The sequence below is a fragment of the Monodelphis domestica genome, chromosome 6 (assembly GCF_027887165.1).
Source record: "Monodelphis domestica isolate mMonDom1 chromosome 6, mMonDom1.pri, whole genome shotgun sequence".
NCBI classification, from domain to species: Eukaryota; Metazoa; Chordata; class Mammalia; order Didelphimorphia; family Didelphidae; genus Monodelphis; species Monodelphis domestica.
Genome location: NC_077232.1, coordinates 218031022 through 218175200, shown reverse-complemented (window position 1 = coordinate 218175200; position 144179 = coordinate 218031022). Strand labels below are relative to the sequence as shown.

General features: G+C 34.8%; 2 protein-coding genes across 20 annotated transcripts; one reads left to right on the top strand and one right to left on the bottom strand.

Annotated features, from left to right (window-relative positions):
• Nucleotides 1-35177: 35177 nt before the first annotated feature.
• CEP44 (centrosomal protein 44) lies at nt 35178-85160 on the bottom strand. Of its 15 annotated transcripts, none has more exons than XM_007496107.3 (13): nt 85023-85160; nt 78581-78706; nt 73489-73636; nt 69414-69560; nt 67504-67620; nt 64222-64350; nt 60251-60394; nt 55260-55469; nt 54371-54446; nt 47372-47464; nt 37125-37252; nt 36850-36887; nt 35178-36266 (listed from the first exon to the last, which is right to left on the bottom strand). In XM_007496107.3, exons 2-13 carry the CDS (start codon nt 78667-78669, stop codon nt 36218-36220), a joined length of 1368 nt encoding a protein of 455 aa, XP_007496169.1. In that variant the 5' UTR covers nt 78670-78706; nt 85023-85160; the 3' UTR covers nt 35178-36217. The 15 variants fall into 15 exon arrangements, 14 of the variants coding, with proteins under 14 accessions (XP_007496169.1, XP_056658899.1, XP_056658900.1 ...); XM_056802921.1 differs by having other exon boundaries at nt 60269-60394; XM_056802922.1 differs by having other exon boundaries at nt 55260-55471; nt 60304-60394.
• A 121-nt stretch (nt 85161-85281) lies between these two features.
• Nucleotides 85282-139174, top strand: FBXO8 (F-box protein 8). 5 transcript variants are annotated; one of them, XM_007496099.3, is made up of 9 exons: nt 85282-85416; nt 90323-90471; nt 93568-93586; nt 99675-100011; nt 103604-103730; nt 107132-107257; nt 126221-126339; nt 130228-130424; nt 133745-139174. In XM_007496099.3, exons 2-9 carry the CDS (start codon nt 90367-90369, stop codon nt 133930-133932), a joined length of 1218 nt encoding a protein of 405 aa, XP_007496161.1. In that variant the 5' UTR covers nt 85282-85416; nt 90323-90366; the 3' UTR covers nt 133933-139174. The 5 variants fall into 5 exon arrangements, with proteins under 5 accessions (XP_007496161.1, XP_007496160.1, XP_016278606.1 ...); XM_007496098.3 differs by lacking the exon at nt 85282-85416 and adding an exon at nt 85605-85744; XM_016423120.2 differs by lacking the exons at nt 85282-85416; nt 93568-93586 and adding an exon at nt 85605-85744.
• Nucleotides 139175-144179: the final 5005 nt, after the last annotated feature.

The window sequence follows — 144179 nt, the reverse complement described above, 5'->3', positions numbered from 1 at the left end:
GATAAGGCAAGAAATATGACCTCTATTATAAATGCAAAATTATAGAACATATATTTCCATATTATCTCTTTGACAAAAACTTCTTAAATATATATTATACATCAAAATGCTGTGTGAGGCATCGAGGAATATATAAAGGGGGAAATTATCTAAGGAGTTGACTTACATCTAACTGAAGGGATACAATACATATACAAATAAATACAATATCTGTATAAAGTAATTTTATGTGGATAGAGGAAGAGAAAACACTATTATAGGGGGGAGGAGGTCCTTGAGAAAGACCACTTATGGGAAAATGGTGAAAAGAATGAGCATCCATGCCCCCTTTAAATAAGACTCCTGTTATCACAATCAATATGCATATAGCCAAAGGAAATTATTAACCTGGGATAATGATTAACAGAATTATAGTAAGAGTAATAGCAGGCTAGTAATTATATTTTATAAGTGAAAAAGTTAAACTAATGTGGTAAATCTTGCTATTTTCTCTTTTCCCTAGTCTTTTTGCAATAGGGTGTGATTTATCAAGTAAGTGGAAAGCTTATCAACTATATATGGTATGTCTGGATGATGAGTGGTGAGGACCTTTGAGATATGCTGACCCATTGACCAAGAGTCATTACCATATAGGAGACCAGGAGGAGCAGTGGTGTTTCATAGCCAATCAAATAACTGCCATACCTCCTCAATAAGTTAGCACACAATCATTGATAGAAAAATGTAAATACCCCCTTATTGTCCATGAGCTTGACCAGATATGGCACACAGGGCACAGAGATGTCTTGGTGGAAAGACATCTGGTTGAGATTTCTCTCTTTTTTTCAATTATTCTAAAATTGGAGATTGATTTTTAGTGTGGGATTTTGAGTGATGTAATGTTGGAGTATAAAAATGGAGAAAATTCTCATTCAATTGTCTTAGATGGGAGGAAACCTAATGACTCAGCTTTGCTGAGACACACCCATCTCTCTCAATAAACTTATTACTGGCTTAGAGCTTTGTTTCTCTGTTTTCTTTCAGATTGGCTGTAAAATATTTGCCACAATGGTACCCAAGTTAAGACTTAAAGAAAGCATGGGATTCCAAAAGATAGAGACAAGTAGGGAGACTATCTCAGGAAGGGAAAACAGTTTCTGCAAAAGCACAGGGACAGGAAAAGAATGTTGGTTATAGGGAATAATGAGGAGGTTAATTTGACTAGAAATATGGACCAGCCTCAGGCATTTCCTAGGTATATGACTTCGGGCAATTCATTCAAACTGACTGCCTCAGTTTCCCCATCTATAAAGGGGAAATAATAGAATCTTCTTCCCAGGTGGTTGTGAGGATAAAATATAACTTTTGTAAAATGCTTTGAAATAAGTTTATTAAACTTGACTGTGCAATTTGTATATTTGTTTTCTGTAACTATACTTTTTATTACATGGAAGAGCTTTCCTTTAAATTTTTTTATTTGGGGAAATCAGGGCAGGAGTGAGAGAAAGTGGCAATGATACTTTTTAAAAAGAAAGAAAACACAGAAAAGAATGTTGATGAATCATCAAAAAATAATCAGAATATAGAAAAAGGAAGTTCAGAAGGGGACATAGATATGAAGGGAAGTTTTGGAATGCTTATGTTGAATTTGAATTATCCCTCAAAACTCCCATAAAACAAAACCCACTAAGCTATATATAATATAAAAAAACAAACTGAGAACATAACAAAAGTTTAGTTTCACTATAAACTATTTTTGTTTACAAATGTCTACAAGCTTGTTTTAAAAAATGCTGTTCTCCGTTATCTATTGAAATATTCATATTCGTTGATGTGTATAAAGTTCAGGGGGAAAAAAAACACTTTAAAAATTCCAAATGTAAAGCCACTGGATCATTAAAAGAAAGACTGGCCAGTCAGATTGTAATGGGCTTTATAAGCCATACTGAGGATGTTATTTAAGTTTCTTGAACAAGGGAGTGAAATGATCAGACTTGTGCTTGAGTAATATGAGTTTTCCGGTAGTGTGGAGTCTAGATTGGAGAGAAGAAAATCAGAGAAACCAATTAGTAGCCTATTGCAGCTGTCCAGGTGAGAGGAGATGATAACCTGACCTACTGTAGTGAAGAGAGGAGGAAGGATGCAAGAGACATATATTATGAAAATGGAAAGAATGAACCATGATAACCAATTGGAGAGACAAGAGTGAAGGGTTGAGGATGACTCAAAGGTTTCAAACATGGGTGATCTTAAGGATGGCGGTACTTTCAATACCAAAAAAAAAATTAGATAAGGGGTAGCTTTCAACCGGTGAGATAATGAATTTCATTTTAGACATGTTTCATTTGAGATGCCCGTGGGGGTGGTCCCTCAGGCAGTTGATGATGCAGGGCTGGAGTTCTATAAAATAGAGAGGACACAAGGTATAGACAAATAGGCATGGCATAAAGAATGTGATAAGAGTAAAGAAAAAAGGCAGGCAAAATGAGAAGTGACCATAGGATAGGTATTCTTTTATAATATTACTAAAAATCACATGGGATACTTGTCAAATTACAGCACATTTCACATCATTTTCCAGGCTACATATGTGCACTTTTATATGTTCCCATAACACTTTCAAGATCCCCATTAACTTAAATTTCTGCATACAGCCAAGAGTGAAAGTTCTTATTGTGTGAAAAGGAGAGTCAATATAAGTTTGAAATGGAAAATGGAATAGGAAAATTTGGATCAAATGGAATAGGATTTGTGATTTTTTTTTTAAGTCTGTCTCATGTAATAATCGAGGACAATGCTAACATCGAACATCTGCACATTTCTGTTCACATACATGTGACAGAGGCAGGCACTAAGAAAAAAAAGTGCCAGGCTGAAGAGTGTGTGGAACTGATCACCTCGACAGGAAAGGGGTCCCAGGAATTTGGAATCTTGAGGAGGAGAAGATTCTGGCTGGGAGAGGAGTTGGTCTCTCAGTCGGGAGAAGCTGAAGAGAGAAGGTTGAATAAGACTTTCTCCTGAGGGTTACCTATTTTTTTTCTGCTTGTGACTGGAAATCCTTCCCCCCAACATTTCCCAATTGAAAAGATTTTATCTCAGCTCCTGTTGCCCTAGGTCTGAACTATGGCCAAGGAGCTAAACCCAGGGTCAGCCAAACTGACTATCTGTTAAGGAGCTCAGGCTGCCAAAGCATGAGTTCCCCCCAAACTCAAGGAGGGAGGGGAAAGGGTTTTACATAGAGACAAGGACTCCCATTTCCCCACTTTCCTTTCCCATTCTTTCCCTGCCAGTTATTCTTTGTATTACCCTGATTGAGTTAATTTGACATTCAAAAAGTTATCTTTTCCCCAAGCTGTGAATCAAGTGTGAGTGAACAGATCAAGGATAGACCTTTTGGTATCAAGTAGTGAAGGGGGGACAATAGGGACAAGAGCAAATCTGGGAGACCAGCCATAGCTAAGGAGGGAAGGCAGAAGGGGGAAAATCTTCAAACCCCATCTCCTCTCTCTAAGCCAACCCTAAACATCAGCTATTTCCCCTAAACCTTGCTTTGAGAAGGGAAGTCTCCACTCTTCTCCTCGCTCTCAATACTGAAAGATTTAACCTTCTTTTGAGTACAATTGGCACCCCAGAATTTGACAGAAGCCCTATTTAAAAAAAAAAAAAGCTTTAGTCACCAACTGTCACCAACTGTCATCAACTGTCAGTTGTATCTCCTGAGGCTAGCTCTGCCTAGGAGTTTCCATATAGGATAAAAACCATCTTGATTCCTGTTGGGGGTGTAGAAGCCAGTCACCAACAACTGCCACTCTGGTCAGTTAGAAAACTGAGAAAGTAAAGCTATTGTATAAGGGAGGCTGTATCAGGGCTATCAGGTTATATGATCTAGCCATCTTAGATCCTGGTTAGAAGCAAAACTTGGGGGGACAATAACCATTTTCTAACTGTTAGCTCCTGGCAGTTAAAGCATAGGAAAGATCTAATGGGAAACATGTTACAACTAATACTATGGTCAGCTATGGTGGGAATAATTGCAATTTATTGGGGCTACTGTATAATTCATAATACAGTGGCAGGGATGAGAGATAATGTTCTGGGGGAATTAACCAATATGACTATGGGAGGGACACAGATACCAATGAATTATCTAGATGTGAATTACCTCTGGCAAATCATACCCCAAATTTATGTGGTGTTTGTGGCAGTGACTAACATCTTAAAGAATATCAAAACTGGTGCCAACTTGATCTTCCAAAAGAAAACTGTACATGCTCTAGTCATTGATATTAGATTAGAGGCATTGTTAGGCCAGATCCCTATTATAACTGAGATATGCCACAATTACATGCAGAGAAAACAAGGCATGTGGAAGGGAACCTATGTGGAGACTGGGGACATGACAGGACAGACTAATAAGGATGATGTAGTTACTAATACTAATACTGGGACACCATTAGGGTCAATATGGGGAAATGACCTTGCCAATAACATACAGGCACAAAACAACAAGGCACCAACTAATGCATCTGCTAACAATCTTGCAAATGCATCAAAGGCTCTAAAGATTATGCCTTTGCATGATGTAGCTAAGGTCACTGATAACACTGGCATCTTACATGCAAAGGTTCATAAGTCATTCACCACCCATGACTTAGAGTCTTTACATGAACACATGCCTGAATTTTTATCAGAGCTCTATCTCATGATTAAAGAACTAAAAAGAGCATTCTGCATCTATGAACCTAATTTTGAGGATGTAGAAATTCTTTTATCTGAACTTTTACACCCCAGGAACATATAAAATTCATTGAGCAAACTAGAAAAGATTCCTCACTCACAAACTGGCCTGAAGTTTTTGAAGATCTGGATTTTTCTAATCCAAGATCAATGACTTATCTTAAAAAACGCTGTGAGGATTTATTGCAGGGAATGAAACAACTGTCAGAAAGACCGAATGCAAGGGGAAATTTTGACAGATTATTCCAAGAAAAAAATGGACACCCAAACACATTTATCAATTGTCTTATTGAAAAAACCAAGGGAGTGTTGGGCTTTAACCCTGATTCAAAAGAATCAGAGGCACATGTGAGGAGATAATTTCTCAAGGGCTATGATAAGCACTTGAGGGATTTCTTCAGGAACTATTGTCCTAAGTTTGACACCATCTCACTTAATGAACTTAGGGATATTTCCACCTATCTACAGGAAAACAAAGTAGATCAGAAAAGGGAAAAGGACGATCTAAAGAAAAAACTCCAAGAGACCAATAAAATATCAAGGCAGAAAGAAATACAGGAGGTTAAGAACCTGGCTACAATTAAGACATTTAACAGACAAACCACACAATATAGACAGACACCCCAAAGTCAACAAAGGGTGCAAAGAGATACCAGGACTTGCTTTTTGTGTTCTCATCAAGGACACACAGTAAAAAACTGCCTGATGAAACATCACTATGAACTAGGCCAAAATAGGAGAGATGGGAAAGGTCAAAATGCATATTATCAAGGAAAAGTATATAATAACAAAAACTATGGAAGACATGACTCTAATAGCAAGCAGTGTTGCTCTCACTGCAGACTGAGAGAACAGAAGACCCCAGACCTGAAATCCATGGAAGCAGCAATAGCTTCTGGAACAAAACTCCATTATTCAGAAGTTGTAGCAAGGAATAATCATTACACCTCATGATGCCAGGTTCTAGCATTATCTAGCAAAAAAGAGACCAATGGGGGAGGTACCACAGGGAGGAAACATGAGGGCATAGGCATAAAGTACAAAAAGGGAGATGGTAGATAGGAAAAAGAAAACTTTAAAAGTTTAGTGGTGTAGAAACAAATCGTTGGGCAAGATGCCAAGAGAAGCAGCATAAGTATAAAACAAAAGTCTACAATTGAGATGGAGAGAGAAATTATGCACCTAATAGTAGACATGAAACATGACATTTATGGTTCACAATACATGGGCACACAGGGCTAGCAAATCTTTAAAACAGCAATTTAAGTATCCAGATCATTCTGACAAAGCAGCCAAATGATACATTTTTGAAAATGATCTTAAAACTGATACATTTATATATTTAAGAACAGAAAGAAAAAGAAATGAGGGGAGAACTAACTTAAACCCAAAAGCCAAAGACTTTTACCCACAAAATCATAACAAAAATCTTATAACACCCAAAGATACCAGTCATGAGGATGGGTTCAGCACAGATCAATACCAAAATTCCAATGACTGTCTATTCCCTGAACCAGAGACTGCAAAACAATCTAAGGGAGTGGGAACAGAAGTCTTTGAGAGTGAAACATCATCCAAGCAGTTCTCAAACTGAAATTAACACAAACACAAACCTTTCCTCTGAGCAAACTGTTAGCTCACAGACAGTAGTGGTCCAAAGTGATACAGAGCTAGTTAATAATAGTGCATTGAATGATGGTGGAATAACTAAAAAGGGGGTGGTAGATTACACTATAACATCTACAAAACCTGAAACATCTACTAGTTATGCATGTGCATTATAAACCGTCGGGCAAGAAGAAGGTTCTGATGATAATAGGAAGCCTGTGCATGCAAACAACACAATATCTTGTTTTCAATATGATGCAAAGATACAAGAACCCTATATATGGATAAAAGTGGGAGATCAAAATTATAAGATTCTCATTGATACAGGGGCAGCCAGATTCATATTAAAGTCATTCCCAGGGGACACCACAATAGAGGGTATGGTTTCAGTGGCGGGTGCTATGGGAGAGATAGAACAAGTCCCACAATTGAAATATAAGATGGTAGGTAACATTAGGTCCACTATCCATTGACCATACATTCCTTCTAATACCAGGGTGTCCAGACAACCTTTTGGAGCATGATTTTCTTTGTAAAATTGGGGCAACTTTACAATGTGAGCAGTCGGGGAACATATATCTCCATTTGCCAAAACAATCCCTGAAGCATTATCCTCTATTATTTTGGGAACAGCTTGATGAGACCACTGATCAGCAGCAGGCTATAACATCTCTTTATGACATTCCTACAAACATTCCACAGGGTGTATGGACAACACATAAGAATAATGTGGGGATGATTAAATTGGTACAACCAGTAAAGATAGAGGTCAAAGATTGTATACATCCCAAGATCTCTCAATATAAGCTCAGCAAAGAAGCTGAAGAAGGCATAACTCCTATTATCAACAGCTTGCTGGAGCAAGGCATATTGAGACACACTATGTCATAATATAATAGCCCAATACTACCTATTAAAAAGAGCAAGCCACATTCTGATGGTACAGTAAATTGGCGATTTGTGCAGGATCTAAGAGCAATCAATAATACAATCAAGAAAACCCATACCATCACACCATCTCCCAATGACACTATTTCTGAGATTCCGAGCAATGTATAAGCAATGCATACTTTATGATTCTGCTCCATCCCAATAGCCAAAATATATTTGCATTCTTGTGGAAGAAAAATCAGCTCTGCTGAACTCATTTAGTGTAGGACTGTTGTGAGAGTACACCGATTTTCTGCCAGCTGCTGAAAAGACTTCAAAAATATAAAATTCAAACAGAGCAAGTTAGTGCATTGTGTAGACAATCTGCTGCTGGCATTCCCTGATGCAAAAACATGCCTAGAAGACTCAAAGAGGCTGCTAATTGAATTATACCAAAGAGGACGTACAATCTCAAAAAGAAAGTTGCAATGGGTTCTCCCAAAAGTCAAGTACCTAGGCTTTATACTGGAAAAGGGAACCAGGAAAATAATCAGTAAGAAAATAGCAGATATACAGAAGCTAGATATTCCAGGTACAAAGAAATGACTTCATTACATCTCAGGGTATTCACATATTCAAGAGTCTCACAGATCAGACCAAAAATGAGATTGAGGAGCCATTGAAACTCACAAAAGAACATCTACATGTGACAGAAAGAAAATGGCAGAGTTGAAGCAGGGAAAACTTCAACCACTATAAGAATCCTCTCCAATCAACCTTAAAATAATACCTCAAAATGAATCCTGGAATGAAAGAACCAATAAGGAAATAGAGTGAAACAATTTTCATATAGAGAATAACTTGAAAGGTAGGCAAGGAGAATCCAGTTCAATGGGATGAGTGGGGAGCACAGCCTAGAGAAGGCCCTACCAAGGAGTTCTGGTGCAAAACAACAGCAAGTCCTGTCCCCCATCCCATATCTACTTTTCCAGGTTCTGAACCTGGACCCAGGTCAACATCCAGACCCTGAAACCTTGCCTAAGTCAAAAAAGAGTTTAACCCCACACGTACCCCATAAAGTTCTAAGCCCCAACCCAAGACTGCAGTAAGATCTGGAATCTCAGCACAAGGCAGTCTGTCTGGCACTTCTGATATATGTAAGCCTAGAGAGAGACCAGAAGCCCCAGCCCATGCTCGTAGTGAGGACTATAACCCTAGCACAAAGCAGTACACTGTACACCTAGTCTATGTAAGCCCAGAATAAGACCCAGAGCTAGCCCCTCCCTACCAAGCTCAAGGGGAAGTCACAAGCCCCAGACATAGTCAGAACATTGGCTAATTTGCTTTTTTCTTAAAGAAAATCAAATGATCTAAATCAAAAATGAAAGAAATTAACTCACCATAAATGGAGGGGAAATTAAAGCAATCATTGGGAACAATAAATCTGAGAATCTAAGTGAAATGGATGAATATTTACATAAATATAAATTGCACATATTAAAAAATGATAAAAAGAATAAATAAATAAATAATGATAAGAAGAATAAATAAATAAATAAATCCCAGAAAAAGAATTTGAACAGACTATCAATGAACTGCTAAAGAAAAAATCCCCAGGGCCAGATTGATTCACAAATGAATTCTACCAAACATTTAAAGAACAATTAAACCAACTAATATGTAGATTACTTGGGGGAACCTGCCTCAAGTGTGTTTTTTATAGACAATATATGGTAGGATTCTGGTTTTTAATCCACTCTGCTATCTGCTTCCTTTTTATTGATGAGTTCATCCCATTCACATTCACAGTTACGATTATTGTTTGTGTATTTCCCTCCATTTTGACTTCCTCCTTAGATTCTGCAGAAGAAAAAAAGCCAATAATTAAGTCCATTGGCCTGGTCACTAAGATTAAAAAATAAATAAATAAAAATGAACAAGCAAAGGAGAAAGTACCTAACTATTGATAGTGTAACAGTGGGATTTGGTAGAGGAATGAACAAGAAGGAAACATAAAAATCAGGTTTATTTTTTGGGGATAGGGAAGAAGGAAAAGGGGTAAGAATTATTACAATTAATCTTAAACCCTAATTTCTATAAATCTGTCTTAACCTAACTTATCTAAGCTAAATAATAAGTTTCCCTAACACCAAATCTCACAAGTGGAGTCCAATCAAATGGGCCAGGATCTCCAGATGAAAAATGTCCAAAGCAGGTCCCGTGGAAAAGTGGGCCTTCAGTCCTCTGTTCTAGCTGCCAGCAGCCAGTTCAAAAGATTCCTCTCCTCAGCTGGTATCACCAAAAGGCAGAAACCTGCTGTCAAACCTCCAAAACCAAGGTTCTTCAGGAGAGAAGTGCCAAGACTGTTGGGCCCTTAGAATCTTTACCCAGATCATGACCCTTAGGCTCCCATGTAACTCTCTGTCACATGCTGCTGTCAATCAAACTTTGCATTACACAGTTCTTTTGCAAATGTCCTCTTCTTATTACAATAGTTATTAGGAGGACAAAGAAGATCTTGGCTCAAACTCAGTGGAGAGTGAAGTAAAAACATCTACTTCAAAAACAGCAAAGAAATACAATAAATAACCATAAGCTCAAAAAGAGTTTTTGAAAGAACTTTAAAAACACTTCAAAAACCAAATGAAAGAGGAGTTGAGAAAAAAAAATAAAGAATAAGAGAAAAGCAACAAAATAAAAAAATATGAAAGAAAGTTCACCCAAATTTTAAAAAATATCTAGAAAATTACAAAAGAAAATAATGCATTTATAACTAGAATTGGCCAAGGGAAATCTATCAATTTCCTAAAACAATAAGAATAAAGAAAAATCAAAAGAATAAAATAATAGTAGAGATTATGAAACATTACAAAAACAACTGACCTGGAAAATTGATTAAGGAGAGACAATATAAGAATAGTCAGACTCCCAGATAGTTGTGATAAAAAAAAAATACACCATATTCCAAGAAATCAATGAAAACTGCCCAGAAGAAACAAAAGGTAAAATAGAAATTAAAAGCAACTCCCCCACCCACCCACCCATCAAAACCTCAAAGAGATTCAATGATGAAAATGCACAGGAACATCATTGCTAAGTTCCATAGCTCCCATGTTAAGGAAAAATACTATAAACTACAAAGGGGAAAAAAACAAATTTAAATACTGTGGAGCTAAAATCATAATATCACAAGACATAGCAACTATAACATTAAAAGAATATTGAACATAAAAGACATCATTTAACAGAGCAAAAGAATAGGGTTTACAACCAAGAATAACATATCCAACAAAAATGAGAATAATTATAAAAGGAAAAAATGGATATTTAACAAACTAAAGGATTTTTAACTGTTCCTGAAGAAAACCCCAGAACTCAGCATAAAATTTGATCTATAAGAAACATACAAAGGTATTTAAAGACTAATCATAAGAAACCAAAATGGCCAAATTGTTTGATTCTGGTATGGGTATATGCCCCTAGGAATGGAGGCATTCCCTGAGCATTTTAAAGGGGCAAGTATGGATGGAAGACTCAAGGTTAGGGAAACTTAATGGAATGAGTCAAAATGGTAGTGGAACAGGCCAGGAGGAGGCTGGGTGAAATGGCTATCTCAAATGGAGGATGTATGAGTAGAGGAAATGCCTTGGAGAAGGGGACAAGGGGGTGGAGGGATGGGAGTACTAGAACCCAATTCTCATCAGACCTAGGATAAAGAGAGAACAACATGCACAATTAGAAGGGGGAAATTTTTCTCAACATACAGAGAAACAGGAGGGAAGGGGAAGAAATAAGGAAGGGATTGGGTATCCCCCTGGGAGACTAAGAAAATAAAATAAGGGTGGGTTAAGAGTAAGGAGGATGCAGAGATAAGAAAAGGAAGGTTATGTAGAGGGAAATACATATGAAGACATGGGGCAATAAGGTGAGGGGGTAAGAGAATTTAAAAGTAGGAGGGCACCATTGAGGAATAAGGAAGGCATTATGGGAAGGTGAACAGAATAAGAATTAAAAGGTTAAGGGGTAAGAAATAAGGAAGTGAACTTTATAAAGGTAAAACAATTTGTAACTAGAAGGGTAAAGGAATTTGGGGGAAGGGATGTGAATAGGAGAGGTATTCTTAAAAGGAAATTGGATATCTGAGGAAGGATACAATAGAAAGAAAAGAAGAGAGGGGCAAACAGAGAAGAGGAACAGAGTACATAGGAATACACAACTAGTAACTATTACTGAGTATAATGGGAGGAATTCATAAATGGGAAGAAAATGGATGGCAGAAAGGATAAAAAAAAACCCAGGACCTGACAGTGTATTGTCTACAAGAAACCCACTGAAAATGAAAGACACACATAGAGTGAAGGTGAGGTGCTAGAACAAAAGACTATGCCTTAGCTGAGGTGCTAGAACAAAAAGCTATGCCTCAGCTGATGCAGAGAAGGTAGGGGTAGCAGTCATGATCTCTGATAGAGTTGGGATTAAAATGGATATAATTGGAAGGGATGAACAGGGTAACTATTTTGTTGGGAATGAGTACTATGGATAATGAAGAAGTATCAATATTGGACCTATATGCAACAACAGTTATAGGATCCAGATTTTTAAAGGAAAAACTAAATAAGATATAGATGGAAATAGATAACAAAATAACAATACTGGGGGGGGGGGTGAACTTGGAAATTCACCCTATTTAGACGTACTTTAGGTGAAGATAAAGTTGTAATCTCCTGATTGAACAATGAAGGTACTTAGTTCTCACTTTATAGTGAAGCTAGAACTTTAAGCTAAGTCTATTTTTAGTATCTTAATAAAAAAGATGTTAAGTACCTATAAAGGTTAAATTAATCACAAAAAGGTCAAGTAACTAACAAAAGGTGAACTTAACAAAGAAGTGTGAAGTAGCTCAAAAGATATAATCTAACCAGAGAAGGTGAGAACTAAAGAGTGAACAGTCCTGGAGAAAATCTAACCAAAGAAAGTGAAAACTAAAGAATGGGCAGTCCTGGAGAAAAGCATCTGCTGTGATTGGTAGATGTGAAAATTTAGAGGAGAAGACACAAGAGTGAAAGGTTTATAAAAGAGGATGAAAAGTTCAGTTTGGGATATTCGGACATTCGGAGATACGGACATTCAGATATTCAGGCACTGACTCAGAGGAGCAATGGAAAGACAGACCCCCAGACTTCTTTTTAGACTGTCACAGTGGTGAGTGATAAGACTGACTTCCCTTTCCTTTGACTCTGAAGGGAGCTTTGACCAAGGTCTTTAACTACTGCCTGGCTCTGCCTGAGCTAGAGCAGTTTAAATTAACTCTTTCCTCTCTCTGTCTCTCTCTCTCTCTCTCTGTCTCTCTGTCTCTCTGTCTCTGTCTCTGCCTCTGTCTCTCTCTCTCTCTCTCCTCCTTAATTTCTTCTCTCTGTATTAATTAAAATCACCATAATTTCTAGTTGACTTGGGTATTTTATTATTTTCGATTTTCCCTGGCGACCAATTAACTTTAGATTTTTATGTCAAAATACTAAAAATACTAAAATACCCCCTTTACGGGGGGTAATTTTCCCTTCTCAGAAATTGGTATATCTAACCAAGAAAAAAAAAAAGAAAAAAGAAATTAAAGAAGCAGATCTAAGCCTGAATATACACATGTAAGGGTTAAATTAAGTTCAACAAAGTTGAAAGCAGTTTAAAAAAATGTTTAAGAAAGAAATACATATAGAAAGATAGAAAATAGGAGAGATTATTACTCTTATATCCTATAAATATAACTAAAATTCCTGATACTACCTAAAATTTCCTAAACCTACCTCTAACTATCGTCTGGGGACAGTTTCTTCTGCCTGGCATACCAGGCCTATTTAACCTACTCTATCTATAAATTATTCACTGACTACCTAACTCCCTAAAATAATAGCCACCACTCACTCACTCCTTAAATCAGTTTTCTATAGCAGCCCAATTGTCAGTAGCCAACTGCCAGCAGATCCTTGCCTCAAAAACAGACCTCCTGCTCTCTGGAAATCCCAGAGGCAAAAGACCCTCTTCTCTCAGTGGCTGATTCCTTAATCTCCTTGCTGACCAACTGTCCCCCCCTAACTTCCTGTTAGAGGGCAGGCTACTTCCTCTCCTTAGTTCTGGTCTCCCTGGTAACAGAATCTTCAGTTCTGGTTTATTGATTCACTGAACCTGTCAGTTCTGATCTACTTTGAAACCCTGCTCTATATCCTCTTAAGGAGAGGGAGGGAGAGATTAAGAACATTCCCTTAACATATCCTTTGGGAGACTAGTCTCCCCAATGGATCTTTCAAACATAAGTATCTTATACTTATACTTATATTCCCTAGTCAAAGTTGCCTATACTATTAATTCTTTCCAATAGAAAACTATGCTAATATGAAAAACAGGGAGAAGTAAAGAGAGAAAGCAAGCAAGCAAAACAAATCTTGCAATGTACAGGTCTCATATTACATTTACAAATAATTAGAGTTACAAAATTACAAATAATTACAGTTACAAAATTACAAATAATTACAATCCTGACTATCTCTACAGAAATAAGAACCTGAAGATATTAATCCAAATTCAATACCACAAAAGTTTACAATTATGATGTACAAAAATATTCAAGAATATTATATAAACATAATATACCCCCTGAGGCAGGTGTTGATCAACACATAACACTTTGTAATATGTTATCATTTACCTTTCATTCTGTTATTTTAAACTTTTTCTATAATACTATAAAAGTATATTAATATAATCATGTCTAAACAGAAACTCTATAGTATAATATAAATTATACACTTATCTATTGGCTATTACTCATTCTATTTCAAAATCAAACCTTTCATTTAAAAAAAAATAAGTTCAGGAATTCAATGTCATTGAAAATAGTGTCCAATTTTCTCTGTAGTCTTATCCTTGATGCATACTATCAATCATTTCCAATAGAAGGTACTCTTTTCACATGAAAGCAATGGATCAAAGATGTGGGGTTGCTAACAGTACTTGTAATGGACCTTCCCGGTGTGAAAGAGAATTCTTTACTCTATTGTCTATCCTGGATTAACACTAACTTAAGTACCTCACTAGATTGTGAAGACAGGATTAAGTCTCTTTTATCTACCCTTGGATTGAATCAACACAAGCTTGAACTAGGGGAAGGAGCTTGCAAACCACCTAGTTAAAGGGAAGATTTTACACAGAGTTGAAATGGAATGCTGGAGAAGCAGGAGTGACAGACAGGGAAGTTGGAATGTTTGGGGATAGGAACTTCTGTGACCAACAAACTCTGAGTCAGTTCAATTCTGAACCCTGGAGTGAAGCAGCTCCCATTTCTACATCAGGATTGGAAACTTATCTTTTCCTGAGGATTTCATGATCATATCCAATGCCTACAGTGACTATGAACTGATCCTGTGTCTCTATTGAATCAAGACCTGTGTGGACTGACTGGAGATTCAGCTGCCTGAGAGGGTTTTACCCTGAAGGGCAGGCTGAGTCAGTCCTGAAGCCTGAAACGTCTCCCTCCATGCCAGCTACAGCTAAAGACATTTGTTGATTCTTTAATACTAGATTAGGGTAGCCAGCATAAGAGAACAAAAAGGTAGATAAAGCTTCGAGGCCAGTCCTGGCTGTTGGCCAAAGCCAAAGGACCCACCGGCAGTATGTGTTTTTAGCTTTAGGGAATCCCTGTTGACCTCTCCCCTGATTTCCCCCTAGTCATCTTATCTCAAATAAACAGTAGATGTACATAAGTAGCAGTTAGTTCTTTAAAAGGAAGAATAAAGGGGGTTGGTGGGTGAAGGGGTTTGGATCTAGGAGGAAGATCTCTATTAGAACCAGGTAATACCAAGTCCTGGTTCAAAAGCCATTGGTCTTCCTCCAGCAAGAGGTTTGACCAGAAGGGCACCCAGGAGGGGTTAGATTACATAAAAATTTCCTAACCAGCCCTCAACTTTTACTCCTGTGGTGTCCTGATCTGGTACAGATCTCTGCATTTAACTGTGCCTCCACTTTACTGGAAAAGGACAGAGGGCAGCCATCAGCTCTCTGTCCAGACAAGGAGGAAATACTCTTGTGGGGTTAGCTCACCAGCACATCCTGACTAACCATAATACCATCATCCTAGGGGTTCTCCTCCCTTTCATTTTAACATTAGAGAATTCACACCCTAAGAAACTCAATCAGCCAGGATGAGTATTCACCTCTCTAGAAGGTGAATTTTAGAAACTCCACACCCTTAGATGAGAACTTAACCTTCAGAAGGTGAGAAGCCAATCTCACATACACTGACCTCCTGGGCAGTGCTAGACAATTTGGAGACTGTGATTGGCCTCTGTGAAGAGGGGAAGGAATAAGGAGCCACCATAAAAACCACAAAATCCTCCTGCTTGAGGCAGATTGTCTTTGAGAAGATAGTCTGAAAAGAGTGTCTCCTGGAGATAGTCTTCAAGGGAGCTTCGCTGGAGACTATGGTTTGGATTGTGAGCTTGGAGTTTAGCTTCAACTTAAACTCTGACTCCTAGGACTACTTCGTTAGGAAGTGAAAGGCTGACTCCTTTCCTAATTTCTGAAGAGATTAGCTTCCATCTTGGAGGAGGCCTCCTGGTTACTCACTACCAGCCTTCATGGTTGAGAGCAAATTAACCTCTGCCTGGAACAAGCAGATCTGGAGCAAAACATTTAGGTTGACAGGATAGGTAACTTCTCTATTCCCCTCACATTTGTCTTCTTTATTGTTTCCTCTTCATTTATAAATATTTATAAATAAATTTCTGACTCGAGATATAATAAATATTGGCAATCACATAATTTCATAAAATTATTGTCCAACCATTAATTTTCACCTTTACACCAGGATGGCTGAGTTGCTCCTGTGCTCTGGAAGTTCTTTACATATATTATGCATATTTTGAAACTCGGTATCATTTAGTCTCTACTTTGTTGTTGGTAAGGGCCAGCTGTATTTCAATTGAAGTTGTTATTAGCTAAGAAGAGCAGTTGGACTTAAGCCTGTGTAATAGGATTAGGCCTAGTAAAATTGGCTGACAGCAACAAGTCTTGGAGACAGACGTAAACCAAAACTCTATTTAATAACTTTAAGGTTTAAAAGGTATAAGGGTAGGTAAAAGATTTAGCAAAAGAAGGTCCCTAATGCTAAAGGGGGACTAATTTAACCCACTCCCAACTCAAGACTTCTCACAGTCTTCCCAGACCTGCTCTGTCTCCTTATCTCTATCTTAACCCAATTTCTAACTACACAAACCTATTTCTAATATCCTTATAAATATGTGTGTGTATGTAATATATATATATATATATATAATTCTTAAAGTACTGTCTCCAAGTATCCTTCTAGTTCACCACTCCAATGCCAGCCTAGTCAGGGTTGGGCCTGGTCAGTCAGAGATGGCTTCCCAGCCTAGGTAGTTCCACTCTGGAGGCTCACAGAGATAAAAGAAAAAGGTCTTCTTTCTTCTTTCTGTTAGTCTTCTCCTGTAGTCACTGCCAAACTGTCACTTTATTCCAAACTGTCAGTTCCCAAGTTTTCAAAAGAAAGTCCCAGAAAGCCAGAAAACCATCAGTCACAAGAGCCTAGGTCAGCTCCCAGAGACTCTGACAGTTGGAAAAACCAACTCTTCTCAGTACCTCAGAATTCCAGCAGGAACTCTGGCTCCAAGTTCTAAGCTGGACCTAAGACCCTAAGACAGTATCCCTCATTCTGTCCTTAGGCACTAATTTCTTTTAATTAACCCCAAATCTATAATATTCCTAATATATATACTGTGTGTCCTGGATTTAAATCATGAAGAGAATAGTCTATAGGTTCAGCTTGCACCACAGCTCTGGATTTCTGAAGTTCTTGTATTTTGATTTGCAGATTTTGTATATATGAGGCAATAGAAGTATTTCCTCCTAGCAATGAAGTATACCCAGGGTTAAACAGCATAATTGATGGGTGACCAAACAGCATCTCAAATGGTGAGATGTTTAGATTTCCCCTGGGCCTGCTTCGAAGGTAGAATAGCACTAGAGGGAGAGCTTCAGGCCATTTCAAATAAGTCTCAGTGCATAATTTTCCAATCATAGTTTTAAGTTCTCTGTTTATTATTTCAATTTGCCCTGAGCTCTGGGGATGGGATGGTACATTCAATTTTAGAGTAATCCCTAAGCATGAATAAATTTGTGATAAAACCAAATCAACAAAATGAGTTCGCCTGTCTGAATCAATCATTGCCAACAGGTCAAAACAAGGTATGATTTCTCTTAAAAGCACTTTGGCAACAAATGCCACTGTTGCTCTAGCTGTTGGAAATGTTTCCGGTCATCTGATTAGCTGATCTACTATGACTAAGTAAAATTTGTAATGTCCAGCCTTTGGTATTTTGATGAAATCTATTTGCAGATGTTCAAGAGGTGTGTAAGCCAAAGAATGTCCACCAAAAGTTTTTCCACAAGAGACATGCTGGTTATATGCTTTGCAGGTAGGACAGGCTGCACACACTTTAGAAGTGGTTAGTTATGTCAGGAGCTATCCATCCTTTTTTTTTTTCACAGAGTCTACAATGCCTTGGGTTCCAATATGACCATTTTAATGGATGGATTGACAGATTTGATGATAAAAACTTCTAGGGAGTAGGGAGTATTGGTTTTCCCTCAAATGCACCCATACTCAATTAATTTGTTTTGCCTTGAAGTTTTGTTTCCATTTTTTAATTTCTTTTTCATTATAGGAAAGGGATAAATCTGAGTCATTGATAGTTACCTAATTTAAGATTAATTCAGTGAGTTTTACAGCAGCATTTGCCCAGTAGTTTCCTCTAGAGACAGGATCAATTCCATCTGTATAGGCAGAGCAATGTACAACAGCCAGGGTTTCAGGTAGTTGAAGAGCAGAATGAATCTCATTGATGATTTTAGAATTTGCGATACTTTTACCAGCTGATGTTAAAAATCCCCTTTGAAGCCAAAGCATACCAACAGTGTGACATATTCCAAAGGTATATCTCCAGTCCGTATAGATTATTGCTTTCTTGTATCTTGCAATTACACAGGCATGTTTCAAATTATTAATTCTGCGCCTTGAGCACTTACATTTTATGGCAGTGAAGCTGCCCACAAAGAGGCAAATTCTATGACTACAGCTGCTCCAATGTAACATATACCATCCCTCATAAAGGAAGAACCATTCATAAACAGATAATACATAAAAAAGTATACAATAAATTACCCCCTGGCACAGATGTTGACCAACAATTATAACACTTTGTAACATATATCATTTACTTATTTAACTTTTCTCTATAGTTCTATAAAAGTATAATAATAACCATTTCTAGACAGAATACATGCCAGTACACATATTTAAAACAAAATTCAAATTCTATAATATAATTTAAATTATACACTTACCCATTGGCTAATGGATGTCTAAACTCATTCTACTGCAAAATCAAAAAAAATTATTAATACTGATATCATGTGTTTCAAGTACAAGGAAAAATCAAATATCCTATTTAAAAAATAAAAATTCCAGAGTTCAATGTCAGTGAAAATAGTGTCCAGTTGTCTCTATAGGTTTATCTTCAGTGCATATGACAGGACACAGTCATTCAGTTTTGATGAAAGATACTCTTAAGGAGACAGAGGAAGAGATTCAGAAAATTCCTTTAACACATATAATCCAACACATAGTTTCTAGTAAGACAATAATGGTTTAGCAAGCATAAATATTCTGCAAAAGTCTTACTTCAACATTCATCAAACTATAGAGGTAATTCTGCATCCTTGAGCTGTTGTGGCACAACAAAATTTCCATTGGGTATAACCAAGTTGGAAGACTTGTTTTGGAAAGAATATGGTCTTAGGGGGAACAGATTGTCTCTGCTGCAAAAGGACCAATATAATAAAATGTGATCCTGGTAATATATGTTAACTGAGAACCAGACAGGTTAAAGTGATTAAATAAAATGTTATTAGGAACATGGAGAAACAGGGCCTAATAGTACACTGCTATAAGAGCTGTGGTTTTCTTTTTAAGAAAAGATGTAAATATACATTTAAAACTGTAAAACCATTCATGCTCATTGATCTAGAGATCCTATTTCTAAGGTTAGGTTATGACAAAATAACTGGAAATAATTCAAGTGCAATGAATGAAATAAATGAACGAACAGATCATGATACTTGAATGTAGTGAATTGTATTATATTTTTAGAAATGATAAACATTGGAATATAAGGAAAATAAGAGAAATATACTGAGAGGAAAAGAGAAGATAAGAGAATAAGAATAATACATATTATGATTAATTTTTTAAATAGCCACAAAATAAAGAAAAAAAGGTATTCAAGTAAAACAAATCCAAAGGGAAATCAAAAGCAGATGTTTATATTAGCATACATACATACATAACTTATGTATATCTTAAACAAATTGTAAACAATGTAGAGTTTTTGGTTTTGCACATAATTTTTGTATGCATTTGTTTATCTAAATGTTTTTTGTTGGTAGTGCTGGTTCCTAAGTATATAATTTTTAAAAAGATGATAGAAAAACAAAAATGTATATGGTAGAAAATTATAATAAGAACTAACATGAATTCAATTATGGCTACTAAGAGTCTGAATGCTATGAATAAATGGCTATATTCATGTTCATTTGAAAAAAATTCAGAAAGATATCCAGCTCACAGAGCTGCGACTTCAACTTCTACAGCTGTCAGCAAGCATTGCTTAGAAGGGTTATAGAGATTAAGGCATTCAGAACTGCTGGTGTTCTAGGTCTGTGGAAAAACATTGCTATTAGAAAGTCAAGTTTTTCTTATTAGGAATAGGAGCAGTTCCTTTCTGTAAATCATTAAGATTAATGGCTGGGTTTGATAATGATGATGATGATGATAGGTGACATTTTTATTGTACATAAAGGTTTGCAAAATACTTTACAAATAACATCTCATTTGATCCTCATGACAACCATGGGAGGTCTGAGGAAGAAATTGTTACTATCAAAGAAAGCTTCCTAAAAGAGAGGACAATTCAGCTGGTTTTTAAACTATAGGTAGTAGTAGCAGGCATGCTAATGCATACTTGCAATCCACAATTGAGTTCAGGAGTTCTGAGCAGCAATAAGTTGGGTCAAATGAGTTTCCTGTGCCCACAGTAAGTCCAGTACATATATGGTGAGCCCTGACAAGTGGAGTGGAATAGTTTAGATTGGAGACAATCTAAGTCAAAGCTCCCTTTGTGAATAATGGGATTGAATCTCATGACTGGTCATTATAACCTGGACAAGATAGGAAGAGTAGTGCTCAGAAGGGGGAAAAAAAAAGGAAGGAAGGAATTCAGCAAGTCAAAGTAGGCCTGATTTTCAGTCTAGTATTCTTCCAATTACACCATAATGCCTTTTTTTTTAAAATGGCAGAATTAAGTACTTACCAAATATACTTTAACGATTAGTGCAATTCTTTTTGCAATGCACTTTGTTTACTTCAAGGATTCATGGTTTTGTAATGGATGGGAGAATAGAGTCACCTACTACGTTTACTTTGAGACTCAAGAGTGAGAGAGATGGGATGGAGCCAGAAAATGGAGAGGGGGGATAGATTGGTCCTCCTCTCTTTTCCCAGTGAAGACAGGGCAAGTTGTCTTTTAGAGGGACAGAATATGTCCCTTCAGTGCCTGAGTTGAGTGTAGAGTCAAGGACTGAAGCTGACTCTCCCTCCCCAAGCAGTAGATCTCTTCCTGGGTATTATGAGACAGGCAACTTGATCTATAAAGAATAATTCTTTTATTCTAAAGGGACACACAAAGACAAGGAGAGTAGAGTTGTTGAGTAAGGAAAATGGGAAGTGGGAAATAGGAGATCCCTAAGAACTAATGACTGACCCTCCTTCCCAAATCCTGAGGTTCAGGCTGTTTGCCTGATCCTCCTTGGTCAATTGTGATCTTTGTCCTGACTCCTATCTACCCTAGTTGTAGCATGAAGTTCACAGGACAACTTTAGGAAATATAGAAAGTCTTCTTTAGGTGGATGGCTTTATAATAAAGTCTTAGCTACTCCTTTTATTTTCAACTGGATCCAAGGGGTTTGGGATCACTGAGAGATGGTCACTGCTCAGAAGGTCTTCTGTCTCAGAGATTTCTCTTGGACCACCCACTCTTGAGGAGCTCCCAAAGAGAAGTGAAGTAACTGCTTTGAATCTTCTCAGCTCTTCTGTTCCTTCCTGGAATTCTCTGTCTTCCTTGTTCCTTCCCCCACTTGGGTTGCTCTTTTTTATGCTGAATCTGATTTTCCTCTCTTACAGTTTCAACACAGATCATTGTTACATCTTACAGATGATCTTCATGAATTGATATGGTGGTAAAAAAAAATAATTACCTGCTGACCAACCTTCTGAAGGCAGCCTCTCCAGGCTTAACTAATCTGATTTCATCAAAATGAGAGACACACACACCCATCACCTATACTTTAAGTTTCCTCAGTATGATAGGAGAGAAACTCCTTGAGATTAGAAACTATGTTATTCTTGTATTTATATCTCCAATTCCTATCATAGTTCCTTGCATAGGTAAGGCACTTAATAAATGCCTGTTGATTAAGTAGTGGGATATGCCAAGATTATGCTATGCTGGCACAACCTTTGAGAATATAGGATCACATCCAACCATTCTGGAAGGCAATTTGGAATTATGCTCAAAGGACTTTAAAAGAATATTTGCCTTTTGACCTGACAATACCACTACTAGATTTGTGTCTCAAAGAGATAAAAAAATAATGGGGATGGGCCTGTTTGTACATTAATATTTATAGCTGTGCTTTTTGTGGTGGCAAAAAAAAATTAGAAACTGAGGGGATCTCCCCAATGGTGTTTTTATGACTATTTTACATTGTCAAACATGCTGAAACACCCAGAATGCTTTTGAATGGGATTTTCTAGAAAAACTTAGACTAATAACTTAGAATAAAGAAAGTAGTTAAAAGCTGACATGTTTAAACCTATTGTGCTGATATCCATGTGTGTTCAATCTTCAATAAAAGATGAGAGAAAACTGAACTTCTAGTTGGAGGAATTTACATAATTCAAATCTCCAATTCTTTAAGTTTAACTGGTAGCTCTCCAAGGTTCTACCTGCCATCATAGTCTCTCTCTACCCTACTAAACTCTACTTTTCATTTCCTCAAAGACTAAGATCATTGAAGCAAGGGGAAGAAAAGGAAAGACAGAAGCTTTCTTTCACAAGTCTTACTTTATAAAGTTTCAGTGAAACCTATGTAACTGAAATTATAATAAAGAAACATAAAACAACTTGGTTTATTATCTACTGTGTATAAGAAAGGGACATCTGCAGTGGGAGCAATATCCTAACTTCTCCCATAAAAGTTAGGTTAATTCTTCCTTCAAAGATTGAAACTATCCTTGAGGCTTGATTGACTCAAGAAACTAAAGGCTCTCACTGTTGAAGTGACTTTCTGATTAGCTGTGTACAAAATAGCCAAGGGGATGTCCAAGTGATTAGCAACACAGGCAAAGGAAATTTGAATCCAATGAAATCAGTTGAGAATGTCTTCCATGCATATCTTGTTGAACAGTTTCTCCTGTTGCTATAGCTAAATTAACTTGAATACCAGACTCTCATTTTGTTTTAATATCCAGCACAAACTATCAAAAGACTATATTGAGTTAGGTAAAGATCAAAACAATAGCTAAGATTTTAAGTATTGTTCCTGATATTACTCAGTTTTCTCTTGGGTACCACCCCTTTCTGTAGTGTCTCATTTGTTTTGCTCTATTATATAAAGTTTTATCTAGGCATTTCCCATTGCTGCTCCCTTTCCCTGCCTCTGAATTTCTTTATAACCATTTTGGCTGGTCAGTAAATCTGCTAAACAGATTTAATTTGAGAAACAGCAAGTAGGCTGGAACATGGAGTATATGAGAAAGAATTAAGTTCAATGTCTGGAAAATAGATTGAGTTCTATTATGAAGTTTTAAATATGGACCTAAGAAGTGATTATTTGGTAATCCAATAATAATTAGTATTATAATAATAAATAATAGTTATAAGTTATAAATTTATTTTATTATAAATGTACATTTTATGGTTACTTATAATTATATTTTATTTTACTTATTTTTTATTTTTTACATAATATATATACTTATATAATTTTATATTAAATATATATTTAATAATATAATAAATATATAAATAATATGTATATAATATATATAAAAATATATAATAAAATATAATTATATTTTATATGTAATATACATTCTATATACTTCATATGATTATAATAAATATGACAATAAATATATTTATATAATATAAATTGTGAATGTATTCTATATTATAAATAAGTAATAATAAATAAATAATAAGGGACTATTTGAAAAGGGAAAAGAATAAGTTCATTGTTCCTATAGAATAAGCCATGGCCTGGAAGTCCAAATTCTGGATTTTTTGTTACCATATACACAGAAAGGTGTTCACTCCCAACATTTGACTGGCAGAAAAGATAAAATTTTCTCCTATGCTTACAAATCTGTTAGTGTCCTGCTAGAGACTTTAATTTTACTAAACATACTTGTAATCCTTGTGTCAGTCTTTCAATAAAATGAAGGTTCTAAATATACTTTGGGGATTTTCTTATCCTCTTGTTTCAGAGAATTCACATAATAAAGTTGGGAAATGCTTAAATAGTGATGATAGGTATACTTCTTGTTTAAAAACTCACAGTTCACAATATTGACTTTCATCCTCCTTTGTAGACTTAAAATCTTTTTCTCTCTCAGATTCTCCCTGCATTATTTCTTTAGTCCTTTTTAGTAACTTCAAATTATCTAAGAAACATGATTATAGAAAAACATTTCTCAAATCCTTTCATTTTCTTTTGAAGCAAGAAAGACCAACTTGTATTTATAATCCTAAATACAGTCAGACAGGAAGCTAAAAAGATCATATACCCAACAAAATACTGGAACCCACAGACCCATCTTTCCTTACCTCTTAAATCTCAACTTGAATTCAATGAGGTTTTCTGTAAAGGTTAAAATTATGGTCGGACTGAATATATGTGTGGTCGCTGAAATTAATTATTCAAGTCAGAATGACTTTTATGGTAGTTTTGCCTTGCATGCTATAGCTATAGGTTTTCTAGAAAATCCCATGCAAAAGTATTCTTGGTGTTTCAGCATGTTTGACAATGTAAAATAGTCATAGAAACACAATTGGGGAGATCTGTGTCTTAAAATACCCACTGGTCTTCAAGACTATAACTAAGCAACATGCTAGGCTTCCTTCATGCCCACGATAGTTCCTGGTAAACTGGGGAGGGAGAAATATGACACAATCAATTGTGTTCCATACTGTTCCCTAGAAATGGTGGGAAATGTGAATCTTGAAATTTCTCAGACTTGTGAATGTTAAAAGATTCTCAGACTCTACCTTAGAACATTTGGTTAAGACCATTCCCCATTTGGAAAGTGAGAACTCTACTTAGATCAGAAATGGGAAGACCTCTACTCCACCCAGACTTAAGACTGCTTTAGGGGAGAAAACTCCTTGCTGAACAATGAAAAGTACTTAAACCCATACTTAAGCCATGCCTATTTTTAGAAAAGGGTGCTAAGTACCTATAAAGGTCAGGCAACTTGTGAACTTACAAGGAGCAAAGAGGTGAAAACTTACTCGGAGCTTTCCTGATATGAATTACTCAGAAGTTTTAGTCTACCCAGAAAAGGTGAGAGCAAGATGTGAATTAAGAAGGTGATAACAAAATGTGAATTAAGAATGGTCAGTCCTTTGGAAAACGTCTACTGTGATTGGTAGATGTAAGGACTTGGGGGAGGTGACATAGGAGAAATTGCCCTTTAAATAGGAGCTCAGATAGGAGCTCAAGGGACTCATTCTGAAACATTCAGATGGAGGATTGAGCTGGTGAAAGCAGCTGAGATGATGCTGGCCTGGTGTCACTAGAATCCTTGCTTGGACAGATCTTGTGGTGAGTGATTAAGATATAAGGACTGACTAATCTTTCTTTTAGGGCTTAGGCCTGGGTTGGCCAGGGCTGCCTGGGCCAGCCTATTCTTTTCTCATTTATTTCCTTTCTCTCTCTCTCTTTGATTCCTCATTGTATTATTAATTAAAAATCTCTATAAACCCAGTTGACTTGGGTATATTCATAATTGGGAATATTTCCCTGGCGACCACCTTATATTTGATTTAAAAACAAAACACTGTAGTGAAAACATATTTCCAGCGGTCACAATTTACTCACCCACTCTTATATCTATTACAATTTATATCTTCCACTATTTACTCACTACAGTTTACAACCTGAACCATTTTAATTCTTACAGTTTATGGCATCCACTCTTTTAAATGCCACAGAAATTAGGAGAGATTTTTGTTTGTTTTTATGGTAGAGGTAGCATTTTCACAACTTGTTTCTGTAATGATTGAGACCATGTGAAAAGACTTTGGAAACTACAAAAAAAAAACCCAAAAGCCCAACAAGTTGAACCTTACTATGTTCAGTGTGTTCCTATAACTGGCTACAAAGTCAATATTTATAAAACCACATTTACCCATTGCCTTACACTGAAAATTTGGAATACATATATAATTTTAGAACTAATTTATATGTATTTTTAAAAAATCTCATTTGAGTCCTACACTTCATATTTTTCTACTAAAACTTCAGTTTCTCATAGTTATGTTTGTGATCTTAGTCTTTTTAAAATAATTTTTATTCTTTATTTTATTCAAGTAATAAATTTATACATAAGTTTTCTGAGGTTACATGATTTTTGTGATCTCCCTCCTTTCTTCCCTCCCCCCTCCTAGAACTGACAAGTTATAGCTATAGCTATAACTAACTTCAAACCAAGCCTCTGAAGCAGACTTTGTGACCCTGGGCAAACGTCTAAACCTCCCAGTGCCTCAGAAAAGAATAGATTGTGGAGGAGGGCAGCTGGGTGGCCCCGTGGTTTGAGAGCCAGGCCTAGAGACAGGAAGTCCTGGGTTCAAATCTAACCTCAAACACTTACCAGCTGTGTGATCTTGGGCAAGTCATTCAATCCCCATTGCCTAGTCCATATCGTTCTTCTGCCTTGGAACCAATACACAGTAATTGATTCGAAGATGGAAGGTAAGAGTAGGATGTAAAGGGGTTTGCTCCTTGCTTTGAGAGAGGGAATTTCTCCACTTGGAATTCTATCAGAGAGGTGTATGGGGTGTTCAGGGAGGGGTAGTATCTCTGGTATGGAGGGCTTGTTGTGCCCTCCTAGGGCAGCTCTCCAGCCTCTGACCCCCACCTGACACCCAGCTCTCACTTGTGGCTCCCAGTAGCTGCTAGCATGCAGCAGCGGCCACACCCTGGGCAACGGCTTCGACAGGCTGGCTAAACCTTGTGAGGGTAGCCATCGGGTCATCGACCCCTGGTGAACCAGGGCTTTGCTCACCCAGCATGTGAAGACTGCTTCGGCGGAACAGGCGGAAGAAACCAACAAGAAGGTTCAACGGCTGAGAGGGCGATGCAGCAAAGCTCTGTGGAGTGCTCAGGGCGTGATGGAGCACAAAGGACAACACGGCCATCCAGTGCAGCTGAGGAAGTCTGCAGGTGTAACGACTCTTCGTGCCAATGGACCCAGGATTCCAATGCCAAGAGAGTGGGACTGTCTCTGTGCACCGACTTTTCCACTTAAATCTCCTTCACGCACAAGTGTCTTTGTGCACAAAAACACACAATCGTCATCCTCGGTTACCGAGAGACTACTACTACATATAGCCACTTGGTAGTAATCACTAAACTAGCATGGCTAGTGTTGCTATGTGAAAGATTTATGTAAGAGGAAAAGGAACTAAGTGAAAAATAGGTCTCAGAAGTGGGTACCCTAAGCCCTACTGCTATGCCACTGGACTAACCTATGACTAATCATTGAAAGTTGCCAGAAGAGGAATAGCTCTCTCACCTTGTACAACAGGAGAGGGGAATGGCACAGAACTGGTGTGTGTTGGGTATCAAGTCCTTTCATGCTGACTAGAAATTAGCAACCACTAAAAATACTAATCTTTCCCTTTAATAGATTGCTCTTTTAAAAACCCATTACCCATAAATGTTGGAGGGGATGTGGCAAAACTGGGACACTAATGCATTGCTAGTGGAGTTGTGAATTGATCCAACCATTCTGGAGGGCAATTTGGAACTATGCCCAAAGGGCGATAAAAGACTGTCTGCCATTTGATCCAGCCATAGCACTGCTGGGTTTGTATCCCAAAGAGATAATAAGGAAAAAGAGTTGTACAAGAATATTCATAGCAGCCCTCTTTGTGGTGGCCAAAAATTGGAAAATGAGGGGATGCCCTTCAATTGGGGAATGGCTGAACAAATTGTGGTATATGTTGGTGATGGTATACTATTGTGCTCAAAGGAATGATACAGTGGAGGAATTCCATGGAGACTGGAACAACCTCCAGGAAGTGATGCAGAGCGAGAGGAGCAGAACCAGGAAAACGTACACAGAGACTGATACACTGTGGTACAATTGAATATAATGGTCTTCTCTATTAGCAGCATCCAAGACAATTCTGAGGGATTTATGAGAAAGAATGCTGTCCATATCCAGAGGAAGAACTATGGGAGTAGAAATGCAGAAGAAAAACATTTCCTTGACCACATGGTTCAATAGGGAAAATGACTGGAGATGTAGACTCTAAGTGATCACTCTAATGCAAATATTAATAACATGGAAATAGGTCTTTATCAATGATACCTGTAAAACCCAGTTATATTGCTTGTTGGTCATGGGACTGGGGAAGTAGCAGGGGAGGGAAAGAATATGAATTATGTAACTATGGAAAAATATTCTTAATTAATTAATTAAATAACTTTTAAAAATAAAATAAAAATAAAAACCCATTTCGCAGCAAGCCCTTCTGTCAACAATTAAAGCATCTTTGCATACTTGGCTACTTTCCAATGAACTTACTCTTTCTCACACACTCTGTTCTCTTTGTTCTCGCACACACCTCTTTGCTGTTCCTCAAAATCAACATGCCAATTTCTTGTTTTTTCTCTTGCACCTCTACCTGGAATGTTTTCCATTCCTCCTCTGCCTCTCAAAATCTCCTAAGCTCAGCTCATGTACTACCTCTTACAGAATGCTTCCCGATTTCCCTGGTTACTATTCTCTCCTGTAATTTTCACATCATCTATATACTTACTACATCTTCCCCAGAGATTGCAAACTCCTTAAAGGACAATGACTGGTTTGGGTTTTGTTTCCCTGGTGTCCAGAATTATACACTTGGTTTGTATTCAGTTCAACAGTATCTAAATATCTGTCATGGACAAGGTGCAGTGCTAGGGGTTGGGGTGCAGGGAAAAAAAGATAGGAAAACAATCTGTGCCCTTTGGACAATTCATTTTAGTTGTCAGTGTGATTGGGTCTCATGTTGAATTACTAGACTGTTTCCTAAGGGTAGAAAGTGGTCCTTAAACTTTTCTCCCTAAAAACATGTACAGTGCTCTGTACAGAGTAGCTACACTTACTAGATTTTTATTAAATTGAACTGGCTGAATCAGCTAATCATCTTCTCAAAGTTTAATAAGTTACATGTTAAAATTCACAGATCAGTAACCAACAAATATTCAAAACCTCTTGAACCTCTTTTTTCAGTCATCTCTCTTAACTCAACTACCTTGGCCTTCACTCAATTTCATTTATCTCCTCAGTAAATGTGGAAAACAATACCTCCATTATGTGTATGTATGTATTTGGAAGCATATACATACCCAGAGATGTCCATATCAATAGAAATGTGTTTGTATGGAATGAATAGTGCCCAGTCAGTAAGAATCAACTTCAAACCAAGCCTCTGAAGCAGACTTTGTGACCCTGGGCAAATGTCTAAACCTCTCAGTGCCTCAGAAAAGAATAGATTGTGGAGGAGGGCAGCTGGGTGGCCCCGTGGTTTGAGAGCCAGGCCTAGAGACAGGTAGTCCTGGGTTCAAATCTAACCTCAAACACTTACCAGCTGTGTGATCTTGGGCAAGTCATTCAATCCCCATTGCCTAGTCCATATCGTTCTTCTGCCTTGGAACCAATACACAGTAATTGATTCGAAGATGGAAGGTAAGAGTAGGATGTAAAGGGGTTTGTTCCTTGCTTTGAGAGAGGGAATTTCTCCACTTGGAATTCTCCACAAAGATAAAATCCAGTACTCTGCATGCATAGATGCAAATATTTTTTTTCACTTAACATTTTATGTTCTCTAGTCTTAATTTTTGAAAGTTGGTTTGATATTATTTCTCTTTAAGAAAAAATTGTTTGTGCCCTCCAGCTGGTTTGGAGTTTGGGGTTTTTTCCTTTCCTCTGAGGATCAGTGGCCTGTGATAGAATGCTCTTTTTCAATTCACCTTTAATTATTTTTGGTCTTTCAAAAAATTATTTTTGCCAGATTACATCAATACAATTTTAAATAGTTGTTTTGGGACATTTTGTGATTCATGTAGAAAATATCCTAATCTTTCCCCAAGAAAGCAGGTAATATGATACAGGTCATGCATGTTATCATATTAGTATATATTCCCATGTTCATCATGTTGCAAAATGACATATTTAGCTTATATTATGAGAAAATCAGTGAAGAAATAAAGGGAAGAATGGTAGGCTTCAACCCACATTCAGATTCTTGTCAGTTCCTTCTGTCAAGGTAGCCTTTTCATCACGAGTCCCTTGGAGTTGTCCTGGATCCTTGTATTGTGGATAATAGTTAAGTCATTCCCAGCTGATCATTGTATACTACTGTTACAGTACGCAATATTCTCTTCATTCTGCTCACTTCACTTTGCATTTACACCCATAATCTTTTTTTTTTTAAACTCTTACCTTCCATCTTGGAATCAATACTGTGTATTGGTTCCAAGGCAGAAGTAAGGGCTAGGCAATGGGGGTTAAGTGACTTGCCCAGGGTCACACAGCTGGGAAGTGTCTGAGGCCAGATTTGAGCCCAGGACCTCCCATCTCTAGGCCTGGTTCTCAATCCACTGAGCCACCTAGCTGCCCCCCCCCCCCCGCCCAGTAATCTCTTAAAAGTGCATTAGTTTAGAATTACTGTTCCCCAAATTTCAAAAGCAATTAACATTTTTAGATTGTTCCTACTTAATGCTGTCCTTTCCCAGCTTCCTTCACATTTGACACAACTTCAGCAAAGAAGCTTGTCATTTTCAGTACCAACATATTTAAGGCACAAGTGGTACTGAAAGTTTTCTTCTGTAGTTTAATAAATTTGAAGCTAAAAAAAAAACCCTTAAAAACTTTATGTTCTTCCTCTTCTATAGGTGTGAGTTTTCAAGAATGAAGACAGGCAAGCCTAGGGATCATGAAAAAGTAGAAATTAAACCTTCAATGACCTACTTGAGCTCAAGAAGTATTGTAGTTTGTAAAGCCGACAAGGTTGTCTTTAATGCTTTCCCCAAGTGCCAGTCATGTATGTGAAGGACACTGGGAGGAAAGGCATTAAACAAAAGGGTCCTACAACCTGCCTATCGTTTTTTAAAGGTTATTTTTAAAAATCTAGAATGGCACAACACATAGGCACTGAATGGCCTATGGGCCATTTTTATTTAAGTATTAATGATTTTCATAGATATATCTTTATCTGACTTGAGGTAACTATGCTAAATTTATCACTGGGGTGGAAGTAAGGGAACTGAATTACATCACACCTAAATTTCGGGGAGGGGGGGGATAGTACTTTTGGGAGCAGCCATTTGCTGCTGCTATCTTATTACCTACAGCAAAAGCTTTTTTATCCAATTAATAAGAGGTTTCATCTACTCCAAAATTCCATTTAAGTAATAGTTTATTCACATGGCCTCTGCTGGGCTTCCTCCTCAGGATTCTGTAATTCGTAAAATTCAAGTCAACCAAAAGGCAACAATTGATATTTGTTAATTATAGGTTTGCAAAGCTTTGAAAGACAATGATCTTTTTCAATTTTTCATTTTTAAAACTATTCTCTACCCTTCCCATCACCCTGATTCTAATAATTTTTTTTAAAAACTCTCTCATAAACCTCACAGTCCAGCAAAGCAAATTCCCTTGTTGTTAATGTCCAAAAATTAATGTCTCTAGATTTAAGTCTTTTCCATGGTAGGTAGTACAATTCATCTTCAGTTCTCTGGACTCACAGTTCAGGCAGTGATCTTTTCCTCAATTCACTGACCATAAACAAGTAGGACTATAAAAAACAATTCTTTATCTTTTAAATAACACCAGGCTAAATTTGTGTGCCTTGAATAGCCTTGGAATCATGTTCCAGGTACAAAACCAAAAATTCATACTGGGGAAATACCAGAAATGCAAGTTTCTAAGTTTTCTGGTTAGTAAAGATAATACAAGTTTTAATTCCTCTAGTCAGTCTTCAAAACTGTCATTTTTATTATAAAGATGAGAAAAAAAGCATTTTTTTAAACCCTTACTGTGTATTGGTTCCAAAGCAGAAGAGCAGTAAGGGTTATTAGGCAATGGTGGTTAAGTGACTTGCCCAGGGTCACCCTAGCTAGGAAGTGCTTTGAGGTCAAATTTGAACCCAGGGCCTCTTGTCTAGAGGTCTGACTCTCAATCTACTGGGCCATCTAGCTGCTCCCAAGACAAGAAAATTTTAAAAATCACTCTTTGCACAGTCTTACTGTGTATAACTTTGACAATTGTTTTACATATGGGTAAACTCAAGTCATTCTACTCCCTCTTCTGCCTAAAGCTATTCCCCATTTACTTCCCCTTCTCAAACTTGGGAATGAGGGCTCTCCTCTATCCTTTCAAACCAAAATAAAAGGACACAAAAAACCAGCCTCCAAAAAGACAGGAAAAGGGTTGAAAATAAGCCAGCTACAATTACCTCTTGCAATGACAAGACATTCATTAACCCTTTCTTCCTTTGAGGTCTTGTTTAAAATAACATTTTAAAAGTTGGAAGGGACCTCAGGAGTGGCCCAACACTGCCTCAAGTGGTCATGTTACTTTTCTTGAAGACTTTCAATGAATTTGTAAAATTGTTTTAAATTTCTCATTTTAAGCCTATATGAGCTTTTATTTTTATTACATTATTATTTTATGTTATTATAATTTGACTTTTTATTCTAAAATTTTAAGGGTATATATTGGTTTTTGTTATCACTTTCATTTCAAAATATTTTTCTTCCCTTCCCAGAAAGCCATAGTAAAACCTACACCTCCCCCTCCCCACCAAAAAAAAGAAAACTTACCTAAATAAAAGTCTATCCAGTATTCAATACCCAATCTCAAATCTCTGCAAAAAAAGTGAATTTTCTTTCCTTTGGGAACAAGCTTGCTCAGGTTATAGTATCATTTTATTGTTTCTTATGACATCACTGACATTTTTATGCAGTTGCTCCCCTGGCTATCCTTCCTTCACTTGGTATCAAAAGTCTTCCCACATTCCTCTGAATTCTTCCTAGTTTGTCTTTTTTCTCCCTTTTTTTGGACTGCACCTGAGATTTTATTGGCATAGGGTTTTCCAGTTAAGGAATTTCCCCTACCAATACAATGTCATAACTCATTTGTTCTCCAGCGTAAAGAAAAGATGAAAAGAGAGACTGTGAAGATCTTTATGAATTTTATGAGTGAGGTGAACAGAACCAGAAATAAACTATCTAGTAACATTCTAAAGGCAAGCAACTTACAAAAGACATAAAATTCTGATCAATGTAATGACTAATTACAATGACAAAGGATTGATGAAGAATCCTACCCACTTCTGAAGTAACAGATTCAGCATACCGATATATATGTGTGTGTGTATATATATATATATATGTATATATATATATAATATATAGAGAGAAACACATTTTTTTGTTTTTGTAGAAAATGTGTAAATTTTGCTTCAATGGATTATGATTTCTTACAAGGTTTGTTGTTGTTGTTTGGGGAGGGGGGGGTTGCCCCTCTCTTTGAGAGGAGAAAAGAAAAAGATTTAAGAACTTTGATCAATGTAGTGTCCCATCAAGATCACATTCAACCTATCTCCTGACAAGAAAGCTAATGGACTCAAGATGCAGGAAAAATAAACATTTTTGAATATGTTCAATGAAGGAATTTTTGACTATGCTTATTTTTTTTTTTGACCTTCTTTCTGCCTTTGACAACATATCTTGCAATGGGGTCTCAGGATCAAAAACTGTGAACAATTTAGTTACCTTCTTAATACAGTTCCAAAATGCCTTAAATAATGGTTGAACAAATTCACAATACTACTAACAATAAGGATAAGTCGTTGTACGTCTTCCTTTTGTTTTTTAATTTTCAAATTAATTTACCTTTTAAATTAAAATTTTTATTTCATTCAAATCTTTTAACATAATTTCCCCTTGGGCATGGGCAAAAAATATCTCATTCTACATCTGAATGCATTACCTTTCTGTCATAAGCGAGTAGTATGTTTTTCATCAGGAGTCATCTGGAACCATGTTTGGTCATTGCACTGATTTGAATTTTTAAGTCTTTCAAAGTAATTTTTTTACAGTGATATTATTGCATACATTGTTTTCCTGGTACTGATTCTGACTGTAAGAGGTAGCCCAGTAGAGAGCCCCGAGTCTGGAGTTTGGAATACTTTAATTCAAATCTGGCCTTGGATACTGTTGTGTGACTGAGCACTTAACCATTTCCTTCCTTCTGTTCACTTCACTTTGCAGTGGTTCACATAAGCCCCCCCCCCCAATTTCACTAAAATTGTCCCTTTCATCATTTCTTACATGTGACGTCTTTTTGCAAAGTCTCCCAAAACTATTTCTACCTTTTGTCATCTTTTAGTTTGCTGGATGTGAAATGAAACCTCAGTTGTTTTGACTTGAATTTCTCTCAGTGATTTAGAACAGTCTTTCATACCATTAAATTTACAAATTTTTCTTTAGTTCTTTGATATATCTAGTGTAGAATGGATTCTGGTCTTACTCATTTTTGTTCATTTCAACATACATCCTTGGATATTATGTCCTTAACATATTTCAAGTAAAGATTTTTTCCCTATCTAGTGCTCTTCTTTATCTTAGGTCAATGGATTTTGTCAGAGCAAAAGCTTTTCAATTTCCTGTAATCAAAATATTTTCTTTTTGACTGTCTCAGTCTCTTGCTTAGTTAACAATATTAGTTCTAGACAATTTATGCAAATTATTTTTTTGAAACAGTAATGGCTTTTATTTGTTCTAAGTTTGTTGTTTTTTTCCCCATGATTCAAAGGAGGGTCCTTTCAATCTAGTAATTCCAATATTTTATTAACAAGTAACCGCTAGGTAATTCATGATTATAAAATTATGCCATAGCACAACAGGTGGATTCCCTTGAATAATGATTTCTCTTGGTACATTTAGAGATTTATTACAATTGCAAAAATTTGTGTTATATGCCCTTAAGGTAAAAATTTGTTGTGTAAAGTGTATGTTTTTGTATTTGTAGGAAGACACATTTGATGATGTTATAACTAAAGCAAAATGCCATATATAATATATCAACAATGTTTTGCAAAATTTTCTGGTCACTCAACAAAAAAATGTGCCAATGTTCTAATTATCCTTTTCAACTACCACCAGCATGACCCAATGGCAATGTAAGTAAAGTCATTCAGAAGCTTGCCTTCCCATGTTTTTAGACTTTGGAATACACATTAATGGTTTTGCTCTAAGGTGTGAAATATAGAAGAACCACAAGGTGGCACTATAATTCTACTGAAGAGGTAACTTACAAGTCAGCCCACAAAAGTTTCATTTACTAATATTTGCTACTTTTAAAATTATAATTCTTTAGAACAATTAATCCTTTTAAAACCAATTATATGAACTGCTGTAATGAAATTTTTTAATCTTAAAATCCTTTGTAAATTGAGCAGTGGATGGAATTTCAAACTTTCATAACTTATACTCTGTAAAAAAAAACCACACTTGTTATGTTTAAGGGAACATTATTTTATTTGACTTTAGTGCCATATAAAACATTTAAAATTTAAAATTAAAATTCTTAATTACATATATATTTAGGGAAAAATAAAATCAAAGGAAAAAATTGTTTTCTTCCTTCATAATAAAGGAACCATCTTCTCTTGAAATCTGTTCACAGTAAACTTCCTTTTTAAAATGAGAACATTTTAAATTCTTTTTTTACCTTGACTCAATTCCATGTAAGCTTCCATCAATATCATCCACATCTCTAAAGAAATTTACAACTTCAAATCACAGCACCCATTCCACTCCTCCACCCACCCCCAAAATAAAAAGAACAAAAACTAAAAACCTTTTTGTGTATCTTTGTAACTCTGGATGGTCTCCATCTGTGCTGCTGGTCTTAAAATGTGTTACCGAATATGGCACTAAAACACTCAACACCTTTTTCACAGTAAGACTTCAGACCTACACATAAATATAGAAGTGGGAGATCACACTGACCTTCACTTTTTCAAAGTTAATTGAGAATCTAATGCATCACTACTTTTCTACTAAGTTGAAAAAGAAAAGCTGTATTTTAAAAAATAAAAACATTTTCATTCTCTATGTGTACACTTAACTTTTCATTACAACTTATTTGACTACACAGATGGCAAAATGGTATGCATGAAAATCTCTTGGGTGCAATATGCAAGTCCCCATTGGAGTGTTTCCAACAGGATGTAAACTGTGGTCCTCAAGCCTGCACTTTAAAAAACATATTACTTAGCACACTGCCAACAAATGTCAACACAAAAATACACTGCTATAATGACTTCACTCTGCAAAAGAAATCTACTGGAACAACAGGAATATTTTCCTCGCGAAAAGCTCAAACACAGTAAAGTAGTGTAATTACAGTTCAAAAGAAATAAATTACTTCTTCAATAATGAATACACCAAATGGAATTCTTAATGTATCAATATCAATATATTTTAAACTGTACAAATAAATCTTAAAATAAAGAAAATGTTCAGTGTTGAGTCTCAGAAGTCCATGGAGGAAATTCTAAGAAGAGTTATTTGAATATTTCAACAAGTCAGCAGTTTCTTGAAACCTAAAAATGTTTTAAAAATTATTAAAATAAAATGGGGTATTTAAGAAATTAAAATTTTACAAACCCTAAAATAATCTTTTATGTATGTAGGAGGAGGAAGTTACTATTAATTTTTTAAAAAGGAGCTATGACAAGGCTATGGAAAGAAAAGAGCTAATTATGACTTCAATAAAATGTTTATGATCTAAGACATAAGTAATTTTTATAGTTAGAAGGCTTTTTAACTTGACATCTTTACAATATAAAAAAGCCATTTCTAAACAGCTGAACACAAATATTGTTTAGTGTTTTGTTAATAAAATGATAGATAATGCTCTTACTAATCATCCACACAAAGTGGACTTTTTAATCCCTAGTTAATTCCATTAACAACATTTTATATTACTAGTTAGAAACCCAAACAGTGACTCATCCCACAAACATATAACTGAAGGGGGATTTATTATCCTCTAGAGTCCTGAGGAAATTCCACACCTGATTGAGAGACCTTTGCTTTGGAACACATGCATATTCTATAGGTACCTGACTCTGATACAATTCCCTACAGAGAAATGAATTCTTGTTGCCCTTTTCTATTACTTACATTTTTTTTATCCTTTCTATTTTCTCCATTGTTGTTTCCTGTAATTTAAAAAGGAAAAAAACTTAAATGACTCCTTCAAAATAATCAACTTCAAAAATGACCCTAATCCTATAAAACAGTATGAAATACTAGTTTATGTATCATAATTTTTATGAGAACCGAAGTGATTTTTGAAAAGTTTGGCTTTTCTTTTTGCCAGTACAACTAAAAGTAATGTTCACTTGTTCTCCTGACCTTACAAGAAAACCAACTAAGCATTTATCAGTTTTACTTACCTTTGAAGTCTCTGTCAAACCAAAGAAATTAATAGTACTGGGTTGGGGAGAAGAATCTGTGGATAACAGTAAGCTGTATCCAGACTGCTCAAGAAGACTCTCTGGCATATCTTCCCTCCTTTTTCTATCTGTGGAGAGATTGATTTTTAAGTTACCTTTGTCTTTCTGCTCTCATTGTGGGGTCAACTATCGAACAGTTTGATTTATAGTATATGACAGAAAAGAAGGTATTGTTTAGATATAAAAAGGCTATTGGTACAGGTCCAAGATTTGTCCTCACAAATCCACAATAACATGTACAGAGTGCCATACGACTTCAATACACTCATTCTCTCACTCTCTCTCTCTCTCTTCCCCCCACCCCCATGAAGTCTACCACAGAAATGCTACATTTTTCTATTTTTCTTGATTACTGTCAATTCAAACACTCAGATAAGTCAAATTAAGAGTACATGTTCAAATTCAATCTTCTATTAATTATTTTCCAAATAAGTTGCCAGTGCTAACACCATTTAATTACATCAAAGGGATGCTATCAATAAATACCTGACAGGAAATGCCTTTCAGTCAAGATTTAAAGTGCCTCCCAAGAATCTCACTAATATACTGAAATAGATTATGGAAATTGTGGGATAAAGAATTAAATAATTTTCAAATCCACATGATTTAACTACTAAAATTCTGCAAATTATGCCCAGAATTCCTGATTCATAAGCACCTACTCTAAAAAAGTGGAGACAAAAATTGTCACCCTTATCTTCATTTTTCAACTAGGAGATATTACTGAAAATTCGACTACTAAATCACATGCAGAGCATGTATATATACATACTTATCTACCTGTCTGCTAATAGATATCTTAGCAAAGATATACTCCAATGGATTAATGATCTTATCAATATGGGCAGTCTCTTCAATGAACAGACAGCAACTCATTTCTTCCCCCTTCCCCCCCCCCCCACTCTGTGAAACTCTCAACCAAGTCCTCAAATAGGGTCACTTAATATGCTCAGGGATATCTTTTAGTTCCCTTGTTATCCTTTACTCTTGCCACTGTGTCTGTTCTTTTTTCCAAGCATACATCTTCTGGCAGTCTTTGTACTTTTTTCTTGCATAATTTCTTGTCTGTAATGTATCATAGCTTCTTGATACCCAATATGGGACTCTCCATTACCTTCTGTGGGAGATTTTTTAATTCTTTGGAGTCTCTAGTACTCCAAAGGTAATCCAATTCATTTTCTCCCTCCTATTTAATTCTGAGCTCCATTTACTATCATTTTTGTAGTCTTTGCAGGATACGTTTTCTTTTGAGGAGCTCTGTAAATTGTCCACTAAACTATGTGCCACAGAACAGTAGTTTCTAAAGTGGATGGATTTGGCGTAACCTCAATGGGCTTATGATCAACCAATTGGAGGGTGGGGAAAAAGGAGATCCATCCCGTACTCCTCCCTACAAAAACCAATTGCCCCCAACATAACAACAGTCCCTCACTTTTGCCTTCTCCCAGGTTTCAACATTTGGGTGGTCCCTTGGACTAGACCAAGCAGATATAGTGCTAGAGGCAACTCAATCTATTTTATATAAGCTTACATACATTCATATCAAAGTCTCCTCTGATAAAAGATGAGCTATGTAAGGGCAGGGACTACTTTCTACCTCTATCTTTAGCCCCTGGCACAACACCTAACCCACTAGCAGCATTTATACCAGTGGAGACAAAATCCTCCTCCCAACCTTCCACACCCTGCCTACCCCTCATCATTTTGTAGCTGTAGCACAAGGCATTCTATGCTCTCAAGTAGAAGTGAGAACTTCATACGGACAGAGATTCACACACAATGAGGAAACATGGATGGGTTGTGGTAAGATCTCATATATAGCTTAGTGTCCCCTCTGAATTTCTCTATTTCTGCCAAAAGAACCACCACTAAGCTTACTAATCATCAAATCTGTCATATATCATCTCTTCATTAACATGTCACATGGCCAATTTTTACTCCCACAATTCAGGCCTTTGTCATCTCTTGCTTCAACTACTGCAACAGTCTTCTAAAAAAGCTGTGAAAATGAACTTCCTAAAGCACGATTCTGACCATGAGTCTTTCTACTCAATAAATTAAGGACTAGATGTGGAGCTAGAAGGCATTGCAGAGGTCATCTAGACTAATCCCTTCATTTTACAGAGGAGAAACTTAAGCCCAGTCAGACTAAGTGACTTGCCTAAAGTCATATAGATAGTATATGTCATAAGCAGAATTTGTACCCAGATCCTTGGACCCAAATTTGGCTCTTTCCAGTGAGTCAAATATTAATTAATTCATCTCACTTCTTTCAATGTCTTTTAAAATAACTTTTATAACTCAAATAATAACTAGTATAATAATACATGTATGTCACTTATAAATAAGTTAATATATTTGAGTTGGGAATGAATGCTAAAACTTCCTTTTATTAATGAGGCTGCACAACCATAAAACTCTGGAACCAATGGGCTTAGATATTGATCAATCTTTCCTCTCTTTGTCGTATATGGATAGTTAGGTGAGCTCTAAACATCTGGGGCTTGACTCAATCAGCAAAAAGTCATCCACAAATGAGAGTATTTGGAGAGGTTCATCAATTATGGGGAATCAAACTTTGAATTAAGAATGTATAATAGATTTAATGGGGAACTATGGTGATTATTCATCTTCTTGTTTTATGTATCAAATTAAATTACCAGAAGGTCTTTTGAGGTAGTATCTTGTACTACCAAATCAAGTAGGCCCCTCTATTTTTAAACTCTTACCTTCTGTCTTAGAATAGACACTAAAAACCAGTTCCAAAGCAGATGAGTGGCAAAGGCTAAGCAATGGGGTTGTAACTTGCTCAGGGTCATATACCTAGGAAGTAAGTATATAAGGCCAGATTTGAACCTAGGAAAGATGCTTCTTGAGCCAAGTGATGAGGCACTAAGAAAACAGAAGTAGGAAAGGCAATTGGACTAGATGGAGGAGATCTATCCTATATATATTATAGTGCTTCAGGTAACTCAATCAATTATTTGGTCCATTTTACATAAACTTACATATACATATATATATATATATACACACATATATATATATTCATATGGTCTCCTCTGATAAAAGGTAATCTATCTAAGGTCTTCATATCTCTAGCTCCTGCCACAATACCTGGCATAGAGTAAGAATTTAATGAATATCTGTTGATTGATTAAGGGTGTTGAAGAAATAGTTCTAAAAAATATCAGAAGAGGAAGATACTAAAAGTGTGAGGAAAATCTCAGGTAATCATTACTAAATAAATCAATCAAAGAAAGCAAACAAAAGAGCTCTAACATTTGCCAACCCATATAAATTCCTTCCTATCTACAATTTTAATGAAAATAATCTATTCAGGCATTGAGGGTATCTATCACTGGAGATCATAGTAGAACAGTCTTTTTTAAGTGATATTCTACAAAATGTACTCTCAAGAAATGACTAAATTCTGTAAAGAATATAATATCTCACTGTGCTTGGTGTTTTTACATGCAAAGAAGTATGTGTAAAGGCATGATATGTTAAATATTTAAATCCACTATATTTTAGACTAATAAATAACATAGGCAGAACATGAGTAGGGGGGTATGGAAGGGAATAGAATTCCCATTTCTATAGAGCCTACTATGTGTTAGGCACTATGCTAACTATTATATCTTAGTTTGTCCTCAATAACCCTGTAAGGTGGTGAGTGCTATGACTAATTTATAGTGGAGGATACTAAGACACTGTTTATGTGCCCTGGGACACTCAGCTAGTAAATGGCTGAAGCTGAATTTGAACTCATGTCTTCTCAACTCCTGGCTCAATGTTCTATCCACTTGATTATAATATACCTCTAAAAATAAACTGCCCTCCTTCCTCCCACAACAAAAGTCTACCAAAAGAAACTAAGCCTCTGAGCCACTATAAACTCTATCAACAATAAATGGTGTCAAAGCAACAGGTTGACAGCCATACTCTATCATGTAAGGAAATAAACTGAGATATTTGTAAGAACTATATTCACTGTCTGGCTATAATGTTTATAATTAATCAAAAATGAATTCTAAATTGAAACAAAATTTTAAATTTCAGATTCAACTTTATTGCCAAAATTGTAGCTCTGAAAACTCATGCTTTTTTCTTTGAATATCTTACTGAAAACAAATTAGAAATCAGTAAGTGAGGGGCAGCAGGGTGGCTTAGTGGATTGAGAGTTAGGCCTAGAGACTGGAGGTCCTGGGTTCAAATGTGACCTCAGACATTTCCTAGCTGTACGACCCTGAGCAAGTCACTTAACCCTGATTGCCTAGTCCTTACCTCTCTTCTGCCTTGAAACCAATACACAGTATTGACTCCAAGACAGAAGTTAAGGGTTAAAAAAAAAATCAGTTGGTGAACAAGTGTTTCCTCCTTCTAATTCATTTACTTTTAATATAATTACTTTATAGACCTAAAGCTGTATGAAACACTTGTGAATTCTATACCTGCCTTACCAACACTAAATGTTACATTCTTATTTCTAAACAAGTACATTCATGTTGATTTGTTATTAAAGATATTCTCGACCAAAAGCATAAAGAAATAGTAAAAACTATGGAACGAAGTTTTACAGGACAGTGTGAAATTATTTTCTCAATAAAACATCATTCTCAGGCCCTTGTGTTCAGCAGGAATAAACTTTTTTATGACTTTGCAATGAGTTCTTTATCTAACAGAAAGTATTACATGTAGAAGTAAAGCAAGTAGAACCTTCAAAATTAATCTTAGTACTTCTAAAACTTTGCTTCTAAAAGCATAGAAGGAATTTCAGTATTACTCAGTATAACTATTCAAAACTGATCTCAATGATATAAAATCAATGCCAGAGATTATGACAAAGCATAAGCACCATCTACTAAAGGGTACTTCCCTTCTTAGCTTTCTTCATTAAAGAGGTATTTTCTCTAGCTCTTCATAGATTAACACTTTCACTTCCAACACCCTCATATTCAAACATTCATGCTCAGCACATGTATATATTCTAGGAAGCTTCTACACCATGGTTATATAATTGTCTGTGTCTCTTCTCCCAGGCATTTAACTGCTCACAACCTGACTTTTGACCTTATAAACTACTCTAAGATTCCTAATAGCCTTTTCACAGGCTTATCCTTTATTTCTCTTCAGCACTTGACACTACTCACACTCTCTTCTCCTAAACACTCATCCCTAGATGTTCATCACCTAAATCTTGCATGTCTGCCTTCTTCTAAGCCTCTCTGTCCCACTCCCTATGAGCAAATCTCAGGGCTCTGGTCTTGTGTCCTCTTGTCTTTCCATAACCTTCACTTTTAGATCTCTTTAACTCTGATGAATTCAACTACTCCCAGATGTATATTTCAAGATCCAGACTCTCCTGAACTCTAGTCATATACCACTTAGTACCTACTGGTTGCTGCCAATTGGATAGTGTAGGCTTATCAATTGCCACTCATTTTTTTCTCCAAACATCTCTCTCTACTTTATCTATTTCTGTTGAGGGAACCATCATTCTTTCTAATCTTATAACCAAGTTCATTCTTGACTTTTCCTACTCTACCACATCTGTCAAGACTTCAATTCTAGCTGCAATATATTTTCTCATAAGTATCCCATTACGTCCTCACATTAAAACCAAATTGCTGCTACTCCTACTAAAAATAACAGCTAATATTTATTACAGCATGTACTATGTGGCAGATATTGTACTAAAAACTTGACAATTATCTCATTTCATCCTCACAACTCTGGGAAGTGGGTGCTATTAGCATCTCCATTTTACAGATGAGGAAATAGAGGTTAAGTGATTTGTCCAAGGACACATAACTAATAAACATCTGAAGCTAGATTTGAACTCAGGTCTTCCTAACTAGATCCTGTACCCTATCCACTGCACCATCTAGCTGCCCCAATTAGCTCAGGTCTTTGCTGTGAATCTGTCTGTACTACTACAATAAATTACCTGCTCTCCTAGGCATCAGGTTGTTTTTTTCTTGTTGTTTTTATATTTCCAATCTGTCCTTCATACAGTTGATGAAATTGGTATTTCAAAGTACAGGTGTGACCATGTCACTTGATAGCTCCACTCAACTCCAGTGACAAATACCAACTGATCTGTTTGGCTTTTAAAGCCCCTCACACTCTGGCTCCAGATGAATTTTTCAGTTTAATGTACCTAATAATTTTTCCTTCCTTCCAAGTTAGGGCCAGATTGGCCTGCTTGCTGTTCCCCACACAAAACACTCCATCTCCCACTTTTGTGTCTTTGTACAGGCAGACTCCACTTCTCTTTCCCATGCTGGGAATGCAGCCCAGGTTACCTGCCAGTGAACTGAAATGCCTCTTCTATCCCTGAAGTTTATATTGAGCTCCCAAGGGGCTGGTTTCCACCTAATGGAAACGGCCCTATCATTGATCACTTTCCTCTGCTCCCTCCCACTTCTCTCCCCACTGATGGCAGGTACTTTGGCACATTGTAGAAACTTAGATTTTTTTTACCACACACTGACTTCAGAGCAACTTTCCAAGGGTTTGGCCTTCTATGTTGCTCCTAAACAAATAACTGTTGTCTTTTCTCAAATGACCTTGGTCTTCTTTGAACAAAATCTCCCCATCTACATCTAATGGATTCTGACAATGATTTGCCAGGAGATTCATCCTCTGGTCTGTTCTACCTCTTGGAAACCTCCCCTGATTTAGTACACAGATTCAGGTTTCTTCTAAAGTTAGGCTGAACTAATCAATGTAAACAGAGACTAGAATTGCAACCAATACCTGTCAACAATGGCTCCCAGTAAATACTACAAAAGTTCCTATAAGGAAAGGGGACCCTTAGAACTGCCTCCATTATTCAGTAAGTCAGCGAGGTTCCTCAATTTGGGTTTGAATGCTGAGGCATTTTACTGATATGAATAAACATATTTATTGCTGAGTACTAGCTGCTTCTTCACGCTAAAAAAGCCCAAGTCAAATGCCCCTGGCTTTGAGGAAGCCTATCCCAACACCTGCACCAATGACTAAGTTAGTGAACTTCCTCCCAGCTGACCCTTACAAGGTATTTTGTACCCATCTTTCTTAAATACTTATCAACTAATACAGTCCTTGCAAATATCATATTCCCCTACTAAAGCAAAGTCGAATAAAATTGCCTTACTTAAACTTTAAATCTCAATTATCACCTAGGATTGGTTGAACTGACTAATCTGCCTTTTAAACATAATTTTTCTACTTAATCTAAGGAAACTTTTTTAAATCACTAATTTTAGACTTAGAACTTCAAAGAATATCTAATCCAATCTAAAAGGGGGGAAGGGTCAGACCAATGAAGTGGCTTACCCAAAATCATCCAGCTGGTCAGCTGGCAAGTTCTGAGATAAAATCACATCTCAGGTTCTTTAATGCCCTTTGTAAATGTATCCTGTTGATATTTTTATATGTGCCTAAATTGGATTTCCCAAAAATATTATCACCTAAGTGGTATAATCTCTACTGAATGTTTTTGACAAAGCATGCTTCTGCCAGAATTTTAAGCATGGAGGTATGAAAGAGTAAATGGAGAAGTCAATGCCAAAAAAAAAATCCAAGATATAATTAAGAAAGTAAAGTATTTGGTAAAACTACCTTTTCCAAATGCTTCTTGATGAATTATAATAATGGGTATGAGATAAAAATAAGTTATTTTTCCCTCAAAAAAAGTCCTGTCATATTTCAGAATAAATTTTTCAGTTGATTCTTATTTTTAATGAAAAGTTGCACTGTTTTTTACTTCTTGTAAGGCTCTTGATAACAACAATTTCTTTTGAATTTATCACTTTTATTTTCATTAAATTTTTGTAGCTTCAAAATGACCATAACTTACAAACTTTGTTTAGTTCAATACTAATATTTGTTAGTACTAAATCTTTAATAGGCATCCTAATTCAACTCACCCATCTTCCTGCACCTTCTATTCCTTTAGCTGCATCTATAAGAAACATTTCCAAATTGTACTACATACATGGTTTGGTTTAAAATATTAACTTTTTCCATAAGGTTTATGTATACTAAGCAAGAAACTTATGAAGTATAGGGAAAGTTAGAAATCTGATCACTAAACTGGTGAGCAAAACTCTGTTTAGAAAAATCCCCATGAAATAAAATATAAATAAAAATGGAACCATTTCTAACATTCACATTTCTGACCATAAGTTTCTATATCAGTCTGTTCTCTATCAAAATACTAATTTTATTGTATAGAATTCCAACCACATTCCTTTTCCTGACCCACAGCATTTTTCTGACTAAATGAGGCTCTTGACTTGATACCTTTCTCATAGCTGATTCTACAACCCAATCATTTACTCAACAGGCTGCTTCTGGGACTATGTGTTCTAGTTCTTTAGGCAACTACTGTTCCCTATATGATAACTGAAGGCTGGGAACCTAAAAAAAAAAGATAATTAAATCACAATTACCCACATATGAACTGCTTATTATTTTAATAACTTGTAATAACTCTACTCAATATACAACAGATTAATTTTAGTCATTACTTGTGTTCCCCACTTAAAATGTTTCTTAATAGATTTCCAGAAGTCTGAGCAGTGCCCCTTTTCCATTCTCCTTTCCAGCTTATATCCTAACCCCAACTTCCCATTTGATCTAGAAAGCACTACTTTTAAAATTTTTTTGATTTTTTAATTTTATTTACAATTAAATTAAAATTAAAATAAAATTAAAATTCTCGTTGTTTTGTACTTTAACTGAAGAATTCAATTTTATTCATTTGCAAATTCTTATTTTTAATCTAGGGAAAAACCCCTACCATATGTGTGTGTTTGTTTTTAATCAGCTAAAAGGTCACTGCTCTTACAACTAATTAAAAATGCTGCCAGATTGGGACCACTACAAAACCACCAGCTATAGGAAATTTTTTAATTGTTTCAAATTTGGGATTTACTGCTATTATTTGAATTTTAATATTCTACCTGTTGAATAAGATGGGTTGTTAAACTTAAAACCTATTATTAAGAAACCTCTGGAAAATTTCTACTCTAATCTATAACTAGACTAAAGGTGGTCTTAAATTCTCAAAGGCTGTATTAGCAAAAGACAAATTCTCTAAAGTTCTGCCAAGCAGGGACGATGATACTGACAGTGTCTGCTGCTGTTAGAGGACAATCCTAGTAATTGCCTCACCACCAGCAGGCTAGTTCACTATGACTTTGGTAACATATAAAGCAGATAAATACATTACAGGGCCCCCAATCTTGTGCAGTCTTTTTTACCATTTTTATAGTGACAGAAGCAGAGAGAAAGGCAGAGAATGCTATGAATTCCACAGTCTTTATTAATTAAGCCACTGGCATCCTAAAGGTGAGATCTCTGTGATACACAACCAGAAGACATAATAAGTTGCAACTAAATGGAAGAAGAGTTCACAAAATGTTCTCAGAGAGACATCATTATGAACAGAGTTGTAGCTTATGTACCTATATCTTTTAGAGATGAATTAGTAAAGAATTTCTATGAAGAATTCTATAAGATTCTCCAAGGCAAATCAATATATGCCATAATACTCAATGACATTAACAAAAGGTAGGAAAACTGTTGGAAAAATATCTGGGTCTAATAAATGGAAGTTGCCAAAGGACTGTAGATATTCAGAAATCTCATATTTGTATATCATAAAAAAGAGCTGTAAGCACTGTTAGACAGGTAAATACCAAACAATATCCAAAAAAATGAAACTGATAAATCCTTAAAGGAAATGCCTGAATGAAGGTGTCATTTCAGAATTAAGTGATCCGTACGTAGTTGGATCATAAACTGTTTTAAAGCACAGATTGATTTTGTCACCAAATGAGAAGAAAGGATGAGTATAGAAGAATTGAACATCCGAGGAGGATTTAGGGGAGGATATGGACAAGAATCTTATAAGATAGTATAGATGGGCTGCACTGGAGGAAGCACCCACGTGGATGAAATCAGAGATCCACTGAAGTGACACAGAAGTTGCAAATAGCTGATCCAGCCATGGAAACAATTCCATCAGTATGATTTATTTATAGTACCTTTAACCTTAGGAAGCATAAGGAATTTTATAAAGATCTTATTATTAATAAAGCAATAAAACTATTTCAATGGGAGATTTTAATGAAATGGCCCTCCCCACCTCCCTGGCCAAGAAACATTTTCGTTTGGACCACGTAAAGGAATACCAGGCTCTTTTTCAGCAGCCAAGTCATTTTTTCCTCCTTCAAGTAATAAGTTGTTGTGAGTGAATCCTCCCATGTGATAAGGATATTCGATACCTGTTACAAAAATATCAAACATATTGTTTGTGACATAGCTAACAAAGATATACTACTAATTTGGATATAGATATATTTTCAATATAAGATTTCTTAATTAACAAGATTACCTATGTCTTAGTAATAAGCCTTTGAGGACACTGAATTAAGATATGTCCCTTGGGGTTATGGCAGGAGCCTAACAAAAAAAAGGATTTCCTTTCAAATGGCGAGCTGAAAGCAATCCTCTATCCAAGTCCTACTCTAATCTCATTCTGGGAAAGCAATGCCTACTTTCTTGAAGACTCTGCTAACACAGTACAAGTGCTCTGGCAGATCCTACAAAGCTGGAAGAGCTTCTAGGTTAGCTCCAACCATGCACTATATGCCTGTCATTTGAAGAATAGTTAACCTAAGTTCAGAGACATCATCCCCAGGTTGGCTTTTGGCCTTAGCAACCAACTCTTGAAGACCACCTGCTAAGGTATAGAGGAACTGTAGTAAGTTTCAATGGAGGATATAACTACATCAAATGACAATAAAGATTCTCAAAGTACTAAAAGGAATATTGGTGTTTTGTTGTTGCTGTTGGATTCTTTTGAGAGAAGAGGAAATTCCTAGCTCTAAGTCAGAAAGGTGAAGGGGAAAAAACAAAAACAAATTAAAAAAACAAAAGCTATAGAATCAGAGCAACTGGGTCCAAATCTCAATTCTAGTACTTTCTACCTAGATGAGCCATAATCCTATAAAAACACAGAGATCAGTATTCCATTCCATAAGATAGGGCAGATTTAAGAAATTCATTGATTAAGAGTTTGAAGAATCTTAGAAGTCATAAAGTACAACCCTTTATTTTAAAAATAAGCCAACAAAGGCCCAAAGAGGTTAAGTGACTGTAAAGTGAGTAAGCAGGCATTTGAATCTCTGTTATCTGATTCCAAATCCAGTGTGCCTTTTACTGTTACCACTCACTCAATTCAGAGTTGAAATCTTAGAATGGCTTTAAATAATTTTTTCCAAGAAAAATGTTATTACTTCACAGAATCCTAACTATTCTTCACAACTTGGAGGGAAACTTCCTTCCTCACAAAGCACATACCTTCTATATTTTAAGGCAATGTTTTTGGATATTTTAGTAGTAATCCTAGTATATTAGGAAAAGTGAATGATTTCATCTATTTAAAAAATTGAGATGAAAGAGATAAACCAATTTAATTATGAATATTGCCACCTGATGGAATTTTTTGATGCCAAAGTATATAATAGCCATAATAAAATTTATAATTATTTTGTTGAACTAAACAGGAACAGCCAATTCTTCAGCAGGCAAGATCTGACTGATAATCAGAATTCAGAAGACTGAAAAGAAACATCCTGGAGATAGTACACCTGCTTGTGACATATTTGTAAGATTTTCCCTAAAGGTTACATGAATGTATTATTTATTTTATGATAAAACTATCTTTGAATATTAATGGGTCCCAAATTTAAATGATCTCTATTTAGGTGAAACCTAAGATTGGAGCAATAGAACTGTCATGGTCCCTAGAGTATATACTAAGTAATGTCCCTATAGAGGTACCCTAATTGCCAAGTAGGCATCTCACTTAGAATTCCAAGTAATTTGCATCATGTGCTCCAAGTTCCTTGAGGTAATAAAAAGGGGAATAATTTCCAGTGTCTTATAGTCCCTGGAAAATTAGGATAGAGTCCCTGAAGAAATATATTCCCTGAAGTCAGAGTGACCTCCTTTCTTCAATCAATTCTCTAACCCTGCCACTTACGGGCTACCAATAATTTCTGAACTGCCCAAATTGATGGCCTTTTGTCAGTCCTCATCTTTCTGGATTTCTCTGGTGTATCTGGCAATTTCTTCCTAGACATTCCTTTCTCCCTTGGTTTCTGCATCACTGCTGTCTCTTGCTTCTCTTCCTTCCTATATGATCTATTCCATTTCACTTTTGCTAATCGTAATCCTCCCACCAAACAGGAATATAGTTGACATACTGGTGGTAGGCATCTGAAACTTAACACATTCAAAATGGATGTCATTAAAACCAATCCTCACTCACTCTTCTATACTTATGTCAAACATTTTACTATCCTCAAAGTTAAGAGATTTACAACTAGTTATCCTTTACCTTTCTGACTACCTTCTCTACATCTTTCCCATCCTTCCTTTCTCTCCACTCACAAAATCTCTAACATAAATTAGGACCCCAGTAGCTCTTGGGCCACATAATTGTAGAGATATTAAATTAGACTCTGCTTCCAGACTCCCTGCAATACTCTCCACGTTTATTCCAGTCAATGAAGGTCTTTAGGCACAGGCTGAATGATCATTTCTAGGTATTAAGAAAGGAGATTCTTTCTGGATATGGTTCTGACTACTGGGTCTTTCCAACTCTCAAATTCTGTCGCTGTCTCAACAACTTCTGATGTATCATCTATTCCCTTTGACTTCTCACAAATTTTTTTTTTCTTGAACCTTTGCCACTATGTTTTCCTTTCAACAGCAATCAATTAGAGTGTACTGATATAACAGAATGTCAAGTTTTCAGTTAATTTTTATATTTCACCCATTATTATATGGACAATCATGAGTTATAAAATGACATTCTCATATTTCTCAACTCCAACACAAATTTAAAATTATTTCAAAATTTTAAAAAACTTTCCTCTAATGAGTGAAACATAGAAGAAAAACAACTGCTTGAGTACATGGGTCGAGGGTGATATGGCTGGGGATATAGACTCTAAATGATCATCCTAGTGCAAACATCAACCACATGGAAATAGGTTTTGATCAAGGACACATGTAAAACCCAGTGGAATTGCACATCGGCTATGGGAAGGGGGAGGGAGAGGAGGAGGAGGAGGAGGGGAGGGAAAGATTATGATTCTTGTAACCAAGGAATAATGTTCTAAATTGACTAATTAAATAAATTTTTCCAAAAAAAAATAAAGACACATAAAAAAAAACTTTCCTCTGATGATCATTATAGAACCAGTAAGGCTTCTAATATTTATGTAACTTTTTGTGGTTATAAAGCACTTTATATCCAATATCTAATATAGCAGAAAAATAAAACTGGATCTAGGTTAAAAAAAAAAACAAGAAAGATCAAGTTCAAGTAAGTGTCTTCTAAGCTATTTCTTAGCCGATTTCAAAAAACAATCTTAACTCCTCTGAGCCTCATCTTCATTTGCAAAATGGGGAAAATTGTGGCAATTGTAGGGACAATATTAGAAATTAAGTCTTGTTACATTAGTTTAGAGATAAGAAGTGGAGAAGCTGGCTTGAGAAAGAATTGGAATTTAAAACAGATCTGAGACAATGTCAGTTTCAAATGTTGACAGTGTGTGGGGGAGTTGCAATGGTTTTTCTGTGGCAGTTGCGCTCTCTCTCTCTCTCTGAGTGCTGGGAGCAGGTAACACCTCTTCTCTCTCCTCACTGTTTGAAGGTAGAAGGAAAGGAGGGAAAAGCCTGAAGGAGCTAAGTGATTTCCTTTTCCAACTTGGGAAACACTAGTGACTGTCTTTTGCTGTTTCATAGATTGTTTTATCTCTGAGAAGACCAAAGAAAAACCCAGTCTTTAGTTTGGACTCTGAGTCTGCTAAGGCTCAGAGTTCTAACTTGGTTCTTGCTGAGGCTCAGTCAGCTGGCCTTTGGTATTTTTATAACTTGAAGACAAAGTTAAGAATTATATACTTATAAGGACAATAGTGTTAGTTTATTGTAAAATAGAGAAAATTTGGGTTAGTCAGATCAGGAAGGATCACTGTAGCCTTTGGAAACAGGAGCAGTTCCTTGTGGAACCAGGGAGTTTTAATTTGAGTGGAGTTGGAATTCTTTAGAGTTAGAAATACTTTTATATCCTTATGTTCTAAATAAATAGCTTATTTTTATATAACAAGTCTCCTTAGTGTCCTTGTGCCTGGCCCTGAAGAGAAGTTCACTTATGAGCTTCACTTCACTTATATAAACACAGCAAACAGAGTATCTAATCAGTTTATATCTATAATCATGAATTGAGTATATTATTTTTACACAATCAAATAAGAAAATGTATATAAAAACATATTTGAAAGTGCCAATGACCTGCCTAGGATCACACATTACAACCAAGTATGCTTTCTTGCCTGTTTCTCTCTTTGGACAGCACTGCCCATCTGAGCTGGTCAAAGGGGATGCCCAAGATGGTTAAGTTCCTAGGTATATTTCTATAAGAAGGAGATCACAAAATGTGAAACTTCTAAAAAACCTTCTAGACTCTCAGGCCACACACAACTTTGACAGAATGTTCATATAAATTTCTGTTCTTTTACAAAAACACTTAAAACATACAAATTGGGTTAATGTATGAAAGAAAAATTTTAAACAAATTCTTATCAATATTATTTGAAACATGGGTATAGATTTCCTTGATAAAGTTTTATCTTTTTTTTAATAACAGCTTAATGTTAGCTGTAATACAATGGGGACTGTATTATTCCCTTAGGCAGTGAAATACAAGACACTGTATAAAATTTAACTGTATCAAAAGTTCTCTTTATATCTATAGTCTAGGCCTCTTAACTTTGGGTCCATGTAAAAACAATTTTTTGATAACTATGTTTCAATAAAAATGGCTTCCTTTGTAATCTTCTGTTTTATACTTTATATATATATATTTTTAAGTCTAAGAAGGGGACCATGGGGTTTACCAAAATGCCAAACAGGTACATTACAAGAAATTCTGCAACCTAGTTTTTTATTTATAGAATGTGAAAAACATGCTAATAAATGTTACTAGAATACCTGAAATATGCTAATATTCCTTATTAAGTAATATTGTATTAACTTACAGAGACAGTATGAATCATTTTCATCTTTACTTAATGAAGTTTCTTACTAGAATTACATGTTTCTAATTTTTTTAGGCATTTTCAATTCCTAGATATTTATATTGAAATTAAACTACAAAAAGAATGAGGCGGATTTCTCAACCTCCAGAGAGATGTCTAAATAGTAAATTTCCAAGTTGGAAGCACAGAAGAAAGTTTCAGGACAACTGCACTTAAATCAAGTTAGATACTGCTTTCAACTGATAATGGTGCAAAGGGGCTAATGCTTCAAGGTCTTCAATATTTGACTATACTAGCTGGGCATCTATTTATTGAAATGAAGTGTAAACTCACTGAGAAGCAGTATTTCAACTCCAATTTTAAGATCTGAATAAACCTAAAAATCTTTTTATACTCATAAAGCACTTTATACTTAATATGGAAGAAAAAGAAAACTGGATCTGGGTAAAAAAGATCTAAGAAAGATCAAGTTTAAGAGTTTTCTGGGCTATTTCTTAGCTGATTTTAAGCAAGGACTTGAGTCCTTGCCTGAGTATTCTAAAACTAAAAAAAAATAACTGAACTTAAAAGATAAGACAGTATATACTTGTAGAAAATCCTATGCAACCCTGAGGAGAAACACCATTGGATGATCAATTGGCTTTGCCAACTACTTTCTGCTAAATCTAGAATTTCACAAAATATGATTTTTTAAAATTGTGTAATATCTAAAAATATTAATATGACTATTACAAATACCTTACTGAATACATACACTGAAATTATTGTTAGGGCTTCTCATTAACACAGATAGATGACAAGTAAACCATGAAATCAAAATTATAAATTTCAAGCAGACAGAAAAAAATCACTCAGTAATGTTGCTGGGGAAAAAAAATCAAGTTGTCAAAGGCAAAAAGAGTAATATAATTTAAAATTACTGTCTAATTCAATTTTAAATCCAGAACAGAATTTAGTTATCTCACCTGTGCCCACAAGAATAACAAGAAAAAATAAAACAGAAGCCATTACTAAAAATATGACCAAACACTTTTAGCTCTGATACTGTTCCAATCTGGGAAAACTGCAGTGTGGGAAGGCCTAGTAAGATACGCCATGCCCCAATCCTATGCTATTCCTGACAAACATGTAATAACAATCTACCTTTCTTGAGTTGGAAGCAATATAGTTTTTAGAATTCTACAATACTTTTTATATTACCAGCAAAGGTGATGTCTCCTCTCCAGCATTTAACATTTATAGATGAGTAAGCTACTGCTTACTGTAAATTATAAAAAATGTAAATTTAGCACTTTGGTACCACCATTAAAAACTTTAGGACACATTGAGTAAATTATTTTCAGAGGATGATCTAGAGTTGGAAGGCACCTCAGAAACCATCATATCCAAACTGTGGCATTTTGCAAGTAGGAAAACTGAGGCTAAGTTAAGTGACTTTGTTCAAGGTCAAACAGGTAAGGATCAGAGATATACCGAGATCGGTATACTTTTCCCTAAAATATGCTGTCCCTTCCCCCCCATCCATAAAGCACACTACTATTCATGTCATATGAAAAAGAATTAATCTCCCAGAGTCCCTCAGACATAGGCTCCTAGCCACTATTTTCTTCTTCAAGGAAGCCACTGCTAGCTTCCTTGAATTTTTTTTTTTAAACCCTTACCTTCCGTCTTGGAGTCAATACTGTGTATTGGCTCCAAGGCAGAAGAGTGGTAAGGGCTAGGCAATGGGGGTCAAGTGACTTGCCCAGGGTCACACAGCTAGGAAGTGGCTGAAGCCAGATTTGAACCTAGGACCTCCTGTCTCTAGGCCTGGCTCTTAATCCACTGAGCTACCCAGCTGCCCCCTGAAATTTTTATGAGTAAGCACATCAAGTGTTTCTTAAAATTTTCTAATAGGAACAAACATTAATGAGACTATAAAAACTTGTCACATATTTCTAATTGTTAATATTTTAGTTATAAATACTTAAATATAATTTATTATAATTAGTATATATAACTAATATCCGTGCACATGATAAACTATGATCATTACAATATTCTGATAAGCATGGCATATGTTATTATTCAAGAACTTACCAGGAGGTGAAAGAACCCTGTTCCTGCTATACTTGTGATCTTCTTTCAAATCAAGAGTATCTGAAGGTACATCATACTGAAATGAAATTTTTAGGATTTAAGATACAAATAAATAACAATCACATTTTATTTTCTATCAGGTAACACTGGTTTCTTTGTGTAAAAGAATTGTCTTTTTTTAAATAAAAAATGGATGGAATTTTTCTAAAACTTGATATTAGTATATTAATTTTGTATGAAGGAAACAGATAATGAAAATATCTGGCAGACATGAGGTGATTTTCAAATGTGAGAGTCAAAGGCATAGCAAACATTTTAATGTAACGTATTAGATTATTATAATGCAAGGGAAAGGAAAATAGTAAACAGAATAGCCTGTGTATCTACTTTGATCAAAGATAATATAAATTGCTCAATGTATTGCTCTCCTCAGTCTACAAAGCAAATGACAGAATTTCAGAGACTCAAGAGGAAGTCAGTAACCTACCTAATTTTAAATACTACTAGAAAGAAAGTTATTTCAAAACCATCAGGTTTATCAGATTCTCTGGCCTGAAGTGAGGATACTGGGCTAAATGTGGCATCAGGAATATTATTTCAAACACCAACTAGGTATATAACTGTAACCAAGTCATTTAATCTGAGATTTAGTTTCCAAATCTACAAAATGGGGATAATACATGCAGTGTTTACTTCACAGAATTGTTGTAAAGTCTCAAAATAATGTAGGCACAGTGCTTTGTAAATTTTAAAGCACTATTTATTTGTTGAAGAAAAAGTCACTGAAAAATCAAGGTTATTAAAATTTTTGTTAATTTATATGTATTTCATAAAAGGTGAAAATAAAGATTCAACATATCTAAAAAATGTTTGAAGGAATGTAAAATACCTTTTTAACATGTAAAAGCATTTCTGTTTCAAGGAGGGTGACACGACTTAAAAGATTATTCCAAACCATTTCATCTATAATCACTTTTCCTTTCAGTTGTTCTTCCAAATAATGTAACTTTTCCTCAATCAATGTCTGTTTTTTAAGTTTTTCTTGGCATTCAGCAAGAATATTCCGTAGTTCTGCAATCTCAGAATTAACATCAGATTCCTGAAGTAACAATAATAAAATCAATAGGTTTTATAATCTGAAACCCAAAACAAAAGTTCTTTCAGCATCTCTAGTAAAAGATATCAATATTCTAGAATCTACTTTTCTCACACCCAGCAGCAAAATCAAGAGTACACACTTTTTGTTGAGTCATTTCAGTCTTGTCTAACTCTTCATGACCCCAATTGACATTTGCTTAGCAAAGATACTGGAATGGGTTGCCATTTCCTTATCCAGCTCATTTTACAGCTGAGGTAAGTAGTTAAGTGACTTGTCCAAGATCACACAGCTAGTAAGGTTCTGAGGCTGGATCTGAACTCAAACTTTCCTGACTCTAGGCCACAATCTAGTTCCCCTACACAAAGTCTAGAATAATGTAATGTTAAAAAGGGCAACTGAACAAATCTTCATTCTGCAGAACAAAAGATCAAGTGTACATTCTTCACAATAGAAGGTGTGTGAAGAGGATAACAGGTTCAAAGAGTTGCATATGCCAATATGGTTGCTTTCTAGTATGGTAAAATTGGTGCCTATTTTTTTTTTAATTTTGTTATCTTTTGTTTTTACCTCAACTACATTTCCCATTGCTTCTTTTATCTCTCCCCTTAGCAGGAAGCAACATCTAACAAGAAAAACACTTTGGAAAAATCAATACTATGAAAATGTCTGATATTATCTGAAGCATTCCACACTCTATGCAAAGAGGAGAGAACTCTGGCTGATATTCTTTCACAGCATTCAATTTTAGATTTCCTGTGACTAATTTCTTTCCATTTACAGTGTTGTGGTCACCGAGTATACTGTTTTGTTGTATCTCTTTTATTTCATTTGGCTTCAGGTTATATAATTTTCCCCATGTCTGTTTTTATCAGTTTCTTAATGACATAGTAATACTCCAATGCATTCATGTGCTGCAACTTATTTAGCCATTTCCCAGTTGAAGGGCATCTACTTTGAGTTCTTTTTTAAGACAAAAAAGGGAGCTACAGATATTTTTATATAAACAGGGTGATCAATGACCCCTAACTCCAAAGTATATGCCTAGAAAGCAGTGGAATCTCTGGCTCAGAGTATAACCATTTTCATCATTTTTTTTGCAGAAATCCAAATTTGTTTCTCCATCTTTCTTTATCCCTCTAAAATTGACTATTTCTATCTTTTGTCATTTTACCAATTTAATGAATGTGAGGTGAAGTTGTTTTGCTGTATACTTCTCTTATTATTGGTGATTTTTGAATATTTTTTTCACATGGATATTGTATACAATCTCTCCTTTGAGAAAAGAATCGTCTATTCATGTCTTTAGACTTTTTTGGGGAACAGTTTTTGATCATGTACATTTCTAGATTTATATATATACTTGGATAGCATACTCTTACAGAAGAGATATTTGATACAAATATTTTTCTTTGTTGGCTTTCCCCTTTTTTATCCTATATACTCTCCTTAATAGCAATACTCCATAAGTCTCAAAAAGTGAAGAAAAAAAACCTGGGAGGTGAGAGAGAAAAGGGGAGGGAAAGAAAATGAATCATGTAAACATGGGAAAATATTTTAAAATTAAAAATTTTTTTAATTGGAAAATTGAAAAAAAAAATCACCAAACTCCTTTTCTAAGACAAATAGAAGTCCAGATACTTAAATCAGGGATAGAGAAAGTAAAAGAACTAGAACAACATTACTAAAGAATTATGATTTAAAATTTTAAGTAAAACCCTAGGAAAAAATCTATAGTATTACATCCCTAAAATTATTCAGCCTGGCCACAGTCAAATTATACTAGGAATGCAAGAATGGTAGCTATCAACCAATTAACATGATTATATTAAAAAACAAAAATATTGCAATCATATGATTGCCTCAATAGACAGGGGGAAATCTTTATAAATTGCATATTTATAAAGCATGTAAATTGCTTTATAAATTATGTCAAAGTCCCTATAAAAAAAAATCAGAGCAATATATGTTGAAGGGATTATGGGAAAATAAATGTACTGTGGCATTGTTGGTAGGGGTGTGAATCAGTACACCATTTTGAAAAGCAATTTGAAATTATGCAAAAAGTCACTAAAATGTCCATGCCTTTTTGACCCAGAAATTCTATTATGAGGCTCATACCTTAGGAGGCCACTGATGAAGAGGAAAGTCTCCTATACACAAAAATATCCATAGTATTTTTTTATGATAATAAAAAATTAGAAACACAACAGATGCCCATCAGTCAGAGAATGACTAAACAAAGTATTGTATGTGAATTGTAGAAGAGAGAAATTAAGAATGATTTTGTAGCAGCTGAGTTTGGAACAGCTGTCAGTCAAATGAAGGTTCTATTTGGAATGTTACCGGGACAAACCATTAGAGAAAAAAGCCAACTGCTGGCTGGACCCTGGTTGATCCTGGTTGCCTTGAATGTGATGAAGAGCATGGAAATATCTGCATGAACTGATGCAGAGTGAAGAACCAACCAAGAAGATAATATACATAATGACTACAATGTAAATGAACAACACCACAAATATACCCTCACAAAAGCAAAAATGAATTGCAAAATTATAAAGAATGAGCATGGCTCAAAAGAAAAAAAACAGAAGATACTCCCACCTCACTACTTTGCAGCAATGGGAAGTCCATAAGTACTACACATTGCACATTCTGATAATAAATTTAATTAATAATAATAATAATAATAATAATAGCATTTATTTAAAGTCTACCAGGTATTCCAGGCCACTTGGCCTCTCTGTATTTTCAGAATTTTTCAACTTTCTTTACTCTTATTATCTTTAAAAATATATAATTTATTATAAGGAACGGTTCTCTGGAAGGATATTGACAAAAACTATAATAATATAAAAACAAAATTCCCCATGTTGACATCATGATGGCTTATTTAGAAAATCTTTCAGAATCAGTAAAGAAACAGACAATAGTTTCAGTAAAGCAGAAGACAAAATAAATCTACAAAAATCAAGAGAATTTGAACATAGAAATAAATATGAGTAAATAAAAGAGGAAGTCTCATTCAAAATAACAAAATGCCCTCAAAACATGGGAGTCAATCTAAGACACACTCAAGACTTATATAAATAGAAATTATAAAATACTCTTTAAAGGAAGATTTAAATTATAAAAGGAATATTCATTGCTCATGGCTGAGCTATGCCAATATGATAAAAAAAATTATACTACTACTTAAGTTATAGGATTAATAGTGTACTAACCAAACTATCAGGGATATACTCATCTATAGAGGTAGACAAAATAAGATTCATTTGGCAGCACAAAAGGTCTAGTATCTCAAAGCGAAAAATTTTTTGAAAGAAAGGAGATTAGTATTTAGACTGCAAATAACATTAAAAGGCAATAATCACCAAAACTATTTGATACTGGTTAAAAAATAAAGATAGAGCTGCAGAGGAGGGTAGATGAGGAAGAAATCATAAAGAACTAAAAATCATAAGAACTAAAATCAATATTCAACAAAGGCAAGAATATAAATTACTCTGGCAAATATTCTACATTTTAAAAAGTGCTAAGAAAACTAAAAAGTAGCTTGGCAGAAATTAGGTTTAAAACAATTATTTTTACTATTCACTACCATAAGTTCAATATGGTTATTTAACCTAAATACTTAACAAAATTGGAAGAGAGTCAGATGAGGTGTCTTTCATAGCTATCACACAGGAGAAAATTCTTAATCAAAAAAGGATCAGAAGCAATTAAAACATAAAAGTTAAATTTGATTACATGCAAATGAAAAGCTCTTAATGAACAAAATTAATTCAACTAGGTTAAGAAAATTTGTTGAATGGAGGAAAGAATTACATTGAATATCTCTAATAAAAGTCTGATATTGAAGATACAGAGATAATAAAAGATGGAGACCAAGAAGCATTCAACAATAGACAAGTGGTAAAAGGTTATAAATAAATAATTATCAAAGGAAGGAGGGCAAATAATAACTATATGTAAGATAGTTCCAAATAACTAATAAGAAACATTAAATATTCAGTGATTTTATTTCCTATCTAGCACAAAAAGATCACAAGAAAATGGGTGTAGCCAATTTGAGGTATAGAGGATGTGCATTGATATATAAAGAGTTGTGAATGGGTCCAATCATTCTAGAAAGCAATTTGGTGATGGTAAAAAGTTACCAAAACATGTACTGAGCATACCCTTTCACACAGAGATCCAGCTGCTAGGTATATGAAGAGCCTTATACATGCCACAATATTGATAGAAGTACTTTCCATGGTAGCAATGAAGTAAAAACAAAGTAGTTGTCTATTGAGTAGGGAATCATTAAGCAGAGTGACACATGAATGTAAAGAAATATTTCTTGCCATAAGAAACTATGAATACTACAAAATCAAACAGGGTATGTTCTTATGGAATGATACAGAATAAAAGTAAGCAGAACAAAGAAAAAATGTAAAAGAACACTAAAAAAAAGAAACTGAATATTGTGTGCTTTTGACACAAATCCAATTATGTTCCAGATTAAAGATAAGAAAACACATTTCCATCCCTTCTAGGCAGAAATGAAAGAATATGAAGTGTGGAACACTTTTAATTGTCAGCCTCAGCTATTGTTGAGTTAGTTATGTTAAACTGTTCTCTCCTTTACATATTTTTTTATTCTTTATTACAAGGGCTGGCTTGTTGGGGAGAGGAGTAAATGAAAAGTGATTTTTAAAATTGTAGTCATTTCTAAATTAAAGAGATGTAAAAACAAAAGATATCAATATATTTTTTAATTTAAAAAGATTATTCCAGACCAGTTCTTGCATAATCACTTTTCCTTTCAGTTGTTCTTCCAAATAACGTAACTTATCCTCTATCAAAATCTGTTTTTTAAGTTTTTCTTGACATTCAGCAAGCATACTCCGAAGGTCTTCAATCTTAGCATTAAGTTCTGTGTCCTGAAATAATTATTTAAAAAAACCTGTTAGGTTTTAGAATACAATACTCAAGGCTGAAGTTTTTCTAAAAAGAAAAAAAAAACTTTTATTCCCATTTGGCATCTAGCAACTATTTTTGAAGAAAAACATCCAGAGGCAAAAGTAAGAAAACATATTAAGTAGTAACTACAATGATTTTAAAAAGCAGAAACAAGCAAAAAGGGCTACACCACCAAAAGGCAGCTGAGCTCAGATCAGTTGCAAAGAACAATCTTGGTATTGGGAAACAGATAAAACACATCTTTCCTCACAAGGTAGGGGGAGACGAGATGTGGGATGCTGCATATACTATCAGACATGGTTGCTTTCTACATAGGTTTTGCGTAACTGTTTATCTTTGTTACAAGGTAAAGTCTACTGAGTGTGTGGGGCTGAAGTGGCTTCAATAAAGTTCAATAAAGACCTTTAAAATAAAACTGGTTCATCTTTTTAATTAAGTTATATCTGACACATTTGGAGATTTACCACAGAGAAGGAAAAGAGCACTTTTGCTACTAATATCTATCAAAGGCCAGCTGAGAAGTATGGGTTAATCAACAAGAGACAAAAAAAGATAAGAAAAATAAGTGAAGAGAATGAAGACAGCTGTAGAAAGTAGAAGTGGTAAAGAGGTGGCAGTAACAGCCAGAGTATTAATAGAGATCAGAAGCAGTGATGGGTATAGAGAGCTGCAGAAAGTAGCCAGGATTATTAGTCAGGCCAACTCTAAAAACTCAATCTCAAAACCGTAACTCCTTAGGAAAGCGGCACCTCATTCATAATATTAGAATCCCCAAGGGCATCAAACAAGGACTATTAAGGCATGATAATCTGTATATAGTTCAACAGTTTGGGAGGAACATTCACTATACACAATGTTACAGTAAGTGTGCAAGTCAAGACATTCAGCCCGTTGCCTCCCACCAGACCAGTAAAACCTGTATCTAATATAAACATCTAAAAACAAGTACAATTTAAAAACAATGAGTCAAGAACATTTTTAAATGTCTCCATTAAAAATAAGGCTTGTGCTAATACTGTGCAATTATAATGATCAAACTTGATATGAAGGATAACTAGATGGCTCAGTGGATAGAGCACTGGGCCTGTTGTCAGGAAGACCTAAGCTCAAATCCAGTCTCTGACCCTTAATTGCTATGTGACTCTGGGCAAGTCACTTAACCTGTTTGCCTTAATCAACTGGAGAAGAAAATGGCAAACCAATTCAGTATATTTGCCAAGAAAACCCTATATGAGACTGAATGATGGAACAACAAGCTTGGAACTGGAGATGAGAAAAAAGTGCCCCCTCCCTTCTTCATAGAGGTGGAGAATTAAAAGGGTGGGACACTGCTTAGACTTATATTGTTAGCTGACTTTTAAAAAATTCCTTACTAAAAGGGATGGTATTTGGAAAGATGATATAAAACAAAATGACTCAAACCAGATTAGAGGCATCTTCTTTGCATAACCAACAGCAAAGCAGACAACTAAAGAGTTTTTGCTATAAAATTCATTTGTATGCAAGTTATTTGAACCTCAGAACCTATTTCTTCATAGAAATAATTACTTTATTCCCCTTCATCCCATGGTTTCAATTTTGCTACACAGGCAGTTAGGTGACTCAATGGATTGAGAGACAGGAGGTCCTAGGTTCAAATATGGCCTCTGACACTTCCTAGCTGTATGACCCTGGGAAATCTCTCTTTGCCTAGCCCTTACCACTTTTCTACCTTAAAACCAATACACAGTATTGATTCTAGGATGGAAAGTAAGGGTTTGAAAAAAATTTTTTTTGCTAGATACTCTACCTCCAACCTATTTAGAGATCAAATTTCCAACAAGCCATCCTCCAATAGAAACTTTTTAGCCAGTCCTGATATCCTATGCTAAAACACATACTTCTGACACCTTCCACCATAAATTTTTGTTAGTCTATGTTTATCATGCTCATATTGAAGACCTAAAGACATCAAGAAGAAATTAAAACATGTTCAATGTTCTCTCTTTAAAAAATTTTGAAAATATGGGAAAAAATCTCCTTCAAAATTGTTTAAAATACAGTTTTTATGCTTCAGGTAAGTTTCAGCTATCCAGAAATTTCACTTAAAAGTTCCCAAATATGTCAGATAAATGAGGTATTACTGAAACTTTCTTTCCATTGCTAGTGTAATTCTCATACACTGGTGTTGTAGGACAGGACTTCAAGAGAACGAATGGATCTAAATATAGAGGTATGGAAATCATCTGCATAGAGATGTCAGTTGAATACAAATGAGTAAATGAAATTAAAAAACGAGAAATGTGAAGAATGTTCATCATAGCAGATAACTCTCAGGTGTACATGCCCAGTCTCAATATCTCTCTTTTTTTAAAACTCTTAGCTTCTGTCTTAGAACTGATATTAAGTATAAGTTCCAAGGCATAAGGGCAGTAAGGATAGACAACTGGGGATAAGTCACATGGCCAGGAAATGTATAAGGCCAAATCTGAACTCCAGACCTCCTGTCTCCAAGCTGCCCCATCAGTATCTCTCTTGAACTCCAATTCTACATATTGCCAACTGCCTAGTAGACGGTTTTAACTGAATGTTTCACATGCATCTCAAATCATGTTTGGAAGAGAAATCATTATCTTTTCCTCCAAACCCTCCTACTCCTTCTTCCTAACTTTTGTATATATTTTGTGATACTCCGGTTTGCAACCTCAGTCAACCCCAATTCTTCCCTCTACCTCATCAACAAGTTTCCAAGTCTTGAGTTTTCACATCCATAACATTTCTCATACCAGTTCTTCTCTCTATTCACAGAGTTCCCAACCCGTTGCCTATCAAAAAGACTTTTTTGGACTATCAAAAAAGACTTTTAATTAGATTCCCAGGATCTAGCCTCTCCTTCCTCCAATTCTATTCAACATGATGATGTTGCAAAAATGGTAGTCTGAAAATATCAGTCAAATTCTGTTACTCATCTTCTCAAGATGTTATGTCCCTCTCTTGTCTTCCACAGTAATTCTTTATACTCACAGAGACCCGTAACCTCTTCACCTTTCAAATATTCTGCCAGGTCACCACCCCTATTCTAAACTCACTTTCCTCACTTCATGATCTTGATCCTATATAGAAAACCAGTTTACTCTGCATGTCTCAAATCTTTTGCCTCCAAGTTCTTGATGCAGAGTCCTGAATTTACTTCCACTATCCTCCGAATTCTCCTACTGATGTGTTACTGAACAGAACTGGAAGAAAATCACATAAACTAGTCAAAAGAGCCCACTACAGATTTATGTTTTCTCAAGAGGTTATTCATCACAGCCAGGTAATCCTTCTCTTCCTTTCCTAATTCTCTATCCTGCTATCTACTGACTGTTTCAAGTCTGTTCTCTCAAGTATCACTATCTCTTCCTCCCTCCTTTTCAGCTTAGGGTTTCACTTCATATTTTGGCAAAATAGAAACCACCTGCCAGTAAGCCTTCTTCTTTCCTTTTCTACTTTTTCTCCTTTAACACTAACCCTTATTTTCTTCTCATTCATTCCTGTGTCCAATGAAGTGATCCACTCATCATGGTCACCCTCTTTCTGCTTGAACCCATGATCCCATTCCATCCTATCTTCTCCAGCAAATTGCCCCCATAACCATTTCTTTCCCTCCTCTACAATTTTCAATCCTTCCCTATCATAAAATTGCTAAAAATTAACCAGGTGAGATGAAGAAATAAAAAGGTATTCTCAAAGCTGAATAAAGCTTTTAAGCTCTCAATTTTAGTAATATGATCAAATACAACTATTATAAAGGAATAAAAATACTTACTTGTGATTCACAAGTGATTCCAATAACATCTTTTCCAGGTTCATTAAAATTTTCATTATCTTCAGTTTCAGAAAAGAGTAGGTGAGACAAATTTTCACTATTTGGGTGACGTTCCACAAGTGGCTTTTTCTATTTAAAAAAACAAAATAAAACATATGAATTATTAACTAATGAACAACCATTTATTAAATTGCTATGCTGTACTAAGCCCTATTCTAGGACCGGGACTACAAAGACTCTGTAAAAAATCTGTGCTCTAAAGGATCTTTCATTCTATTAGGGGAAAAAAACTTATGTATGCAAGATAAAAGAAAATAATTTCATAGGGGATGGGTAAAGAACTGGGTAAAATCATGAAAAGTTTCAGGTAGAAGGTAATGGACCTTTTGTTTTTCTCATTAAATTGGATCTACCCATCTTACATGTGCACAGTCCTAATCCCCCTATATAGACAGAGGCACTTTGACCTGCTCTGTTTCTGATCTGGGGAGGTTAATGCTTCCTTAGACAATCTGGTGACCATACACTACAGGGGATTCCTCATATGAATACTAAACTTAGCCCATAGTATAGTAACTTAACCCATGGAACTCAGAATTCTTAAACTCAAGAGATTCACCAAACTTATTTTACTGATGTGCAGCACTGCACCCTACTCTTGAATTGATCTCTGAAATAAACTAGGAAATGTAATCAATAAAAAAGCTTGTAAAAAGCAACAAAGCAACATATAGACAAATGGAAAAGATAATTCCTGCTCTCAAAGAGTTCCTTTGCTAAAAAAGGGAGACAATACATATTAGAAGTTTCAACTTTAAATCAGAAGGAAAGGCTGCATGGGCTTTAGAACACATCAGCAAATCACACAATATAACACATCTTCTTTGTCATTTCCATTGATAAAACTATCTAATTCTGAAGCTGAACCATTTGCCTATAGGAAGGACAATGGTAATGGAAACATTTCTTTCCAAGTCTTTAGTTGTTGGGGTTATGAAGGCAGGAAGGGCAGGTGAAGCACCTGCAAAAAAAGGCCAAGTTCTAACCCTAAAAGAGTTGCTCCCTGGATGATCCGGAAGGCTTAGTGGTCAGTAGGGGAAAGCTATTTCCAAGGCAGTTGGGGCAACTGGTCAGTAGGTAGAGCTGGTGGAAACGAAATTCTTTTACACAAGGACTGCTCTCCTAGATGATGACTTTAAGAGTCAGTTTAAAAGTAAGATCAATTGCTTTTGCAGTAGGGCACTGGAATTCCTGAGGTTCCTGAGCTCTGGATCTGGTTCCATTAGGAAGTATGACAGGTGGTAGTCACTGAAGTGATAGTAATGGTTTGACCCATAAGGCACATGTCACATCCCATTTGTCCCACTGGAGGCAACTGGTAAATAGTTGGTGACAAGGGATGGAAGATGATGGTGGGTCCCCTTTTCAAAAGGTTTCTTCTTCTGGATAATAGTTGTAGAGTGAAAGACAGAGACAGAGATCTCTTATTGCTATTTGGAATATTGCTATTTCTAAAAGACCAAAATCTAAGAGACCAAAATTCTATTTCTTTCAAGTCACTCCCTTAATTATGACTACTGGGGGAAGGCTAGGAGTAGGACCTGGAGATCACTGAAATTTCCAGGGCTCCTATAAGTCCCTAGGCTTCAACACAGTAAGGCACAATAGGTAAAGACATTTTCCTTTGAGAGTTTACTAAGAAGCAAAAATTATAAGGGAATAGTCTGTACAAAGGCATGAAAATGGGAGATAAAGGTTCTTGAGTTCAGAATGGGTAAACTATAGAGTGAGAAATAATAAATAATAGATCAGGAGAAGTAGGTGGAACCAAATTGTAAAGAACTAAAGTCCAGAGGAAAGTGTATATGGGAAGCACTTGAGCTTATCTAGTTAATCAAGCAATCAATCAGCATTTGTAAGTACTTACTATGTGCCAGGTCCTCTGCAAAGCACTAGGGATATAAGGAAAAAGTTAAAATAGTCGTGCCCTCAAAGACCTTATACTCTAATAGGGAAGATAATATGTACATATACAATATACATATAAGGTAGATGCAAAGTAACTTTAGAGAAGACACTGGCATCTAGAGGGATAAGGAAAATTCTTCTGCAGAAGATGGCACTGAGACTGAGTATTGAAGGAAACCGGAGATTCCCAAGAAAGGGAGAGATATATGCCTTCCAGGCATAGAGACAACCAGTAAAAAAACAGAGACCAGAAATGTCTGATAAACTAAGTAAGCACCAGAAGTGAAAAAGTAAGCAGGTATGAATGGAGTGCAGATGGTGTGGAAGGTACTAATGTGCAAGTAAACGGAGGGAGATGGTAAGGGATGAAGTCACTGAAAGCCTAAAATAATAAGCAGTTTGTATTTGGTCCTTGAGAGAAGAGAGAGCCACTAGAGTTTACTGCGTAGGGGGGCATTGGGACGAAGACATAGGCAGATCTACTTCTTAAGAAAATCACTTTGACAGCTATGTGAAGGATAAACTGAAGTACAGATGGACTTCAGGAAAATCCGTGAAATTCCCCTCCCTCATAAATCCTCAGTGGATCTCTACTGCCAAATTACATCACAAATTACTCAGCTTGGCTTTTAAACCATTTCAAACTGATTTTAGCCTGCCTTTCTAGGCTTCTTTCAAATAACTCTCTTTCAAGCACCATACTACTGAAGACAAATAGGCCTACTTGCTTTTACCAAAGTTGGAATTTCATCCCCCATCCCCATGTTTTCCCCAAGTTGTCCTTTATGTCTGAAATGCTTCTCTGCTTTACCTTCTTTTAGAAGCTCTGCTTTTCCTCAAGACTCAGCCCATCTGCTAACTCCTAGTGGTTGCCTTTTCCAATATGGCTTCATTCTCATTACTAGTGCTTTTGAATGACTGTGTTTATACTTATCTAAGAATACTTTATATCTCCTTCTCTCCACTCTATTAAAATGTAAGCTTTTTGAGTTAAGTTTTTCTTTATATTTTTACCATTTATCAAAATCCCTCACACATAGTGCAAACTTAATAAATGCTTCTTGGATTCTATAAGATACCAAAGCTCTTTCAGCAGAATAAAAGTTCTTAAGAAAAGAAAGACTACTTCAATTTTGTCTTGATAAATCCCCTCAACCCAGTTGGTACACTTTTAACAAAATATCTAAATTCTTTATCTAGTCTGAATCAGAAAAGTATCTCTTAGATGTAGATGTAGACTGATCTCAAAAATTACATTTATTCTAAATCATTAGGCATTTATTATGACACAAAACATACTTTAAACATTCATACCTGCTCTGAAGGCAGAGCCCTGAATGTGAAATCTGGAACAACAGGTTCTACAAGAGTTTTCTCAAAATTTAAAAAAGATACCGGCTTGATATGACGTTTCTTTTTCTGGATTACAGTCTAAAGAAGAAAGAGTATTTTTTTTGGTGAAAGTAACACATAGCCTTAAATATTGTTACCATTTAGTTATTAATATAAGGTATGATAGAGCAATGAGGCTGCTTTTATAGATATAGGAGATCAGTAGTGACCATTATTTTATTATCTTCCTAGGTTGACAAAGCAATACTTTCAAAATTGATCACTCTGTTTTGTGCTTGCAGCTATGTTGAAAAGAATTGTGCTTTATTTCAGAAGTAAAAATGAAGTTAAATAAATCTGTACATGGCATGTTCAAAGAAGATTATGTATCAACAATTTTGATTGACATAAAAAATTTAAATATAGGAAAGATGCCCATAATGATAAATAAAATACTATATAATCATAGGTATGTGACTTAACATCATTTGTTAGCTTCCTTATCTACAAAATGACTCAAACAGCCATCTATCTCAGTGTTGCTATATCAAATGAGATAATGTATACAAAATTATTTAAGTGTCTACTACTATCAATTATTATTACTATATAGTTAGCTGCAAAGTCTAAACTAGAAACTCCATTTCCTATAAGGTTCTTTCTATAGCAAATTGCTAACTGCATTCAATCAGATAATTAATGGTAAAAATGAGAGTGATGAGCTAATTCAGATAAAGATTTAATCTGAAAAAGAAACTTGAACCTGACAAAAGTTTTTGCAAAAACTAAAACACATATTTGGAGTGATGAGTAGAAACAGCAAAGATCTGACAATATGTTCTGATTGATTAATTTAAAACTGAACAAATCATTTCTGGGAAGACTTTAACCAGTGATTAAACAGAAAATATGTCATAGGTCTCCTGAACAAAACATAAAAATCTACAAATGGGAAACTCAAATGTCATTTAGCTATGAGAAAGTATGCATCTCAAAACCACAAAGACAATGTTGAATAATTACTTTGATATAAATGGGCTTGTTTATGAAGAACTCATCCCACTTAGGTAAAAAATTCAAACAGGATAATTACAGGAGTAACTCACATATCTGGTTATCACTTAACAAAGTCAATCATCAGAAATTAAATTTAAAGAAGCCTTAAAATTATAGATATTCATTACTGCTATTGTTATTGTTACTGAGAAATGAATACTCACTTTTAAGTTTCAATATATTTATAAAACCAGTCTCTTAAGTAAAAATATGTATATTTAACAAGTAGAAAAAACAAAAACAAAAATTTAACTTAATCAACTGTCAAATGAGTGATGTTAAATCTAAAACATCTAAGGTTAAAAGTTTTTAAAGATTTTAATTTTTTAAAGAAATGACAAAGCATGCTGAACAGAAGAATTGAAAAATTTCTGTAATCTGATGCAAAATAAAGTAAACAGAGCTAAGAAAAAAAACAGTAATAATAATATAAATGAACAACTTCAAAACAATAAAAAGTGAATTGTGAGCAATTTCAAAGAATAAGTATGGTTCTCAAAGATACTCTACCTTACTCCTTTGTCAGAGGCAGGAAATCCAATGATTATGGTAGATTGCATGTTTTTAGAATTTTTCAATATATTAATCAGAGTTCTTGATTTTTTTTCTTTTAGTTTTAAAATATTACTTGTAATGACTGGAGGGGGTGGGCTATGAGAAGGGTACTCAAAGAAATTCTGATTTTTTTTTAAGTTTTGAAATAAAACCATGAAGGCAAGTTATATTAAGGGCCTTTTCTAATATTGCAATAATAATGCTCATAATGAATTTTCTGGCTATAATACATTTTATGCATTCAAGTATTTGATCATTTACATAATTAGACAAAGAAGTACCTTATCCAGGTTACACAGCTCCTTGTGTTTTTTCATCACTAAATTCAAAATATCACAGACAATCTGTATCTTCCACTCTACGAACCCATACTGGAAAAACTGCTTTTTTGTCAAAATTGGTTTATAGTGAAATTTATCTCGAAGAAGCTGCAAAGACAAAAAAAAAATCAATACAATAACATGAAAATTTATTTTCAAAATTCTCTGTGTTTAGAATATTATCTTAAGACTTTATGGGATAATGTTATCTGTTTCAATTACTTTCCTAGAATTTAAAATCTATGCCTTCCCTAACTCAAAATAGTATATATTGATAGTTTATTGACTTTTAGCAATTTTGAGTTCCCAAATATAGAAGGTATGCTATGCAGAACTTGAGATAAGAAATCAACAGCAGCTCTATTTGGGGCATAGAGATTTTTCAACAGATAATTAAAACATATCATTGTTTCTATGCTTGGTTTGATACCAGTTTCCCAAACTTCTTATCTAACATCTCCTTCTTCCCAGGTAGTCTACTGCACACTACAAAGACAATTCTACTGCTGTTTCTGCCTCTACTTATCAATCAGCCAGTTAATAAGTATGTACTGAGAGGTACACCTGCTATGTCTCAAATACTGTGTTAGGAAATGGAGGTATAAAGATAAAAAATTTACTACCTGCAAAGGGCATATATCCTCTGGAAAAGACAACATGTATATATCTTAAGTATGTACAAAATAAATATAAAGCAATTTTGTGGAAAGGACACTTAGAAGCTAAAGAGAATCAGGAAGCTATAGGTGGAGCTAAACTTGAGAGACATACAAGAGCTTTTAAAAGGTTAAAATAAAGAAAGTATTCCAGACCGGAAGGTGGCCCGTAGAAAGGCATGGAAATAAGAGTTGGGGATGTTGTATAGGAAAAACCCCAACAAAGTTATTTGTCAGTACTGCAGAGGAAGAGTAATGGGTTAGGCCATACAGAAACAATAGGGTTTTTTTGTTCCTATGTGTAACAGGAAGCCAGTGGAGTTTGTTAACTAGGGGAGTGCCATGATTAGATATGTGCATTGATTAATATGGGAAAATTACATAGGCAGATACACAGATGATGTAATGGCACCAAGAAAGACCTGGGGCAGGAAAGGTTAATTAGAAGGTTTCAGAAATAAACCAGGCAAAAGACTAAGAATGAGGGCCTACCAAGGTTATGTAGCCACATGAGAGAAGAGAGATGCATGAGAGGTTATGTTGTAAGGGCAAAAACTATACATTTGGCAATTAATTAGATATGTGAGGTAAAGAAGAGTCAAGAATTCAAGATGACCGATATTATCAGCCCAGTCATCTGGAAACAGAGTAGCTAATTTTATAATCTGTGACAAAATTTTTCAAATTATTCTAAGGGAGATGATCACTAAGTCACTGGATCATGAAATAACCTAACATTTTTAAGTCGTTCCATCTTTAAGGTACTACAGCCTTAATACTTAATACAATGCATCAATACTTCAATAGTTCCATCAAAATACTTTTGAGTCTGTATTTTTTACAAACTCCTTCTAGAGGTATTGGTAAGTAAGACCATATTCTACCAACCAGTTAAAGCATTTAGGCATTTACTACTTTTCAGGCATTGGTTTTAAGTTTTGGAGATAGAAATGCAAAAACAAAACAAAACAAAAAACAAGAAAGTTCCTATACTCAAGGCACCTGTATTCTAATTGAGGAAGACAAAACATAAAGAGGACACAGAAATAAGAAAGTGGAGAAGGATGGAAATCTAGAGATAAAGTTAAGCTGGTATGAATAAGAAAGGTTAGAGCCTCTCATAAAATGGCAAGGCTGGCTAGAGCCTCACCAATCAAGAGAGCAGGATCCAGGGTTCTCCTGACAGACCTGGACTAAATCCTTGTAGCTGAGATTTGATACTTTGATAACTCTTATGTACATGCTTGCACACTAAATGAGGGCAAGAGGGAGTTTTTTCTTTTGGGGGGGAGGGGAGAAGAAAAAGGATCATGCTAACAGCAATAAATTACAATGATCAACTGTGAATGATTTAACTATTATCAGCAATGCAAAGATCCAGGACAACTCCAAGGAACTCATGATGAAAAAGGTTATTTACTGCTGCAGAAGAAACTGATGAGAGTCTGAATGAAGACTGCAGGATGCCATTTTTCATTTTATTTCCTTGATGTATTTTTCTCTAGTGTAAGTGATAAGGGTCTTCTTTCACAATATGATGAACATGAAAATATATATCATATAATAACACCTATACAGCCTATATTTTTTACCTGCTGGTTTTTGGGAGGGGGAGGGATAGGAAGGAGAGAACATGGACTGAAAAATGTTGAGAAATGACTATTGAGAATTGTATCAACGCATAATCTGGCAAAAATGTTTAAAATTTAAAAAATAAGAATCCTCATGAGCTCAGCTTTGGCCACATCACACTTGAGATGTTTTTGGAGTGTCTACTATGAAAGATCTAATAGGAGACAGATTAGTTTTAGATATGTAAATCTGGCATTCATTTGCATAGATTATAATTAAATCAACAGAAGCAGATGAGATCACTGAGACAGTGTCCTGAGAGATAAGAAGAGGGCTATAAACACAGAGCTTTAGGATATGACCACAGTTGAGGGTTATGAGATGCATAATGAAGCAGAAAAGAAAGCTGAGAAATCCTCATTCAAATACTCTGGTACTATTTCCCAGTTTTGGTTCCTATATTTTCTTGCATGAATAAATCTTCTTAATAATTATTAATAATGATAATAATAATTTTTATATTGTTGTTAAAGAATATTCAGTAACTCCCTGCTATTAAACTTCTTCATCTGGATTTGAGTTTCCCAGCTCTATAGTTTATAAACATTAATTTCTAAAAAATTTGACTATTCACTTGCATTCTTGCTATTTATCTCCATAGACCACCAAAGGAAGGCCAAAATGCTACATGTATGGGAAGAAGAGTGGTACAAAAATAAAGTCACTCAGAAGTAAAGGGAAAACTTATTAAGATCTTGGCTGCAGGAGAAGCAGAGAGGGCATCTTACTGGGATTGGGGAAGATGAGAAGGGAATACTCCACAGTGAACAAGTTGCTAGAGTATATAGCAAATGGTGAAGAATGCTTAAGTTCAACCTTAGTATCAAAGAGGAAAGCAGAATTTCATTCAGTAAGAGAGTCAGCAGACATCCACTGAACATTCTGAGTCATGTGATATGAGAAGACAGTGTGAAGAATAATAGGTAGTATTTGTGAGGGAGAGACATAGAACTATCAAGCAGAAGTTTAATAAATTTAATCGTATATGGATCAATGACTGGAGATTACAAATATAAATTTAAAAAACTTTGATGATGAATTTGGATTACTTTAACTACTTTAAAAATTACCAATAATTGGAACTTTCTTACTACTGAATGACCTGGAATGGATGTAAAGAGAAATGGATTCAAACATTAGCTCTTCTAACCAGCTACATGACTTTGGGGAGGTCCTTTTTAACCTTTCTGAAGCTTGCTTTCTTCTTATATAAGATCTAGATAACATTTAAGGTTTCTTACAGAAATGATCTTCTAAACTTAAATCAAATTCTATTTCATAAGAACTATTACCCTCACTTGGTAAAACCGCTAAATTATTAACATTTGGAACACATGTAAATGAGTCAAGAGTATTCTGATAGAAGGACAGGTAAATTTAACAGGTTAAAAAAGTCATACCAAAGAAACCAAACTCATTCAAATCATAATTTACTTGTGTTATGAGATAAATATTTACTTAACTCATGTTACACTGAACTAGAGACCTCAAATGCAATTATATAGCTCTATCCATAACACATTTTATTGCTTCAAAACAGACATGTGTTTAATAGCTTCCATTGATTTTCACTTTATTTCAAGGTATGTAACAGAATAATTTAGTATTTTACAACCTGCTATTCAAACCATTTAACTAGTACTAAAATTATAGGATAGACATAAACTAAAAGCAAAATGAATAAAACTTCAAAACACTTCACTTTAATTAGTAATTTTGTATTTTCTTGATCCTTAAATTTACAATACCTTATAGACGGAGTCAATAAATCGATAATCATTCTTTGCTGTGAGTTCTGTATTGGAGATGACCAAAAATTCTGCCACATAAGTTGAATATGAAGTCAGGGAATGGCTGATAATAGGCAAATATGCAGCAGGATCACCTTTTACTAAACTGTTGGAAGAAAAAAAATAACTGTTTTAATATGATTCCACAAAATTAAACCTTCAAAATTTTGTTAAGATTTTTCCCTTTAAAAATGCTATCATATAATACATGTGTAACCCAGTTTGAACTCCTTGTCAGCTCCTGGAAAGGGGAGAGAAGGAGAAAGGGGGATAATTTTGATCATATAACTTTGGAAAACTTATATGGAAATTTGTTATTACATATAATTAGGGGAAAAAAATTTTGAGAGCCAGGCCTAGAGATGGGAAATGCTAGGTTTAAATCTGGCTTCAGAAATTCCCAGGCTATGTGACCAAGAGACAAGTCACTTGATCACGATTGCCTAGCCCTTACTGCTTTTCTGCTTTGGAACCAATAAACAGTGTTGATCCTAAGACAGAAGACAAAGGCTAAAAATAAAAAAATACTATCATGATCCATCGTGGCAGCAAACATTTGTAATTTCTGAAACTGGGAGATTATGACAGTGGTCAACTGCTTGAAGCTATGGTATCACTGAAGCCAATCAAACATCAATGTCATTAGCTCCAAGAACAGAGAGCTACCATATAGCTTAAGGAGGGGCAAACTACTCAGTTCATAAATAAAATGGATCAAAGCTCCCAAAAGTATTAACAGTGGGATTGGACCTTTGAGTGGTTGCTATATTTCTAGCCTAAATGAGATAGGAAGACCCAGTTTCAAAAGAAAAAGAAAAATAGCTACTAGGAAATAATTATCTGTGAAAAAAAGTTTCAATGTGGAGAACTTTAAATTAGATTTTAAAAGTAACCTAATAAATGTTTGTTTTCAATGAAATCTGAATTAAGTAATTTCCATCAGCTGCTTTAATGTTAAAAATGAAAATTCTAAAACATGTCATCTGAATATAGCAATATTTCATTTTATGGTTACTCACAGGGAAGAGGGTGCCTAGTATATTTAAAATAAATAGCAAAATCTCAGAAAATTAACTAAAACTAGCTAAAAAGTAACTGAGGGAGGGAGGACGGGAGAGGTTACAAACATAAATTAAATATATGGAGAATTAGTAATATTATATTTATACAGGTATCATTCTCAAAAAATTGAGAAAACACTTTATAAAAAGGACAGCTAGGTGGCTTAGTGGATAGGCCTGGAGGTGGGAGGTCCTAGATTCTGGCCAAAGATACTTCCAGCTGTGTAATGCTAGGCAAATCACTTAATCCCCATTGCCTAGCCCTTACCATTCTTCTACCCTGGAACTCAAAGTTAGTATTGATTCTAAAACATAAGTTATGGTTTAAGGAGAGAAAGGAAAAAAACCCTACATCAAACTCCTTTTGAGAAAATATACTACTACTTATATTATAGGAGAATGAAGCAAAAAAAGAAAATTATAGATAAATATCACCAATAAAATACTGATACAAACTTTTTAAATTAAATCCTAGCAAAAATACTGAAGTATTATTTTTAAAATATTAATCTTTATGACTAGGTTTAAAACCAGTTTAAAACAAGAGTTCAGCATTAGAACAATGAATAATCGAAAAACAGAAACACTTCAAATCACATGATTATATCACTAGCTATAGAAAACACATTAGAAAAAGTACATCATTCACATGCCTTTTTAAAAAAAATCTTACAAAAGACTAATATTGAAGGGCAATTTTTAATTTGCTAAAAAATAAACACATAATACTAAAAGCAGCATAATTTTCAAAGAGACTTTTAAACTCTAAAGATTCAACATACTGCAGTGATATTTGACATGATTCTAGAAATGCTAGCAATAGAAAAATTATCCCTATTTGTTTCCAATTCAGTGGTTTGATTAGAAAACCTTAGAGAATCAGTAAAGCTCAACTTATTGGAGTAAGTAATAGCTTCAGTAAAATTGCAAGATATAAAACAAAACTACAAAAAGTAATAACATTCATATACGATAATATAAATTTTAGGGGGGGAATCACAGAAAGAGGCATTCCATTCAAAATAATCAGAAAATGCATGAAATGCATAAGAGTCCATCAACTATGGAAATTTCTACATTTAAATACAATTAGAAAAATATTCTTTACAGAAATAAAGAATTCCTTAAAGTTAGAAGAATATTCACTAGTTATATAGTATCCATATAATAAAATTTTACTGTATTTATCTAATAGAAAAACAATAATTTACCTAGATAAATTTACAGATTTAGCACTATACCAACAAAATTACTACTAAGAAACTTTAAAGAGTTTTAAACTTTTACTTTAAACTTTTAAAATTCATTTGGAGAAATAAGACCTAGAATGTCAAGGGAAATAATGAAAAGGAGTAGAAATGTAAAGGAAATAGACCTCATGATCAAAACTATTAGTACTGCAAAAATATTTATAGTAGTTCTTTCTGTGGTGGCAAAGAATTAGAAATTTGAGAGGAATGTTCATCAAATGGGGAATTGCTGAACATGCTGTGATATTGCTGCCGTGGTTTGTTCTTTGTTTTTCACAACACAGGATAATATTTTATGACCTGGTGTGACACAGTAAGGGCTAGGCAATGGGGATTAAGTGACTTGCCCAGGGTCATACAGCTTGGGGTAGAAATTCTAACTCATAGCAAACCTGCTGGTTATCTTTAGCCAGATTTACTCTATCTACCAAGGTAATTTCCTGGGGTGTGGCCACTGCAGATGCTACAACTTCTTGGATCCACAAGTGAGAATTGTGTGCCAAGTGGATGCCAAAGGTGAATGATCTGAAAAGGGCTTAGCAAGCATTCACACCAGAGAAGCTCTGTTTCAGAAAAAAATGAACTCATGAACTTTGTAATGAAGTTAGCAGAACCAGAAAAACACTGTGTAGAGTAATAATAATATTGTACAATGATAAACTGTTAATGACTTGGCTATTATGATCAATGCAATGATCTAAAACAATTCTAAAGGACTTGTGATTTAAAATGCTATCCACCTCCATTAAGAGAATTGATGAAACAGTTTGAAGCATAATTTTTTTCAACTATTTTTTTCCTTTTTGCAAAATGGCCAATATGGAAATATATTTTGTCTGAATTCATACATATAATTAGTATCACATTTCTTATCTTTTACATGGGTGAGTGAGAGGGATTAAAGAGAGGGCAAAACCCTGAACTCAGAATTCTTTTTAAAAAACGAATGTCAAATATAAATAATAAATTTTTTTTAAAAAAACTATTGGTCTGGTTTCAAAAAATACAAAAATAAATTAATAACTAGAAACAAGGTATAAAAGTGGTAAATGGACAAGGCGGAAAGGCATTCAAGAGAATTGTGTAAACAGTTTAATACTGAACTGCTTAATAAAGGTACAATATTGGGAAAGGAATTAAGCCAGGAAGGGCTTAGGAGAAATTGAGGTGGGCAGGTACTCAAGGTCACCTTGAGGATAAAGAATAGGTTTAGGAGAAATAAGGCATGGGAAGTGATTTTAAGTGATTATGGTCAGATAAAGAAATAGAATACAATGGATTATAATAATGAGAATGTTTAGATTAACAAGAAGAAATAAGTTTAACTGCACAAGACTACAGTTGGTCAGGTAAATGACTGAAAGAAAATAGAGGAAGTAGGCACTGAGACAGAAGGTCAGACTGGGTTTAAAATTGGCTTCAAATGCTTCTTCACTGTGTAACATTGGACAAGTCAATTAACTCCAAATGCCTAGCCTTTACTGCTCTTCTGCCTTGGAACCCATACTTACTAAAACTGCAAGTAGGATTTTAAAAAAAGAAGAGAGAGGAAAATTCTTCAGATCACGAAGAATAGTAGAGATAAAAATCAAAACACTCCTGAAATTTTGCTTCACACTCCAAACCTTCAAATTAGAGAAGATGATAAAATATGCAAGTAGTCAAAATGTTGGAGAAGCAATAATTATTTGTACAGCTATGAAATGGTCTAATTGTTCTAAAAAACAATCTTAAAGTTGATAAACTGTTCATACCAATTAACATAGCAATGCCACCATCTTTGACAGTCCCAAAGAAGTTAAGAGACATAAAGAAATGTTCCAAAGATTACAAAATTTTCAGAACATAACTTTTTATTATAGCAAAATAACTGGAAAAAAAGTAAGATTCTATTGACTGGAGAATGGCTGAACAAATTAAAGCATATTAAAGTAAAAATTATTTAGCTCTAATAAGAGTGTAGAGAAATTTGTGAAGATATATGCATGAACTAACGTCAAGAAAAGTGAAACCCAGGAAAACAATATAAACAATAATTACAATAATAGAAATTAAGATATTACTAAAAGGCAGACATTCAGATTCACTGAAGCTTTGGTGTTGGAGAACAAAGATGATAATACTCATTATCTTCCTCTTAACAGAGAGGCGGAAAGACCAACTATTATAGGTACAAAATATTGCATATGCTATTAGACCCAGTATGTCAGTAAATTTTGCCTAATTGTTTTTGTTTTTTAAAAGAGATAGATCAACAGGAATAAAAAGTGTTTTTTAAGACATTAATAAAAATTTTTAGGATTTTAAAAGAGATTGTAAAATCCCATGCTTTTGAAACTATTTTAAAATATAATCCACAAACATCTCATTTAGATGACTGGGGATGGAGGGCTGGAGAAAGGAAGAAAAGAAGAGAAAGGAATAGGTTAGATGAGTTTATAAGAAGCCCTTCTCTACTTCTGATTCTTAAAGTTGCATGAGAAAATTATGCAACATTGAAAAAAATTTTGCTTTCATAAATTTATATAAAACTCTGCCAGGTGACCAAACATTTCAAGTTCTTTAAATCACAGTCAAATATGTCAACTTTATCAAGATCAATTTAAATAGTAACCATACCATGGTGTTTCTCTTCAATCATTCCACTCCTCTTACAGAGATCAATTTTCCTAAAATTATTTAATCTACTAAAATCATAACTTTAAAATAAATTGAGTCAAGTACTTCACTGTAACTTACCCTGAATAATCCACCTCTCTAGGATAACCAAGCAATCGAATTCCTTGTTCTAGATTTCGTAAGCTTCTTTTTAAATCACCAGTTGCCATTATCTAAAATTAGATTTAAAATCTGGCTTGGCTTCACCTTTAAAAAAGGGGGGAAAAAAGTAATTGTAAATATCTGAACTTCCAATTAATTTTCCTGAAGTACTTTGGTTCATGACTTTTATGGCACTTAACACAGTAAGCTAATTACCACTTTTCGTTTATTTCTCCCACTAGTTTATACATCTTTGTGAGACTGTGGCTACTGTTTCATGTTGTCATCATTGCCATACTATATAGTTTCCACAATAATTACAGAAGACACTAATAAATATTTGTTGAAAATCAAATGAATAAGATTCTTTGTTTTTACTTAGGTTTAACATTGAAAATTCATGCTGCCAATAACACAACTCAAAACAAAAAAAGATCTATTCACTAAAGAACATAAAATATATAAAGTAGGTTTTCTATGTATAACTCATGAAAAAATCATGCAAAAAAACTCACAATGAATTACTTCTTGTTGGTGTATACTGAAATGTAGTAAATTCTAACTTTGAACAATCTTAATTAGTGCAAATCTAAGTTTCAGAAAATATTTAAATAGGACTTTGATACACTACTTGAAGGATGCAAAGTAAAAAGTCAAGTCCTTGTAAATTTGTAAGCTAATCCTTGTAAATTTCATCCAAAGAATAATCATAACCTGCAATTAAAAAAACTACTTATCTATAAATTGATGGTTTTAAGATTTGGTCCTGCCTTTTTGGTATAAAAGATCCTCTCAGTCGTTTTATGAAACAGAATGAAATGAAACAATTTTTATTAAGCACTTATATCCTAAGCACTGAGGATACAAATTGAAAAAAAAATGAGAGTTTTGAATATCAGAGTTCACATCCTAATTAGAGAAGAAAACACATATAAGAGAAATTTAGTTGTAGGACAGGTGGGCAAAGCCATGGAGTATAAAGAGCACAAGAGCAGGACAGATAAGGTCCATTAGAAAATCTTTAGTGCCCTGTAAGACCACAAGCCTGACAGTCCTCCATATTATCAGACAGATTATTACACTTGATGATTTTCTGCTCATTTAAGTGGTTAATGGCCATGTCCAGCTAGAAGCCAAGGGCCTAGGGCAGTGAAGGCGAACCTTTCAAAGACTTGAGTACCCAAACTGCACTCTCATGCCACATGTGAGCCCCTAACCCACACAGGAGAGGGGCAAAGTGCTTCCACTGGGATGCTGGGCAGAAGGGCTGGTTATATGAGAAATGTCCTCAGATGTGCATGGAGAGGGGGAAGGGAGCAGTCAGCCCCTTCCAGAACATGTGCCATAAGTTCACCAACATTGGCCTAAGGCAATGACCTTGGGGAAGGAGAAGATCCTGAAAAAGCTGAACATTAGGAAAGCAGGTATATGGTAGAAGGGTTCTCTCACTGTACCCTCTGGAATACAGAGACTGGCAGTAGGATCTGGGAGGGTGAGTGTCTAACTAGAGCCCTTGGGGAAAACAGTTATTCACTTAGCATTAATTATTATTAGCTTCATAATAACTCCTTTTTATAAAGAACATAAAAGTATATAACACTGCAACATCATTCATTAAAGAAGTTCTATTTCATTTTAAGTTAATTCATGTTTTTAAAAATATTTAGCATATACAGACTAAGTCTAATAAACAATTGGCCATCAAAGGAGGTGTTAGTACTGTTCTCTAATACCAAGGTTATTAAAAAATTCTACTACATTTTGTTGATAGGATGACCCCAAAAGTGATACTACTTCATAACCAATATGCCAGTGGACCAAGTTATTTGTTGTTCAGTGGATTAGTAGCATCTCACTCTTCATGATCCCATTTGGAGTTTTCTTGCAAAGCTACTCAAGTGGTCTGCCATTTCCTTCTCTATATCATTTTATTGATAAGGAACTGAGGCAAACAGGGCAAAGTGACTTGCCCAAGGACAAATGGTTAATAAGTGTCTGAGGAGAATTTGAAGTTAGGTTCTAAGGTTCTAAGACTCCCTACCAAACAGAACCATATCTGAAGGACTGGGACACTAGCTCCAGTGCCTCCCATTACCAGAACTTCAAAAGTCAAATACAAACTCCTTTCTTTAAGAATCTAAAAACCTGGGAGGCAGCTGGGTAGCTCAGGGGATTGAGAGCCAGGCCTAGAGACGGGAGGTCCTGGGTTCAAATCTGGGCTCAGACACTTTCTAGCTGTATGACCCTGGGCAAGTCACTTAACCCCCATTGCCTAGCCCTTACCATTTTTCTGCCTTGGAACCAATATACAGTATTGATTCCAATTCAGAAGGTAAGGGTTTTAATTAAAAAAAAAAAAGAATCTAAAAATCCTACACAATGTGGCTCTAACATTTCTCCAAAACACCTTCCTTGGATAAAACTGGAGGTGTAGTCGATAGAATGCAGGGTCTGGAATCAGAAGACCTAAATTCTAATCTGGCCTTAAATACTTAATAGCTGTGGGATCCCTGGGCAAGTCACATACCTTCTGTTTGCCTCAGTTTAACTATAAAATGGAGACAATAAGAGTACCTAGCTCCCCAGTTTATTGTGAGGATCAAATGAGGTATTATTTGTAAAGTGCTTAGCACAGTGACATACATACATACATACATACATACACACACACACACACACACACACACACACACTCACTGTCTCTCTTATTCTTATCGCTCTACCCTCCTTCCTGTATATTACTTATATTACATACTCTACAAGCTAGCCAGACTGACTTCCTTGCTATTTCTCATCACAACACTCCATCACTGGTTTATGACTTTTAACAGTTTGTTCCCCATGCCCAAAATAAGCTGCATCCTCATCATGTTTTAGAATCCCTACAAGTCCTTCACCACTCAGCTCATGCTCTTCCTTTAACATGAGGTCTTTTCTGACCCCCTTACCTGACATTTATTTCAAATATACTTGTGTGCACATTGTCTCCTTGGAAAGAATCTAAGCTCTATGACTGCAGTTACTGTTTCACTTCTGCCTTTGTTTCCCTTGTACCCAGCAAAGTGTCTGGAACATGGGAGGTGCTTCACAAATGCTTGCTTGAGTGAAAAAGATTTATTTGGCAATTTCACAGAAGTAGCTATGGGGCCCAATGGATAGAGAACTGAAGCTGAAGTTAGAAAGATCTAAGCTTTGGGCATTGAACAACTGTGTGATCCTAGGTAAGTCACATAACCTGTCTGCCTTGATTTCTCATCTATAAAACCAGAATAACAACATCAACTACCCTCCTTATTGTGAGGATCAAATGAGACATTTATAAAATGATATGCACATTTTTAAGGTGCTATAACTAGTAACAATTATTATTTCTGCATATAATCCAGGTCACTTTCTTCTTCCTATTCAATTCTAAGCCCAACTCTCTGTGCACTTTCAGTGGCTATTTGTACTGATACACCAATTCAATGGACCAGCCACTCAACTGCATATCACAGTCTATATTAAATATTTTTTATCCATTTGATTTTCCTTGTACAGATTATTAGAATGATCTCTTTTGGATAATCACAAGTTACTATAATGTTCTAGGATGATGCAGACAACACAATATAATATGCAAAGGAAAATGCATGATGGACCTTGCTCTCTATAGGAAATCTCACTTTAATCTGAATCCTGTGTGGAACAACTTTTTTAACAAAGGCAAATACCTATGGCAAGCATATTTCCCTGTTTAATGCCTTCATGCTAATAGTCATAGGGTCATTGACACTATAGTTACATGTATAAAAGGAATCTTTTTGTCACTTTAACCTAAGCATGAGAGATTCCTTATCTAAAGTCTTTTAGGCAGTTTTGTGCTACCAAGTAAAATCCTTTTTAAAAATCAACAATACATATAGTAGCATCTTGTATACTATGCAATCATTCAAATAATTGTGGAACTGAAAAATTTGGTTTGTTACATAAAGGCATTTGCAAAAGCCCATTCTTTTTTCACATTTTTATCAAGGACATATGATCACAGATCTCAAAAGGGACCCTAGATCACCTAGTCCCACCTCAATTTATAGTTGAGGAAACCAAGGTCCAGAGAATTTAAATGGTTTTGTAAAAAATAGACTCGAATACAGGACTACAATCCCCACAAGCCTTTGCTCCACTTCCCCAAAATGCTTTGTAATCTCACCAGAATTCTGAGGTGGGCCGAGATAGAGGAAGGATTTAAGCTGGTGGCAAAGGTTTTTGGCTATTTTTTGGACTTCCGTTTTGGAGCAGAGGCTCTCTTATATGATGTGAGGTTATTTTGTCTAGGCCTCTGGCCTAGGCACATGTTTCTTACTTGTATATTCTTTAATCCTTAATAAACCTCTAAAAAATATAATACTCCTTGCAGAGAGAAACTAATTTCTACCTGCCTCAGTCTCCCCATATTCCTAAATTTTAATCTTTACAGTTTTCAAGAGAAAAATCATCATCAAGGTTATGTGTAACTAGAAAAAAGATTAAGCCAGTCATGTAACAAGAGGTAAAAAAAGATGGACATCCTGAATATTCCAAACTGTTAGACACAAAATATTAAAAGAACAAAAACAGGTTCCTGGTGCTTTTGACTAGATCAGAAAATTGTCAATTTAAGACCATCAAACCCTTATTTAAAGGTGAAAAACAACAACAACAACAACAAAGAACAGAAAGGTGCAGTGCCTGGAGAGTAAATACAGCCAACAATCAAACCCAGGCCCTCTCACCCTAACTCCCAATTCTCTACTAAATCACAACACCTTCTGCCTTCTTCACAGAGGGTTTTCCCTAAGACACAAAAAAAGAGTAAATGCTAATGACTGGGCATATGTCATGGTCTGTACTGGTGCAGAAATGATTCAGACCAATAAGATCAGAGATGAACAGAAGTACTCAGGAGAAGCAGATCCAGGAAATAGCTTTTCTAAAAGCCATATATGCGTCTTGCAAAATTGTTCCATCTGTGCAGAACTTACCTCTTTCAAAAGACAAAAGACAAAAAAAAATGGCTTCTAGCTCCCATGTTCTTTGTCATTATCAGCCTGTAAACTCTTCCTTAAAGGAAGTGAAAAATTTGTGGTGTATAGCAAAAAACCTTTTTTTTTCCCCCTCATCCATAAATGCCTCAATGCTGCCCCCTTCAAGGCAAGCCAGTATTGTATCATAGCTCAAGGTTCCTGACAGGAGAAAGGAGCCTGTAAAAGGAAGGCTTATGCTTCTCTTCCCCTCCTAATAATGGTGGGGAGAGGGGGGAGAGACAATCCACAACACAGCAGCCTGCGCGGTTTATTTCTATCAATCTTCTTATTTGTATGTGCATTATGACCTGTTAGTGTATTTTTCTTAGAGAGCACTAGAGAAATATCCTAATTGATATGCTGCAGATAAAATGTAAAGGTGGTGTGAAAAGGTTTTGTTGATTCTTGCTTAACTGAAATTCTTAGGAATATTCAATTAAACAAGGGAATGTCAATTTTTACAATTAAAAAATGTTTGTAATGCAGTTTCAGTATCTAAGGATGGAAAATCTGTGAGAGATGAGACGGGAAAAAAATATTTTTTTGAAGATTTAAACGCCAAATGAGGCTTCCTATTCATTTCAAAATAATTTTAAGTTAAAAATTTAATAAATAGGTTCTCTTTAACCCACTACTCGCCAAAAGGGATAAAAAAAACTCAACATATCTAAAATGCAAACGTAATTTTTCCAAAATGAAAAAGCCATCACCTTTAAAAAGAGATGTTGTGAAAACCGGGGTTTCGTGACACAGTTCTCAATTCCACTGACTCCTAAACCCCCACCCCCCTTCACCCTCGCCTACAGGTGTACAAAGCCTAGTCACTACCTCCGATCTCCCTAGCATTTTATTTAGCTCTAGGCTCTCCGCCCCACTATTTACAGTGTGACAATAGGCTCGTCACCACCCCTCTCTGGGCCTTCCCCAGCCTCGGAACCTAAAAGCCTGGAGCAAGTACTTCAACCTCTCCAGGCTGCTTTCGCCTCCGGTTGAATAAGGGGGTAGGGCCGGGGCGCCTCAGGGTCCCTTCCAGACTTGGATTTAGCTCATTAAGACCTAGGCCGCATGAGAAGCAAGCGAGCCGATGGCCAGAAAGGAAGAACTGGAATCGGACGTGAATGCGGACTCAGTAGAGGTATGATTCTAGGGCGGCGGCTGAGACTTAGTTTCCCTTTCTGCAAAATGGGGAGGGTGGCAATAGCGCTCCACCCGCACGCAGGTGGTGGGCGAACTGGGCATAGCAAACATAAAACAGCGTTATTGTCAGTATCTGTGGTTGCCCCTACCCAACCCCCAACTAGGCCAGGAAAAGGGAAGAGAAAGGTTAGGGAAAGGGTGATGCTCTCCCCCACTCCCGCTGGGTCAGCATTGCTTACCTCTTACCCCCGCGGCCAAGGAAGCCTAGTCAGAGCCCTCGGAGAATCTGAGGAGGATGCTGGAAGCGAGCTGATCTCCTGCCCGCGATGTCCGAACGGCGCCTGCGCCGCTTCACGAGCTGCGCCGACCGTTTACGACCCGGGCGGTAGGTGGCAGGCCGCCGGGCTCCTCTGGCCGATCCGTTAGCCCCGCCTTCATTATCTACAACCCTCCGCGGCAGATTCCAAACGGCGCCCGTCAGCGTCCTGGAGAAAGCAGACCGAAGGTCACCACGGTTCCCTAAAACCCCAGAACGGCTCGAAGAGGCCTAGAAAAGCAGAGGCGATTTGGAGGAGTTGCAGTGACTTCGAGAAGCCAAGACGGGAAGACCACGAGCAGGTGGCGAATCATGAGGTGGGCGAAACACACCTCTTTGTCTTCTAGGGCACTGGAACGTCGTCACTTCCGGCAACAATAGGAAACGTCAAAACTCATACTGGAGGCGACTTAGGTCGCCACTACGGGAACGGCGCTGAACCCTGGAGGCAGCAGAAGCTGCTGCCTGTGCGGACACCACCATCCCCACCTCCTCCCCGCTATCCCTCGGCTAAGGCCGTAGAACTCGAACCGGCTTCTCCATGGCCCGGATTACCGTGCCCGGCTGAGCCACTTTCCAGTTGGCTGGAGCCATCTCCTTGAGGCCGAGTCGTCGCGGCGGCGGTGGGGATTGCAGGTCACTCAGGTACAAATTCTGGTGCGCCTTTTTCCTCTGCTCCCATCTCTTATTACCCGCCCCCACTCTGCTACTGCTTCCCCCACCCAATTACTTACCTGCCTGCCTGTGGGCAAAGGCTGACCTGCCGGCGTGAGGCAATGACCAATAGCAGTCGCCACCTACTCGAGTGACAACTATGTTAGCCAATGAGCATGCGGGGTTTAGGGCGTCGGGGAGGCGGGAAACTGTAACTCGTCACTAGGGTCGTGGCCCCTGGAGGAGTGGTGTCTTTTCGGGATGAGGTGAAAGAATTGCTACCTTCACTCGGTCTCCCACCCCCACCCCCCGGTAGTGGGAGCACCATTCTGCTCCCAAACCTCCCAGAACAAAGACTTGGGAGGTCTTTTCGATCTCGTTTTACAGCCTTTCTGAATACCAGCAACACATCCAGCTGGACAGGGCCCGCCCCTCGGGCCGGGTTGAAGACTTTGCCCCTTTATACCTGGTGTTGGGATACTTCCAAGTAGTCTTCCTAATATTCGTTTTAGTGGCAAGATTAACAGACGCCCACAGTCACCCCAATGATTGTAATTATCAGATGTTCCGATACTCCGAGCATTCGTCTTTTAAAATAAATTGTGTTATATTTCCTTGCATATTCTTAAGAAAAATTTAGTGATATCTTTTATTTTTTTACATCACTAGGATTTTTCCCTGTATGGTATCCCTCCTTTCTCTCATCCAGTGTTGCTTTCACTTTAAAACAAAAAGCATCTTAAGCTTTCATAAAAATTATAGTGCTGGAATACATAGTCTAACATTGCAGACCTGTTTCCTTTGGATGAAATATGACTTTTAAAAAACAAATTATCCTGATGTTATTTAACATAGCCTAGATTTTCCCCTAGACCTCAACCTCTTTTAAAGTGTCTTATAATATAATGATTCTTTTAAAGAAAAAGAGGAAGGGAAAAATCAATCAGTATAACAACATAATGAAAAAAATCTGAAATTATATGCAGTGTTCCACATTCTTGGACCTCTCACTTCTACAAGAGTGAAGGGGAAAGGTCAAGTTCAACAAACATTTTGTAAATCTGCTATATAGTCAAGGGTGTGCCAAATCCTGGAAACACAAGGAAGAGAAACAAAAAACAGTCCTTGTACCCAGGAAGCTCACATTTTCTCACTTTCTAATAGAGTAGACAGGCAAACTGTGTACATTCAAAATCGGTGTGTGTGGGTGTGGAGTCCCAAGGTGGAATGTCATCTCATATCTCCTTTAAGGTTATGTTTGTTCTTTATAATTTTTGTTTTAATGCTATTTTCCATGGCTTTTAGGGGTTCTTTTTTTTTCAATAAATCATTTGAAGCCTTCCAAAAGTTCGTAAGCTATGTTCTGTTGAATATTTCATAATGCTTACATTACTTCTCTTACTATATATATTGAATCTCATCCTTAATTACAATTTGTGTTTCTATCAAGTTTTTGTAAATAGGTAAAAGAGGTAGCCTTCTTTTTTATTTCACAAGATATAATCACCAAGACAATTGTATAAATTCATTACTTTGAACTAATCCAAATCTTTAATTGAGTAGTCCATTGCTTAATCCACTACAAATCCTTTAACTGATTCAGTTCCTATTTTTCGAATCAAAGGGCAAAACAAATGACTTTGTCTATGGTAAGCCAAAAATCATTAGCATTGTATTGTATAATATTTAGAAATATTTTGCTTAATTGAATTGTTTTAGTTCAAGAATGTTCCAAATGAATGGATGAATACCATAAAATCATAAGTCTAGCCAGAAAAAATCCAAAATGAGACCATTGTTTTAAAATATATACATATGTGTATGTTTATTGCTACCTAGTTTCCCAAATATTTTTACATTAGATTTTTATCTTTAATTCTTAGTCATCTTCCATCTCCAGTTATTACCACTTGAAATTCATTATTGAAGAACCAGATTTGAAATATATTCTATTCAGAAGATGTAATAGTTACATAAAATGTTTTTTGAACATATTAGTTTCTGTACTTTGCTAGAGACTCAAAAAAAAGGAATGACCTACTAGCCTGTACTAATTTTTCCCCTTTTCTTTTGCCTTAAATATGTAATAGAAATGTATAGAAACCAAACTTGATTTTGATATCTTTTATTCAGGAGTTTAACCATATAGACCACCTATTGTCTTAATGACCAGATTTTACTTTTGTAAAAAGAGATTAAGTATAATAATCCTAATAATTCTTACATGTTCTGGTTAAAAATAAAGCCAATTTTTAATAGACTGAAATAAAATGTTAAGTTTTAAGAAAACAGTGATATTGTAAATCTTTGTAAAATTTTTTAAAAATACAAAGTGTGTGCTCTTTTGTAACAAAACCTATTCTTGCAGAACCAGACCTCTCTAAATTTAATGAGAGCTTTTTTATGCCTTCTATGTACCTCATGACCTCTTGGTACTTAACTGTTTCCCTTTTCTGCTTATAAGACCCCTTGTGGATCTAACTTCTTTCATTCTTCCACAGTTGTTGCCTTTAAGTTTAGGGAGAAACTGGTTATCACTTTTTTTTTCTCTTCAGTCTGTTCTGGACTTCTTTGGTGGTCTACTATTTTTTAAGGAGAGAAATGAAATGCCTAAAGTAATAACTCCCCACAGAATCCTTTTATTTTCTATTCTTTTAGAATAATCTTATGGGTTCTCATTAAAGATTATCAAATTAGAGTAACTTCGGATACATTTTTTAAGCTACAAATATTTCAGAAGCTACAGATGTAAAAAAATGATCTTTATTCAATCTTTAATAAAATTTACTTTTAATCGGTAATTTTTTTTGGTTCTCAATTTTATATTTTTCAAATAAGATTTTTCTTAGTGATTTAGAAATATATCTTATGCAATCGAACCTACTTCTAGATTAATCATTGTATGCCAAAGATTTAATATTAATTATATGATTGTAGAATAGATTTGCCCCAGGACCAGTTAGGAAGCAAAATGTTTTGTTTATATTTAAGTAACCTGAATTTTCTACTCAATTCTCTCCATTTCACTTTTCAAAAAGTCAATCATTTTTTTATCAAATGCTATTTTTCCCAAAGTCATTTAGGGCCTTGTAATGTGTGAGCATTTTCTAACTTACAAAGGAGAATTAGTTACCTTTCTCTATGACTTACAAAATACTAATTTATTTAACTTATTTTAATAACAATTTGATTTAAGAGTGCTTCATATCTTATAATAACATTGTAAGAGTGGAAGTACAGTTTAATGTCATCCAGTAACTATTGAAAAATATTCATAGAAGTAAAATATGAGATTGCTTGAAAGTAATAAATGTGGAATGTTAAGAATATATTTGTTACATTTGAAGAAATATGAAAAATTTCATGTCATACATGCCAAAGTCTGAAGTAGAAACCTTTTTTTATATAGTTATTCTGTAACAAAATTTTTCAGTAAGATGGTCTCTGCTAAATAATTAATGTTGTAGTGAATTGCTTGGAATTGTTTTTTCATCTTTTTTTCTACTGCATTTTTGGTTAGTTCCCTGACACTGGAAGACAAAAGACTGGATTTTACTGTTCTTTGCTCACTTGGTTAAGGAAAATAGGAACCTTAGCCACCAGGTTCATGTCTAAAACTACTAGACTGATGGGTCTTTTGTTTTTAAAAATGCTTTAGTTTGGCTGGGAAATAACTATTTTAATTTCTTTATAGTTCGTTAAGCTTTTTAAAAGAGTGAAGTAATTGGATTTTAAATTGAATATGGAACATCTCAAGTCATAAGCTTAGGCCATTAAATTAAACCAAGAAAACTTTTCTTTTTACTTTCCCCCAAACTCCTTAAAACCCCCTTAAATAGAATTAATTTATCCAAAGTATAATGTTTTCAGGTTTAATTTTTCTCTTTTACAGTAAAGTTTTTAGACTCACATCAAAACAATTTTCAAATAAATAATGTTTGAATAAGTAATATTTCTTATAGTTTTAAAGCAAAATTCAGTTTGATCATGTAATAACATATATTTTTTTCATTTTTAGCTGATACTGTTATTCCAGAAAATAATTTTTAGAACAAGTACACTGAATGAAAAATAATTTTAAGTAAAATTTTGTTCTAATATTTTATATTACGTTAGTAACTAGTTTATTAAAGAACACTAAAAACTTGAATTTTTTTCATTACTTTAAACAATGCAATATGTCAGGTTGTCATAACTTATGATTTAATACCATCTAGTCTATTATTAAACTATAAAATATTATTAAAATATTATTTAATTTGAGGATAAATTAATTTTGTCTTTCTGTAACACTGCAAAAGCAGTCCAGTATAATAGAATTTGTCCTACCTTAAGAGCCAGGAGAACTAGATTCTAGTCCTAAATATGCCACTAAATTAGTTGACATGAGCAAGTCATTTAGCTTCCTCATCTGTAAAATGAGGAAGTTGGACTAGATGCATGTTCTTCCTGCTCTAAAACTGTATAGTTCAATTAAATGCTATATGCTTAAGTTTTTATGTAAACTTTTAGATTCAAGATTCAAATTGTGATTGTTTTTTAAAATTTTGTCTTCCTAATAAACAAAAGCTGCATCCTTTCGACAATATATTGGGAGGGAAGTATTGAGTTTGATGGTTGGAGTAATGAGGTCTTTTGCTGCTTCTGTTGACTCACGGTATCATCTGAAGCAAGTCACTTTATTTTGCATCAGTTTACATATCTCAACTTCTACTTATGTAAGTATTACAGTACTTTCTATGATGTTATTTGTGTTTGAATTAATCTTTTTTTTTTTTTGATCCAAAAAAAGACACATTATATAAATTTAATTCTCTTATTTTTGGACCTAGATCAAACTTAACTAGAATTTCTCTCATGAAATATCTATAATACATTATATTGTTGCATTTATTTAACTGCAGTTATTTGAATGGCTCTATTATTTTAAAAACATAAAATAGTATTGTAACTTATTTAAGGATAGGTAGATACTGGTACTCAAGTCATGACGGCTGTGATTCTTCAGAGGACTTTAGACTTAGACTTTCTCTTTAGATTTTAATATTAGGTACTTTGTATTTATTAGTTTATATTTAGCAGTCCTTCCACCAGTTCATACTTCCACCTTATTTATTAAGGAAAAGGCTTAGAAAGAAATGAATATTGATCTTCAAGTATTTGAAAGATTACCATGTTGAAAAGAGTTAACTTTTTCTGCTTAGGCACTTATAGGTAGATATTAACAAGAAGGAAAATTTGTTTACATTTTTTACATGTTGTTTACATGTTTACAAGAATTCCTCATAATTTAGAGCCATCCAAAAGTAGATTTGGCTATTTGGGCAAGGAGATTGTAAAGTAGAGGCTGCTATGTGACTTATCAGGGATGTCATAGAAGGAATTCATGCATTAGGTATTAGTAGGGGTTGGACTAGATGACATCCAAGGTTTCTTCCAGTTCTCATTTTATATAGTTTGATTTCCTGCACCAAGTTCTAATCTCAGGAAGTTTTATAGTTTTCAAAGTGGACCTTTTACTTAAATCGAATTAAAGCACATCATAGCATGTGAAATTTAAATATATATAGTATGTATGTTTCTGTATGTGTATATATGTGTGTATATATTCTATACTGCATATATATGTATGTGTATGTATTTAAGTCCTAAAGATATGACTGGCATATAATTAGGATAAAAGTATTTGTCCTATAAGTACAATATATAGTTCTTCAGGATTCCCAGGAATTGATAAATAATTGCTAAATAATTAACTTAAATCTTTTAAGTACCCAAGAAAATAAACATCAGAAATGCTCAATCTTACTGAGTTTTTACATCAATCCTAGAAGCTAAAGCAGAAACTGAAGATGCTACAGATGATAATTAACATAGTCATATCAGTTTTTGATCCCAAGTTCTTTCTGCTTTAGCCTTTCTTCAAGCCAGATGAAGTCCTTGAACTTTTAATATTTGATAACTGTCTTTCATTATAACTGATCTTCTTTGGAAGAGATTCATGAGGTTTCCAGGGGATTCATATCAAAAAAAAAAAGGCTAAGAACACCTACTAGACAAGTGCTTTCGTTTTTTAGCCCAAGAGAAATGAAAGACTTCTCTAAGTGACATAACAGGAATTGTAGTTCTGGTATCCTGCCATCTTTCATTTGTACCAATGATGTCTAGACCACTTGAGTGTCAGACCAATCAGTTGAAAAAGGTAGTGTTAGGCTATTTTATGCTTAACCAACTGATGCATTTAAGAGTAGGAAATTATGTTTAAGCTTATAACATCAATTGCTTTAAACATTAATATAGACAACTGTAAAAGTATATTAATTTGGATTCAAGTTGAATTATAGGCTTTTAAAAGAAAATCAGGCTTTTTACTCTCAAATACAAATAGTATCATGAATAATAAAAAGCAAAATTGGGAAGTAGTGTAGATTTATCCTCTTTGCACCTTACCTAACTTTGTCTAAATATTTCTACCATTTTACTGCTCTTTTTCCCTTGTATCTATGGATGTCTTGGTATTTGGAATGTTTGCATTTTGGAAAAATACCATAGTAATAAGAATAATATATAAACCAAGAAATTACTCTATTGATGGAACTTGGGTCACTTTGGTTTTTGTGGGGAGGTTATTTCATGGCTGGTAAAGCTTTTAGCTCCTCAAGCAATTTCAAATAGCCAATTATCTTCTTTGGCATTTAACTAAGGTCTGTGAGATAACTAATACAAGTCTGGTAATGAGGTTACTCGGGTGTTGAATGATCTTGCTTTAATAACTAGATAATAATTTCTAATTTACATATCCTTTCTTAGGGAGTTCTGTGAATTGCTTACTTTGCAATCATATTGTTTATAAATTTACACTTTTTAAGTGTTTGAAGGTAGTTTATTCTTTTAAGTAATGAAAGTCTATTTTTTTATTTTTTCCATTATATGAATTTTTTATGTTACAAAGGTAAATAAATCTTAGCCCATTCTTCCTTTAAATAGCAGAAATTCTAATTACTTTACATCTTTACTGTACAGAAGTAGTTTTATATAATGCAGTTAATCAAATACTAGATTAGGAATATGAAATTTGAGGATTGCTTCTGTAGAGTAAGGATACATCTTAGTTCTATTAGAATGAGTAGTATAAGAAAAGGTCAGTTAGAAATATATTTAGTTTAACAAGAAAATAGATAGAGTAACAAGGAATTTAATTCATATTATAGTGGATTAAAGCAAGGAAGCCAAGATGGAGGTAGAAGAATCTAAATTTGATTGAAGGGTTAAATGTATATACACATTTATACCAACCAAATACAAATCTAAATATCATCAAGACTTTTTTATTCTCACTTTGACATTTCATATTCCTTCTTGCATGACTACACAGTATAGGTATGCAGTGTTTTAAAAACAAGAAATGATATCAAAACAATAGGACAGTGATGGCAAACCTTTTAGAGATAGAGTGCTGGGTCCTATCCCCAGACCAAATGCCATGTCTTCCTCCACCATACTGTGTACCATGCCCCTTCCCCCACCGAGTCCTTGGCACTTCCTGCCCCCCCTTTATCCCACACAAGAGAGGGAGAAAGCTCTCCCAGTCACTGCTGGACAGAGGGGTGGATGAAGTGAGGAATGTACTCAGAAAGTATAGAGAAGGGGGGGGGAGTGGCCCAAGTGCTCTGCTTCCCTCCAGAGCTGCCACCTGTGAGCTACCCACCTTACCCCCCTGTGCTCCCATTGGGCTGCTGGGTGAAGGGGTGGGGGATGTGAAAAAATAGGAAATAAAAATAATTTTGAGATAATGTTTCTTTTTTCTGTCACAGGAAACTACAAGGCAGAAAGGTTAGTGAAGAGAATGTTAAATTTATAACCAAATTTGGGTAGATCAAAGGGAAATAAAAATGGTTCAACTCAATCATGTTTTGATGACTTTGCTACCCATCTGTTTATACAGTTATAGTAACCTTTATGTGCCTCAAATGAAAATACAATAAAGCTTTGCTTATCAGAATACCAGAATCACTAAGACACTTAAACCCAAAAGTAAATCCAAAAAGTCTTTAATGAGATAACAGCAGCTATTGAGCAACTAGAAGCTAAGGTGAAAACCACTAAGAAAAGCAGAGTACTCATGTTTTACTTAGTGTGCTTTGATTGGACACAGAACACAGGGCGAGGGAGAGGGGAGAGAAAAAAGTAGAGGAATGAAAACAGAAATTAGGACATCTAGCAGGCAAAGCCAATAAACACCAGATATGCTAACAGTGGAGAAGCTGGCCACACATAACAGAATCAGAAAATGTAAAAGTTTTACAGGTTGAAGGGCATCTCACTAGTTCTGTTGCTTTTTCGTAGCCCTCAGAGTCCTAGGCCTAGGGCACTCATATGGAATGGAACCTGGTAGGGCAGGTGTTAGGGAGTCAGAGAGTGATGTATTGAGATGTTGTAAAAGGATAGCCAAAACAGCTTTATTCCTCATACTATTATTCCTCAGTACCTTTAAGCCTATGCTATAAAGACCATTTGAGTGTATAATTGGAATATAATTACACATTTATACAATTTTTCTTGTTTGAGAGTAATTTTAGGATAAGAAACTTGCTGCCACCCCTAATCAAGAAAGTGAACTATTTGGAGAAGGTACCATGGAGATGCCTGCAGAAACCTCACACTGCACCAAAAAATCCAGAATGAACTTTGGGATATAGTGAAATTGAACTATGGAGGATTGATTGCATTTATTTTTAATATACCAAAGAGGACTGCCCTCTAATTGGCTTTTTGTCAAAGTGCCTAGCAATCATTAGTTTTGTTCTCTTTTATTTCCTTCTTATCCCCAAATTATTGTAATTTCCCCTTAGAAAGTACAATATTGTATGTGCCTCTAGTTATAGATCTTTAGAGATATAAATTGGTTATGTATACTGATTCCATGGGGAAACTAGACATGTAAATTTGGGAGATTTCTACATGCTCATTTTCCATGGGAATCACAGGGGGGGTTGTATAATTAGAACTGGCTCCCCAGGACTTCAGTTCCCAGCATCCCACTTTCCTTCTCACATTATGTGCTGATGTAGGGAGGATATAAGTTTGTTGTAGCCCTTCCTCTCCCACTCTTCCTGTAATCGGGTTTGGTGGAGGTGGCATGAGGTGAGAGCCAGGAGACTATTGTTCACAGATGGTCTTAATTTTATTAAATAATTAGGTTTTTTTACTTCTATTTCATTTTTATTTCTTTACTCCAAGTGATTATTAATAAACTTTATAATAAACACTGTGGGAATGCAAAAAAAGTCTTCCATCAAGGAGATAAAATATTTGTAGCAATAATTATAATACAAATTGAAAATGAGTATCTGAGAAAAGGTACCAAGTATTAGCAGAGCTCAAAGGAGGCGATGCCCCCAGTGAGGGGATGTAGCTATGTTATATATAATGTTTAAGAAAATAGAATATGTGGGACAGGTTAGAAAGATTGCATTTTTTAATGGTTAAAATTTAACTGGTTTGTGCTTGCTTTGAATAACTTATTCCCTAACAATTCTAAATTGAGATTTTACTATATTGCTTCCTATTTTCACAATTCTTGAAGAAAAAAAAATGACTATGATACAAATTCTTCTGGGAAACTTATTTCCTGAGTATAAATAAGCCATATTGTTAGTATATTTATGGATTCTGTAGAGAGTAAATTTGACTGTAAAGGTTCATTTACTCGCAAATGGACATTTTAACCAGCTTACCTTGTATGGAATTCCTGAGAAGAAAGGTTTTGTACAAAGCAAATTTATAAACTGGGTCTACAAATATCCTTTCATCTACATGCCAGAAAAGGCACCCAGCAGTTTCTAAAATTTTGTGGCAAGGACCCAAGTCAGGTAGGCCAATAACTTATTGGATCCATAGCCTTTTAAGTTTTAAAAAAACACTGATTGATTTTCAATAAAAAACATGGCCAAAATACTACTACCAGCAGATTGTTAAGTTAATATACTGCTGAAGAGAATTATTCTTTAAAATTTCTGTTATGGGTTAAAGTCATGTTTAAATATATAAACTATTTGGGAATTCATTTTACCTCATTTTCAAGTTGTTTAGATTTATACCACAAAATGTCACACATATATGTACAATATACTCTGCCCTTTAATGAATGATTAAAGATGTTACATTGCAGTCTATTCAGAAAATAACTTGCTCTCAACTATGTGCCCTAATAAAGACAGAGAATAGGAATAATCCTCAACTCTTGGATTTTATGGTGTTAAATAACCTTTCTCTCTGGAGGAATGTTAGAGCTAGAATTGATTCTATATATCCTGTAATCAGATAGTTTCCTGCCACAAAAGAGAAAACAAAACAAAACCTCAGAGCATGTAAATGATGTGCCTAAGATCACACAATTGGATCACTACAAGCTAGTTAGTAGCCAGATAAACAAATAGGTTCTTGGGTCTTCTAGTCCATATTGTTCTTTCATTTTTTTCTTTTCTTTTTTAATAGGTAATGGAGGTTAAGTGACTTGCCTAAGGTCACACAGCTGGGAAGTGTCTGAGGTCAAATTTGAACCTAGGACCTTCCATCTCTAGGCCTGGCTCTCAATCTACTGAGCTACCCAGCTGCCCCCTATATTGTTCTTTCTACTATAACTTATTGTACTTTATACTTATTTGACTGTGTTAGTTCTAGCTATTTGTCAATTTTAAAATATCTTTTCAGAAATGTCTTTCAACATCTGTTTTTAAGTTTAGAAAACAATATAGTAAAAGCATGTATTTGGAAGAAAAGGTTACTTGCAATACAATCAATAATAGGACCATCCCTAGAGAGTGCCAGTTTTTATACAAGTGATATGAGATAGAAAAAAAAAATCACAGAAATTAGCAAAATTTAGGCTAGAATGAAATGCCACTCAGTTCTCCTGGGAAAGGGTTTGACAAATGAGTTCTTCCCTTTCTTCCTTTCTAAAATCTAGATTTATTATGCAGAACAGTTCCATAGTATTCGTTTTTGTAAGAGAATAGTCCTATAAAACCAAAACCCAAATAAACTAAAGTAAAAAAATATTTGGCTTTGATCTTCAATCCCATTGCAATACTTCTTTCTCTGGAGGTTTTGACATTCTTTGTCAAAAATCCTTCAGAATTGTCCTGGATCATTGTAGTACTGAGAGTAGCTAAGCCTTTCACCAGCTGATCATTATATAATATTGCTTACTGTATACAATGTTCTCCTGGTTCTGATTATTTCATTCTGCATCAGTTCATGTAGGTCTTTCCAGTTCTTTTTGAAATTTTCTTGTTCATCATTTGTTACAATACAATAGTATTCCATCTCCATCATATACCACAATTTGTTCAACCATTCTCAAATTGATGGACATCTCCCTAATTTCCAATTCTTTGCCACCACAAAAAAAAAGGCCACCATAAATATTTTTGTACAAATAGGTTCTTTTTTTTTTTTTAACTCTATGAGACAGACCTAGAACCAAAAGATATACGCTGCTTTATAGCCTTTTGGGCATAGTTCCAAATTGCTCTCCAGAATGGTTGGATGCATTCACAACTACTCCAACAATGCATTAGTGTCCCAATTTTGCCACATCCCCTCCAACATTTATCACTTTCCATTACTGGCATATTGGCCAATTTGATAGGTGTGAAGTGGTACTACAGAGTTGTTTTAATTTGCATTTCTCTAAACAAGAGTGATTTGGAAGATTGCTTACCATCACCAAGTGGGGAGAGGAAACGAAAGGAAAGAAATGGTTTGTATTTTATAATTTTGGAAAACATGTTGAAAATTATTATTACATGTAATTGAGAAAATAAAATTATCTTTGAATTAAAAAGAGTGATTTTGAACATTTTACTAAAAATGTTTAATAACAAATTTCAAATGATATATAGCATCTAGTAAATTTTAATATTTCTTGTAATTTATAGATTTTTTTTAATTCCTATGGTTTTAGACCAATTTAGCAACTAGATTAGCATTTTAAAATAATAATTGTTGTGTTTACCAGAAAAAAAAAGGGAAGAGATAGTTAATCAGTCAATAATTATTATGCGTCTACTATGTACCAGGCACTTTGGTGAGGAAAAAGATCATCTGTGATTTGCCATTATCCTGAAACACATTACCAAAGTCCCTTGAACAATTTTGAGAATGTTTACATTTTTGCTATTAAAATTCAGCCAGGTAGCCTCGGCCTCAAATCAGGAAGGCCTTATTCAAATTTAGCATCAGATACTTACTAGCCCTGTAACCCTGGGCAACTCACTTAAGTGGTACTTACCTCAGTTTCCTCATCTGTAAAATGAGAATAATAACCTACCTTCCAGGTTTGTTGGTATGAAGATGAAATAAGATAATTTTAAAGTGAAAATGCTTAGCAAAGTGGCTGGGATATGGTAAGCACTATATAAATGTTAGCTACACTAATTATGTTGTATATGTGTTGTATTTTATATATATAATTATTATAATTGTTCACTTCTTCTTTGACTGATTTTTGTTCGACACACCTTAGTGTTTTATCACTAAATATGTCTTTTGGAAGCAGCACTCAGAAACTCAAAAAACTTACAGATTAATGAGTCCTTTTCTTTTCTCACCCCTAAAATACTATTTAGACTTGATAGTTTTCTTCTAGATTCTGATCTTTGCTTTCAAATTTCTCTTAACATCCTAGCTTCTCTTCTTTTTTTTGGGGGGGGGGGGAGGGCTGTGTTTTTTTGCTTGTTTATTTGTTTTGTCCTTATTTTTCTAAACTATACTTATAGTTAAGAATATGCCTAAAATTTGGCTATTTTGACTATCCTACTTGGTTCTTAATTTTAAAAGATTTTATCTTTATAATTTTGCATACCTTTATGCCCTATGCAATATGTCATTTGACAGTTTATAGGATCATAGATTTAAAGCTAGAAAGAACCTGACATTCTGTTTCATTTTACTGGTCAAGAAATGAGCCCAGAGAAATTAAGTGATTTACCCAATGCCGTACAACTAGTTACGTTTTTGAGGCAGGATTAGTCAGAATAGTATTTTGTTTTGTTTTCCCCTTGAAGAGGAAGATATCATGAAAATGTTCATTGTTGTAAAAAGCTATCATAACTTACAATTTTTCCTATTTCCTCACTGACAAAAGTTTGAAAAAAAAAAGAAACCATTTGTCTTCTAAAACATTTCCTTGGACAGAGTAGGTTATTGTATTTTAAGTGTGATTGATCCATTTTGTTCTGCCTAAACTCTAATTGTCCCTTTTAGAAAAACAAGTTATTACTGAAATATTTATCATTGAGATCAAGGTGTCTAATTTATAAGACTGCTGAATTGGACTTCAGGGCCTATGTTACATTTTATTACAGTCTACAACATGTGTAACTGGCAAGAATTAACAAAATAAAAGCCAGTTACACAGCTGTTACACATCTGGGATTTTGGTAAAAATAGGGAGCTTAATTTAGGTTTCCTTGTGATAAAAAGCTGGGTCTAGAGCCTTTTTAGCTAAAGTCTTATGCAGTGATCAGAACTCTTGCTTAATACCGGCCCGTAAGTCCACATAATAGTAATTTGTGAGAGTCCTAAGGCCATCGCTAACTTAAATCTTGCCTTGTGAAAAATGACTCTGTCAACTGTGTATTTTTAAAGCAGTTTGTTAGCAATCTGGGAGAGAGGTGATGGTCAAAGTAAACTTTTCTACAACTTTATTTGTCCCAGTTTTGCCCTTGTCCTGTGTCCCAGCTAGCCTTGCAAGCAATGCCATTCCACTTTTAGCTTATATTCATTAGGAAGTTTATGTTCTAACCAAGCAATTGTGGAATATTACCTATATCAGTTAATTCAGTGGAAGAGGCATATACCAATTTTCATTTCTTTTCCTCATTTTGTTGCCCTGCTCCTTTTCTGAATTTCACAGGCTCGCAGATGGGTCAAGGGCTGTGGAGAGTGGCTAGAAACCAGCAACTTCAACAGGAAAGCTATAGTGAGCAAGGCTACCTCACTAGAGAACAGAGTAGAAGAATGACTGCTGGTGGTATTTCTAATGCAAACCATCGCAAACAGGCCCAAGGAGGCATTGACATATATCATCTTTTGAAAACAAGGAAATCTAAAGAACAGGAAGGATTCATTAATTTGGAAATGCTGCCTCCTGAACTAAGTTTTACCATTTTGTCATACCTGAATGCAACTGATCTCTGCCTGGCTTCATGTGTTTGGCAGGACCTTGCTAATGATGAGCTTCTCTGGCAAGGGTAAGTTTTTTTGAGTTTGTTTGGTTTTGGTTTTGGTTTTGAGGCTTTCCAAAAAGTTTAATTGATACCTTTTGGGTTCTACATCACATTCATGTCTGAATATTACCCTCTTTCCCCCACTAGGCCAGCCTTCCCTTGGCAAAGCTTAGTTAATATAAACTCAACAGTACATAGTTTTAAAATTATTACATTTGAATCATAATTCAGTATTCTTTTTAAAGTAAAAGGTTCATATGATGAAAACTTCTATTTGACTTTGGCTGATGAATTAATGTATACATTTTATATTATTTTATTTGTGTAAGTCTGATCATATTTAACATTTGGAAAAACAATAGTACAAAGGAAAGAACTTTTACTTATTGCTCAAAATCTGATCAGAAGGAGTAAGTATAAATTACTGTTCTACTTTCTAAATTTAATCCATACTAAAAACAGTGATCTTTCAGCACATTTCACATTGAATAGTGTCTGAAATTATGGGCATATTTTTCTTTTATTTGTTTCCAATTTTGTTTATTATGTTTTCCACAAATGAATATGGGAATTACTGAGCAAGTTTATAACAAACACAAAATGTCTCAGTAGTAAAGGATAACCATAGATAATGGAAATCTATGGATAACCCAAAAACCATATTTTAGACATTAGTTGCAAGCACCATCTCAACCAGGCCTTTTATCAGGGCTGCTAACACAGCAAAACTGACCAGCTGGAGGTTTCATCTGCTTCTTATTTACCTCTGACCACCTACTGGTAAGTGCTAACGAGCAATGAAGTGACCAAATATTATCTGACAGAAAGGGAAAAGCAAAAGGCCTGGACACAACAGCTCCTCAATATTTGAGAATTGGATATAATAGACCAACACTTACATAGAAGTTAAAATGTAAACTGTATGCCAGGGAAAGCTGGCAAAACCATACCATAAATTAAACTTATTATTGAAAAGAACATTTTGCCACTTATATTGACTACTCAAATTGAAAGCAAGGCATCCTCATGGTCATTATACATTTACAGTGACTATGTCAAGGACTGATTTTTTTGGAACACTAAAAAACTAGATTTTCACACATTCTTCTTTCTTAATTTTGAAAATATAATTTTTCTTGAAAGCTTTTAGAAACATTTTTTAGAGTAAAAGAAGTCATTTCATTAGAAATTTGTTAGCCTATGCCATGACTACTTGAGCTCTTTTATCCCAGATATAGAGCATCAGCACAATATATGTCTCTGAAAATATAAATGTGGTCTCTCAGTAAATAATATGATTAATATTTTCTTCATGTTAATACCTTGTTTTATAGAAGGTACATAAGTTAGATAATTTAAAAAGTGTAGGAGCAGATGAAAGCTCTAATTCTTAGTTATCCAAACTTTTTAAGCCATCAGAATAACTATTAAAAGTGAAGAGTTTCATAATAAAACATTTTTCTCATTAGATGTTTTAAGATTTTAAGTAAATTTAAAATACTGTTATGAAATTGAAGTAATTTGGAGTGTATATATAGAGAAATTGAAACTAAAGTTTACTAATACTAGTTTATTTATTCTGATATTTTTGCAAGAATTATTTGGTTATTTGAACTTTATTTTGATTTCAAACTTCATTTCTTAACTAATACTTCTTGCTCATTTGAGGCTTAAACCTGAGCTTTCATAACTCATTATCATTTATCAAAGATAGTTTTATTTTACATGTTTTCCCCTAAATAGTAAGTTGGTTGTTTTCATTATTAATATGAAGACTTAAATATCTTTTGGTTATGGTTCTTAGAGTATATGTGTTTCATAGAATACTCATATTAACTTTTGGGTGTACTTAATCCAATAGAAAATAAGTTCTCTGGGTATAAGAGAGTATTTTTCTTTTTGTTTTTTTTAAACCATCTGTCTTTATTATGCTTTTTACCATAACTGACCCTTAATAAAATGTGTTTAAAATTTTGTATTAACTTAAATAATTTTATCCTTAAATGCTGATAAAATCCATGTTTTAATAGGGTTGGGGGTTTGAGAGATAGTGACCAAGCCCCTAGTAATAAAGAGCCTCTTTATCACACAGGCTCAAATACATCTTTGAACAGTAGTGCCTATAATCAAAGCCTTTCCAGCTCAGAAGCACCTATTACCATCTGTGCTCGTTGATAGAGCATTGAGGAATTCATGGTCACCTTCCATGTCACAGTGAGGCATTGGAATAGGATTAGAGCATTTTCAGTTATACTAATAATAATAGCTAACATTTATATTTTATATGCCTAATTATTTAGGCAGCTAGGTAGCACAGTAGATAGAAGACTGGTCCTGGAGTCATCTTCCTGACTTCAAATATATCCTCAGACACTTACTACCTGTGTGATAGATGTGTGACCCTGGGCAAGTCACTTAACCTGTTAGCCTCAGTTTCCTCTTCTATAAAATTAACTGTATCTTTGCCAAGAAAACCTCAAATGGGATCAGCAAGAGTCAGACATGATTGAAAGTGACTGTTTACAAGTGCTTTACATATATATCGTATTTGAATAAAACTTGAAACAATATAAATGAATAAGTATACACACATATTGAGAATTTCTATATTTTTAACAGATCCGCAAAAGTGATCAGACAAAGTAGGATAATATAATTGTGGTGTGGGGATCAAAAATTGTATTTTGAGGTTTTAAAAATAAGGGAAATTAAAAAGAAATATATATGAGAACATTCTACTTTAAATTATATTTAAAAATTTATGCTGGCTGTCATACTTTTATTTTTTATTTCTTTGTACTTCAGTTATATGACAAGAAAGGTTAAGGTAGGAAGAAGACATGAGATTTAGAGAAACTTGAGTATATGTTCTTTACAGACAATGTAATATAACAAATTGAAGAACCTTATACAAATGGGTTCATAAATTAGTCCCTTAAAATATGCTTTTATGGCGAATGTTTTATCAAATGTATCTTAACCACAGTGTGCATAGCACTAGATATCATCCTGGTTGGTCTCTATTCTCTTGGCCATATCTTAATTTCTTGTGTGGAAATTACATCTTTTCCATTAATAATTAAAATTCTGTTCCCTCCTGCATAGTTCAAAAACATTTTTCATGTTAAATATGTTTTTAGCTTTATAAAATAGCATCTTAATATATATTTCTAAGGAGAAAATATAGCTAATGTTGGCTTAAACTTTTTTGGAAAACTTTAATAATTTTTTCTCTAGGTGATAAATATCCAAAATGTTTTTTTTAATTATTAAAACAATATACTCATCATTGCTCATTACATTATTTTACTAGGTAAAGGAAGGAACAAATTCAAATTGTTACCTAGACAGTATTTCTGATTATATTCAGTTTACATGTTTATTGGCTACATTTTTTTTTCCCTGAGAAAGTTTAATACTGCAGTATTACTAAACTCAAGGCCTCTATATAAAATTCTCTGGAACAATATTTTTTAAAATTCAAGATGTAAAACTTTAAGCTTTTGATAAACTAACATATCTAAATTAAATTTATAATATATATATTTATACTTTGTCATATAAAAGTTTAAATTGCAATCTTTTTCCTGTGCTTGATTTATTTTCATTTTTATAGGTTGTGCAAATCCACTTGGGGTCACTGTTCCATATACAATAAGAACCCACCTCTAGGCTTTTCCTTCCGAAGATTGTATATGCAGCTGGATGAAGGCAGCCTCACCTTTAACGCCAACCCAGATGAGGTAAGCGAAGAACTTGAATTTTAGTAAGAGTTGTAATTTTATTACTTCTTTGCTGCTGCATGTATAAGCATTCCAGTATAATAAACTTACAGATAAAATTACAAATAATTGAAAATGGCCTTTTTAAACATTAGGAAACCAAAATATGAAGTTATTGCCTTATAAACATGGCCAGTTTTTCTTACTCTTTCACATCATATATGCAATTTAGTTCACACATGCTTTGTATGATAATCTTCATATATCAAGTATGTAATATATTAGCTTTTCAAGTTGAAAAATTATAATTAAAGAACATAAAATGTCCCTAATGTGATCAAAGGGTATATTCACAAACTCTTATTGTTAATAAAATAAACTACTTTATTCTATCATTTTATTAATGAAGGAATTGCTTTTATTTAGGAGGTACTAAATGACATATCTAAACTCATAACTCAAAATATTGCTGTTAACTATCTAACTATATCAATAGAATATACTAGTAATTTCCGTTATGTGACTTTCTTGAATAATGGCTTTATCATCTAGTTTTCTTTTTCCAAATAATATATAAAGAAAATCATCCAGTTATAAAACATATACTCTTAATTTTCCCTGTTTTTATTGGTGTAAAACTCAAAAAAAGTTTAGAAAGTCCATATAATATGTTTTAGAACTTTAATTTCTTTATTAGATCTTTGCAAATTATGGAACCCTAATATCTGTTTTCCATACCAGAATGTTTCCTGTGTAAAAATAAGCTGACTAAATTGTTTACATTTTCTTCATCTTTTCACTATCAGACTCTTCTTTGTTTAAAGATACTGAAGAGTTATTTACTAGACTTCAGAATGTCTTCTAAAGATATAGTAAACTTCCTAATTTTTTTAGTTTGGAACATGAAGTTGTACAATGTGTTTTTTTTCTTTTACTCTATTAAAAATAATTTATCCTAAAAGCCTTCAAGAAAAATGACATATGAAAATATAGAAACAAGTCAAGTAAATTCTAAAAGAATATTCTGTTCAAAAGAAAAATTTTCCCATGTTTTTTTTAATAGGAAGAACTTTTTACTACCTATATGACAAATATTATAAAACAATAAAACTCCCTGACAGCAGTTATCAAAAGTTTCAGATATGCCACTAGGATATCCTAGATGTTGTTTTTCTGATATAACTACCTTTAAAGTTGGCTTATTAGTGCTGGCCCTCCCTATTACACAGATTTTAAGAGTTCTACTGTATATGTAAAAATTTAAGGAGTAAGAGAGTCATAAACTATATAGTCTTTATACATTTGAAATCAATTCAGCTGCCTATTAGAATCTCCTTATAATCTGACCCTTATTTAGAAGCAAAATGATCAATCTTTAAATATGCATTGGGACTTAAAACTGCTTAGTTACCATAGACTATTTTACTTTTCCCTTCACTATATAAAAGTCTCTTTTGCTGACTTTTGCAGTTTAGATTTGTTGTTTTTGCTTTGGTGTTAGGCAAGACTCTAAATTTCCTTTATACACTTGTGATAACAATAAGTATGTGATCTTCAATGCAAGCTAATGCATTACTGTATATAGCTAATGCTAATTAATATTAATTATATTCTGTTATAATTTTGTACTATGGCATACCCATTAAGTGCAAGGAGCATCATTATATTCAGCTGCATTTTCTAAATCACCAAGGGCTTTTTGTGATTATAGGATATATTTTTTCCACTAATAAGCTAATTATTGTTATTACAAATTATATTTGCAAAGCCATGTAAAATCTATTATCTCTTTCAATCTGATGCATCAGTTCTGTGAAGTAGTTAAGTACTGTCATTATTACCTCCATTTTAGTAAAGGAGGACAGAGGCGCAGAGATAGGTACTGAATTTTATTTTAATTGTCTGACAGAGAACATAACTCTCCAAGTCCCAGTCTTCTGTTTATCACATACCAGGTCATCATTGTTTATGTTTACATTAAATAAAACTGTCATCCCCAAGCCCTACAACTGTAAATCTTACAGACTAAGCAAATTTAACTTGCTGAGAACTTGAATAGTAAACATTCAAAAGAGGAAAAGCTGATGTAGCAATGATAACTGATGTGGTAAGTGACCATCACTTTGCTATTGATACCTTTTTTTTTTTAAGCTGTATAATCCAGGTTTTTCTCTGTCTTCCTTTGAATATTAGTCTGGTACACTAGAGAAGACTGGATTGGGAATCTGAAGACCAGAGTTCAAGTTCTGTTCCTTCATTTTCTGTAGCTGTGACCTATGAACCATAGGGCAGTTTGCTTAACCTTTCTCAACTTCATTTTCCTAATCTGCAAAATAAATGATCATGTCTCCTTACCAGAGTTGTTATAAGGAAAGCAATTTGAAAACCTCCAAGAGCTATGTAAATAGGAACCATCATTTTCCCTCAAAACTTGTTTAAAGATAGACAATCCCTTATAAATCAGATTGATATGGAAAATCTTAATTAAAAATTTAACTCCTCCTGCATTTTATAATTTGTACACACCCTAGTCCCAAATAACATTTGTTAGCACTTCAACTAGATTTTTTGGAGATCACAGAGAACATAAAATTGAGTTCTTTTTACTTCCCACTAGTAGCTCTAATACAAGGTTTAGAGGAGAATGAAATTTATTAGCATGAGATTTTTGAGAGAATATCTGGATTTTACTTATACATCCTGCCCCCCATTATTGTTGAGAGTTGGCTGTATTTTAATTTTTTCAACTTATCTAAATTTAAGTGCTTCACAGAGCATCCAAAAATGATTTATTCCCTAAATGACCATATAATCCTACTTCTGGGTACTGGGCTAGAATACATGATCACTCAAGACCTCTTTCACTTCTAAAATTCTCACTCTGACTCTATGGACATCATTAATTTAACTGTCATCGTACTAAATACCAAATTATATTTAGTGTAGTTAGTTAGGAAAGGAAGAATCTTAGTCATTTCATATATTACATTGCACTTCTATTGGTAAATATAATATATCTAAATTCAATTGTGTTTCACAAGTCAAAATCACATAAATGAAGATTTCCTCTTTAATAAAGATGTATTAAACAATACATTATGCAAAACCAAATTAAATGGATTCATATGTTAATCTGGTCATTCATAAGAATATCACCAAGTCCATCAAGAGCTAGAAATCAAGTTGTGCCTCATGGAGACTATTCCCATTGGGAAAATTCTCATCCAATAATTGCATCCATCTAAAGCCATGGACATAAAATTACCCTCCATTGATGGTGTTTATCACAGGAACTTGGGATAAAATGTCTAATAATATTCCACTTTTACAAAAGTCTACTTCTCCAAACTTTCCAGCTATGTACTTTACATTTTGGTAGCAACATGATTTAAATATAAAAATAAGAATACTTACGGCCACAGGGAACAAGATTCTCCAAAGGACACCCACCGTTCATGTCTTGGAAAAGGGGTAACCAAACTCCACAGCAACAGCTCCAGAGCTGGCGGTGGCTCACGGGGTGGGGGAGAGCATCTACACACTTTGTGGTAGGAGTATCTAGCACGCTGTTGTTTATGCATGGCATTGTGAACTCACGTGCATGAGCTTGTGTACTTTGTGGCAGATGATCACATTCTAGTAAAGGAATGTGCTGACAACTACAACTATATGTTTAGCCTATATCCCCCATGCATGAAAAGACTGCTTTTGTCATGTTTATACCATTGGCAGTGTTATAATAGATAAAAGCAATTTCATTTATCTACCAGTCTGATTTATTCTTTTTGCTTCATTTAGTATATACAACATTTCCATGCCACAGCAATCCATAACCAATGGTATTAATAATGAACTGTCTGAAAATGGATAGTGAACATGGTTTGATTTTAACATTTTCTTCCTTTTTTCTCTATAAAATAAGTTTTATCTACTTTATTAAATTAATTTATGAAGTAAACCTGAATGGGAACACATGAAAAAAGATTACCTTGAAGCTTATTATCTTATTTTCATGATATTTGGGGGGGTTTTCAATACAATTATTATATTTTCTTCAATTTGTCTTTTTTTTGCAAGTGGGCTCTACTATGTAAAAATGTATCTAATATTATGACTTAATTGTCCTCACATGGTTAGAATGGAAAAAGAAGTAGTCATATGTAATGCAGTTATATTTCCAAAAGTTACATTTTTATCAGAGTAGAAACTGCTAATAAGCTCATGGTCAGAAAAAAATATAAGAACATATCTGTTATCAAAATCTCAGTTTAATTGTTTTATACTCATTCTTTTAAGTATTATTCCTGATATAGAATCTTTTTTGATACAGAGCTTAGCCAGTGTCTGGCACACAGTAGATGCTTAAAAAATATTGATTGATTGATTGATTCATGTTTCAATATAAAACAAAATTATGGAAGAAATGCTTCTGTTTTTTACCCTAAGAAAATAGATAAATGATTGCTGTAGAATACTATGTATAGTTTATATATAATGACCATACATGTGTGTTCATACTTTCAATACTTCAAAAGATCCATGATTTTATAAGTAATCCTCACTTCACTGATAACAGATTGTAACCTTTGATTTGTACTCTAACATGTTCATCACTTGATGGTCAACATTTTAGCAATGAAATGTGTATTCTAATATGTGTGTGTCTACACATGCATTCATATATGTGTTCGTTTATTTCTGGACTTAAAAGTTGGAAAACTGTTTTTACTTCTCTGCTTTTTCTTTTAAAGACAGTTGATTCTTTCTGAATATCCATGATGAACTGATTAGCCTTTATTTTCCCTTATAATGGCGGAGCATTCAAGGCAGATAGAATGCCTTATTGTTTATCTAATTCCTTCCCTTATGTTTTTAGACTGATGGGCTAATTAAATAAAGAATTATTTAAGTATGTGTAATATAAGTGATAGTTTAAATTGACTGTTAAGTGGTAATGTTGAAGTCAGAGAAGGCTGCTCAAGTTTGATCTATAACAACATACCCTTAATACCACATGAATTCAATCAAAACTTCATAGCCATTTAGTGAACATGGGCAGGTCATATTAGGACCACACTGGGACCCCAAAGGAAGTTTCTCTTTTGGTTCTACAGTCAAAATAATTTATCTGATAATTCAGAAGTTAAGAGTCTCATTACATTAATGAAGGCCAAACAATATGATTCTTTTTGTTAACCTTTTCTGAAAATTAGTCTTATTCATCTACAAGGGAGTAAAAATTGCACAGTCTTTAGCCCATACCTTCTAGAATAAGAGTAATCTTAGTTTAATGACCCTGTTAATAGGTTTGGGTTTCATATGAGAGTCAGAAAGGCAAATTTGCTTAAACCTTTCTGATATGATTTTTTCCAGTTTTACTAAAACCTAAAATGTTGGCATGAAGTTTTTATTTTTCTTTCTTTTTCGTGTTGTGTACTTATTTGCAAAGCCATACAAATATATGAAGAGTTCTAGGGTGTTCAACCCTAATGTTTTTAACTGAATACATTTCAAAGATATCTTCATTTGCATTTGGCAAATTGTATCTTTCCCACTTAGCACCATTCAATACATATTTATTTATTAAGTACCTAATATGTGCTAAGTACTAGGATAAGCATTGGAAATGTAAAGGTAAAAGACAATCCCTGCTCTCAAGGAACTCACAATTTAATTGGGGAGAAAACATGTAAAACTATGCATAAGCAGAGTAAATTGGAAATAATTAATAGAGGGAAGGCACTAGCATTAAGAAGAATTAAGAAAGACTTCCTATAAAAAGAAGACTTTTATCTGAGACTTGAAGAAATTTAGGAAGGTAGGGGTAGTGATGGAGCCATTTAAAATGCCTGGAATCAGAAGATGAGTATCTTGTTCAAGGAATAGTAGGGGAAGCCAGGGTCACTAGATTGCAGAGTGTGTTGGTGTAGGAGGATAATAGAGGGGCATAATGTATAAGGTGACTAGAAAGGGAAAGAGAGGGGCCGGGTTTGAAAAGGCTTTGAATGACACACAAAATATTTTATATTTAGTCCTAGAATATGATATGGAGCCATTGGAATTTATTGAGAAGAGGATAGGAGTAATATAGTCAGACTTGCACTTTAAGAAGAGTACTTTGACAGTCATGTGGAGAAGGACTAGACTTGTATCAGGGAAACCATTCAGCAGAGCCTTGCAATAGTCCCAGGGATGAACTGATTAAGTGGTAGCAGTATCAGAGGAGAGAAAAGGGCTTATGTAAGAGACATTTTGAGAATTAAAGTTCAGGCTTTGGCACTGGGTTGAATATGGTGGGTGAGAGATAATAAGTAAATTTCAAAGGGGATGAGAGAGAGGAGTTTAGGGAAAAGATAACGAGTTCAGTTTTTGGTCATGTTGAGTTTAAGATTTCTACTGGACATTCAGTTTGAGGTGCCCAGTAGGTAGCTGGAGATGTGAGACTGGAGAGCAGGAGAGATGTTAGGACTGGGCAAAGACACAATTGAATCCTTGGGAATTCTTGAGATCACTAACTGAAATAGTGTAGGGGAAGGAGAGTAGAGGTCCAGGACAGAGCCTTATGAGACACCCATGGCTAGTGGCATGACCCAGACAAAGATCCAGCAGAGATTGAGAAGTGGTCAGATAGGTAAGAGGAAAATGAGGAGAGAGCAAAACCTAAAGAGAAGAAGGTGTCAAGGAGAAGAGTGATGATAAAGGCTACAGAGAGGCCAAGAAGACTGAGTACTGAGAAAAGGTTTGACACTTAGGTTGTTGGTTACTTAAAAATAACAGTTTTGGTTGAATGATGAGGTCAGAAGATGGACTGTAGAGTTAAGAAGGAAATGAGAGGAAAGGAACTGGGAGCACTTCTGTACAATGGCCTTCTCCAGAAGTTTAGTCATTAAAAAGAGGAGAAATATGGAATGAAAGTGGGGATGGTTGGATCAAGTAGAGAATTTTGAAGAGGGGGAGACTTAACATGTTTGTAGAAAGTAGGGAAACAACCAATAAACAGGAAGAGTAAAGGGAAGTGAAGGAGTAGAGGTAATAGAGGGGCAGTCTGCTAGAGGAGATAGAACAGAGTAAGATCCCTTGTGCATAGAGGTGTATTTTATCATTCCTGATATATGTAATATGACATATGTATATGGGCATAATATACTGCCTAAAAAATTCTTTAGTCTGAATTTTTAACACACCTTTGCCAATCACAACTGCTGTTTCTATCTTTCTTCCATTTTCCCTTATCACTGCACACCTCTCTGTGCGAAAACACTGCTTTTTTTGTCCACTTAATCCACCCCGATGCATTCCACTGAAAATGAAGAACAAAGCATTTTGGGGAACAGGTAGCATGGTGTACAATTTAAGGAATAAAGTACTATTCTTCTAAAACTAGGTTCCTATAATATATGATACTTTTCAAAGTAATTTATTTTAATCTAGTGACTTGGGCCATTAAATATCAGCTATTGTTGGAGATTAAAAACAAATAGATAACCTAAGTTTTACATTGACCCTCAAGATACTAAAGGAGCAGAGAGGACACCAGTAGTAGGTTGGATAGATCCACTACCTAGATTTTATGGGAATATGTGAAAAAGAATAAGAAGGCCCAGATATATTGTGATATACATCAGCACAGACTATATAAAATGATAAGGCCTCCAGAGTATCACAGAAATTTGGGGAAAATTTTGAAGTAATCAGGTAGACTATAAAATTGATGATAAACTTAATCTACATTTTTGCTATCTTTTCTCCATCTCTTATCATAGTACTTTTCACACAATTGTTTTGGGAATACAGTAAACTCTCAAATACCTATCCATATTGGCATCTACTATGCAGTTCGTGGTCTTAGATAATTGCCTGGGGACACTGAGATAAGTTAAATGATTTCCTGAATCAACATAGCCACTATGTTTCAGAGGTCAGGTATGAACCCGTGAAAGATTTTCTAACTCCAAGAGGACTTGCTTCTCAATACTACTCTGGTACCTTTCCCAACTACAATAAGAACAAAATTAGCCTTCTTTTACAAAAAAAGGATAAAAATTATAAATTAAGATGCTGCACTAGAAAATTTCTGAAGTTCCCCCAGTTCTAAAATTTTATGACCTATGTTAAGAGTAAACATTCTAGAATAAAACTATGATTTTTTAAATAAATTTCTAAAGGTTGGTTATGTCAGTCAAATGCCCTGCTCACTTCTATAGCACTTGAAGTCATCTTGTAACCAGAATGAGTTCACTACAGATTTATCTGATCTCAGTTGGGTTCTCATTCAGCCAGGACATTTTTTTACTTTTTCCTAATTAATTCTGTTTCGCTCCCCATTATCAGTTGTAATTTTTACCTTCCCCTATCAAACATTCCCTAACCACCCACTTGCCATCCTTTTAGCAGAGCGTTTTATTTCACACTTTACTCAAAAACTAGTTACCAGGGGTCAGCTGAGTGGCTCAGTGGATTGAAAGCCAGGCCCAGAGATGGGAGGTCCTGGGTTCAAATCTGGACTCAGACACTTCCCAGCTGTGTGACCCTGGGCAAGTCACTTAACCCCCATTGCCTTATTCTGTACCTGAGAATTGACATAATTCCTTATTCTTTCTTCCTTTAGTCTGTAAATGACCTTTTTCTTCACCAAGGGCAATCCTTCTATGTATACATTTGATCTGATCCTCTCTCAATTGTATGATAATCATCCCTTCTCTAATTTTTAGTCTTTCCCTAGGTACCAACATCTTCTCTCCTTACAAAAATACTTTTCTTCCTTATCCTTTTTAAAAATAAACTGTTACTCAAATTTTCTACCCACTCACACTATCCCATCCCCTCTTCCTTTTCAGAATCAAATACTTAGAGAAAAAACTTTGTTCTTGGGGGCAGCTGGGTTGCTCAGTGGATTGAGAGCCAGGCCTAGAGATGGGTAATCCTAGGTTCCAATCTGGCCTCATACACTTCCCAGCTGTGTGACCCTGGACAAATCCCTTAACCCCCATTGCCTAGCCCATGCTGCTCTTCTGCCTTGGAACCAATACATAGTAAGACAGAAGGTAAGGGTTAAAAAAAAAAAAACACTTTGTTCTTTCCATTTATCCTCCTTTCGCTTCTACACTCATAAGTTTGATTTCTAACTTGATCACTCAACTGAAACTACTCTCTTTAAAGTCATTGCTCATCTCTCTTTTTTATTGATATCCTTTTTGAAAATCACTTCCATTTCTGACTCCACAGTAAGGCAAACCTTGTAACCAAGAATAACAAAAAGGATGGAAGGTAAAATCAGACCACACATCAACTCAGTTTGGCAATATAAGTCAATGTTCCTCACCCAAAGCCCATCCCTAACATCTGAGAGTGGGGAGAAGCAAAGAGGTATATTTTTGTCACCTCTTCTTTTGAAGATGAATTTAGTCGTTAGAATTAGTGTTCACTTTCTTCTTATGGGTAATCATTCCATTGATATTTCTGTAATCGGGTCTATAGTTTTCATGATTCTTCTTCATTCTGCATCAGTTTAACATTGCCTAAATGCCATATCAAAGGATCTTTGCTCTGTCTTTATTCCTTAATGACTTTTTTCCTATAGTTGAAGCTCTCATCCACTTTCCCTTTACTGGGTTTTCATGACATTGATGATTCTTGTTTCTCTTCCTATCTGACCACTTCTTTAATGTCTCTTGTCTGATCATCATCTATACCCTATCCTCTTAATTGTAAGTTTATCCCAAGTTTCTATCTGTGCCTTTCTTTGTGACCTTATGACCTTCATAGGTTTGATTGTTTTCTCTATGATGATTATTCCCATACTAACACACAGACATATGGGACTCATTTGAATATATGTATGTGTATTTTTAAGTGTATAATATACATTTCCAGCCCTCCCTCCTTAGTCTCTTGTTAGTTCTACATCCACAATGCTTCTTTTTTCTGTCTCCTGTTCTCCTTTATATGGGCACCACTTAAAAACTCTCACTTTTCACCTGCGTTATTGTCATAGTCCCTAAATGATCTTCCTGTTTCAACTCTTTCCCCTCTCCCAAATTGTCTCAATTATATTCCTAAAAAGAGATGTGATTCATATCACTTTCTAGCTCAGGAGGCTCCAGTAGCTATCCATTGCCTTTAGGATCCAGTAAAAATCCCTGTTTGGCATTTAGAGCTCTTTGCAATGTGACTTCAACCCCTCTAGCTTCTTATACATTCCTTCCCTTCACAAACCCTGTGTTATCAACAGATTGGTTTTTTTTGCTGTTCTTTACCCTCAATATGCCATCTCCCGTGCAGAAGGCCTTTAAACCTGAAATACATTCTTTTTTTCACTTCTGCCTTTTTAGATTCCCTCAATTCCTCCAACCCTGAACTTGAGTGCTACCATGTACTAGGAGGCCTTCCTTACCTCTTTTGCAAATAAGTTTATATTTTAAATCTTTGGGTTTTTTTGCTTCTATCTCTTTCTACTTGGCATGTATTTACATACTGAAGGCCCTTTTAGACTCTCCCCATAGCTTTTTAATGCCAGTTTTCTGTAAGGACTATTGATTGTATAAACTGAGAAATGTTGGCTATAGTTATCTATAAGGAATAAGAAATGAATAAAATAATAACAATAGCTAATATTTATACAACACAGGTTATATGTATGTTATAATATGTTATATACATGTTATAATGTGTGCCAGGGACTGTGCTAAACACTTTACTGTTTTATTTGATCTTCACAACTCTGTGTAGCAGGTGCTATTATTATCCTTATTTTACAGATTAAAAAACTAAGGCAAACAGATTAAGTGACTTGCCCCAGGGTCACACAGCTAATAAGAGTCAAAGGCTGGGTTTGATCTCAACTCTTCCTTACTCCAGGCCCAGCACTCTCTGCACTTGGTGCTGTCTAGGGAGAAGGACCTACTGGACATAAACAGGCTATAATATAAAATCATAGAAGTTCTTTGAAGGATAGGAGTAAAAGATAAGTTTATCATAGGAAAAGAAAATGGGTGTCAGAGGAGAGAGGCATGCTGCTGGTATCCTTATAGGGTCAGAAGAAACTGAGGAATGTCTCTAAGCCTTTGAGTGAGCTGCCTATTATAAATTTATGGGAACATATACCATGTGGTTAGGCAGAGTGGGGTTCTGATTTTTAAAGGGGCATCCAACTCAATGAGATCTTAGATCCATTTGTGCATTTGAGAGCATCTTTTTGTATACTTGAGTATGTTTATGTTAATTCCTATGATAGGCCCTTCCCTTAAAGAGCTTACATTCTGATTCATTTTCATCTCTGTCCCCTCAGCAAATAATGTAGCACAGTGCCTGGCATATAGTAGATGCTTATTGGTAATTGATTGTTTATAATTTCACATTAACAAGGACAAAAAGTAGTCAATAGTGTTTAGTACAAGTGCTTCAGAAGTAGGCTTGGATAAAAACAAAGCTAATTTAACATTTAATCCCTTAGTCAAATTCATTCCTTACAAAAAGACAAATTAAATATATTTATTGTTTCTGATATTTTTTTAAAATTATGAACCAATATATGCACAAATATTTTCAGGTGTCAACACTAATTTTGTTTTTTCCTTTCATTTGACTTAGTGCAAATAATTTTTGAGAATTCATTCACTTCTCAAATGTTGAATGTTTTCCAGCCCAGATCATTTATCTGATGAATTCTATTTATCAGGATAATTTTATTTGAGAGTGACATGAAAAGGATATTTTTTTAAAAGAGAAATAATAAGTGTATCTCTATAATAAAGGTGGCACTGCAAAAAAAAAAATCAATGAATATAAAAAGGTATGGTACTAAAATTTGTGAGATTATTCCAGTGAAAAGGAAGAGAACATGTCTTGATAAATGATTGATTTTCTTCCTCCTAGTTCTATATTCCTTAATACTTATAACAACCTGATGAATAAGGATAAACCAATCAATGAGAATTATTAATACTCTATCATGTGTTGGGTACTAAAAATACAAAGACAAATCCAAACACTGTTGACAAAGAATTTAAATTCTATTAGGTGTAACATGTATACATAAGAGTAAATCCAAAACACAAGGCAGTTTTGAGTGGTTATGTAGAAGCTGGAAACTGAACTGAGCTTTGACAAAACTAGTGATTCTTTGGGGCAGAGGTGAAGACAGAGTACTTTCTAGGGGACAATCTGTGTAGGGAAAAATTAGAGTGACTCTCATATGAGAGCAGTAAGTAGACTAATTTGGAGCATTAAATACATAAATTAGAGTAATAGGTTTTATGCCTGGACAAGTAATTAGAGGTGATAAATAACAATAATTCAATAGTGGGCCTATAATGTGCCAGGCACTGTACTTAGTGCATTAGTTATCTCATTTGATCTTCACAACAACACTGGGTTGTGGGGGGGGGGGGGGGTAGAACAGTAAGTAGTAATATCATCTGAGGAAAGTTTTGAACTCTGGCATTCCTTACTCAAAACCCAGTACTCTATCCACTGTGCCATCTAGTTGCCAAACTATTATTAGGAGGAAAAGATAAGGGGAAACTATTTCAGAAGTTGAGAAGGAATATTATGGGCATAAAGTATTGGTGTTGACCATATTATGTCAAAAGAAAATATACAAGAGACATTGCTGGGTAACTAATTGGGGATATGAGTGAAAGTCAGGTGAGAGTGAGGAATTGAGAATGATTATGAGGATAGAAACCTGGATAATAAGAAAGAAGATGGGTGGTAGCACTTTTAAGTAGAAATAGGATGATGAAGCCCAAGGGTGTCCTTCCTGTTGAAAATGCCCAATAGACATATGGTAATGTAGGACTGGAGTTCAGGAGAGAGACTGGAGTTTGAGATATAGATCTAAGTCATCTGGATAAGGATGATAATTGAACACATAAGAGGAGGAGAGGAGGAGGAAAAGAGAAAAATGTGTGTGTGAAGATAAAAGAGAAACCAAACCGGGTCAGAGCCTTGACATACACTCACAGTTAGGAAATGTGTTATGGATAATGAATGATCCAGCAAAGAAGCTTGAGTAAGAGCCATCAGTCAAGTAGGGAGACCTAAAAGAAAGGTTCCCCCAAAATCTAGAGAAAACAGAATATCTTAGAGGAAAGGATGCTGAATGGTTTCAAATGCAGAGAGGTTAAAAGGATTTGGTTGTGACAATTAAGAGATCAATAGTAAATTTGAAAGGAATGGTGCTGGTGGAATGGTAAATTTGAAAGCCAAATTGCAAGTTAATGAGATGTGAGGGAAAGAAGGATGAAATGGGGGCAGCAAGGGTGGCTAAGTGGATTATTGAGAGCCAGACCCAAAGATGGAAAGTCCTATACTTCCTAGCTGTGTGACCCTGGGCAAGTAATATAACTCCCCATTGCCTAGCTTTTACTGCTCTTTTATCTTGGAACCAATATACAATATTGATTCTAAGACAGAAAAAAATGTGTTTGTTTTAAGAAAGAAGGAAGAAAAGGACCAAAACCTTTTTTATAGACTATGAAAAAGACTTCCTTGAAATTAAAGATATCTTTCAAATCATGGCATTTTCTGGTTAAAATCTAGAGTAGAAATGTCAACACTGCTGGCTGCATGCAGTCTACAATACTCAACATTCCCAAGTATGCCTGAACGGGGGGGGGGGGGGGGGGGCAGCTAAGTAGCTCAGTAGATAGAGTGTCAGACCTGGAATCAGGGAAACCTGGGTTCAAATCTGTCCTCAGATACTGCTAACTAGCTTTGTGACCATGGGCAAGTCACTTAATCCCAATTGCTTGCCCCTAGCTACTCTTCTGTCTTAGAATTGATAGTAAGAAAATAAGAGTTTAAAACAATAAAATGAAATAAAATAAAATGTAATTGGAAAATATTTAACAAATTAAGGAAAAGATATAGTAGAATATAGAAGTTAAAAGTTTTCCTGTCTCAAAATATGGCCTTCAAAGATCCTTATGCTTGACTTGATGGCTTATATGTCTATTTTAGTGGGCATAACTGAACTCGAGTAATACTAATTTAAAAAAACTAAATGTTTAATAAATTCTACCCCAAGTTCTCTTGAGTAACAAATAATAATTCTATTCAGGGAATCTTTAACATGATCACTTTGTCACCTGCTATTTAACTTGATTTGGGTTCAGTCATTTCTTTCATGCCCCACTTTTCCTGACCCCATATGGGGTTTTCTTGGAGAGATACTAGATTGGTTTGCCATATTCTTCTCCAGATCATTTTACATATGAGGAAATGAGACAAATAGGGTTAAATGATTTGTTCAGGGTCACACAGCTAGGAAGGGTCTGAGGTCAAATTTGAACCCAGGACCTCCTATCTCTAGACCTCTGTCCAATGTATCTAAAGACTCTATCCAATGAATCACCTAGATGCCCATTTAGCTTGAAGCATTGACTAAATGCTATGAAAAGAATACTGAAATCAGAAAAATCTGGATTATAGTTCTGATTCTGTCATACCAAGATAATAAAATTCTCATTCTTCTGTGCCTTGGTTTCTTCATCTTCAAAACAAGGGGGTTAGATAGGATTCCTACTCGAGCACAAAATCTGTGATTCTCTTCAGTAAGTCTCCATCATTTTCCTTCATTAATACTTCTCACATTTGTCCTATCCTTTCCTACTGCTCGTCCCACTGATCAAACCATTATTACCACACTCCTGGCTCAAAGCAATAACTTCCTTACTTGCCTCTCCCTCTAGTTAGATCCCTCATCTGATTTATCCTACACCAATATCAGTATAAATTTCCAAAAATAACTTCATCATGATTTTTCCCACTTGAAATCATCATTGGCTCCCTGATATTCAAAACCCTCCAAAGCTTGACTCCTAACTATTTTCCAACCACCCAACTAAAGCCCCAAAGCAACTTGTACTTTCCTTTCTTTTTTGATGCTTTTTCTTATGTCATGTTCTCCTCCCAGGAAAGCCCTCTCTTTACTTTATTTAGAGAGAAAATATCCTACACTGCCCTGCTCAAGTTTCATACAAGGATTAACTCAAGTTTTATATACAAAGACTTCATTAACTATCCCAGCCCATAGTGATCTGTGTTGTTATTGAACTACTATAACACTTATTCTCTCTATTATTCAACTGCTATATTGGCCCTCTGTAGAGGGCAGTTCAAATGTAGAGCACACTTCCTTCCCTCTTCCACATAGATTATACAATATTTGAATACGGCTAAAAATTGAGCTCCAATCATTTTCAGGGACTAAATTCTTTTGCCTTCCTCAGTAGGAGATTGGCTTCAAGAATGGAATTCTTACCTAGCCCTTACTAGCTTTTTTCATTCTTTGCTGATTTTTATAAATTTGTTCATCTTTATTATTGTTGGTCCCTGCATGTCATAGGTTTTTCCTTTTAGCAGCCCTAGGAAACGCCGGCCCCTTTTCCACCCCTCCAGTTTTGATAGTAAATGCATTTCATGTGGTAATTTTTCATTCTTTATGTCTTCTTTTTAAAGAAGGTTCATTACTAATACTTAGCACAGTGCCTGGCACATGGTAGGCATTTAATAAATATTCTGTTGACTGATTTTAGAAGTGTTGTCTGTATCTAAGAGCAACCAAGTATTTTTCCTTTCTTTGTAGACTCACCACCTACTCCATTGTCTGGACCCTTAATAAATTGCTGTTGATTAATTAAATACAGTATCATACCATTACCATTAGCTGACTTTTCCTGAGTATTTTTGTTGTTTTGCTTACCTATCAAATTATCTTACCTATCAAATTAAAGTAATTCCGTTCAAAAAATATTTGTTATTAAATAGTTATAGGGACTTCCAGGTGAAGAAATTCCCTCTACCAATGGCAGGATTGCACCCTCTCATCACTTTATAGTTTGAGAATTGCCTTGAACCTTGAGAGATTAAGCAACTTGCCCAGTGTTACACAACCAGAATGGATCAAAGGTAGGATGTGAGCCCAGAGCTTCCTTTAAAAGAGGGGGGAGGGGAGGAGGTTCTCTTGTACTCTTTTTTTAATGTGGTATATGGATATATACACATATCCATATATATAATATATATAATGTATAATGTATAGAATGAGTTCTTAATACATTCTTTGACTCAATGATATATACTTAGTTTTTATTTTTTTTGTATTTTGATTCAGTTAATAGCTAATTCTTTACGGCTGAATCTCTTACACATAATTGATAGTATAATCTCCATATCCAAATTTGCTTTAATTTAAAATTTTTAACTTTAAAAAGTACAAGTGGGGACAGCTGGGTGGCTCAGTGGATTTGAGAGCCAGGCCTCAAGACGATAGGTCCTAGGTTCAAGTCTGGCCTCAGATACTTCTTAGCTGTATGACCCTGGGCAAGTCACTTAACCCCCATTGCCTAGCCCTTACCATTCTTCTGCTTTGGAACCAATACATAATATTGATTCTAAGACAGAAGGTAAGGGTTATAAAAAAAAAAGTACAAGTGATACATAATAGTATATTTCATATACATTGCAATCAAAAATTTAATTTTTAGCTTAAAAATAGGGAGATACCTTTCTTTCTTTCAAAGAAAAATCTTGGGGCAACTAGGTAAAATAGTGGATAGAATGCCAGTCCTGAAATTAGGAGAATCTGGATTCAAATTTAGCACCAGACACTTCCTAGTTTTATGACACTGGGAACATCATTTAATCTCATTTGCCTAACCCTTACTGTTCTTATGCCTTAGAATCAATATTTAGCATTGATTCTAAGATAGAAGGGTTATTTTTGTTTTTAGAGCGATCTGATCAATAGTCATAATCAAAAATCTTCTAAATCACTTATATTTAAAGAAATATAAATTAAAGTGGTTCTTAGATTCTACCCTATATCTATAAGCTTGGCAAAGATAATAAAAAGGAAAATGGTAAATGTTAGGCTATGAGAGAACAGGAACATTAATACACTGTTAGTGGACCTGTGAATGGCTATAACCATTGTGGAAAGCAATTTGCAATTATATACACTCAATAGTAATACCAGTTCTAGACCTGTACATAAAAGGTATCAAGAAAGGAAAAAAGTCACATAAATACAAAATTATATCAATTCTTTTTGTGGTAGCAAAAAACCCCTGGAAAATAAAGGAAAGCCTTATCAATTTAGGAACAGCTCAATAAAGTATGGAATATGAATGTGATGGAATACTACTTGTGCTCTAAGAAATGACAAAATAGATGATTTCAAAGAGACATGGGAAGACAATTTGAAAAGATGTAGCATGATATAAACAGAATCAGAGGAATAATTTAAGCAATACTAACACTGTAAAGACAACTTTTTGAAAGCTCTAATAACTATGACCAACACAATGCCCATCCAAGATGGTCATGATACTATCTACCCCCTGATGTAGAAGTAATGGATTTAAGATGCAAAATGAAAAATTATTTTTGAATACAGACATTAAGGGATTTTTTCCTTGATTATGCATGTTTGTTAAGTATTAACAAATAGATTGGAAGATTACTACAGATTTGCAATGTTACATTCACTTTCAGATGAGATCACTGTAATCTTAGTTTCACTTAATGATTTACTTTATTAGAAGAGGATTATCATAGAATGGAGTAATCTGGGAAGGTTTGAAACACTTAAAATTTTAGTAAAACTTTTTTAAAATATAAAAAGAGGTGGCAGCTGGGTTTCTCAGTGGATTGAGAGCCAGGCCTAGAGACAGGAGGTCCTAGGTTCAAATTTGGCCTCAGACACCGCCTTAGCTATATGACCCTGGACAAGTTACTTAACCTCCATTGCCTAGCCCTTACTTCTGCCTTGGAACCAATTCACAATATTGATTCTAAGACAGAAGGTTAGATAGATAAATTAGAGCGATTGATAAAGACTTACAATTAAAGGGCTGCATTTCCTACAAAATAGCTTTCTCATAGCAATGACTATATTTTATAAAATACTCCCTCTAAAATGAGGCTACCCTCCATCTCTCTAAAGTCTCTATAGTAGATCTGGTACATCCTGGAATGACCGAATAAAACCAAAACCAGATAAAATCATGATAGATCTACAAGTACAAAGGATGGATATTCAATACTTTTCTCTTTAGGAAGAGTCCTGAGCCTTCATGCTATGTCCTCAGTAATCTGAAAATATTAAATTAGACATAGAAGGAAGGGGGAAAACTGTTCTAAATGGTTTCATTATATATATAAATGAGCTTTAATTCATACTCAAATAGATGATAGCAATGAATTTGAAAGTGGTGATAAACTATAACCACTTTTGTAGTGTTATGGATACAGATTTCAATCTTATGTATACATTTTTGTTCACTGTTTTTGGGATTTGAATCTATTAGAGTAGAATTCCCTAGTCATACCCTCTTGAGTTAGAGTAGTAAATTCAAACTTAAATTGAAGTTTTATTTTGTTTGTAAGGATGTTATAGAAGTTTTTGTTTCTCTTTACAAAGAGTTGTTCGATTACGTAGTCAGAGGAGGCAAAGTTTACATAGAAAAAAAGGTAAATTTGGAGAGAAACTAGGATGCCTAAATAACCTTCTATCCAAAACATATTGTTACCTATAAAATGGCAAGAAGTAAGCGATTTAGACAAGATTACCTGTAAAGTCCCTTCTTGTTCTAAGACTAAAATCCTATAATATGGACACAATGTTGCAGTATATACTTGAGGGTTTACAGTGGACAAGAACATTCAATCTATGATTTGGAGTCTCATTCTGAGCCTACTATGTGCAATTTAAAATATTGCTTCTACAGTGATAATGTAAAACCCAGTGGAATTGCTCATTGGCTATGGGAGGGGGGTAGATGGAGGGGGGGAAAGAACATGAATCATGTAACCATGGGAAAATATTCTAAATTAAATAAATGAATTTCAAGAGAAAAAATGATAAAATATTGCTTCTACATAATTATTTCTTTTTTAAAAGATTATAAAAAATTTTAATCCAAATTACCTAATAGGTACCAGTAGTAAAGACCTCATAAAGAATTATTCAATATGCCTATTTTTAGTTTTTATTTTTTATGCTCTCCTCTCTCTTGGCTTCTAAGACATTTTGGCTTTCCTCCTACTCTAATGAATAAACTTGTCACCTTTTCAGGTCCTCCTGAAGGATATTCCCTAAGATTCTGTTACTCTTCCCTTTATATACTCTCCCTCTTGGAAGTCTCATTTCATTCCCTAGTATCAACCATTATCACCAAGCAGATCACTCCTGAATTTTCATATCTAGGTGTATACCTCCCAGTGTTTACAGGACTTTTTTTTCCACATGTTACACCAGATAGCTTAGCATGTCCCAAAACAATATATGTTAAGAATCACTTTGCAAATCTTAAAGAAATACATAAATGTCGGGATTTATATTTTCCCTCAAAATCTGTTCCTGCCTTTGAAACATTGGTATTATCTTTGCCTCTTCCCTCTCCTTCATTTTCTCTAATTAATGTTCCCCAAATCTTCTTAATTCTCTTTTCTAGTATCGTTCATATTCATCCTTAGCTCTCTCTTCCTACTTTCACCAGCTAGTGCATTCATTACTACCTACCTGAAACATGACTGTGGTTTTCTAATTATCTTTCTATTCCACTCTCTTTTTCTAACCTATATCTGACTATCCTTTATACTACTGCCAAATGACTCTTTTTTTAATGTACAAATTTGGATATGTCACTTCTTCTCCAAATCATCCAATATGACTTCATATCACCTGTTAAATAAAGCTCATGTTCCTTATTTAAACATCCAGGACCTTAAGAAACATAGTACTTGCCTATTTTTCTATCTTTCTCTTTAATTATTCTTCATGCACTTTGTAGTCTTAACTAAACTGAATTATGCATTATCCCTTGTATGCTCCACATGCTTTTCTACCTGCATATCTTTGGTTATGCTATATATCCTGTATTTGAAATGTCCTCCAAACTCTACAGCTGTTGACAACTTCACATTCTGTAAAATCTCAACTACCCCCACCCCTTTTATGAAACCTTCCTTGATCTCTCCCTAGTCAATAATGAAATTTCCTTTTATGTTTATGTTGCATTCTCCATTATACTGACTAAGTTCCATGAGGACAAGAACGATGTCTTATTTAGTGCAGTTAGGTGGTGCAGTGGATAGAATAATGAGCCTGAATCCAGAAAGACTTCACTTTATTTCCAGCCTCAGATACTGTGTGTGGGACCTGGGCAAGTCATTTCATGTCTGTTTGCCTCGATTTCCTCAGCTATAAAACGGGGATCAAAATCACATATACCATTTAGGGATATTGAGGATCAAATGAGATAATATTTTGCAACGTTTTCAGCAAAAAGCCCGCCACATATTAGGTGCTATGTAAATGCCCATCCCCTTCCCTTCTTATTTAAATTACCTAACTCTCCTAGAGTATAACATATCACTCAGTATATAGTAGGCCCTAATAAATATTCTAATTGAAATGAATATCATTTGTTGAAGTGTTGAAAAATGCTTTCATAATTAACTTTATGAATTCTATGAACCAGAGACTAAACCTGACTCACTTGATGGAGATTATTGGGCACTTATTTCAATGTGAAAATAAATTAAAAGCATTAGAGAACATTAAATAAGTCTTTAATAAATGCATACAGTAGAGAATTTAAATGATGACTAAGTACTTTCCTTTAAACATTTAGCAAAATTTCAAGATGTTAAAAATTTTGTAAAATTAAAATATATATATTAGCACCATTTCCTTTTATAGTTAGTTATATATTGGCAGTCATTTAAATAACATTTTTTCCATGCTGCTGTGCCTACAAATATTTATAGTAAATTCAACCATTTGGAATAATTGGAGTTTAGGAAGTTTCTAAAATATGAGTTTAATTATAGAATTATGAAATAAACCAAGCCTATTGAGAAGCCTTTTATGTATACAGTCAACTCTCTTATCATTCCTGTTAATGGAGGGGAGGATGGAAGTAGGCAACCAATAATTGATTCAAGATTCTGCTATGTATACCTCAGATAAATGCTGCTAATTTTATTCCAGGTCAATTATATTATCTAATGTCTAGGCCTTCTTACATTCTATCCCTACATCCATCATTTATTCTGAAATATGGCATAAAAGGGAAATATACACGAGACCTCCAATGACTAGGTTATATTATACCAGGGGCTTTTTATCCCTTCTTTTACTCTATTTTTCTCTAATGACATAGCATTTCTGTTTTATTGGGTTTAAAAAAGTATAAATAAAGCATAAATAAGAATCTTCAGAGCATTAAATACATATACTATAATTTTAAATGTGCATAAAAGTACATAACTACATATATTAGAATACTTCATCTTTAAATTCTAGTTTTTAAATAATATTTTTATTATTATAAAATTATCTCTTTAAAATTCAGAATGAAAATATTTGGGAGAGGGGTCTTATTTTTAGGAAAAACTTTCTAGACCTATGAATTCTTAATTAAATATATATAAATCCCTGTAATACTCTCTAAATTCATTTTAGGCTAGATAAATATTGAAGAAATAAGAAATGTATATGTAGAAACAGTATATCATGCATGCAAAATGAATCATCTTCTATATCAATTAAATATACACAGGATATTGTTATCTAGACATAAGCATTCATGGGCATGCATGTATGCTGGATATCTGCATGTTGAAAAAAATATACCTGTCTTTTATTTGAATGACTACACATTCAAATCCATAGAAGATACTTATTTGAATGTGACTTCCATAGACATGTAAGAACATTGATTTCAGTGTTTGTTTTTTTTGTTGTTGTTGTTGTCTTTTAAAAAATAATTTAGTCACAAAAACTATGGTAATGCTTCTCTTAAAAGTTTTGCATGCGGAGGACAGGAAATTCAAAGATAAATGCCATGAAACAGTGAAATTGTTTTGCCTTAATAGATGTCTATATTTTTCATTCAGTGCTCACAATATTTAGCATTATTCAAAACCACCACATCAGATGGCTTCAAATTTGTAGGCAAGAACAGTCAGGCATTTCCATTTCCAAACTACTATTCAATATGGGGGTGAGGGGGAAGAATTCAAAGAACTTTCCTTTAAAGATCTATTAGTGCTTATATATATATGGTCTTCAGGCACGATATTTTCTATTTTGGGGAGAAAAGGATTGGTTTGGGATTGTTTTCAAGTAGGTAGATTTGTTCATTCTTTTTATATGATTATCATTTTTCCTTTATTATATGAACAAGTAATATAAATGGTAACTTAGCAGTAGTTGCTTGTGCAGACATTATATTTAAATAAATGCAAGGAGACTGCTATGCTATCCTTAACTTTGAATTCCCTACCTTCTATTGCATGTAAAATATCAACTATATAATAATAATGTACTAAGTTTTAGCTTTTATTTTGCATGTTTACAGTTTGAAGCAATATCAAAATAAAGTTTATTAAAGCTAAAAAAATTATAGTTATTGGTCTGCTATTGCCTACTATTTGTGTTTTAAAAGAAATTTTAAAGGACAATTTTATTCATCTAGACATGTTTGTTTCTGTCTTAGGGAGTAAACTACTTTATGTCCAAGGGCATCCTTGATGATTCACCAAAGGAAATAGCAAAGTTCATCTTTTGTACAAGGACACTAAATTGGAAGAAGCTGAGAATCTATCTTGATGAAAGGTAAAAATAAATAAAAATTATTTGGAAATTCAAGTAACCTTTTTTAATTATAATATTTATAAATTATTTATATTAACCAGGAACTAAGTTTTCCTTCAGTTGTAGCTAGTTCTTAACAATGAGACTGATTAGAATAAAAAATGCCTCATGTTGAAGGAACAGAATGAAATAAGGGGAGAAAGAGCCCTTGGAACCAGACTGTGGAGGGTCACTAAGGAAGGTTGTAGTTCATTTTAGGCTGCAGGGAGATGCTGTAGACTTTTGAACAGTTAATTTACAATACAGACATAAGGACTAGGAAGAATATTTTTGGCATCTTTGCAAAGGGAATGGGGAAAACTCAAATCAAAGAGACTTTTACAAAATATTTCAGGACAGAGGGCATGAAGACTTTGTCACAGAATAGAATGGATTTTACTTAACACATCACCTATGGAGAGTATCTTCAGTTTGGTAAACAGGAAACCACTAAAGTAAAAAATTATTCTAATAATAGTTTATTTCAAAAACAGGCATTTAAAGAGAAGAGCCTGAAGTAAGAGAGAGTGACTTGTATACAAAATAGTCCAGGAGAGAAGGGGTAAGAACATATTGTTGAGAGAGGGGCCAGATGCAAGTAGTGGTATAAAAGTAGAGGACTTCATAACAGATTTCATCTCTCAGTGTAGTGAGGTAGACTGAATCAAAGATGAATCCAAAATTTCCTGCTTGTATGACTGGAGAATGATGAGGCCAGCAATAGGAATCAAAAATTTGTTATGTTGAGTTAAAGGTAGCCTGTAGAGCTATGTATAGGCAGAGGTTTGAGACTGGTGTTCAGGGAAGAGATTGAGGTTGGGTAGGTAGAGTTGGTATTCCCCTTCAGAGCTGATAATTGAGGCAATGGGTGTGAGTAAAACCATCAAAGGAAAATAGAAAGAGAAAAATGAGGATTGAGGACAGTCTAGAAAGAAAATAATAAGAGAAGAAAATGGTCAGGAAAGAACAGTAGCCATCCAGGTAGGATAAGCAGAAAAGTACCATGTGACAGAAGCCAAGAGAAAAGAGAGTTAAAGAAAAAAAAAGTTCAGTATCAGGTGCAGTAGAGATCTAGAAGACCGATGGCTGAGAAAAAGTCATTAGTGCCCTTGCAGCACCTTCATTTGGATGACACAGGAGGGGAACAGATAAAGGACACAAATGGAAGGGTTAGTTTTCCCAAGAAGAAATATCACCTCATCATGTAAGATAAGCAAAAATCGAAAGAATGTATAAAAACTTAAAGGATGGAAATAAAAGAGATCATAACAGATGGTCTCAGTCTCCTCAGAAAAATAGAAGGTGCAGTTATCCAGTGTCAACAAATCAGACCCAAACCTTCAGGGGAAAAAAACAAAACTCCTAACCCTGTATTTTCCTATTAATCAGTTATACTTACTCTACTACCAGCAGTTTGGAGCTAAAGAGAAATTTCAGTTTTTATATTATCCACATAGAAATAAAATTTGAAATATATAAAACATTTCATAAAACAAAACCTAAGAAATATAAGAGCAAATAAAATATAAATGCATACAAACATAAAAAATATTTATATTCTTATTACAAAAATGAATAATATAGACATAAGTTGTGAGTGAAAATACATATATAACCCAGTGGAATTGCTTGTCAGTTCCGGGAACAGGGATGGTAGAGGGGAGGGAGAGACAGTTCCCATGTAACAATGGGAAATTATTTTTTAAATGCATTTTTAAAAAAATTTTAAATGCTTATCTAAGCATCAGAATTTCATATATACTATATAAAAATAGTGTACAAGAGATACATTGTGGCCTCCTGCTCTAGTTCATAAGCTATAGCAGTAATCATGATTTTACTTAAATTAGTATAATCAAGAAAGGTTTAGATAAAGTTCAAATCAAAGCTCTAGTACTAATGAGTCATTAAAATTTGCCTTCTTTGATCAGTATATTAAGCATTTTTCATTTGTATGCATTTTTGCAGATAGACAAACAAAATACTTTTAACTGTACGGTACTATTGAAACGTGAACCATTGAAATAATATATCAATGTAATTAATATTAAAACCCCAAACATTCAAATTACATTATTATCTCAAGATACATAAGGAAGAAAAAACTTTCATGAAGTATAATATTCATATAGGTTAAAAACCCTACAAAGTACAGACATAAAGATACCTTTTTAACACAATAAAATATATTTAAAACTGAAAGCAAGCATTTTCCATTAAATATAGGAATAAAACAAAGATTCCTAAAATATACACAAAGAAGTATATGCAAAGTATATATTTCTAAAAATGCTAGCAAAAGAGAAAAGGAAAAAATTAAGTGGGTTAAGTAAAGAAGTGATGAAACTATCCCTCCTTGCTGATGAGCCTGATAGTTTACTTAGAAAATCCTAAGGAGTGAGCAAAGATCCTGAGACAGTTGCTTTGACAAAGTTGTAGCCTACAAAATAAAATCACAAATATCAATGGCAATTCTCTAGTAATGATAAAATCCAAGAGGCAATAAGATAGATTTCATTCAAAATAACTATAAAATGCAACAATCTTGATGTTTCACCTCACACCTAGCAAATTTCAAAGGTGACAAAAGATGGAAATAGTCAATTTTGGAGGAGTTGTGAGAAAGCGGGTAAACTAATATGTTGTTGGTGGAGCTGTGAATCAATGCAACCATTTTGAAAAGAGATTTAAATTATGAAAATAAAATGACTGAAATGTTCACAGCCTTTTTGACCCAGAGATTCTACTATTATGCCTATATCTTAAGGAGGTCATCATTAAGACGAAGGTCCTTTACAGCTTTTTGTGGTCATAAGGAACAGTAAAAAAATGATAAGAAAGAATATGATTAACAGAGAAACATGGAAAGATCTAGGTGAATTGGTACAGAGTGAAATAAACAGAACCAAGGAAACAATATATGATGACTACAATGATGATATAAAGGGATAGAACAACCACAAAATAAATGAAAATGTATATTACAGAAATATGAAGGGGGGAAAAAAAATCATGATCCCAAAGAAGACAAAGGAGAAGGCATCTCTCCCCTTGATTCCTTTGCAAAGGTGGGAAGGGTACAGATGTGGAATATTTTTTGATGTAGTACTTGGTTTTGCTGATTTGTCTTTCTCTTTTTCTTTGAAAAAATATTATTTGTTTTATGTCATGGCTTCCTGGGAGGGGTGAGGCAGAGGGATGCTGAAAGAAATTCTGATCAGTTAGAAAGCAGAAGGTTATTAATAAAAATGTATTTTTTAAAAAGACTTCTTGACTAGCCATTTTGTGTGTTCACAAACCTTTAGCTGTTTTGTTTTGGTTTTTATGTACAGCCATACATATGCAATTTGTTGGATAAGAAAAGTCCTTATACAGAGATCACATTTCTAATCCCTTTTCAATTTTACATAGTAGTATCTTTAAATATTTGGTAAAAATTGATTGTGACATAATGAGAAGTAAACAAGTTCAACTAGATAGTTAAAAAGGGACATGATGCTAATGTGTAAAAATAGAAATCAGATTTTTAACTATTGTCTACAGTTTATCAAGAAGAATCCGTCTTTTTTATATTTAAATTGTAAACTTCATTTTCTTTGTATACATAGTTTATCTTTTACAGCAAGCTCATGTACATATGACATTAAATTTTTTGGCTGTTTCAAATGTTTAAATTGCTTAGCATGTGCTATAAAAATAGTGTTTATAACCATCTTGCCTTTAGATTTTAAAATAAGTTTAATAGCTTTGACTTCAAATAATGAAGTATTTTTAACTAGTAGTTGGAGATTTACTTTTTTCATCAATACGTTTTTCCTAAAATAAATAGAAAGTAGAAATTTATTAAAACTTTATCTCTCTTTTTCCTAGGAGAGATGTCTTGGATGACCTTGTGACATTGCACAATTTTAGAAATCAGTTCTTGCCAAATGCACTGAGAGAGTTTTTTCGACATATTCATGCCCCTGAAGAACGTGGGGAATATCTTGAAACTCTTATAACAAAGTTCTCCCACAGATTCTGTGCTTGTAACCCTGATTTGATGAGAGAGCTTGGCCTTAGTCCTGGTAAGAATTTACATAGTGACTATACTACTCTTGTCTTTAGTATATAATAAAGTCTTATCTGCCAACTAACTAGAAATAAAATCAGGTAAAAATATCAGAAAGTTTAGTTTTTATAGCAGTGAACATTAATATTGATTTGCAGTCATAGCTTTCTCAGTAAAAAGTATTACATACCTTATAATTTGCCTTTTTAGATGACATCTAAGTATTTCAACACAAAAATGAGGAAACTAAACATTTTTTTAAAAATATCAGAGTATGTGTTGCCCTTTGTAGGCTCTATTAAGGGGAAAATTTCTCTCACTTTATGTATGCCAAAATTATAGTCTAATTAAGTCAAGGTACAAAGTATTCTGTAGTGTATCTCATGTCAGTTCTGCCACAAGGATAGATTTTTTTAGAAGAGAAATAAAATTATTAATTTCTTCCTCTAATGAATGCTTACCATTTCCCAGGGAGGCACTGTTAAGTGCTTAGTAAGCAAAGAAAGGTAAAAACAGAGTCCTTCCCCTCAATGAGTTCACATTTTAATGTGGAAAGCAACTAGGGAAAGCACACACGCACACATAAATACAAAATCAATGTAAGAGCATGTAAGAACACCAACATGGGCACTGCCACTGGATCATAAAATCTGCAAGGATGTCAAATGAAGACGAGCAAGGTAGGAAGGGGCTAGGTTGTGAAAAGTTTGAAAAGCCAAACAGAAGATTATATATTTGATCCTGGGTATAAATGAGAGCCACTGCAGTTTCTTGAATAGGGAAATGATATGGTCAAATCTGTATCTTTGAAAAATCACTTTGGCAACTGTTTAAAGAATGAAATGGAGCAGGGCAAGCCTTAAATCAAGGAGATCAAACCAGAAGAGTTTTGTAATAGTCCAGGCAGGAGTTGACAAGGACCTGAGAGAGAGTGCCTTTCAGTGGCTGTGACTTAAAATCTGTGGTTTTATGTGATCATAAGGACTACTCTAGTCACTTTTGTTTTTTTGTTTTGTTTTGTTTTGTTTTCATTAAGTAGTTTGCATCTATTTAATTATTTCATAATGAGTAACATAAAACTGATTGGGAACGTTTGTAGGTTACAGGAAAGGATATCTATAGTGCTATGTTTGTAAGGGACTTAGAAGCAGACTTTTAGAGGTAAGCATGATGGTATAATGGAAAGAATGGATATGAAAAAATTTGAGACCTAGAAATACTAAGGCACTTGACTAGGGTCATAGACATAGAATGGCAAGTGCATTTCCCATTCAAAATTAATCTGTTACCTTCATTTTTGTGTCATAATTACAATTGAGATCACATTCCCTAATCTCTGAAAGTAAGATTTTGATAATAATAGAAATATCCACTTTAAGTTGTATTTCTGCTGTTTTTTCCAGAGTTGAAAATCATTCCAGAAAAAAAATAGAAATACTTAAGTGTTATATAAGTTATGTTCACTAAAACTGATGTGTTGTAGGCTTTGATGAAATACCTTATTATGTCAGAAAGTTAAGTTGATTCCTTAGCACATCTTTGTTTCTTCTATAAATGTAATGACTCTCATGTATATAACACTTTAAGCTTTGCAAATTTGTTTGTGTGTGTATGATCATCACATTTGTACTGGTATGATGTTGGTAAAAGAATATGCCAATGAGATCAACTATTCAAATGTATCAGTTCCTCAAATCTGCTTAATAATTTTGAGGGCATAAAAATTCCTTTTTTTCGAACTTTAGTACTTATGCCACTTTAAGGATATAATTACATGATAAACATTAAATTTAAAAACTGGAATTAAGTTTAGAAAGGTGAAAGGAGCTTCCAGATATTCAACTGAGTGGCATCATGTAGGAAATGTCTTTATTATCAAATTAAATTTTTACATTAATCCAGATATGTCATTGTATTATTTTAAATATGCAATGTAATTTGTCATCTGATGTAAGTTCTTTTTCCATTCTTACCACCACCACCCCAAAGTTCATTGTTTCTCTTATTAAGAATAGATGTCGGGAGCAGCTGGGTAGCTCAGTGGATTGGGAGCCAGGCCTAGAAGATGGGAGATCCTGGGTTCAAATTTGGCCTCAGACACTTAGCTGTGTGAATGAGCAAATCATTTAACTTCCATTACCTAGCCCTTACCATTCTTCTGCCTTAGAACCAACACACTGCATTGATTCTAAGACAGAAGGTAAGAGTTTAAAAAAAAAAAAGAATAGATGTCTTCCACAAAATGACTAATAATGAAAAATGTTGTATATGATTGAACATGTAAAATCTGTATCAGATTGCTTGCCATCTCAGGGAGGGAGAGAATTTGGAACTCAAAAATTTGTTTAAAACCATGAAAAAAAGAATTAAAAAGAACAGATATTCTATAGCCATGATGGCGAACCTATGGCATATGTGCCAAAGATGGAATGCAAAGACCTCTCTGTGGGCATGTGAGCCATCACTCACCAGTGTGCTCTCCTCCCCTTCTCCACCACCCCTCCCCACCCCTCTGCCCAGTAGCCCAATGGAAGTGCTTACTCCCTTCCCTGAGCAGAGCGCCTGGGCCACTCCCCTCTCTCCCTCCCTGTTTGAGGTAAGGTGGGGGGGGGGGATTCAACTAGGGGAGGAATAGCACACAATTGGGGCAGGGCATGATGCACAATGTCTAAAAGGTTCACCATCACTGTCCTATAACTAGTCATATATCAGGATTATGTGAAATGTTCTCAGCATGCTCATAGCTGTGACATGACTTCTATTTAATATGTTTTACAAAGAATATTCACTATAAGTGTTTTGTTAATATTGATGTGGAATCAATTGTCTTGATCATTACATATTTCAATTTTTTTTAAATCTTGTAATATGTCATCTTTAAGAGAATAAGGTCAAGAAATCTTACAAATGCATTTCTAGACTGATGAGTTTATAGCAATAATTTCTTTCATTAAGTGAAGCATATTTGTATAGCAAATCCCTGTCACACATTTTTCTCAATAGCATCACTGATAAATTAACTTATTTTTGAAAGATCATCAGGGAACTATATTTGGGATGGAGAAGTTGTTAAAAATGAGTTTAAAGTATGTCTTATACAATTAACTACAGAATGTTACTTACAATGGAATAATTCAATATATATCTTTGAAAAGGAGATATTAAAAAGATAAAATTTAATTCCAAAACTTTACATTTGGAATTTGTTTATACTGAAAGTTCTTAAAAAATGACTCTAAAGTAAGCCTCTTGATTTGTTCCAATCACAGACTATTGACCAGGGCCTCATCTTGAAAGCTTGTCAGTCATTTCTGACACTTCTTTTTTCCTCTTTAGATGCTGTCTATGTACTGTGCTACTCTTTGATCCTGCTTTCCATTGACCTTTCTAGTCCTCATGTGAAGAACAAAATGTCAAAAAGAGAATTTATCCGAAACACCCGACGTGCTGCTCAGAACATTAGTGAAGATTTTGTAGGACACCTTTATGACAACATCTACCTTATAGGCCATGTGGCTGCATAAAAGCACAACTGTTAGGACATCAGATTTGAAGGTGAAAACAACTAAAGCTACCCAAGAAATTATTTTATAGATAGGGGGTTACACTAGTGCTGGTCATTCTAACCTCTGCATTCAATCAAGTGTGTGTATATTGCCTTTTTTTAGTAATTTACCATGGGAAACGAAGGATTTTGCAGAAATTTTTCTTAATTTTCCTTATTATGTTTTGCACAAAGCAGAGCCATTAGTCTGACACAACCATTTAAGAATGTTTAAACTGACATTACACTAAAAAGTGGTAAATTTGTGCATTCGATTTGCTTCAAAAATCTTAACCAGTTCCATTCTTTTATAAAATGCCATATAATGTGTACATACTTAACTAAAGAGATTTATAATCATAATTATTTTATTGTATAGTATTTTAACTAAAGTTTTTTTTCTTTTCTCTCTAAAGTTGAGTTCTGAATTTCTTTACTACTGATCTGAGTACAGTTGTTTTCCTGAAAGTCAGATATGATTTTCAAGTGATTCATCAATAACAAAATATTCATTTTTAAATTAGAAAGGAGGGAGCCTGTTTCTCATTAATTTTACACTATATGTATGTGTATATGTACGTGTGAGTGTATATGTACACACATACATAGACCCATGATTTATAGGGAGACAGCATTGTTGGAGTACTAACCCTGGAGGCCTTCCTTTGACATATACCAACATTATGGGCAAGTCACTCCATCTATAAGTGATCCAGACAACCCTCTACATCTATATTATAAGTTCTAATATTGACTGGTGCCATTCCCCATGTGTACACACACAAAGCAACATAAAGGTACATGATTGGTATAAGTAGATTGCAACATATTACTAACCATTAATTTCATGCAAGATGTGTGTGTGGATGGGGTGTATATATGTATACATATATGTATATGTAATTGTGTGTGTGGGTACATACAAGTTTATATGTATGTCTGAAGATAGTGAAAAAGACATTTTCTCCATAATTAATTTTTTAATTCAACATCTAACCACTAGTTAAAACACGTACTTGGTGAAGAGTGCTGAGCAGCTGGATACTGAGAAATATTTTTTTTAATTAGATAAAACATGGTCCTTACCATCTTAGAATTTACAGTTAAATAGCAATTAAATTAAATTTTCTGATAGCTCTATATAGATACATGTTCTGATTTAAAAAAAAAAACAAACAAAAACAAACTTAACCCCCAAGATACCATAACATTCTTATTCATCATAGATTACATCTATTTTTATGGAATTTTTTTCCCTCGGCACTTGAATAAATCAGAATAAGTATACAAAGTAACTGGGCAAACTTTACTCTCTTCTCTGAAATAGTCTCTTTCCAACAATATTTCAAAAGGGATATAAATGTCACTCCAATCTGGTTAGGAAATGAGAAATTCCAGTTAATTACATTACTTTCATCAATGGTGAGTTATTTAGGCTACAAACATATTAGCAGTTTTAAGGAAACTAGAATAAATTAAGACATTTTTAAAACAGGAATTATGTGAATAATTGATCATTTGAATTGATAAAGCAGAAAACCCCCTCCACTGAAGGTGTGTGTATGTGTATGGTGAGGTTTGCCACTTTAGTCTAAATGTTGCCCCCCCACTCCTGTTCCTGCCTCCCAGAAAATCCTATATATAGAGAAGAGACATCATCCAGGTTTGCAAGATCACACTTAGGTATTGATACATACGGGATTTTCTTGATTATTTTGAAAGAATAGAAGGGTAAGAAGAAAACATTTATATCAAAATGGAGAACCTCATTTGACTCCCAGATCTGGCCTACAGATACACCTCAAGGACAATACTTTGATGAATATCAACCAATAATAACTCAGCAATTAATAAGTGCCTCATATATACTAGGTACGCAGTGTGAATTCATCAGTGTGAGTACTCCCTCCACTATTGCAAATGACAGCTATTCTAGGCCTTATCATCCTGTATACCTTTTACCTGTTTTTGTAGGCCTTCTTCAAGGGTATGCAGGGGCTGTTCTATCTGTTATGTCTAGTTTTTGCTTTGTAATTCCTCGCTTTCCTTGTGTAACAAGGTGTACCTTTGATGATTTCTTTTATACCACTTCGTGCAATCAAGTAATGGTTGGTAATATGCTGCATTCTACTTATCCATCATGTACATTTATGTGGCTGCATTTTTGATTCTTCACAGGACAGTGATATTCTATAATATGTAGTCCTGTAGCATCATCAGAAAAATATTTTGTACTAATAAAATAGATTTTTCAGTGAGGAGCAAATTGAGAACATTGAAAGTGATACACGGTTTACCCAATAAAATCCAGTACACTTTATCTCTATGTTCATTTCTGTACCTCAGTTTTCTTCATCTTTAATTTGAAGAGGTTAAATTAGATGGCCTCTTAGGCCCTGTCCAACTTTATATGTATGATATTTGTGAATGCAGTGTCCTTAAGAAACAGGAGCACATGGAGAACCTAGACATCTATAAGGAGCCTCTCTTCCATTTGTGCACCTGAAAGATAACTGCCAGGCCTGCTCCTGCTGAGCAGATACTGTATCTTCCTATTAATATGAGGTTCTCTCAAATGATTTTTGTATGATCAGAACATAGAAGCTTTTTTTTTCAATTTTGCTCTTTTTAGTCAAATGTGCTTTTATAACCAATAATCAGCAGACTCATATAATCAAAATTGTCCAATTTACTTCCTATGAACCTCTTGGTTTTATGACTTGAGATATGATTTGCTGTAGAAAGGCATCTGTCAAAAACCTTTCTATTCTTTCCTTATATATTCATCAAGGATGATCCTATACCATTCTCAAAGATATTGTGGAGGTGAGGAAGTATTATAGTTGCTGACATCTTCCCAATCAATGTTTTAGTAATGATAGTTTCTGATATTTTTTTTAATTCTTTTCACTCATTCTATCTTGCAGTTATCTTGAAAATTGATATCCGAACAATTTTAAAACTCTCTTCAGCTTTGATTTTTTTCCCTTTTGTTTTCAGTCAGGTCCTGGCCACTCTTCATTTTCTCTCCTTAAAGTGCCATTTTAATTTCCTCATTATAGGATGTTAGGTACTGAGTTAATAAGAGTTCATATCTATGTTGAAGATAGACTTCAGTAGAAAAAACCTAATACACAAATTATTTTATTTCATACATAAATATTTCATAATTTTTGGCATTTTCCAGTTTTACCTGATGGTCTTCTTGGGATAACTAGGCTTAATTGGATCTCACATCAAGATGTCTGTATCTACCTCTAATAGTGTTTTCTTATTTATACTCTGCATTGGTATTGCTCTTGATTGTTTTGTCAATTTTTTACATGAAGACAGGGTCTGGCTAAGGCAATTTCTTGCCTCATGGCTATGTAGTACCTACTTTTTAAAAGCAGTTAAACTTCTCTAATAAATGGCTATAGTAGATCAATGTCTACTTTTTAATAATTTGTTTAGATCAGGTTGAAACTGATATGTCATACAATGCCTTTTTATATTTACCATTTTTCCTAGTTTGGTTTTGGAATTGATTTTGGCCATTTTTCTCTAATCTGGCTACACTAATTCAGCTAATTCTGAAATTACTCTTCTGTCAATGGAAGCCAGTCATTTCCTATTAGTTACAGTCATTTTCATTTTCTTTGATGTTGTTTGTTGTTCATAATTTCTAGCCTTTCCTGACTTCACTTAAAGAAAAATATTTGGGTCTCTAATTTCTTTTTTTTTTTTAATTAAACCCTTACCTTCTGTCTTGGAGCCAATTGGCTCCAAGACAGAAGAGTGATAAGGGCTAGGCAATAGGGGTCAAGTGACTTGCCCAGGGTCACACAGCTGGGAAGTATCTGAGGTCAGATTTGAACCTAGGACCTCCCATCTCTAGGCCTGGCTCTCAATCCACTGAGCTACCCAGCTGCCCCCAGGTCTCTAATTTCTTAATCCCAAACTATATTTTTCATTGTCCTTCCTTCCACATGCCTGTCTTCAGTGTAATCTTTGAATATCAAATTTATGTTGACTTATTTGAAAAATCTTATATTCTTCATATAATTTCTTTTTATCTTCTACAACAGATGTCAGTACAATGTTGGTTATATTGTCTCAAATGTAACCTTAAATCATTGTGAAAGTAAGCAATCTCAATTCTTTATTTTGAAGCCTTGCTCTTCCATTTTAGAATCAATACTGTGTATTGGTTCTAAAGCAGGAGAGCAATAAGGGCTAGGCAATGGGGGTTAAGTGTCTTGCCCAGGGTCACATAGCTGGGAAGGATCTGAGGTCAGATTTGAACTCAGGACCTAACGTATCTGGACCTGGCTCCAATCCACTGAGCCATCTAGCTGCTCCTCAATTAGAACAGAACATGACTGTTGGCTTAAATATGAAATGGGCATGGTAAAGTAATGAGTTTATAAGGTTCTAAAGTAAATTTTTAAAGAATACCATTTCTTCTTATATATAAAATTGGGAATTCCATGAGAAAATAAGTCTTAAAATAAAAAGCAAAGTGAATTTTTTAAAAAATCAAGCTGATACCCCAAATGGAAAGGACCTTTAGAAGAAGTTCAAAGAATGGCAATTGATAATTGTAATTTTTAGTGAGTCATTTTAGTCGTGTCCAACTCTTTATGACCCCATTACATTAGGGGTTTTCTTAGCAAAGATACTGTAATGGTTTGCCATTTCCTTCTCCAACTCACTTTACAGATGAGGAAATAGACCAACAGGGTTAAATGACTTGCCCAAGGTTACACAGCTAGTGTCAGAGGATGGATTTGAACTCAAGATGAGTCTTCCTGACTTCAGGCCTGGCACTCCATCTACTGCAGCATCTAGCTGTCCTGATTAGTGACAAGTTACTCTAATGTCCGTATCCCAGCTGTACAGCTGAGAGTGTTATCTGTCTCTTTTTATCCATATCTGCCCTTCTCCTCTGACTTTCCAGTTTGTCTTTATCTCTCTCTCTCTCTCTCTCTCTCTTTTCTCTCTACCTGTATACCTTTCTCTTCCTATTTTTCCCCTCCCCTTTTACTGCTGTTATCAATTTCTATATTTCTCCTTTCCCTTATATTGCGCTGTTCCTCACCCCAAGTAATTCTCTCTTAACTGGCTGTAATATGAAACCAAAGTATTTTTATTACCATTATTTATCCCTGTCTCAACTTAGTAGTTGAGAATGGTTTACATCTCAATTTTGAAAGAAATAAAACCTCGGTTTATGCTTCTTCCTTGTGTGTGAACTTCAATGAAAAAAAAAAAGGTTCTTTAACCCTGTTCTAGATAATATTAAAGAATAAAAATGCAAGAATGATTTATCCAGATCCTATTCAGTGATCATTTAGTAAGTACCTACTCTGGGGAATATAAAAAACAAAAATGAAAATCATCACTTTAAGAAGTTTATATTCTACATGGAGGAAACATGCACAGATTTACAAGTATTCCTGTGGCCTAGACCCCCCCCTTTTCCTGCCCCCCAAACTCTGGGCTCACACAGAGTTCTATAATAGGAGTGAACCTAAAAGATTGATGTCCTCCTTTCCTTGTTACTCTAATACACAGTTTACTCTGGGAAATCTCCACGTAAGCTTATTTATCTCTTGTATCTAGGCTTCCAAAAACATGAGTAATGGGCTCCCCATATCCTGTATTAGCAGTCAGGGTAACAAATGTATACTTAGAACGTTCACCTATAGAATATGATGACAATGCTAAGGACAGAAACCCATAAATAGATATAGGAAACCTATAATTTACTCAGTATTCCATAAAGTCCCCTCCAAGTGAGACAGCACCCTGATATTGCAAGGATATTCTTCTCTCCCAGAGGTCCTCCACATAGATTTCACCCAGAAGGTATACAAATTGTTAATATCCTAACCTATCTTCTAGTTACATACCTGCATTCTTTAACTATATAACTCATTTTCATCCAAAAAAATACAACCACCACCAAAGAAAGCCTGTTGGAAAAAAGAGGGGTTCATTTGAGATTTCATTTGAGCCACTGAGGATGATGATAGCCAGAACTATTCTTAAGGAAAATTATTCTAGCAACTGTATGGAAGTTCTGAGAGAAAGAAAAGGGAAGATCTGCTAAGCTACTGCATTTTTCCAGACACATGACACTGAAAGTCTTACAGAGTTATTTCCATCAGAATAGAGAGGAGAGGACAGATGGGGGCTGTTGATTATGTGAAATAAAGACTGGGCAAGTGAAATAGAGAAGTTGGAAATAACCCAGAGTTTCAAACATTCAATCCCAGGTGAGTGGCAGTGCCCTATTCACAAATAATAAAGAAGGTAAAATTGAGAAAGTTGGTAAGCTCAGTTCTGGATGTGTTGAGTTTAAAGTGTTGGTGGAATATCCAAACCCAAATGTTACAGAAAAGCAGATCTGAAACACCAAAGAAGGTCAAGGACTTGGGAGCCTGCTACATGGCGTAACAGCAGTGGAAGTAGAGATATTTGCAAAGGGAATGCATGTTCTACAGGACACCTATATTCAAGCTTTGGAAGATGATGTAGAGTCAATGCATATGGAAGAGCTATGTTGGTTTATTTGAGTCACAAATCTTTGTTGGAATCATTAATCATTAACTCCAAAGTTTTTGTTCAGTATTTTTTAGTTAATAAATTATTAATGATTTTTTCCCCTAATTTCAGCATTACCTAAAATTTAAGCTACACAAGATACTTCCTCAGAAACATTAGGCGGTTTCTTAGAGGTGTGCCTAGCTAGCATGCCAGGGACCATTTATTTTCACAAACTACTTGGATTATTTTTCATGATTTGTAAGAAGATTTTAAATCTTATGATAGCAAATTCTTAGATAAGTCTCCATTCCACATCCTGAATGACACTGCCAAGCAGCATAAAGCTTTGCACAGCATTGAGCTTTTCTTGAGGAGCTAGTTGGCACAGTGGACACACCGAATCAGACTTGCAGTAAGGTAGAGACAAAATGCAGCCCCACATGCTTCCTAGCAAGTCATTTTGCTTCTATGCATCAGTTTCTGCATCTGTAAAATAAGGATAATAATAGCACCTCTATTTCAGAGTTGTTGGGAAGATAGAGATATTTGTAATGCATTTTGAAAACATTAAAGCACTTTATAAATGCTACCTATTGTGAGATTATCTTTTATTATTCTTGCCTCTCTTGAACCCACAAAAGTAACTGCAGTACATTTATTTCCTTACACTGACAGATTAAAAGATTTTGGCACATATCACCAATCCAGTTTTCTTGCATTGTAGACGATGACCAAAAAGTAATTAACACAAGTATATGACTCCATTGCCCAATTTGGATTGTTCCAGTTGCAGCTATTTGGGACCAATGATCCAGTCCAGTCAAACATTTATCAAGCTCCTATGGTGTGCCAGGCACTGTGCTAAGCCCAGGTATACAATTAAGAAGAAAGACAACCCCTACCCTCAAGAGGATTACAATCTAGAGGCCAGAGGATTATACTCAAAAAGAAGACTGGAACATAGATGGTGTTAGTGGGGATGCCAGGGGACATCTTGTTCTGTGGAGCTGAAACCAGGCAGAGTAGCAAGTGCAAGACTGAGTTGGCCAAAAAGTGTAGTCTGCCCCTTCTAAAGGTAGGCTTTGAGAGGAGTTTGGTGCCCCAGCTCTAACCCTCAGGTCAGAGCAGAGAGGAGGTTGAGGGAGGTGGTGTCCAAGTCAAGGCTTGAATTAGAAGCATGGTGATGAGATTTGGGTATGGGTTTATCCTGGGAGGGGCAGCTGATGCATAGAGGAGTGGATCTATCACGTATTCAAATTAGTAGCTCCCACCACCATTTCTTCCCAATCCCCCCTTTCTTGTTTCCAGTAGATGTACTGGAATAAAGTATGTGGCACAATAGTAATTCAAAGAGCATTAATTTAAAACAAGGCAAATTAAATTTAAAAATCAAAAAGCCACTATTTCCGGCTCCAATTCCCATAGCTATCTCCAGCCCAATCACCCTGTACTCTTCACTTCTGTACCTTCACCACAACAGGAGAGTTTGTTTCATCATATCCCAGTGCCCTTCTTTCTCAACAAATCAAGATGGGGGTGTCCTGATTCATTCAAGGTGACAAAGAATATCATCAAAGGTCTTGGATATTTGGGACTTCTCAGCAACCACCACAAATGAAGAGGATACCTCAGTTGCTCTTTTTGTCCTCTGTCTTCTCAAAGCCAACCAGGTTTCCTGCCTCATCTCTTGACCTTACTTTTCTACCATTACTGCTGCCTCAGCCCCACTGTCACTTTTTGTCAAGATAGTTGTGGCATGACTTAGTCTCCTGCTGACACTATCATGATGCTCCCAGCTTTCACATCCATCTTCTACTTCCTCATTTCCATTCCATCTTGTATTTCTTCATGAGAGCTCACAATCCCTTCCAACTCCTCTGTCCTACAATCCCAACTCTTGAGTTTGTGGATGGTTCTGAATAGCTTTTGCTGTTTCCAGCTTTTAAGGAAGCAAACGATATGTGGAGTCTGTGCTTTGAGGCTACCACAGCTGAAATACTAAGAAAAAAAGAAGCCTCTAGATTCAGCCTCAGCTTTTTGCCCAAACAGACATGCTCCTTAGGTGAAGAGCAGTTGACTGATTTTCTTGAACTTCAGGAAGGTATTAATATGAAATACTATTTAATGAATCAAAAAAGCATATGCTTTTTGATTTTTTGATTCCTATGCTCAGCACCAGGATTACAAGTACAAAATGAGACAGACTCTCCCCTAGGTGGTGAGGTAATGAAAGGGAACCAAGGTCATCTTGACTCCCAGGCCACATCCGGCTCTATTCTACTACAGTAACCAAAAGTGACAACCTGGTTGCATCATGAAACTCTGGTAGAGACTTAAATTGTGAGCTGGTCTTCTTTGCCAGTGGAAAGCACTACCTATAGAAACTTGCTGAAACCCAAAATAAATGTGAAAGAGAAAAGTAGGGTGACAGGGTGTGTGTGGGGTGGGGAGAGACATACTGGAGAGAGAAAGAGGGAGATAGAAAATAGGGAGGGGAAGAGAGAGAGAAAGGGAGAGAGGGAAGGGGAGAGAAATGCTTTGTTGTTTTTTTTTTGTTTGAAGTCTAGAAAAAGCTTGAATTGAAACTAAGGCCATGTACAAATAATGAACCAGAACAAAGTGAAAATATTAATTTCCAACAATCATTTGTTAAGTGCTACCTGCATGATAATAATTGAGTTATTCTTAAAAATTGAACTGAGCCAATAATTCATTGGATTCAAGTCTTATCCAATGCTCCAATTGATTTAACCTGAATATTTCAAATTAGAAGCTGTTTAGACATGGCTGTAAAGGGAGCTCTCTTAGTTCAGGTTCAGCATTGGGATGAAACGAGGCACTGGAGAATCCCTGAACATATAACAAAGGAAGAAGTTTCATTTGCCCTATTATAGTAAGATTATTCAATAAGCATATCACAAAGATTACCTCTGGCACTTGGAATCTCTGGATATGGGCCCCTTTGTTTCTATTTGGAAATGCATTTGGAAAGTGTATAGTGACTACCAAAAACCAAGTCAAAGGGTCCTTATGGCTTAGGTATTGTTTTGTCCTTGCCCAGGAAACTGCATCAGGGAAGCAAGAGTAAATCAGGTATTGTGAGGGAAAGAAACTTCACCAGGGAAGCTGCTAGGAAGGGCAAGTAGAGCTAAAGGAACTTGTGAGTAAAGAAAGCTTCAGTTAGGCTAAAGAGGACTGCATCAAAAAACCGCTACACTATTGCAGAAACAAAGAAACTTCTACAAAACCGGGGTGGTTTTTTTTCCCCCTTAGAAGCACAGAAATCTTAGAGCAAGAAAGAACCACAAATTTACAGCCAGAAGGGACTTTAGAAATATTTTTTCCAAATTGTTTAAGCTGACATTTATTTTAAAGAAGACAAAACTGAGACCCAGAACTGTTATTTGACCCAGATTAGCACAAATACTAAGTTGAGGAGTCAGGATTTGAACCCTGATGATGTTTTTTGACACCAGATCCAGTGATTTCCCACAATACCATGTTGCCTATCAAATTTAGCCCCATTGTTCTATAAATAAAAAAACTGGGATCACAGAAATTTTATATGGTATCATAATAAAAATGACAATACTGCCTAAATTAATTTACTTCTTTAATATGCCAATCACTCCAAAAAGAATAGTGCTAGAAAAATAATAACAAAATTCATGTGGAGGAATAAAAGATCAAGAATTT

Coding starts and splice junctions, on each gene's coding strand:
- FBXO8 (XM_007496099.3), top strand. CDS start 90,367: ATGGTTGGAGTAATGAGGTCTTTTGCTGCTTCTGTTGACTCACGGTAT. Junction 103,731..107,131: donor TTAACGCCAACCCAGATGAG/GTAAGCGAAGAA, acceptor TTACGGCCACAG/GGAACAAGATTCTCCAAAGG. Junction 107,258..126,220: donor GAGCATCTACACACTTTGTG/GTAGGAGTATCT, acceptor TTTCTGTCTTAG/GGAGTAAACTACTTTATGTC.
- CEP44 (XM_007496107.3), bottom strand. CDS start 78,669: ATGGCAACTGGTGATTTAAAAAGAAGCTTACGAAATCTAGAACAAGGA. Junction 73,637..78,580: donor AGAGAGGTGGATTATTCAGG/GTAAGTTACAGT, acceptor TTCTTCCAACAG/TTTAGTAAAAGGTGATCCTG. Junction 69,561..73,488: donor TTATTGACTCCGTCTATAAG/GTATTGTAAATT, acceptor TTGTCTTTGCAG/CTTCTTCGAGATAAATTTCA.